Source organism: Temnothorax longispinosus, chromosome 7 (assembly GCF_030848805.1).
Source record: "Temnothorax longispinosus isolate EJ_2023e chromosome 7, Tlon_JGU_v1, whole genome shotgun sequence".
NCBI lineage: Eukaryota > Metazoa > Arthropoda > Insecta > Hymenoptera > Formicidae > Temnothorax > Temnothorax longispinosus.
This window is the reverse complement of record NC_092364.1, coordinates 7,386,885-7,531,063: the sequence shown is the minus strand read 5'-3', so window position 1 is coordinate 7,531,063 and position 144,179 is coordinate 7,386,885. Positions and strand designations below refer to the sequence as shown.

General features: G+C 37.1%; 5 protein-coding genes and 1 long non-coding RNA gene across 21 annotated transcripts in view; 4 read left to right on the top strand and 2 right to left on the bottom strand.

Moving 5' to 3' along the window:
* Positions 1 to 7,132, top strand: part of LOC139815981 (uncharacterized) — a 9,883-nt gene extending 2,751 nt beyond the window's left edge. Inside the window, exon 6 of one of the 3 annotated variants that reach the window (XR_011732879.1) lies at positions 5,783 to 7,132. This is a non-coding gene — a long non-coding RNA (uncharacterized lncRNA). The remainder of the gene's footprint in view (positions 1 to 5,782) is intronic. The other 2 variants (XR_011732878.1, XR_011732877.1) reach the window with 2 other exon arrangements.
* A 179-nt stretch (positions 7,133 to 7,311) lies between these two features.
* LOC139815980 (putative nuclease HARBI1) lies at positions 7,312 to 10,929 on the bottom strand. Its single transcript, XM_071783267.1, has 6 exons — positions 9,755 to 10,929; positions 8,683 to 9,490; positions 8,384 to 8,584; positions 8,044 to 8,298; positions 7,720 to 7,935; positions 7,312 to 7,624 (listed from the first exon to the last, which is right to left on the bottom strand). The coding sequence occupies exons 3-6, from the start codon at positions 8,544 to 8,546 to the stop codon at positions 7,404 to 7,406; spliced, it is 855 nt and encodes a 284-aa protein (XP_071639368.1). The 5' UTR covers positions 8,547 to 8,584; positions 8,683 to 9,490; positions 9,755 to 10,929; the 3' UTR covers positions 7,312 to 7,403.
* A 15,469-nt stretch (positions 10,930 to 26,398) lies between these two features.
* Positions 26,399 to 67,016, top strand: LOC139817037 (cytochrome P450 4C1-like). Of its 3 annotated transcripts, XM_071784864.1 has the most exons (12): positions 26,399 to 26,630; positions 32,040 to 32,146; positions 32,420 to 32,507; positions 42,582 to 42,773; positions 49,840 to 49,903; positions 53,913 to 54,039; positions 54,108 to 54,171; positions 54,461 to 54,555; positions 54,621 to 54,689; positions 64,723 to 64,900; positions 66,438 to 66,614; positions 66,680 to 67,016. In XM_071784864.1, exons 1-12 carry the CDS (start codon positions 26,465 to 26,467, stop codon positions 66,850 to 66,852), a joined length of 1,500 nt encoding a protein of 499 aa, XP_071640965.1. In that variant the 5' UTR covers positions 26,399 to 26,464; the 3' UTR covers positions 66,853 to 67,016. The 3 variants fall into 3 exon arrangements, with proteins under 3 accessions (XP_071640965.1, XP_071640966.1, XP_071640967.1); XM_071784865.1 differs by lacking the exon at positions 42,582 to 42,773; XM_071784866.1 differs by lacking the exons at positions 32,040 to 32,146; positions 32,420 to 32,507.
* LOC139817036 (fatty acid synthase-like) lies at positions 66,640 to 143,434 on the bottom strand. 12 transcript variants are annotated; one of them, XM_071784853.1, is made up of 19 exons: positions 136,863 to 137,153; positions 136,716 to 136,799; positions 88,699 to 88,896; positions 88,259 to 88,509; positions 87,931 to 88,162; positions 77,057 to 77,475; positions 75,931 to 76,221; positions 75,633 to 75,837; positions 75,396 to 75,556; positions 74,872 to 75,189; positions 73,342 to 73,841; positions 72,770 to 73,065; positions 72,267 to 72,686; positions 71,144 to 72,162; positions 70,755 to 70,993; positions 69,982 to 70,678; positions 69,025 to 69,868; positions 68,699 to 68,900; positions 66,640 to 68,610 (listed from the first exon to the last, which is right to left on the bottom strand). In XM_071784853.1, exons 3-18 carry the CDS (start codon positions 88,868 to 88,870, stop codon positions 68,725 to 68,727), a joined length of 6,240 nt encoding a protein of 2,079 aa, XP_071640954.1. In that variant the 5' UTR covers positions 88,871 to 88,896; positions 136,716 to 136,799; positions 136,863 to 137,153; the 3' UTR covers positions 66,640 to 68,610; positions 68,699 to 68,724. The 12 variants fall into 12 exon arrangements, with proteins under 12 accessions (XP_071640954.1, XP_071640952.1, XP_071640962.1 ...); XM_071784851.1 differs by having other exon boundaries at positions 68,719 to 68,900; positions 136,863 to 137,152; XM_071784861.1 differs by having other exon boundaries at positions 68,719 to 68,900; positions 72,887 to 73,065; positions 136,863 to 137,152.
* Positions 110,494 to 111,779, top strand: LOC139816407 (uncharacterized). The gene is made up of 2 exons (XM_071783893.1): positions 110,494 to 111,278; positions 111,359 to 111,779. The coding sequence occupies exons 1-2, from the start codon at positions 110,494 to 110,496 to the stop codon at positions 111,777 to 111,779; spliced, it is 1,206 nt and encodes a 401-aa protein (XP_071639994.1).
* Positions 112,632 to 117,524, top strand: LOC139816406 (uncharacterized). The gene is made up of 4 exons (XM_071783892.1): positions 112,632 to 112,756; positions 112,884 to 113,058; positions 113,140 to 113,367; positions 117,375 to 117,524. Exons 1-4 carry the CDS (start codon positions 112,632 to 112,634, stop codon positions 117,522 to 117,524), a joined length of 678 nt encoding a protein of 225 aa, XP_071639993.1.
* Positions 143,435 to 144,179: the final 745 nt, after the last annotated feature.

Genomic DNA, 144,179 nt, shown 5'->3' with positions numbered 1-144,179 from the left:
GAAAGTTTTGCACGGTAACCCAACCTCACAAAAATGTCGAGCTCGTCGACGTTAAGCTTGCTAGCGGTTGAGAAGCAAAAAGGCCGGGAAAACTACCTTACGTGGAAGATAGCTATGGAGGCCTATCTGCAATATAAAGATCTGTGGGACTGCGTCATCGGACCGGAAGATCAACTGCCCGACAACAAGAAGATTATCAAGGCAAGATTACGAATATTATTATCGATCGATCCGATTAATTATGTTCACATTCAAAATACGACGACGGCAAAGGATGCTTGGGAAAGATTGCGAGTGGCGTTTAAGGATTCAGGCCTCACACGAAGAGTTAATTTCTTAAAAACTCTTGTTTCTACACAGCTGAAAAATTGCAAATCCGTCGAAGAATACATGAACATAATAGTATCCACAGCGCATCAACTCAATGGACTCAACATGCCGGTGCCAGACGATTGGATCGGAGTGCTGCTATTGGCAGGTTTACCAGACGAATATAAACTCATGATAATGGGCTTAGAGAGTTCTGGGCAGGCAATCACCGCGGACTATGTCAAGACAAAATTGCTACAAGAAGTGAAGGACACCGGGAACGCAAGTAAGGACAGCGCATTCTTCTCTAAAGGAAAGAAAAATAAGAAGATTTAAAAATGCTATAAATGCCATCAAATAGGGCATTATGCTAATAAGTGTCCGGAAAATAAAACGGAGAATACCGATTCTACGAAGAAGCAATCGGAGGAATCCAAGAGCAAAGAGAAAACATTCGCAGCCTATCTCACATCTCAAGGAATTTCAAAAAGCGCGTGGTACGTAGATTCGTGTGCTTCGACGCACATTACATCTGAACGCAAAAATCTCGAAACAATCTCCACGTACAATGGGGGGAGCATCTCAGCGGCTAACCGAAGTAGCATGCAAGCTAAAGCAATCGGCAACGCCAAAATACAATTGCTAACGGATGCAGGAGTTGAGAGGATCATGGTGAAGGATGTAATCCATGTACCGGACAGCGCAGTTAACCTGCTATCGGTGAGTAAAATGGTAGCAAAAGGGTTATCTATTCATTTTACACCGCAGGGCAGCTGTATTGAGGATGAGAAGGGAAAACAGATGGCGACCATGGTTGATGAAGGAGGTATATTGTTACGCTCGTCGAGTAAGCTCGCCACCGTAACACTATCGCGCACTCCACATTCGCGCACGTATTTCGCAGAACTCGCGAAAGGAAAGAGAACTCAAAAGAACTTAAGAAATACGTTTATTCCAAGCTCGTAAAACAGAACGCGTGCGGATTCCAAAAATCCGCCAGACAGAAAATCAATAAATCCATCAACAAACTCCCGTTGTCAAGGAGCGCGCTTCACAGCTTTCCGCGACTTCTCTACTCAGTGTCCAGCACGGGCGTAACAATATTTAAACTCAAAACGCCTACGGAGAGAGTTTACTTCACTGCAAGGGAACACACAGCTGAATTGTGGCACCGAAGGCTCGGACACATCAACGACCGGAGCGCCAAGGTACTTAGCGAAGGAATGGCTCGAGGAATACCGATCAAACATTTTGAAGAAACGCAGTGCATAGCTTGCATCAAAGGCAAGCACCATCGTACTCCATTTCCGAAGGAAGGAAGAAGGGCAACTGAGAAGCTGGAGCTAATACACTCCGACTTATGCGGACCCATGGAGACACCATCCTTAGCCGGGTCGAGGTACATTCTAACTTTAATCGACGATTTTACTCGAAAGATCTTTGTGTTTTTCTTAAAGCAGAAAAGCGAGGTGCCGGAAATCTTTGCAGAATTCAGGGCGAAAGTCGAAAGACAAACATCGAGAAAAATCCGCATCCTGAGGACCGACAACGGAAGAAAATACGTGAACAAGTCGATGGAACAAAGTCTTAAACGTTTAGGCATCAGACATTAATTAACGATTCCTCATACACCTGAACAAAATGGAGTCGCAGAGCGATTAAACCGCACAATTGTTGAAAAAGCGAAATTCATGTTGTTTGGAGCAGAGCTACCCAAGACTTACTGGGCGGAAGCTGTCTCAACGGCTGTATACCTAATTAATAGGTCACCCACAAAAGCAGTCAGCGGAAAGACACCCGAGGAAGCGTGGACTGGATGCAAACCGGACTTAAGTCACCTGCGATCATTTGGTTGTAAGGCATACGTGCACGTGCCAAAAGCGAATCGGAAGAAGTGGGACGCCAAAGCCGAAGAGAAGATTTTTGTTGGTTACTGCCAAGAATCGAAGGGCTATAGGCTGCTTGATCCGAAAACTCATGAAGTAGTACGTAGCAGAGACGTCATCTTTCTTGAAGAATCAAAACTGCGAGAGGAAGAAGAAACGGTGGAAGACCCTCTACAAGTATTCGAAGAGAATGAACAATTCGAAGAGGAAGCCGAAGAAGAAGCTGAAGACAACGTGATCAGTATACAAGAAAGCCGAGGACACTACCATGGAAGAAGAGAGTGACTCAGAATACGGGTCAGATTTTGCTGAAGAAAGCATGGAGAGTTTGGATTCTAAGGCCAGCACAGCAACTCCAAGGAGATCGGCAAGAATACCAAAACCAGTCGTTCGCGACGATTATGTGTTTTATCTAGCGATGGGAGGTTTAGCGACGGACCCGACAACCGTTGAAGAAGCCTTAAATTGAACCGACCGAAAGCATTGGTTGGAAGCCATCAAAGAAGAGAAGAAGTCACTGATCGAGAACAAGACGTGGGAGTGGTCTACACCACCGAAGAACGGCAGAGTATTGGATACAAAATGGGTGTTTCGTACGAAGAAAGACGCATCAGGCGAGACAACCCGATATAAGGCCAGGCTGGTGGTGCGTGGCTGCAAACAGACAAAAGAGATCGATTACCAAGAGACATACTCACCAGTAATAAGGTATACATCTATACGTTTTCTTTGTGCCTTAGCTGCCAAGTATGGTCTCAAAATGCACCAAATGGATGTTGTGACCGCATATCTACATGGGGAAATCGATGAGGAGATTTACGTGCAACCACCGCCGGAACTTCAGGATCCAGATCATCAAGGACAAGTTTTGAGATTGATAAAGTCTATATATGGTCTGAAATAGAGCGGCAGACTCTGAAACGATAAGGTGGACAAGACGCTGAAAGAGATGGGACTTAAACAGTCAAAGACAGATTCTTGTGTTTATTTCAAACGAGAAAGTAAACTAGTACTCATCTTGGGAATCTACGTGGACGACATGATCGTGCTATCGAACAGCAAAAAACTCCTAAGGACTACGAAGCGACAACTTGCCGAAAAGTTCAAAATAAAGGATTTAGGAGAAGCCAAGCACCTGCTGGGACTTAGAATATCACGAGACGAGAAGCACGGCACTATTTGTTTAGACCAAGAAGACTACGTAGAAGAGATTCTTCATAAATTTAGTATGGAGGAGTCTAAACCGGTACACACGCCAGAAGACCCAAATAAGAAGCTATCGAAGGAGCAGTGTCCATCCTCAGACGCGGAGCGAGAAGAGATGAGGAAGGTACCCTACCGAGAGGCTATAGGCAGCCTAATATATGCGAGTCAAGGGACGCGACCGGACATTTCGCATGGCGTAAATATGGTGAGTCGATTTTCTAATGACCCAGGGAGAGTTCACTGGAACGCTGTTAAGCGTATATTCCGTTATCTACGAGGAACCACGGATACAAGATTGCAGTTCAGCAGGGACGGAAATCACACCATCGAAGGCTACGGAGATGCTGATTGGGCCAATGAGACCAACAAGAGACGCTCAGTTACGGGCAGTATATTTTTATTTCAGAGAGGACCAATTTCATGGCAGAGCAAAAAGCAGGGTACTACGGCTCTATCCACGACTGAGGCCGAATACATGGCCTTGTCATCTACGTGTCAGGAGGCGCTGTGGCTTGAATCTCTGGCCCAAGAGATTGATCCAAGTTTAGTGGAGTCTGGAATAACCTTGCACTGTGACAATCGAGTGAATCGAGGCGCAGTGGAGTTAGCCAAAACTGTAGGTTACCGACCACGCAGCAAACATATTGATGTGAGACATCATTTCATCCGAGAGCACATTGACAGGAAGGACGTCAACCTAAAATACATCCCGACGGAAGAAATGATTGCAGACGGGCTGACCAAGGCATTATTCCGCCCCAAACTGGAGACGTGCAAGAAAAATGTGGGACTGATAGAATTAAGAAAACTACCAAAGTAAAAACTCTGGTTTAAGTGGGGGTGTTAGTTTTATGTTCTAAACTCAGAGTTACAAACTTATTCTATGTCTTACATGATACACGCGCGCTATATAGATTAACCTATTACGATTGGTGGAAATATAAATTACTAGCATGAGACTTTCACTTCTATATATTTATATGCTTCCGGATGTTGCTTCCGCCTGCTTCTTGCAAGACTTTTCGTATTTCCGTTGAACGTGCAAAACAGCGACCTATTGTATTATCTTTCATCGTAATAAATCAGTTGGAAAAGATATCCTCGATTATTCTGCGCCATCATTGTCGAATATAAAAATAGAGTCTTTCTTGTTTATTAATTATTGGCGAAACAATTACATATGATTTTTTATATTCCATTAATGTAAAAAAGATAATTACCAGGTCTGTAAATATGAAACCGAAATTTGTCCTAGATAGCCCTAGCTGTCAATGTAGTTACCGTCAAAACGCGTCACTGGCGCTAGATGTCCTTGTTGACATCTGACAAAGATTTTCAACTCACAACAATACAAGATTCATACAACAGCATAGTTTGTAATAGCGTTGAACATGTCGAATTTTGTGCCTGGAAGCTACGATTTGCGGACAGCATTGATTTTCTGTTACCATTTGAAGAAAACTGCTGCAGAATCGCATCGAATGCTTGTCGAAGCTTACGGTGAGCATGCTCTTGGTAAATCACAGTGCTTTGAGTGGTTTAAAAAATTCAAACGTGGCGATTTTGACGTGAGAAACGAAGAACGTGGAAGACTACCGAAAAAGTTTGAAGACAGCAAATTGCAAGCATTGTTGGATGAGGATGACGCTCAAACGCAACAACAACTCGCGGATCAATTAAATGTGACACGAGAAGCCGTCTCCATACGTTTGAAAGCCATGGGAAAGATCCAGAAGATGGGAAAATGGGTTCCACATAAACTGAATGAAAGACAGCAGGAAAACCGAAAAATCACTTGCAAAATGCTGCTCGCCAGATACAAAAGAAAGTAATTTCTTTATCGAATTGTGACGCGATGAAAAGTGGATATTGGTACCAGGTACGAGTTGTTGTTGCGTTTGAGCGTCATCCTCATCCAACAATGCTTGCAATTCGCTGTCTTCAAACTTTTTCGGTGGTCTTCCACGTTCTTCGTTTCTCACGTCAAAATCGCCACGTTTGAATTTTTTAAACCACTCAAAGCACTGTGATTTACCAAGAACATGCTCACCGTAAGCTTCGACAAGCATTCGATGCGATTCTGCAGCAGTTTTCTTCAAATGGTAACAGAAAATCAATGCTGTCCGCAAATCGTAGCTTCCGGGCACAAAATTCGACTTGTTCAACGCTATTACAAACTATGCTGTTGTATGAATCTTGTATTGTTGTGAGTTGAAAATCTTTGTCAGATGTCAACAAGGATATCTAACGCCAATGACGCGGTTTAACTACATTGACAGCTAGGGCTATCTAGGGCAAATTCCGGTTTCATATTTACAGACCTGGTATATATAATTTCAAACATGTTACATGTATATATATATATATATTTTTTTTTATAGATTATTACAAAGCAAAAGCAAAAAAAATAGGGAGTACTGCACGAATAGTAGAAAAGTGTCAAGAAACTGTTGAAAAGTTTATAAATGATGCTGCGCAAGAAAAAGAAAATAAATTAGAAATACAAAAGCAAATACTTACAGAGTACAAAGAAATGAGAATTAGTTACGAGCAATTTCTGAAGAAAATACAAGAACAATTAGAAACTTCAAATAAATTAAGAGAAGAAAAAAATATGCTTTTAAAGGAACTTATAAACAGACAAAAGTAGACAGAACAGAACTTATAAACAGACAAATAGAAATAGGATTTAAACCAAAGAAAATAAAGAAACCAAAGGAAGAAAGGAAGATTATATGTATATAAATTACTGTTCGTTTTGTTTATTATGTTTAAGTAATATTTACGTTTTTTTAAATTTTATTTTCTTTATAATTTACAAATGTAAAAAATATGTACAGATAAAAATTGGTTACAAAATATTTGAAATATAATAATGCATTTTTTATTATGTTTACTTGTTTATTGAATATTCAATTGGCGGCATATTTCGTCGCGAATATGTATTCCAGTTTCATTTTCTCTTAGTATTTCATTAATGCGCTGTTCAATATGCTGACCTTGCACTTCAATATCTGGATATTCATCCTCCATAGGTGCTTCAAAATATTCTACTTCTCTTGCGTTCGCCATATTATGAAGTACACAACAGGCGTGTATAATGCGGACCATTCTTATTATATCGCGTAACTTAAAATGATATAAATTGCCTAAACCGTTGTTTCAGACAACCAAAATAAAGCGTTCTCGGTAATTATGCAGTATAGGGGACCACCCTCCGATGACCTTGACCTTGACATATGTTGTCTTCTGAGTGATCTTCAGAAGGTTTTAGCCCTCGGTCATTGTTCGTTAAAAAGTTATAAACAAAAAAAGTTTGAAAAATACAGCAGTTATTTTGAGTATTGGAAGGCATAAATGACTAATATATACGTGTGTGTGGCCTGCTTTAAAGAAAATCACAACTTCTATAAAGCAGGACATACACACATGTGTGTGTGTTCTGCTTTAAAGAAAATCACAACTTCTATAACTTTATATGCTTTACCAAAACACAACATTTAAACCAGTAAATTGTTGATAAATTGAAGTCTTTTTGTTAAAGCAGAGAATACTTTATTTTGCGAAAAAGTCGCTGTTTTACCAAAACACAACATTTAAAGCAGTAAATTGTTGATAAATTGAAGTCTTTTTGTTAAAGCAGAGAATACTTTATTTTGCGAAAAAGTCGCTGCTTTACCAAAACACAACATTTAAAGCAGTAAATCGTTGATCATTAACCTACATAGGTTAGTTGACGCGCTTTAAAAGTATTTAAGTGTTTAAAGCTCGTCAACTAACCTATGACCTATATATGCACTTATATATACTATATTTTCCAAACTTTTTTTGTTAATAACTTTTTAACGAATAGCGAGCGATGGCTAAAACCTTCTGAAGGTCACTCGGGGTCATGACTTTGACAACATATATCAAGGTCATTAAAATCGGTGAGGTCGCCAAACTTTTTTTTGTTAATAACTTTTTAACGAACAATGACCGAGGGCTAAAACCTTCTGAAGGTCACTCAGAAGGGTGACCTTGACAACATATGTCAAGGTCAAGGTCATCGGAGGGTGGTCCCCTATACTGCATAATTACCGCGTTCTCTATAACTACGCGACAAGAACTCAATTTTTTGTTAAAATTTCTTTGTGCACGTGTTAAATGCCCATTATCTCTGTATGGGACAATTAATTGTTTTAGGCAGGGATACGCACTGTCCCCTAATAGGTAGTAATTATCTAAAAAAAGATTAATAACAATTCAATTAATAACTTAGCTGTCAATCGTTCTTATAATTTTAATCACGTTTTATTTAATGTACTTTGTAACTAACCTCCGCAAAGTTCACGAAGATCATTACGAATTGGTGAGTTTCTAAATATCCTTGCGTCATGAACGCTACCAGGATATCCGACGAATACATCAATAAATTTCATGTTGTGATTGACTACGCCTTGAAGATGCAACGAAAAATATTGTTTCCTATTAATATACGAGTTGGGATCTTCTATAGGTTTATCTACTCTAATATGAGAACCGTCTATAGCACCTAAAAAAAATTAAAAAAACAGATATCAAACAGAATGAAACAAAATCAATAGAAATATCAATATAAATATGAACAGAAATGTAAATATCGATTGAAATAATAAAATACCGATTACACCAGGAAACTCTTTCTCATAGCGATAATAAAAAGCTGTTTCTTCTTTTTCATCTGCAGTTGGATATCGAATAATATTGGGTGCTAAAAACATAATGAAATCAGTTACTCTAGTAATAATTTTATGTAAAACGCTAATAATTATCCCAAATCGATCAGCCACATCGCGATAACCGGCACTTTCATGGCCTACAAACCATAGATAACATAAAATGTGTTTTTCTGCAGTTACTTTTAAACGTCCTCCTTCTGTAAAAGTAATATATGCGTTATGATCGTATATTCTCTTTTTAAAAGATTATTAAATACAAACAATTTTTTAATATACCCGTACCTTGTAAAGAAGTAAATATCTCAGATACATGGAATTGGTCTATTAAATGGTATGCTACTTCTCTTGATAAACGGAAGTGCATAATAAAATCGATGTTGTTATAATTTCGAATAACATTTTCCACATAATTATGTATTCTTACGTGTTTTATTCGTTGAATCATTCCAAGAATTGAATGAAATATTTGCAATTCATTGTGATCTAAATATAAAATATAATTCAGGTTAGAGGTTAGATTACCTACATCTTTTAAGATTTTTATTTTGTTCGTAATAAATTTGTTATAAATTTCGTATTACTTTCTTCAACATTATCTTTATTCAGAATTGGTGGTAATGGTGGTAATAAATAAAATCTTCTTTATCTGAAGACGCAAGTTCTAAATCTACAATTCTATCATCTACAACGTGCGCCATTGTATTGAATTCTGCACTATTGTGTTCCTTTCACTGTTACAGTGTTCTTACACTCATGAAAATTTGTGCTGTCCTTGCCTGTACTGCTGCAGTTCCAGTGCCTGAACTAGTGCAACGAGTTCAGTCGAAAAGAACAAACCTTTAGTATGTCATTACTGACACCCAAACAAAGCAATTAAAATTTTTTCCAGCTTTGTCCGAATTAGTCGATTTTCAAATGTACTTGCCGACTGGACTATTATCCTAGTGTCCGTATTTCCCCCACTCTCCCCTATTGTATACACACCCCTGTACACAATAAACCATTTGACATTATTTAAAAAAATCAAAATTGTGGCTAAACTTTAAAAATAACTTATGAGTCATCTTATACAGTATGTAGTCAACTAAATTCATGAACTGTATGCAAAAACGCAGATCTTCAACTCAATAATTGAGAGAGATATAAGCCTCTGAAATTTATATGATTTATTCTTGGACTACTTATCCTATATATAACATATACGAACTTGTATTTTTGGGAAATTTGCTAACATGAAGACAACAAAATTCATCGTAACATTATTTATTTATAAATATTATAAAATATTGTATGTACCGTTAATCATTGTTACTACATGATTGTGAATTTCCTCTCGCGTAAAATTTTCTTTACAAGATGCTTTTATCAGGATGTCGAAAAACGTTTTATCTAAATTATATAACAAAAAATATATTAAAATGTCAATTACATATTTAATCTTGTGTTGATAAACTTTAAACTTAAATTGTATGCTCTTTACATAAAAATTGAAAGTTAATTTACAAAGAAACAATTTTCCAGAAGTGTGTATAATAAAATGGGGTATTTTAATATTGTTTAAACTACAACTTTGGGCAATTTATTTTGCTGCCATTTTGTAAACGTTGCATTTTCATAAAGGTCAAGTTTTATGTAAAATGTAGATATACTTACGAGTTTGATTATTTTCATCCTTGGTTGTATTCGAATTATTTAATTCATGTGTGCGCTGCTGTATCATCTGTATAATATAAAATAGATTACGTATTAAACAAAATAATTCAAGATGTTTACAATTATATTTATCATATACCTCAACAACAAGAGAATGCATCTTTCTACTCTTTCATCGAGCTTTACTCTTGCGAATCTACCGGTAAATGATTTTGATGGAAAATTTGATGCTTTATACGAATCCGATAATAGTTTTTGCATATTTTCAAAATTTTTATATTTTTGGAGTAACAAAAGTGAAAAACGACGTTCGGTGTAAAGTCGACACCACGCAATTTTATCAGCTCTCACAAACAATGCTTGTCATGCAGCTATATGGCCCATGACAAATGTGTGCGCACGTCTAATCGCGAATTTACTTGCATAAATTGTTTTTCAGACATGAGTTTAGATGAAAATAATTAAATGTTTAACAATTTTTGTTCTCATTATTTCCAATGATTGTTTTACTTAATTCCGAATTTTTGTACTTTCTAAATACACGATAAACAATGTATGTTTAGTTTCAGATAATAAAAAAATACGTTTCAGATCAAATTGTGTCAATCAGGCAGTGTCGAGTTTGCCCCAGCATTTTTCAATTTAAAAATTTGTCTTCGCGTCACTTTTCCTTTCCTAGGGGCAAAACTAAGCAACGTACAGCAAAATTTCCTTAAGCAATTTTGTACCTGAAGGAACACTCTTTAAATGTGTACCATTAAATTTGCTCGAAAATTTTAATTAATTGTTAAAAATTGCTTTAAAAAAAAATCGTGTCGAGTTTGCCCGGTCTTTCTTACTCTTCTAGTAGAGTAGGGGAGACCGGGGCTAAACCGCCAGTTTTTTTTCGGTGCCGATTTTTAACAACAAAATAAATAATTTAAGTTAAATATTGTATACTACAATGTAAAGAGTGAACCTTTAGCTACAAAATTTATTTAGGAAATTTTTATCTACGTCGCTTTGTTTAACCAGTATGGAGCAAAAACGACAACGGTGCAAAAATTTAAATCTTAAAAATGCCGGGGTTGAACCGCCACCTCCCCGGGGCTAATCTGCCACACTGCATTTTCAATACATATACGTACATCTAATCCTTAAAAATGATAGGATACATTTGAATAATTGTTTTTTAAGAGAAAAATATAAAAATTTATTATTGTAGGCGATTTTCCATAGACGTTGGTAATGGCCGACGCGCGGACCGTTGACGCGGTCGTGTTTATCTCGACAAGCTAGTCATTGTTGACAAAGTCAAGTCGCACGAACCGAGTTCGTGAATAGATGTAAGGACGCTGATCGCCGAGGCCGAGAGAGCCAGAGTCCTCTCAGCCCGGGAACAGACAAGACGACATACCAGGAGAGGTGCCGAGCCCAGAAATCGAGCGGAAGAGTCCACCCGCGAGGCAGAGCATTATTCCTGCGGTGTAATAAAACGGTCGCTTCAATAAAGTATTACGGACATTATTCTTCCTGTGGCCATTCCCTACATTATAAATTTTTTTATGCGAAACGTTATTAAAAAATAATTATTTTACCTATTCCATAAAACAATTTAGGCACGTGAATACAGATCCTGACGAGCGCACCACGACGACGACGACGACGACGACGACCACGACGACGACGACCACGACGACGACGACCACGACGACGACCACGACGACGACGACGACCACCACGACCACCACGACCACCACGACCACCACCACGACCACCACCACGACCACCACCACCACCACCCCCACGACCACCACCACCACCACCACCACCACGACCACCACCACGACCACCACCACGACCACCACCACCACCACCACCACCACCACCGGCGGACCAGCCCCGGGTGCTTACTGGCGGATAAGCCCCAAACATAAGTTTTAGGTTTGATCGCCCACAAAATATTGGGCATAAACGATAATGAAAAAACTACACTGGATTCGTGTTCAGCATGCATTACTCTTTATAATCACGTACCTCGAGATTTGGAAAGCAAATATTATTGCCGATATTACAATATTTTCACGCGCAGAAAATTTCACTTTTACCTTCTAAAAACACGTTTGCCCTCGTAAAAATCATAACACGGCAGGTAACCTGCCGAAACTCCGTTGGTTACATGGGTACCATAAGCAGCGTTTACACTGTTAATAGCGAGTTTGCACAATATACAGGTTCCGAGATATTTGATTTGGCGGTTCAACCCCGCTGGTGGTTTAGCCCCGGTCTCCCCTACTATACTATGTAACAACGCTTTTTAATTCAGTGACCCCCAAGTACGCAGTTTCCCTTTGTCAGATGTTTTGCATAATTTTATAGTGCCACAGCAACAGAATTAAGGCAAAGTTGCTTGGAAACGTGCTAACAAGAGGAAGAATATTACGAGACAGAAGCTCGAATTAATGATTTCCCAGGTAGCACATATTAGTTTCATATATATAGTTATTAGGTTCATATATACTATATATATATATATACTAGATTTTTCGCCCGCGCTTCGCGCGGGCTCAAAATCTATTCCCCTTTCCCCAAACTCACTCATTAATTAGGAGCACCTTTGATATTCTTTCTCCTCAAACTCTAACCTACATCTCTTCGAATTCTTTTTTAAAAAATAAAAAATAATAGATAATATAATAGATGCAGATTAGCATATTGTCAAATATTTCAAAAATGTAATCCTTTATATTAAAGTCTTTAAATTTTATTTTTGCTCGTGCCTCGCGCGTTTTTACCCTCCGTTGACCCACCATTATTAACTCTCTCATTTTCTTCTATTTATTTTTTTTTTCGAAATTATAGAAAAATTAGAAAAATTTTGGCACTGGTTTCAAGAAAATCAATTCTTAATGAAAAATTATCCATTAATAAAAAAATAAACTTATCCTCCAAAAATTAAAAAAATTTGACTCTTATTTTATATATAATTCTTTAAGATTTGGTCAATTGATTCCCGAAAAATTGGAAAAATTTTGTAACCGGTTCCCAAAAAAATCGGTAACAAAAAATTATACACTTTATAGCAAACCCCAGGAAATTCTACCTTCATTTCATATACAATTCTTTGAAATTCGATCAATTAACTCCCGAGAAATTTGAAAAATTTTGTAACCGGTTTCCACAAAAATCGGTAACAAAAAATTATCTATAAAAATTATCCATAAAAAAAATTTAGCTTGATATCTCAAAATTTACGGAAATTGGAGCAGAAATCGGAAACCCCTTTATTATTAGCAATTTTTCTATAAACTTATCGTAGCCATCCTAAAAAAATTAGAAAATTTTGAAACCGGTTTCCAAAAAATTGATTATGAAAAATTATACACATCTTCGCCATCCCCGAAAAATTAGAAAAATTTGGGCATTGTTTTTAAAAAAGTAACGAAAAATTATCTTTAAAAAAATTTAGCTAATATCTCAAGAGGAAATTAGAACAATCACGTACCTACATTTTTTTAAACAAAAATCGAAAACCCCTTTAGAAAAATTGGAAAAACTTCGTAACCGGTTTCAAGAAAATCAATTCATTAATGAAAAATTATCCATTAACAAAAAATTAAACTTATCCTTCAACAATTAAAAAAATTTTGACACGACTTTTATTTTATATATAATTCTTTAAGATTTGGTCAATTAATTCCCAAAAAATTTCAAAAAATTTGTAACCGGTTTCCAAAAAAATCGGTAACAAAAAATTATACACTTTATAGCAATCCCGGGGAAATTCTACCTTTATTTCATATGTAATTCTTTAAAATTCAATTATTTTCCGAGAAATTGAAAAAATTTTGTAACCGGTTTCCAAAAAGATCGGTAACGAAAAATAATACACTTTATATCACTCCCCAGAAAATTCTACCTTTATTTCATATACAATTGTTTGAGATTTGGTCAATTAATTTCCGAAAAATTGGAAAATTTTCTGATACCGATTTCCCCAAAAATCGGTAACGAAAAATTATACACTTTATGGCAATGCCCGGGAAATTCTATCCCTACTTCATATAATTTTTTAAGATTTGGTCAATTAATTTCCGAAAAATTGAAATAATTTTGTAACCGGCTTTCAAAAAGATCGGTAACGAAAAATTATACACTTTATAGCACTCCCCGGAAAATTCTACCCTTGTTTCATATATAATTCTTTTAAATTCAGTCAATTATTTCCCGAAAAATTAGAAGAATTAAAAAAATCGGTTTCCAGAAAATCGGTAGCAAAAAAATGGCCACAACATTTTCATCCCCGAGAAATTCTACCCCTGTTTCATATACTTTTGGTAAAAATTCGGTCCACTAACGAATGAGTAGTTCGCGTACAGACAGACAGACAGACAGACAGACAGACGTGACTTATATATATAGATAGTTTTTTGAACGTATATATAGTTTTGTAACCGTAAAGAACCATTAAGAAACGTTTGAACAAAAATGTTTTTGAAACTATGATTTAAACCATGATTTAAGAAACGTATTTTTTACGTTTCTACAGTTAACAAAAATATTTATTAAATTTTTCCTTCCAAAATTATAATTTGCTTTATCTATATATAATAGCTTTAATAGTCTTTTTTAAAACATTTAATTTTATATTGCACTAATTATTGCACAAAATAAATTATTTTATCTATGCACATATATTCACTTATTTACTTAATTTAATTTTGTCCTACAGGTCTTAATCTATTTGTCATCGGACAAATCTGAGCTTAGAAAACTTCCAACAGTTGCAAAATAAACGTTCTGCTGAAAGTGGCTATTAAAAGAACGTTTATATGTTTGTTTTATTTTGAAGAACTTTTTGAACTGGTGCACATCAGTAGGGGAGATCGGGGCTCGTTGGCACAGTTTTTACAATTTTGACATTTGATTTTTTAAACAACTAATTATCATGATTAAACAGTACTAATATGATAGAGAGAACCTTTCTCTATATTTTTATAGCAGGAACGATCCTTTATGTACTGTATATAGTTTCTTTGTAATAAGTAAAATATGAACATGCTGCTTGTAGCCAGCTTGTCCCGATAGTAGGGTAAGTTGGGTATACGACAAAAGTCTATGTTAAATAAATAAAAAACGTAATAGAAAGACGAAGCGCGTAGCAGATGTACTTCTTGATAAAGATTGTATATCTTTTAAAGTTATTTTGTAATGATCAAATAGCAAAATCCTGTTGCAGAAAATTGTTAACTATTTTAAATGTAGCTTTCTTCGATATAAAAATATTAAATATAAATATATATCTAGCAGCTTCTATCAGCATTATAGGTAGCATATTCACACACGTCTCACGCTCGCGGCAATAGCAAGTCAAAATCTATTCCCCTCTCCCCAAACTCACTCATTAATTAGAAACACCAATAGAACCTCATAAAACCCAATTTTCAATCCCATAGTAGCCATCTCCATAAAATTAGTAATCTTTTGGTACCAATTTCATCAAAATCATCAACAAAAAATTAGAAAAATTTTGGCACCGGTTTCAAGAAAATCGATCCATTAATAAAAAATTGTCCATTAATAAAAAATTAAACTTATCCTCCAAAAATTTAAAAAATTTTGGTACTGGTTTCAAAAAAATCGGTCAATTAATACGTATTATTTCTCAAAATTTTAATAATTTCCAAACCGGTTTCTAAAAATTAATAACAAAAAATTATCCATAAAAATTATCCATTAAAAAAATTATCCATAAAAAAATTCAGCTTGATATCTCAAAGTCTGCGGAAATTGGAGCAATCACGTATATTTTTTTTTTTACAGAAATTGTAAACCATTTTACTATTAGCAATTTTTTTAATTCTATTACATTCTTTAGTTCTTTCTACCCCTATCTATATATATAAGTACCTGACGTTTGTATGTCTGTCTGTCTGACGCAAACTACTTGTTATTTTCCGAGAAATTGGAAAAAATTTCGTAACTGGTTTCCAAAAACCGGTCTTAATTGCTCGCGACAGTCACGAATTGAAGTAACTGGTTAATTCCCAAAAAAATTAAAAAATTTCTGATATCGGCTTCCAAAAAGATCGGTAACAAAAAATTATACACTTTATAGCATTCCCCGGAAAATTCTACCCCTGTTTCATATATAACTTTTGAAAGTCGGTCAATTATTTCCCGAAAAATTAGAAAAACCGGTTTCCAGAAAATCGGTAACAAATCCTACATATAACATATTTCATTTAAAACTAATCGACCTATGAACGATTTAATTCCCGAAAATTATAAAAAAAAAGATTTATTTTTTTTTGCCTTTGCAGCTTCCTCCATTTCATAATTTAGTGCTGCTCTTAGCACTAGATCATCCTGACAGTCTTCTAATGTACATTTTAAAAAAAATCACGCAGATTTTTTTAAACAAAAATCGGAAACGTTCCAAGAAAATCAGTACATTAATGAAAAATTAAACTCGCGGTTTTAAAAAAATCAGCATATACAATTCTTTGAGATTCGGTCAATTATTTCCCGAAAAATTAAAAAAACTTGTTTCCATAAAATCGAAAATTTCGGTACTAGTTTCCAAAAAAATCGATAACGTAAAATTATACACTTTACAGCACTCTGTTTCATATATAGGGGAGACCGGGGCTAAGCCGACAGCGGGGCAAACTTGACACTAGGCTTTTTGCCAATTTAAATCTATCGTAGAAACTTGCCTTTGCTACTGTAAGTGCGTCTTAATGTGCCAGTATTATCAACGGAATTTGGTAACATTCTGAGTTATAGTGTAATTTTTAACGCGACATAAGTTTTTTGATAGTGAAAAGTAATTTTTCTGATCTCTCAAAAATGTATACTCTTTCATCGAGCTTTACTCTTGCGAATCTACCGCTAAGTGATTTTGATGGGAAATTCGATGCTTTATACGAATCCGATAATAATTTTTGCATATTTTCAAAATTTATATATTTTTGGAGTAACAAAAGTAAAAAACGACGTTTGGGGCTAAGTCGACACGACGCCACCGGGGCAAAGACGACACTAACCTAAAGTGACATTATCGCAAAAAAGGTCACTGTTTCGTCCGATTCCGATGACGATTTAAGGAACATCTGTTGCGTGTGTTCGGAAAACATTTCATTAGCTTCTAATAACAAACAATGCATCTTATGCAACCGTATGGCTCATGACGAATGTGTGCGCACATCTGATCGCGAGTTTACGTGTATAAATTGTTTTTCAGACAGTTCAGAAAAAGATAATTAAAAGTTTAATCTTTTTTTTCTCATTATTTTAAATAATTGTTTACTTTATTCCGACTTTTTGTTTCTAATACACAATGTCTTTTCATTTAATAAACAATGTATTTTTATTTTTAAGCAATAAAAAAATAAGTTCCAGATCAAATTGTGTCGATCAAACAAAGTGTTGAGTTTGCCCCGGCGGGGTGTCGAGTTCGCCCCGTCATTTTTCAATTCGAAAATTTGTCTTCGCGTCACTTTTCCTTTCCTGGCGGCAAAACAAAACGACGTACAGTAAAACTTCCTGAATCAATTTTGTACCTGAAGAAACACTTTTTAAATATATATCATTGAATTTGCCTAAAAATTTTAATTAAATATTAAAAATTGCCTTTGAAAAATAGTGTCGGCTTACCCCGGTCTCCCCTAATTCTTTGAGATTCGGTCGATTATTTTCCGAAAAGTTAAAAAAATTAAAAAAATTGGTTTCCAGAAAATCGGTAACAAAAAAACTATACCCTTTATGGCACTTCCCGGGAAATTCTACCTCTGTTTCATATAAAATTCTTTGAAATTTGGTCGATTATTTCCCGAATTCGGTCGATTATTTTCCGAAAAATTAGAAAAATCGGTTTCCAGAAAATCGGCAACAAAAAACTATACACTTTATGGTACTCCCCGGGAAATTCTACCCCTATTTCATGTACCCTTGATAAAAATTCGATCCACTAACGAATGAGTAGTTCGCGGTCAGACAGACAGACAGACAGACAAACGTCCGGTACTTATATATATAGATATACTAGCTGGTTACCCGGAGGACATATGTAATAAGACACACAAATAGTCTCTCTCTTCTCTCTCTCTCTCTCTCTCTCTCTCTCTCTCTCTCTCTCTTTCTCTCTCCCTCTCTGGAAAATTTCGTAACCGATTTTTAAAAAGATACCGGTTCCCAAAAAGATCGGTAACAAAAAACTATACAGTTTATAGCACTCCCCAGAAAATTCTACCCCTATTTTATATATAATTTTTTAAAATTTGATCAATTATTTCCTGAAAAGTTTGTCAAACTTCTGATACCAGTTTCCAAAAAGATCGGTAACGAAAAATTATATACTTTATAGCACTCCCCGGGAAATTCAACCCTTAAATACCGGCTTCTAAAAAGTTGGTAACGAAAAATTATACACTTTAAAGTACTCCCTGGAAAATTCTACTCCTATTTTCATCTATAATTCTTTGGGATTCGGTCAATTATTTCCCAAAAAATTGAAAAAATTAGAAAAAACCGGTTTCCAGAAAATCGGTAACGAAAAACTATACACATCATGGCACTTCCCGGGAAATTCTACCCCTGTTTCATATACTTTTAGTAAAAATTCGGTCCACTAACGAATGAGTAGTTCGCGGACAGACGGACGGACGGACGGACAGACAGACAGACAACACAGTCGGGTTTTATAAAATAAAATAATAATATAATATATAATATATATATATATATATATATACCTATATATATATATATATATATATATATATATATATATATATATATATATATATATATAGTATAGAAGTATGATATGCAATGTAGTTGAAATGTTTCTTGACGTTTCTTGCTTACTGGATTACTTCTTGAATCAGAGTTTTCTCTTTTTTTATATTGCAATATACTTGTTTAATTTAAATAAACTTTGGAAAAAGTAGCTATGTCATAAAAGAGATATTTTGGGTCTGTTTTCTATTGCTGAACTGGCTGCACTAGTTCAGAGTTTATCTTTTTCCTTCCAATGTCACAATGTGGATGAGTAACAAAGATAAACTCTGAACTAGCGCAGCCAGTTCAGCAATAGAAAACAGACCCTTTGTGATAACTTTTCCATTGTTTAATTTTTTTCCATAAATACATAAACGGAACGCATTGCCAATTTGCCCCTTGTGCCAACGAGCCCCGATCTTCCCTAAGTTAGATTGAGACAAGTATATTTTGTTTGACTTTAACTTATTGCACGAATGTGTACCAGTTCAGGAATTTCTTCGAAAAAGAATAGACGCCATAGATGGTATAATAGATGCATAAAGCTTCTAGAACATTCTTACGCATGTCTTAAAGACGTCATAAACACGTACGTTCAAAAGTGTAAAAAGTAGGAATTTTCTTTATTATTAAAAAAATCGTTTCTATAATAGTTTCTTAAACGTTATTTTATCGGAAAAGAAACGTTCCATCGAATGTTTTTGAATGGACATTTTTACTCATGAGAAACGTTTCTAGAAATCGGTTATGAAACGTTTCGGAAAAACGCTTATAAAACATTTTTGAATCTTGTATGTGCTACCTGGATTAATACTTGCATAACTTTGCTAATGACCGCGATCTCTGTTGTAATATATAGATTGTTATCAAAGTTATGTAAATATTAAATTATTTATGATGCCGATTTATCAAGTAACACTCTAGCTCCTCTTTCGTATTTTTCTCCTTGTTAACGCGTTTTTGTGTTATTTTTTTATTATAATTTACAATATGTCTAAAAGTGGTCATATAAATTAGTTAAAACTAGACGTCTATAAAACGCCTCAAAAATGTTATGAAACGTTAATAAAACGTCTTATAAAAATTAAGACGTCATAATGTTTTCTGGGTTGGATGTTGATATATGTACTTACAAACATGCTAAAAAGATACATCGAAGAGAAAATTAAGAACTCGCTATTATATTCAGGATTACAATTAGTCCATTTAATATCATACTATCAATTTAAAGTCATGTCTTATTATTAATCGTTAAAAAACCACAACATACTTTTTTATTTCAAAATGACAACGTGGCAATTGCATCGTCACATACCCAACCGCCTAGATTATACGAGATACGTACAAATATATGAAAAACATAGACGGGTATATTAGCGGAAAAAAATATATAAACGATAATAAGAAACGCATGACTAGCGCGAATAATAAACTTCAGGTATAAATAATGAACAATTGCAAAGCGTTAATTATGTTTTAAATTAATCTGAACTTTTCGATAGAATTTTCTCGAAGGGCACAATGTCCTAAGAGAACAGATTCGAACCTGTTCCATGCAGCCTGAGTGAAAAACGGGGATTCTTCCGTTAGACTCGCTCGCGTATGTGCAGACGTGGTATCTTATTGCGCATAACTAATTGTGAAATTTTTAATAAAATTTTGAAGTGACCAAAGACAGAAAGATTAAAACTAAACTATCGCTTGCCTTTGCCAGAATTTTCCATAAAATGATTCTCTCATTCCGCAAACACTTATTATTAGTACAGGGAAGTTAAACAAAAAAATGTCAAATCTGCGGAATAATTCACATGTAGCTAAATTTTTGCATGGACCTTTATTTCGTCGTTAAAAACAATATGTGAAAAGTCCCCATCGATGTGACCCCTGCTAAAAATTTTACAGAGGGTCAAAGGTAAAGAAAAACAGTTTTTTGCGAATATTTCTTTATTCATTAGTCCTACGGCAAAAATAGTTATTACAAAATTTGTAGCTTATAAAATTCTCTACAAAAAATGTTCTATAAGTTTTTTTGTACAAGCAATACTTTTCACGTAATAAATTTTGCAAGATATGCGCTGCGCGGTAAATTTACGGAGCGCGCTGACAGACGTCAAATAAATTGAAGCGTCGCACGCGCGCACAAAAAATGTCATATCTTTTGAACAAATCATCGTACAAAAATGATCGAAGAATCGTTGAAAAGCAGAAACTTTCAGCTTTTTAATGCAATTTGGTTCGTTATTCTATGATAATTTTTGAAAATTCTACGATGGTTTAAACAAATTGTTACATGCATTTTTTGCCTTTTTTTATAAAATCAGCCACAAGTAGGTTCCAAATTGTTTAAAAAAAAAAACGCCAGCAGGATATTACAGTATATACTTCATACTTTGACCCTACCAGAGGAAAAAAATTACAAAAATTTTTTGCTTTAAAATCAAGCTATTGACATTTTCAGTAATTTTTAAAATTTTTGATGAAACGTTAAAATTAAAATCGTCATAACTTGGCGAAAAACTGAGCTAGAAAATTTTTTTAAAAAGCAATCGAAAGCTTGAAATGTCTACTTTTAGGTCCTACATTGCAATATACAAACAATATACAATATACAAAAAAAAACAATATACAAACAATATACAAACAATATAAAACAATATACAAACGGTGAGAAAATAAATGTTGTCAGTATGCATGTCATAAATTGAAACTCGTTCTTCTGGTTTGCGGAGCACGTGAAAGTGTTTCCGTATACATAATAACTTTAAAAAATACGGAACACGCACTTGATGTGTGTGCGCGCGCGCGTGTGTGTGTGAGGGGTTTAGAGGGGGAGGGGCACACGTCCATGATCGCTGATTTGAAGAACTACAAAAAGCTGATGCCTTCTTACATTATAACTTGGAAGAGAATTTTCTTCCGACGATAATGACGATGTTTCTTAAATGTAAAATTTGTTAAATAAAATTTTGTATCGCAATATCTCCTCTCGTAGAACATGTAGAAAAATAAAAATAGTCCTCTTGTAAAAGCGGTATGAAACCCTGAAGTTGGGTGAATCGCGTTTGCAATTGTTGCCGTGTTATTGCGAACGTGATTGGTCGTTTCAATTCAGTCGATTGATCGAGTGTACAAATGTTTTTTGCATAGATAATAACAAATAAAAACCATCACAAGGCGCGCGCGAAGCGCTATAATCTAGTCCACTCATAAAAAAGCCGTGTAAGAGATTTTATTATTGACATTTTTTCGCGATGCTGATTGGTTCTCTCGCTGCGCTTACTTTATGAGCAGCTGTATATTTTGACAATTGTGTGTATTAAGAGGAGTTATAATAGTGTATAGTAATAGTATAATGTTAAAGCTAAACAGCGCGTGCGAAGCACGGGGGTATGTGATGTCAGTTTTTATATAATTTGGACCCAAGCTATCAATTGAGCCTACTCATAACAGCCAGAACTTCGGTTCAGCCTTTATTGAGATTCGAATTTCGATAATCTAATCAATGATTCAAGCAAAAGTTGTTTAGTTTAACAAATAACAGATACATTCGCTCGCTTTTCAAATCAGATTTCCTCGAGAATATAGAAAGCTTCATTGAAAAAGTTGTATTATTTTGCGTGTTGGAGTTACTTTTTATATATCCTCACGTTTATGCCATTTTAAGTTATATAAATAATATGTACTTTATGACGGGTAGTGAGATATATTACCTTGGTCATCACCTTGATATGCAGACATGATAATTTTATGTATTACTTTGCAATTATATTTTATTTGTCATCTTGCTTTCGCTACTCACTAATTATTTTTTTCCATTTAATGCAAATAACTTCAAAACATTTATATACGTAAACAAATATCAAGGTTTTATATTAGTCACAAGCAGCCAGTCGCATAAATGCAAGCAGTACTACTTCCAATTGTAACGTAGTCACAAGGTTTGACCCAATCCAACATCTACATCATCTCTATGAACGTTTGTGTCCAGAGGTTAATCTTCTATTCTAAAATCATTCGTTATTAAAAAATAAAATTTCCTAACTTATTAATAACTTTGCATATGTTACAATAAAACACGAAACAAACGAGCAAGCCAAATAGATGCCGTAAAAACGGAGCTTGATATGCTCATTGCCTGTCGCAAATCTCAGAGACGTAAATTTTTTATTTGGTCATATGACCTTACGACTGCTATTTGCGACTACGTTGGACTACGTTACGACCGGTATAGCAATACTGTTTGCAAAGAAAGCAGTACTACTTACTCGTACTACTAGCAGTTCTGCTTGCTTAAAACGAAGTTTTTACAGAAATTATATTCTTTGATTGGCTGTGACTTTCTTTAATGTAAGCTCAAATTGCAAGCTTCTTGCGACAATATAGATTGCTTGTGACTAATGTAAAACGACCTTTATATACAACAGCTGTTTTCATATAAAGATAAATACATCGCAATTCATTAATAATTATATATTATTTCTTATATTGCATTTATATAATATATTTTATATAGTATAAGGCTTTTTTTAATTTATGAAAGTCGATTTAATTTAGAATTTCTCGGCATCTTCAACTTTCTAATCTCAAGATAGATTTCAATTATGAGGATGTATTAATTATTAAGCATTAGTATCAATTATCTGGGATTATTTATGTGGAGAAAATAATAATAAAAGTCTTACCGAGAAAGATAATTGCATTCTGACAGTAATATTAATGTAATATCGTATCGCTATTATTATTAATTAATTGCTTAATATAACGTTCGTAATTTGTCTGACATGTGTTGCTATGTCATTTTGTTTGAGATTACTGTTATCGAATGTTTTACATCAGAATGATAAATTATCCACAATCTATCAGATCCGAATAGACTGCCACATATTGACACTACCAATTATTTCTTTTTAAAAAGTAGTAACAGATTATAACATGTTTAATACGAAAAAATTAGCGCAAAAGGTCTCAGTTTTTCAATATAAAAGTAGAGATAGGATCTGGTTTAATAAATATTTTTTAATTTTACTCAACTTCTAAGATATTTATTTTTATTAAAAATTTCAAAATTATTTTTTCTCTCCTCTCTTTCGAAAAAGTTATCGAAACTTAGTATGTGATATGTTTTGTATTATAATGTATTTAGGAAAAAATCTATCATATAGGAAATCTATCAAAGAAACCAGTTCAGAGCTATGCATTATCTCTTCCAATGTACACTTAATATGAATGATTAGGGTACATGGACTATCTTTCCGTACGCAATTATCTTACTTTATATTAATACTGTATCTTTTTTGTATCTATCTTATTTCTACTTGCTATTTATTTATTCTAGAAATAGATGTTAGCAAGTGAAACATAAACTAAGCGCAAGATATAAAATATAATAATCGTATACATTATATATTTACCTATGCAAAAAGATACCCTAGACAGCACGCATATCCAAAATCAGGATATAAGACGTCTTAAAGATATCTTTATGAGTCATTTATATTATTTTTATAATATGTTTAATATGTTTATCATATAAATTCAATTCAGAATATTTCAAATTTTTAATTTTTAATTTTCAAAGTTTAGTGGAAAATTAACATTTATTTTATACACACATTACCAGATTACATAGATACTTTTATTGCACATATTATATATAATATATTATATGTAAATCAAGAAACAGTGTCTCGCACCCAGCTTTTACGTGTCAGCGCGAGACCACCCCGTGTATCCTTACGCGGACCGTCCAGTTGAGTAAATTATTAGATCTCAATAACAGCTGAAACGATCAACTTCTTATTAAACTCATACAATTGATTGCTCAAGTTTATTTTACATAAAAAATTGTCTCTTTTTTTTCCTCCATTCTGTGAAGATATATTATAATATATCTGTCTAAGTCGGGCAATTTATTTTTAAGTAACGTTTTCCAAAAAATCTGCATCTTCAAATTTCACTGTACGATGACAGAGTATTATACATATATAGATCAATACCTCGACTGTCACATCGAGATAATTCTATTGGTTTCATGTAGTTGATCTTATTGCTTGCCATATTGCATGCCATTGAGAGACATGGTATTCCAAGCAAGAGAAAAATATCTAGTGATTCAGAAATACTTGTGTAAATTTTGGAGATAAGTCCTTTACAAATAAACAAGAAAAAAATGTCATATTTACATGCATTTGTCCGAAACCAGTCATTTCCCGACATATGTTTATTTAACATTTTTTTCTTGTTTATGTGTGGAGAACTCACTCCTAAAGTTTGTACAAATATTTCTAAATTACCTTATATGATAGGAATGCTTTTTTAATTCTATTATAATAAAAACGTATGGATGTATTGCATGCGTACCTGTACGCATAACACATGCGTTACTATGTATGCTGTGATAAAATCCATACGTAGATATATCTTCATTTCACCCATACGCATGCATAATATACTATTGTGTATGTTGGATGTAAAATAATGTGTTTGCATGTGCATGTGTGTAAATTTGTATACATGCGTGTGTTTGAAACTAAATATTCTTATATACATTTTAAAAATTATTAAAAAATAATTACCGATATATCATTTTATATAAAGGTATTTTTAGAAACATATCAGCAAATTTAAAGTTAATTATGTTATTTAATTATAAAGTACTATAAAAAGTTCCAAGTATTACTCAACACATACACACGATATGTACTTGTTAATATTACTAAAAAAAATACGGAAAAAAATTAGCTATTATACTGTACCAAATCTAGTCGTAAAATATGAATAACTAACATTTTTTGCAGCAAGAATAAAAGGTTTTGCTACTATTACTAAATTATTGCTCTTGCTGCAAAAAATGTTAGTTATCTATATCTTACGACTAGATTAGCTGATTTTTCTTCCATGAAGAAATTTGTTAAAAATTAATTTTTTCAAAGGTAAAGAAACAGCTTCAAGTATACATGCGTCCCCCAAAAGATTTGATAACCCATAAGTCAACGCCAATTTGTAGTTGTCAGTAAAATCAAGAATAATTATTATACTTGTGTCTATATATACTGTAGAAAAATCTAATGTGTAAAATAGTATATTATAATAATAATAATAGTAATAATAATAATAACAATAACAACAATAACAACAATGTTGTATTATACGTTATTATTTTTTATATTTTTAACTAACAAGCGTTTAAAAAATAGTTTTAGTATTGCATAAATGAAACATACAATTTCGCTATTTTGCCGCGGATTCCATCCATCTAAATTTTATATTGTATAAAGCTGTCTTAAACCAACCTGGCGTACAGAAACTAGGCGTATCCAGATTGTATTAAAATAAATACATACACGTATATTATTACTATATTATAATATACATCATTTTGTGTATTGTATATTATTTTGTATCGTACAATACCTACTAAAACTATTTTCGTAGTTAAGCTCTTGTTAATTAAAAATATAAAGAATAATAATACGTTATATTATTTTAAGTATTTTAAATATTTCTAGCATTGCATCATGTAGAGACGATCTTTATTATATTTTAACTGTATTAAAAAAATATAAAAACAAAAAAAATTTATTTATAAAAGATTTTATTTATAAAAAAAATATACTTTTAAATAAGCAAAAATATAAAAATTAATTTACTTTATTTCCAATAAATATCGTCAAAATTATCATTTTTTGACCATTTTGCATCAATTTTTTTTTTAATGCGATAGCAAAATTGTGAAAACAAATTCAACTTTAGCACATCAAATTACTTTGATAAATATTACGTATTCTTAAAAAAAAGATTCACGCAAGAGTGTGTTGATAAACGTCAGAATCATTAGCTTGAGTGGGGAAACATAATAAAAGGATCACCAAGTCAACGATATCCTCATTTGGTAGTAGCATTCATATAAAGTGCATTAATACTTTGCATTGATTATTACTTACTACAATGTTGTTTGTAAATGGTATATTGATTTCTCTGGCAATTGTTGTTATAAGTTACTTTCTTTGGTACTGCTGCCACAAAGTGTTTTTTATTAAAAGATTAAATAATTTACCAGGACCAAGAACATTGCCATTTATTGGTAACTTTCATATTTTGCTGGGTCGTGAAGGTAATACCAATACTTTTAAACTACAGATATATTAATATTTTCAAACTATACAAAATTAAAAAATTGGAATTAAAATTTTCTAAAGTAAGAGTAATTTAATTTTTTAAATAAAATTAATTATGATTCAGAGTATTATTAATTTAGTATAATGACTAAAGATAAGATTTAGTTTAATAAGAATGTATAAGGCGCTATTTTTTCCGTCAAATTAATTCTTACAATTAGATATTATTTTATCAGAAAAAATTTATTATTTATAAAATTAAATTATTGTATAAAGCTTAATACAATTATATACGAAATCAAATATATAAAAATATTTAATATTTACAACAGAATTAAATATAATTAAATGTTTTAGTTAAATGTAATTCAAACTTTTTATGAGCACCTCCAAACTTACAGATAAAAATACCTAAATAAAATTAAAGATTTTTAGTATATGTAAGTATCTGAAACAAGTAGTTTGTCAAAATTAAGATGGGGCTGTAAGAGTTGTCACGGTTAATGATGCGTAATCTATTTAACCAACATTACGTGGCAGCCTTCTAACGACAGTCTCTAACTTCATTTTATACTGTAATTTATGTTTGTATAAATTCTCTATTGTTATGACAAAGAATGATGACAGAAAAAGTTTTTTTAAAGTCATTTTTTTCGAGATATCAAAATTAAAATTATTTTTTTTAATGAAACCATATGCCATGTTTTTGCTTGCGCTAATGGCCGACTTCAAAAAAGTTCATACACCTATGACAACATGAGCTTCAAATAATCTAGAACGTAAAAAAATTACGTATGTTTGAGAAAAACAGAAAAGTCAAAATTTTATGCTTTTTAACATAAAAATTTATTTTTAAGGCTCCTGGTCCCTCGCTATAGTCATCCTTATTTGATAACGTGAAAAGCGAGAAAATGCCAAGAATTCTTATGTTACATTCAAATAAAAGGATACACCTAAAAAATGACACTTGTGATTGGTTCAACACGTTTGTAAAATTGTCCGAACACTTTTCTTTTACTGGAACAATCAATAAATAGCCGCAAAACTAACTTGACATAGAGAATAAAAGCTTTCTGTTTAAGATATATTTTCTAATATCTTTTCTTTTTTATTAATTTTACAAGTGTGCTAAATTGATTACAAATGTCATTTTGTGAGTATATCTCTTTATTTGAACGTATAACGCAATAATTCTCGGCATATGTTTTTTCGCTTCTAACATCATCAAACAAGGATGACTATAATATAAGACCCAGGAGCCGTGAGGAACCAGGAGCTTAAAAAGAAATTTTTGTATCAAAAAGCATAAAATTTTGACATCTCTGTTATCCTCAAACATACGTAATTTTTTATGTTTTAAATTATTTGAAGATCATATTGTCATAAGTCTCTAAACTCCTCGATTTTGGCCATAAAGTGGCGCAAACAAAAACATATGGTTTCACTTAAAAAAGTGACGTTGATCTTAATATTCCTAAAAAAATAATCATGAAAAAAAACTTTTTCTGTTATCATAATTGACCCTTCAAACAGTGCAAATTTTTGCCTAGACATTTTTTTGTATCATCAAAAATAAATGAAATATTTCAAATGCTCAAGTTAAGTGACCATCCTGTATATTATGGAAACCAGGAAAAACAAACGTAACATTTGCTTATTTACATCAATATTTTTCATTTGCTTGTTTGCATATAAAAACTTTTTCTCCTTTATAAAGTAAACACATTCTTTCTACATTATGAGATAGGTAAAATCTAACCACATGTTATAATTAAATAGAAAAATAAAATTTTATGAAAATCAAAATTTGATATCTATTGTCCCTATCCCTAGGGCTGGTTGTAACAAGACTCAGAGTTGATTGTAACATAATAAAAAATAAAATAAAAACAAACATAATCAAAGTAGCAAAACGTTTTATCAATCTTGATAATTGCTTGAAGACAAAAATATTTTTCTCAAATAATTATATAATACTTCTGGGCAGTTTAAATTATTTTGAACATAAATTATACAAACATATAATCAACGAAAGTTTTTAACATAACAATGATTTTTCTCTTTACAACATAAACAATTTCTAAATTAAGATTAGGTAATTAGTAATTACCTATACCTATGCCTGTAAATAATAAAAATTTGAAAGATAACTTTCTAAGATCTTGAGATCGATATTAATATAAACTAAAATATGAGGAAGCCTGTTTTTTTATGCGTAATTATTAGTAGATATTTATTAATTTGGCTTCCTCATAGAGGAAGCAATGTGCAAGTTTCTACTTGCATACTTAAAAACTATAAAGAAGCAATATACAAGTTTCTACTTGCTCACTTAAACAAGTTTCTACTTGCACACTTAAAACCTATGAGAAAGCAATGTACAAATTTTCACTTGCACACTTAAAAACTATGAGGAAGCAATGTGCAAGTTTCTACTTGCACACTTAAAAACTATGAAGAAGCAATGTGCAAGTTTCTACTTGCACACTTTTTTTTATGGATCGAGTATCATTAAAGATAGATTGGTGTTGAATTTGGCAATGATCGATGAAGGGGTTACCAATTTTTGTCTAAAAAGTGTACAAGTCATACATGTAATCTTATATATAAGGTATCATTAAAGGAAGGTTGTTTTGAATTTGGCAAAGATTAGTAAAAGGGTTACCGATTTCTGCCTAAAAAATGTATAGGGTAGACCGAGGCAAATCGGATTACTAATTAGCACGATAAAATAGCTCGTTTAAAATAAAACACTAACAAAAATTGTCTTAAAATTTATATATTAATCCGATTTGCCTCAATCTACCTTAAGTTATTTGATGGATAGAGTATCATTAAAGAAAGATTGTTATTTAATTTCGCGAGGATTGATGAAATGGTTACAGATTTCTGCTTAAAAAGTGTATAAGATGTAAATGTAACATGATTATCGGTATATCTAATAATCGGTAAAAGGGTTCTTTCTTTATAAAATTTTGAATTTTTTGAGGATTGGTAAAGGGATTACCGATTTCTGCTTAAAAAGTGTATATATAAAATATAATGTCTGTATGTCTGTTCTTTATACACTCTTAAACTATTCGACCGAATTTTTACCAAAAGTATATAAAACAGGGGTAGAATTTTCCGGGGAGTGCCATAAAATGTATAATTTTTTGTTACCAATCTTTTTGGAAATCGGTATAAAAAATTTTTCGAATTTTTTGGGAAATAAATTATCGAATCTTAAGCGTCGTCTACAATGGTAGCAGGAGTATACAGTAAGACGTAAACAGTAAGTTATTGACTAATGGGATTTTTACAATTCAAGAATAATCGACTATGGTTGGTCAATAGCTTACTGCTTACATCTTACGTACTGTATACTCCTGCTGCCATTGTAAACGTCGCTTTAAAAAATTGTATATAAAACAGGTGTAGAATTTCCCGGGGAATGCTATAAACTGTATAGTTTTTCGTTATCGATTTTTTTGGGAACCGGTATTCGAAATTTTTTTAATTTTTTGGGAAATAATTGACCGAATCTTAAAGAATTATATATGAAACGGGGGTAGAGTTTTCCGGGGGAATGGTTTTGCATTAATCTACCGACTTATCGATTTAGTTAAAAACGGTTCAAAAATTTTATTAATTTTTCGAGGATGATGGGTTTAATTGCCACGATGGATATTATTTTTCAATAACAATTTATTTTTTTTAAACCGATTCAAAAATTCAATTCATTTTTCGAGGATGGGTTTAATTGCCACGACTCCCGGATAACCAGCTAGTACTCTATATAAAATTACATGTATAACTAATGCATGTAACTCTTTAAGCAAAAATCGGTAACTTCTTCACCGAGCCTCGCCAAATTCAATACCTTTCTTAAATGATATTTTATCCATTAAATAACACACATTTTTTAAGCAAAAATCGATAATCCTTTCACCGACCCTTGCAAAATTCAAAACAACTTTATTTTAATGATACTCTATATAAAATTACATGTACATTTTATACACTTTTTAAGCAGAAATCGGTAATTCCTTCACCGATCCTCAAAAAATTCAAAATTTTATAAAGAAAAACTCTTTTACCGATTATTAGATATACCGATAATCAACCTAATCTTAAAGTATTATATATGAAATAGGGGTAGAAAAGACTGAAGAATATAATAAAATTAGAAATAGCCCTATATTTCAAAATTTACAAAAGTTATAGCAACCACGAACATTTCTAAAAAAATTCAAAAATTTTTTTTAAAAAGAACTCCTTTACCAATCATCGCCAAATTCAATACCAACCTTCCTTAAATAATACTCTATCAATTAAAAAAAAAAAAAAAACAGCCCAATATCTCAATATTTGTGAAAGTTAGAGCAACAACGGACATTTCTAAAAAATCTGCCACATACACACATACATACTGACGTCTTTTTTTAATGCAATGTTTCAACATTTTAGAACACTCTGAACATATTAGCATCAAAAACTCAAAAAACAATCTTTTCTTTAATTTCTTCTACCCTTATTTCATATATAATTCATTTAAATTTGGTTCAGATTAGACCCAACTTTACGCAATCAAAGGTTCATATACGAAAGTCACGAAAACAAAAGCTTCCTCTATGAAAAAGCAAAAATAAAAAATTAATAAAAGAAAAGTAAGTAATACTTTGATATTTGCTATAAAATTGAGAAAGAAGTACTACTACTCAGAGAAACATTTATGGCAAACATTTAATAAATTTGTTATTATAGTGCAAGTCGGTCTAGTATAGGCTTCTTATATGTCGCTGCCGCCTGTTCATATTTCGGACGTTGCTAGACTTCTGTAATAAATACAAATTTATACCAATAACAATTATTACTTTTAGGACAAGACAGACTAATACTTTCATCCTGACTGATATTTCTACCAGAATTGGTAAAACAAACACACAACCCACACACACACACACACACACACACACACACACACACACACACACACACACATTGATTTTTACAAAAAAACTAATTTCCAAATATTGTTTTCATGTACCAAGCTACTTAAAGGAGTAGTGATTAATTTATAATAATCAATAAATAAGAGAATGAACCAAATTTCCAATAAAATATTTAAAAACTAAAAAAACAAAATATTTACTTTGGTCGTGTTTTTATGGCGTCGATGCAATAATCTTTCATCATCACTGACAATGAGTTTTGCGCGCTACTGACAATGAAGTGGGAAGGGCATTGAAAAAACGACAGCGGATAGATTCGTATATAGGAACAATAGATTTTAAATCACGTTGTCACTTTCTTTCCTGGTCTCCCCTATAATTAAAATATATGTAATTTTTATTTCTATAATAATAACATGTAAATAAGTAACCTCGTAGAAAAATATCTCTAAGATATATTAAAATTTTTAGAATTTGTGAATCTTCTATTAAAGATGTCAGAAGATTACTCATCTCCTTTACAATTTTGGTTGGGCAGCAAGTTATTTATTGGAATATACGAACCGGATGACGCAAAAGTAATGAAAGAACATTTACTGCAACATAATGTTTTCATTATATCATAATAAGCAGCTACTTTATATAAATTATACATAATATGTATTATATGCATACATAATCCTTATTACTAACATTAACTTATTAACTAACAACAACTTAAATAACTCAGATTAGTTTACAATTGATAAAATATATTATGTTTAATTACGCGAATGAAACAAACGCGCAAACGTCACCATAATGCGGTGAAAAATTTATAATTTTTTAAATGTTTTTTTTTATGTTTTTAGACTATTTTACACAGCAGAAATTGTATAGAGAAAAGTATGATATATAAAATTGTTCCTCTACTTGGTATGGGATTGATCACTGCTCCTGGTAAGATATATCTACAAAAGTAAAACATTATACTATAATTGCTTTTTATAAGTACGTAATTTACATGTATAAGTTACTTTCTTTGTAATTAATTTAAGGAAATATTCAAAATTTATTATTTTACAACCGTTTATATTCTAGCATTACATTTATAACGTATTAACGTTGTACCATAAGGAATATTATGAATATACAGGGTGATCTATTTGAAACAGCATGGTCGAATAACTTATAAAGGAAGGAATTGATAAAAAAGTGTTTCAGATGAAAGTTATAGAGCTCAAAGGGGGCCAATAGATGATCTTATTCAAATTTGGTTTAGGACCCATGTTGGGTTCAGTAGGGCCAAAGTCAAATTTTTTTAATGAAAACTCCTATTTTCTATTGTATCATCATTTTCTACTGATTAATTTGAACTTTTGTATTTGAAACATTATTTTATTTTCTCTATATTTTTTAAGATATTTAAGGAAAATTTGGTAATTTTTTTAATTTTAGCTTACAATATCTCAATAATTGCTTATTAAAGGAAAAAAGCGGTACAGGACTTTTTTACTTGATTTGGTCTCAATAATATGCTGTTGCAATTGTATCTCAAACTTTTTTATATACCAGATAGAAGAGAATCAGGCTAAATGAGAACCAGACGCGGTAATAGATGCGCAAAAGTTTGTCGAATTAATACGACACCGTACACAGAATGAGGAAGATTCTGAGTATTTTTTGCAATAAATTCTTTACAGATATTTAGATATTTAGCATCAACCGATTTAATTAAGAGGCAAGGAAGCGATTTTACTACTGGAGCTCGTTGACAATTTAGTCGGCGCGCAATTTACAAATGTTAGAAAATATGTGTATAATACACAAAATTATATATATATATTAGGTGTTATTTTACAAAAATTAAAAGAACTTTCGCGCATTAATTATTGCGTCTAGCTCTCATTTAACTCGCTTCTCTTCTACTCGTAGATTTCCAACAAAGCCTATATATATCTAATTTAATTGTGTAATATACATTTTTTTGGAGCTTCTAAATACACAAATATTTAAAAAATAATATAAATACACAAATATTTAAAAAGTTGAGGTACTATGCAACAGCACATTTTTCAGATCAAAACAATTAGTCAAAAAGTCTTGTTCCACTTTTCAATCCGACAAACAATTATTGAGATATATCGTCAGCTACATATTGAAAAAGTTACCAAGTTCTTCTTAAATATCACAAAAAGTATAAGACAAATAAAAAAAGTTTCAGACAAAAGTTGTTCAAATTCATTAGTAGAAAAAGATGATACAATAAAAAATGGAAATTTTTATTTAAAAAATTTAACTTGGGCCTTATTGTACCCTATTGGGTGGGCCCAGCACAGACCCCGGACCCAAAATCTAATAAGACGTTTATTGGCTTCTTCTCAACCCTTCAACTTTCATCTGAAACATTTTTCCAAGAAACCAATACTTTCCGAGATAATTGGCACACGAAATAAAACTCACCCTATATAAGGCTCAAAACCTATTCCCCTCTCCCCAAACTCACCCATTAATTAAGAGCACCAATAAAACCCCATATAACCTCCAATTTTTAACCCCATAATAGCCATCCTCATAAAATTAGTAATCTTTTGGTACCAGTTTCACCAAAATCATTGACAATATTTAAAAAAAAAAAAAAATGAAAAAAGCTTTAAAAAGTATAAAATAATACTTTTAAGAATCCCTTTCAATTTTTTGAAATCAGTGCAAAATGAATAATACTTTTAAGAATCCTTTTCAATTTTTGAAGTCGGCGCCAAATTAATTTAGTAATTATTAATTTGGCCCCAACTTACACCGATTTCAAACAATTGAAAGGGATTCTTAAAAGCATTATTTTATACTTTTTAAAGCTTTTTTCAATTTTTTTTTTTAATACTTTTTAGAGCTTTTTTGAAATCGGTTCTATTTTTTAAAAAATTTTGTTATTTTATACTTTTTTAGTGCTTCATTAAATTAATATGAATAATTATTATCTTATATTTCCTTACTGCTCCGTACCCTGATGTTCTAGCGTATTTCATATACTAAAACGTTCCTGGAGAATTGGTCTATAGGACAGTGAAAACCGCATTTAAATCCGTCCAGTGGTTTCAGAGAAAATCGTGGATATACATACATATACGCCGAATATAGAACCTCCTTTTTTTGAAGTCGGTTAAAAAATTAGAAAAATGTTGGCACCGGTTTCAAGAAAATCGATCCATTAATAAAAAATTATCTATTAACGAAAAATTAAACTTATCCTCCAAAAATTAAAAAAATTTTGACACTGGTTTCAAAAAATTGGTCAATTAATATCTACTCATTATTTCTCGAAATTTGAATAATTTCCAAACCGGTTTCCAAAAAATCGGTAACGAAAAATTATCAATAAAAATTATCCATAAAAAAATTCAGCTTAATATCTCAAAATTTGCGGAAATTGGAGCAATCACGTATATTTTTTTTTTAAACAGCAATCGGAAACCTCTTTACTATTAGCAATTTTTTTAATTTTATTACATTCTTTAGTTTTTTCTACCTCTATCTATATATACATATACATATATATATATATATATATATATATATATATATATATGTTACGGGCAATTTGATTAATCCGGTCATTATGCATAATGCCCGCTTCTTTCGGGACATTTGAATAATAAAAGCAAAAATGTTCAAATTAATCAAACTGACCGGTCATTATGCATAATTCCCCACAGACAAGTGGGAAATGTGATTAACATATTAAAATATCTTTCTAAAAAGAATGGCAGTCTGTCTATAATTTCAACTTTCTTACTTACAATGAGTTCATGCACTAAAATATTTTATATTTTGTGTTTAAACATAATTTATAACAGACAAATTAATAAATTATTTGGTAAATGTGCAGAATAGTGGCCTTCTCACCGATTTCGTTGAACTTAGGCTTAATCGACGCGTTTTTGCACAAAACGACCGAATCTGGCAGAAAAAAGTGTCGCTCTGCCCCGCGAAGCGAGATGTAGGTTAGTGACGCGCTTTAAACAGTTAAATATTTTTAAAGCGCGTCATCTAACCTATGTAGGTTAGTGACGCGCTTTAAACAGTTACATAGGTTAGATGACGCGCTTTAAAAATATTTAACTGGGTAAATCTGAAGAATAGTGGCCTCCTTACCGATTTCGTTCAACTTGGGCTTAATCGACGCGTTTTTGCACGAAACGACCGAATCTGGCAGAAAAAAGTGTCGCTCTGCCCCGCGAAGCGAGATATTAACGGTTAAAGTTGACAGGAATCAAGTTATGATTCCTGTCATACCGACGAGATGCAGCGACTACGACCATGCCCTGCGGCCACACGCGCATGCTCAGTGGTCGCACGCGCATGTAAAACTGCGCCAATTTTAAATGAATCAATCGTGCAGAATAACCAAGCATCTCGATTCAAGCAGTTAGGTCTCACGCTGGGAGTTTCATTAGTTTAATTATGCGTGGGAAGCACACACACACACACACACACAACGGGGGGTGCGAGGGGGGGCCTTCGGCCCTCCTCCTCCCCCGCACCTACCCCGCCGGTAGGCTGCGTGGACCTCGCTTTACAACATAAAGTACATGCTAAGTTGTAAAACGAAATTATAAAGTACATGCATGGGGGAGGGTGCAGGGGAGAAAAGCCTTTCTGTTCACGTGCGCTCACGCATGTAAGCCCCCTTGCACCCCTCCATGCATGTGCTTTATAATTTCGCTTTACAACTTAGCATGTACTTTATGTTGTAAAGCGAGGTCCACGCAGCCTACCGGCGGGGTGGGTGCGGGGGAGGGGGGGGCCGAAGGCCCCCCTCGCACCCCCCCGTTGTGTGTGTGTGTGTGTGTGTGCTTCCCACGCATAATTAAACTAATGAAACTCCCAGCGTGAGACCTAACTGCTTGAATCGAGATGCTTGGTTATTCTGCACGATGTAACTTTTAATGATTTTCGTTAAAGCAGGGCACATACACACGTGTGTATGCCCTGCTTTATAGAAGTTGTGATTTTCGTTAAAGCAGGGCACACACACGTGTGTATGCTGGTGTATGCCCTGCTTTATAGAAGTTGTGATTTTCGTTAAAGCAGGGCATACACACGTGTGTGTGCCCTGCTTTAACGAAAATCATTAATATGAACTTTTCATATACCAACTATTCTCTGCTTTAACAATTTTATTTTTGTTTCGTTAACTTCAACACTTAATATCTGTAACATAAATAATTTGTTAAAGCAGAGAATAGTTGATATATGAAAAGTAAATATTTATGTGTACTTTTCATATACCAACTATTCTCTGCTTTAACAAATTATTTATGTTTCGTTAACTTAAACGCTTAATATTTGTAACAGAAATAATTTGTTAAAGCAGAGAATAGTTGGTATATAAAAAGTACACATAAATATTTACTTTTCATATATCAACTATTCTCTGTTTTAACAAATTATTTAGTTTTAACAAATATTTAAGTCCGCTATCGCTATCGCCTATTGTGCAAGGGGCTTAAGATTGCCGGGAAAATCAACTCAAATGAGATGATTTATCAAAATGACCATTTAGCATTGGGAAATATGCATAATGACCGGGCAATTTGATTAATTCTTCTCTATTAATCATATTGGCCGAACAAATTGGGAATTATGCATAATGCCCGGCCATTATGCATAATGCCCAATTTATCAAATTGCCCGTAACATATACTAGCTGGTTACCCGGGCTTCGCCCCGGAGGACATATGTAACAAGACACGCAAATAGTCTCTCTCTCTCTAAAAATATTACTTTTTTATTGACTGAAGTTCAATTCTGTCGTATACAATTTAAGATTCACTCAATTATTTCCTAAAAAATTGGAAAAATTTCGTAACCGATTTCCAAAAAGATACCGGTTCCCAAAAAGATCGGTGACATAAAACTATACAGTTTATAGCACTCCCCGGGAAATTCTACCCCTGTTTTATATACAATTCTTTAAAATTCGATCAATTATTTCCCAAAAAATTAAAAAAACCGGTTTCCAGAAAATTGGTAACAAAAAACTATACACATAGTGGCACTCCCCGGAAAATTCTACCCCTATTTCATATACTTTTGGTAAAAATTTGGTTCAGGGGTTTAGGCTGGGCGTTGATGAGTCAATCAGTCAGTCAATCGGGACATCTTTTATATATATAGGACGTTCCATGTCAACCGGGACAGGGCCGTCTCCAAAATTCTATTGAACCGATTAAAATGGTTTAGGGCTTAAAATCTTTGTTTTTGTGTGCTCTATCAAATACAGTGTGGTACTTTTGAAAATTCAATATGGCGGTCAAAATATGGCGCTTTATATGAGTTAAAAACACAAATTATATGATTAAATTGTTGTTTCTAATGGAAAAAAGAGGATACATAGCTTGTGAGTAGATAGCACTAAGATTTGGATGTCTCTCAAAAAAATAAAAATAGCGGATCCAATATGGCGGACAAATTTTTCTTAAATTCATCAGATTCACTTGAAACTCGTTACTCGGGGGTTTTTGGGGTCGCTGATTACGAAATTGAAGTCAGATTTTAAAAATTCAAAATGGCGGATTTAATATGGCGGACTGATTTTTTTTAAATTTATCGGATTCACTTGAAACTCGTTACTCGGGGGTTTTTGGGGTCGCTGATTACGAAATTGAAGTCAGTTTAGAGAAATTCAAAATGGCGGATCCAATATGGCAGACTGATTTTTTTTAATTTATCGGATTCACTTGAAACACGTTACTCGGGAGTTTTTGGGGTCGCTGATTACGAATCTAACGGTGAACTAACTTTTAACCAACACTAAATCTTCTTTGTCACTACATTAAACCTATTTTGATCCTACATAGAACCTATTTTGTCCTACAATGGACCTATTTTTCCTTACATTGGACCTATATTCTACCTAAGAGCGGTGAGCGTCGAACGGACTGAGTCTCGTTTTAAACAGTTCAGCCTAGAGTTACGAAACCCTGAAAACAAAAGACGATCAGCAAATCATCATTTTATTAACATTCCATTCAATATACAATTTATTATAACTAATATTACTCATTAATATTCAGTGAATATATTTTACTTGTTATTGTTCAGTTATTATCATATTGACTTACCAGGCAGAACGTAATCACTCCTGTCAAAGTGCAAAGAACACACTGTCCACTTTTTGGTTATCCACTCTGGTTTTGCTATTTTCAATACTCTCTCCCATTGTTTTCAAACATCAATCCCTTACAAAAAAAAACACCCAAGATTTTGGTGTTTACACTCAACTTTGAGTGTTTACACTCCATTTTCGATGTCGACATTGAACTTTTGGTGTCGACACCCAAAATTTGAGTATCGACGTCAAAAGTTGGGTACCGACATCGAAACTTTGAGTGTCGACACCAAAAGTTGAGTGTCAACACCAAAAGTTCAGTGTCGACACCGAAACTTTGGGTGTCGACACCAAAGTTTCGGTATCGACACTCGAATTTTGTATCCCCAAAACTTGGGGATACATAAGCAGGTTCCGATCAAGACATGTATTCTTACTTTAATGAAATATTGGTAGGGTAATATAATCAGGTCCTAATCGAAATAATGTACATCTGCTTTATGGAATAAAAGTTTCCATATATACATTGCAACCCGATTTCCCTCGGTCTCGCTGGCCGAAGGGGCGCGGCTACAAATTAACCTGCTGATTGCCGGATGATAGCTCCACGAGGATGACGAGTCATATCTCTTACCGTAATTCCCGCATCTGAGGTCTTGGGCGATACCTTTCTATTGGGCGCCAGGTGCGATTATAGACGCGCACCACGTCTCGATAACGTCCGCCTCCTTAGCCTCGCCGCGAGCTCAGGGCGTAGCTCCGCGTGAAAGGGATGAAGGTGGAGAAGGAGCGTGACGCAAGCAACACACAAAATAAAGTCCGACGATAAACAATATTAATCAGATATATTTCACATAATGAACGAACAAATCGTATCGGGAAACCAAGGCCGGATCTCGCTCGAATGGCCGGTACCAACGCGGTAATCGGATCGGCCGTTACAGCACGCGCGGAGTGCGTGATGTCCACGCCCGCGAGACTCCCTTCGCGAGCGAAGCTCTCAAGCGAGCCTCGCAGTCTCGATTTGTATAAGCGCGACCCCGCGATAACGCCAATCTGCCCACGCCTTAATCCCCAGATCCCGAACGCACGGCGATTCTTATACGCACGACACAAACGATTCTCATACACCCGACATATCAATCCTCACACGCTCGACATAAACGATTCGCACACGCACGACACAAGATACGCAACGCCATATAATGGCGCGCTCGCGAGATTCTTCCTCGAGCAGACGCGACGATATTTGCCCGCGCAGTCCGCGCACGCGACGCAAAATATCCGCGAGGCTCGCGATGCACCACAAGGTGCCCGGCGCGGTCCCTCCCGACACGCACACGGGACTCCCGCACACGACACGCAACAATATACCCGAATACGCAACACTAAATATAATATGCACCGGAGCGTACCGCCCGCGGCACGCTTCCGTCCACGATTCACAAAACTCTCACGGCGATAACCGCGAATTGACTGCCGATCGTACGCGAGCTTTCGAGTAGGGCTTTCGGAAATGTTTCTGGCTACGATCCCGGCCGGCCACGTGCCCGCGATCCCGACAAACAGCCGCGATAATCTTTCCGGCATCCACAACGGCGGGAGCCGGTATCTAAATACGACACGTAATCAGGCCGATTCACACGGTAATCTATTCGATATACGCATTTACTGGCGCCGGGTCGCGACCGAGATCGAGCCCTCAATTATTAGGCAGCACCGGAGTGGAGATCTTACAATTAGGCTGCTCGCTGCTGCTCGGCGGCGTCGGGGCGCTCGTCCAAGGGTGGCTCCTCGTCCGCAGCTAGATCGACAGTGAGGAGCAATCGGCTCGGCGGGACCACGCCGGGCCCCCGCACGTGCGCCCTCAAACTCGCGGTTCTTCCGCCCCGCCGATTGGTCGTGGGTGTCGCGACGTTGCAGACAATTTCCGCCATTTTCCCGCGGCCCGTTTGATTTGGCTGCTGGTTGTGCGTGGGCCCCTCGCGGTTTCCCGTCCGGCTGATCAGACCGTGGCGGCGCCGCTCGGCCCTCCGGGCGCCGTCGGGTAAAGCGTGCAGGTCGTCTACCCGCGCTGCAGTCGCGGTGGTGCACCCGTGGTTAAGCTGCGGCGGGGCCGTGTTATGGAGGATTCACATTGCCTCCGATCACGTCCGATGTTCGACGTACGACGATCCGACATCCAATAACAGAATTTATTATTAGAGACAAAAATTTCCTATTGGATGTCGGATCGTCGTACGTCGAACATCGGACGCAGTGTGAATCCTCCATTACGCTGTGCGAGACATTTTCGGCGCTTTTCCAGCGGCAGGTCCCGGTGGCCTGCCCACCGGCTGACCACTCCGCCGTGCGTCCTCCGAGCGCCCGTTCCTCCCTCGTCGCGACTATCGTCGTTACATTCGGTCGGTGATCCCGCTCTCCGGCACCACCTGCCATCCCTACGGAATTTAGCTAGAAAAGGTTAGTTAACGCGGGTAGCCCTTCCTCGACCCGATTCGAGACGCCATTCCTGACCTTCCCCTCGGCCGAGCTACCGTCTGGACGGAGGACGCGACAAATGTCACGTCACAACATATAAGTGTGTAAAATTTCGTACAGTTAATACACACATCAAGACTGTCATTATTCAATCGCGCGGCGCGACGTTGGCCTAATAGGCCTATTTTGTAATGAGCCGGCACTGGTTTTTGACATTCATCCGACATTAAGAAAAAATTATATTCGTATATCCGATTCGAAATTTTATTACTTTTTTTAAACTGAATTTGTTTCTTAAGAATTTTTGAAAAATTATATATTTGCGCTGGTTATGACACATGTAAACTACATATAACACTTACATCAAATTAAGAAGTAGTCTACCACGTAAGACGGTTGGCTCACTATCCAGAGGTCCCGACGTCTCGAGTTCGAATCCCATCAAGGTAAGTGTGTTTTTCAAGTACGAGAAAATATTTATAATCATAGGTTGCATCTCTTAAGAAACAAATTTAGTTAAAAAGTAGTTTTCAAAATAAATATAATTTTTTTATGTCGGGTAAATTTCCTCATTAGAGGGTACCTTATTTGGGAGCTACACTCATTTGAGGGTACCTTATTTGAGGATTCTTTTCGTGGTTAACCCTCATTTTGGTGTTGACCGTCAATTGACAATCCGAATTTACACCAAACCTTTGATGGTCTTTTTGATAATATTTTTACACCGAAAATTGGGTGTTTTTCCGTAAGGGATCTTCTCTGTATTTCCAAACATGTCTTTTTTTCAGTATAGAACTTTCCTTTAGGTGGAAACATGTGGAATCGCACAAAGGTATCTTTTAATCCATAGCTTTTGGAGCCAAATACACAGCAAGAATCGCGATTTTTTGTGTCTCTAGGGGAAAACCTTGCCCCTCTGTCTTCTAGGTGTTCACCCATCGCACTTTTTTTATCACACACATCGTTATTTCACTAATTATTTATGAATAACGTAAACTTTATATGTGTTTACATATGACAGCTCTATTACTTTCAGGAATAGGCCCGCCATCTTGGCCTTGTGACGTCACGACTGAAAATCCCAATAGCACTCCCCGGAAAATTTATACATATAGTTATACATATAATAAAATAAAAATTTATATAATACAGTTATATTTATACATATAGTGTATATAATTTATACATTTATACTATATTTTATAATATTTTACATTTTATTGTAGCTTCTAATATTATTTAATAATACTAACTGTTAGCGACGCCAATTTCTTGAACCATTTCTTATTAATATCTCTAATACATACTAGTCTTTCTTTTGAATATTATGATATTGTTTATTACATATTGTTTTTAGCCTTAATAATAAATAATTATTATTAATTATTATTAAGGCTTTATTATTAAGGCTTATTATTAAGGCTTTATAATAACTATTTCAGCATCCTTGTGGACTCGAATAAGGAAACTGGCTGCACCAACATTTAATTCATACATGTTGCGAAATTTCTTTGATGTATTTATTGAACAATCTATAATATTTACACATAAATTAGAAAAAGATGGTTATTTAAATGGAAAAGAAATTATCCTTCTAGAACAAATATCAAATTGTGCTTGGAAAATAGCATGTGGTGAGATGGTTATGTAATTTGATATATTTATAAACTATTAACATATGATACAATTTTTTTCGAAATAATTACAAGATTTTTGATACATTAACAATATAATAGTTTCCATATTATTTAAATACACAAACACACACATACACATACTTTGTAAATACTATTAATTTTAAGTTAAGATAAATTTATTATATTAAGAATATTTTGGTATCATATAGAGAAAATTTTTATTTTATATTTTTTATGAGATTCTTATCTAAAAAAGGCATATTAAATCGATACTCGTATCTCTTGAAGTCTTTTCGAAGATGTCGAAGTTAATTATTGATTCTTTTCCGAGATGCCGATTGGTTCTCTCGCTGAGCTTACTTCATAAACGGCTGTCATCCCGGGAAAAAAAGATTATATACATATATAATGATATTATATATACAGGGTGGCCCATTTTAAAAGAAGCAGGTAAATATCTCAAAAATATGAAACATACGGAAAAACGTTTCGAACAAAAGTTGTTTGGCTCGAAGGGAGACATAAGATGGTGCCATTGATTTGACCTTGGATGGTCGTTTAAAGCTCACGTAAACGACACCTTTAATTTTTTAAATAAAAACCCCTATTTTTCAATGCATATTCTTGTAGCTAATCTCGAGAGCTTTTCAAAACACTATAATGCAAAATTTTTTCATTAAAAACTTTTGGAATTATAAGGCTTGAAAGTTCTAGTATTTTGACATAAAATACAAAATATCTTGTAAAACATTAAGTTTTTGGTAATGTTACCTTAATACTTTTATGCACAGAATAATGAGACGAATCAATTGGTATGAAAAAAGACATAGTTGCTTTTAAGAAAAAGTATGCAGATGCGTGTTGCAAATTACATTTTTTTTTAAAGGAACTATGCCTTTTTTATACCAATTGATTTGTCTCATTATTCTGTGCATAAAAGTATTAAGATAACATTACCGAAAACTTAATGTTTTACAAGATATTTTGTATTTTATGTCAAAATACTAGAACTTTCAAGCCTCATAATTCCAAAAGTTCTTAACAAAAAAATACTTTATTATAGTGTTTTGAAAAACTCTCGAGATTAGCTACAAGAATATGCATTGAAAAATAGGGGTTTTCATTTAAGAAGTTAAAGGTGTCGTTCACCGTGAGCTTTAAACGACCATCCAAGGTCAAACCAATGACACCATCTTATGTCCCCCTTCGAACCAAACAACTTTTGTCTGAAACGTTTTTCCGTATGTTTTATATTTTTCGAAATATTTGCCTGCTTCTTTTAAAATGGGCCACCCTGTATGTAAATATATATAATCATATATAACCATATATATGATTATATATATGGTCAATATATATTTAAAAAAAACTGTTAACTTCGATAATAAAGCATTGATAAATTAAGATGTATATTTTTTCAAAAGCTGTAGAATCAAAAGTGAAATTATTTATTCCATATATTATAACTTAGCACTGCTTAACGTGAGACGCTGCCGTGTCTTTTGATACCGTTCTTGTACCACTGTTCGTCAAATTTTAAATACAAGGAACAAATCCTATCGGATGCCATCTATATTGAATAATCCGAATTTAAAGTTTATATATGACTAGCTGGTTACCCGGGCTTCGCCCGGGAGTCGTTTTTTTTTTTAAACGACTTCATTTGTGTTTCAATATTCTTAAGCGGGGAGCACACACTTCTGCACAACGCATAATGTGTAAGCATAAGAAAATTGATTGGTCCATACACATGTGCATAAGGAAATAGACCAATCAGTTTTCTTATGCTTACGCATTATGCGTTGTGCAGAAGTGTGTGCTCCCCGCTTTATTGTAGATAAACATAAGGAGTGTGTCGGGTGGTTGATTTAAAGACGGTAATTTAACTTTTCTGCATGAATAACACATTCTAGGTGCTTAAGTTTTAAACTTCTTACTTGACAATGATCACATATTGCATCCATTTTTCCAATTATTACACTCGGATAAAATTGATATTCGTAATTTGAGTCATAACTATAAATGCCTCTAATTTCAAATCGGACCGCATAAATGTTTTCGTGGATTAAACATGTCGTAACCGGTTTTTTTCTACTCGAGTTTCACACTATTGAGTCATTTCCGCTTTTCCGATATTTTACTTACCGATCAGCGACAACATCCCTTGGTTTACCCAGGCGTTTTTTCGGGAATTTTGAGATGGCTCGCTCGCGATGTACACAGAACCTCGATTTTTCAATTAAAAAACCAAGGAATAAAATCGGTAATCACCGATTCTCACCAAATTCAATATAATAATATTCTACATAAAAAAAAATTAGCTTGATATCGCAAAATTTGCAGAAATCAAAACAATTACATAGATTTTTTTAGACTGAAATCGGTAACCCTTTATTAGGAAATTCTACCCCTGTTTTATATACAATTCTTTGAAATTCGGTCAATTATTTCCCGAAAAATTGGAAAAATTTCAGATACCGGTTCCAATAAAGATCGGTAACGAAAAACTATACAGTTTATAGCACTCCCCGGAAAATTCTACCCCTGTTTTATATACAATTCTTTAAGATTCGGTCAATTATTTCCCCAAAAATTGGAAAAATTTCGGATACCGATTCCAAAAAAGATCAATAACGAAAAATTATATACTTTATGGCACTCCCCGGAAAATTCTACCCTTGTTTTATATGCAATTCTTTAAAATTCGGTCAATTATTTCTTGAAAAATTGAAGAAATTAGAAAAACCGGTTTCCAAAAGATTGGTAACGAAGAACTATACACCCTATAGCACTCCCCGGGAAATTTTATCTCTACTTCATATATAATACTTTCAAAATCGGTCCAATAGTTTCTAAGATTACCCCGAACAACAGTACAAACTTTTCCCCTTTATATAATAGTAGAGATTACCCGGGAAAAAAAACCTTATATTTGTTTTGGTTACCTGGTTACCCGGGCTTCACCCCGGAGGACATATGTAATAAGACACGCAGATAATCTCTCTCTCCCTTTCTCCCTCTCTCCCTGTCTCCCTCTCTCTTCCTTTCTCCCTCTCTCCCTGTCTCCCTCTCTCTTTCTCTCTCTCTCTCTCTCTCTCTCTCTCTCTCTCTCTCTCTCCCTCTCCTCTCTCCCTCTCTCTCTCTCTCTCCCTCTCTCTCTCTCTCTCTCTCTCTCTCTCTCTCTCTCTCTCTCTCTCTCTCTCTCCCTCTCTCTCTCTCTCTCTCTCTCTCTCTCTCTCTCTCTCTCTCTCTCTCTCTCTCTCTCTCTCTCTTTTTCTCTAAATACAATTCTTTAAAATTCGATTAATTATTTCCCGAAAAATTCGTCAAACTTCTGATACCGGTTTTCAAAAAGATCGGTAACGAAAAATTATATACTTGATAACACTCCCCGGGAAATTCAACCCCTACTTTATGTACAATTCTTTGAGATGCGGTCATTCGGAACCGGTTTTCAAAAAGATTGATAATAAAAAATAGTACAATTTATAGCACTCCCCGGGAAATTCTACCCCTACTTCATGTATAATTATTTGAGATTCAATCAATTATTTCCCGAAAAATTGGAAAAATTAAAAAAACCGGTTTCCAAAAAGATCGGCAACGAAAACTATACACATCATGGCGTTCCCCGTAAAATTCTACCCCTACTTCTTTAAGATTCGGTCAATAAATTCCCGAAAAATTGAAAAAATTTCCGTACCGATTTCCAAAAAGATCGGTAACGAAAAATTATACACTTCATAGTACTCCTCGGAAAATTCTACCCCTGTTTGATCTACAATTCTTTGAAATTCGGTGAATTATTTCCCAAAAAATTAGAAAAATTAGAAAAACCGGTTTCCAAAAAATCGGTAACAAAAAACTATACACATAGTGGCACTCCCCGGAAAATTCTACCCCTATTTCATATACTTTTGGTAAAAATTCGGTTCAGGGGTTTGAGCTGGGCGTTGATGAGTCAGTGAGTGAGTGAGTCAGTCAGTCTCTCTCTCAGGACATCTTCCTTTATATATATAGATATGGTCATATAAGAAATGGAAATATAATCTTGAACAATATTATATGGCTAAATCTCTTTAAGTATAACTTTATATAGTCATATATGGTTTTATATACTAGTATATTATCATGTGTGATCATGTAAAAGTATATTTACAAGGTTAAAGATAATCATATATGAATACTCTATAATGGATCTATCCATATAAATTTGTATAACTGTTATAAATATTCTTCTAGTATATTATTTTACTTGACAATATCAAATTAATATAAAATATATTATTTTTAGTTTCAGTTTACACAATTGTATTTTAAGTCCGACAAAGTCCATATTGGCACGCAGTGCCAATTTAAAAAACTGAAACATGTATTTAATAACAATTGATATTGTAAAATATTATAAAGCATCAAGACCTGCTTCGACCGAAAACGGCACTTCTCATTGCTTATATGTTATTTTCTTTTTTTTTCTAATTTTGCATAAGGTACTTAATTTTTTAAATTAACATATATTAATTTTTATTAAATATTTTCGTAAACAGTAAAATCATCAATAATAATTCGTGAAAAAAACTGTTATATAATATATATTATAGTTCTTATAAACAAATATATTAATCGTATTATTTTGCAAACATACCTTATAATTTAAACTGAAAATAATATAATCATATATGAAATGATATTGTCATATAAGATTATATATGATCAGACCAGAATATTGCATCTCAAAGTATCCAATAGATGGCATTCGATGTGATCTGTTTCTCGTATTTAAAATTTGACAAACAGTGTTATAAGAACGGCATCAAAAAGACACGACACTGTCTCGCGCGACGCTGTCTCCGAGCGACATAATTTTTGTATCAGTTATATCGTGAAGTCCACTCTTATAATAAAGTGGCACGCTTAAAAAATAACATTTGAAAATATATAACAATTTTCTAAAACCTATTTAAAATATATATGTCCTTATATATAATCTTATATAATCATATATGATAAGATAGCTTCTTATATGAGCATATAACACACTATAAGAGATATTTTTTATATGTCCTTATATAATCTTATATAATCATATATGACTATATAAGATCTTATATGCTTAAATACGGCCAAAATTCATATATGAACATATAAGACATGATAAGGATTTTTGTCCCGGGTATAATTATACTTTTACATGATCACACATGATAATATACTAGTATATAAAACCATATATGACTATATAAAGTTATACTTTAAGAGATTTAGCCATATAATATTGTTCAAGATTATATTTCCATTTCTTATATGACCATATATAATTATATATTTACTAATATGAACAAATAAGAGGTATTTTTTCCCGAGTATATAATCATATATGCTTATATATGGCCAAATATAATTATATACTCTCATATATGGCCATATAATATTGTTTAAGATTATATTTTCCATTTCTTATATGATCAAATATAATCATATTTCTACTAATATAAACTATAATATGAATAAATAAAAAGTTTTTTCTGGGTATATAATTATATATAATCATATAGGGTTATATACTTCCATATGAATCTTATATGTATCCATACATGAATGCATATATGTTTTATTGTTCATATCTGGTTATATTTGGAATTATATATGCTCATATATAATGATATAAGGACCCATATATAATTTTATATAAAGCACCTTTCATATATATAATCACACATATAATCATATATATTTATATATAATTATATGTATATAATTATATATAATCTTTTTTTCCCGGGATGGCATATATTTTGACAGTTGTGTGTATCTGTTGTGTAGCTAAATAGCGAGTCTAGTATTTTTTATAACATATTTTACTGATAAGATTTAAAAAATATTTATTATATAATGTTATTTTAAGCAGCTGATAATTACTCTCACGTGCTTGATAATTAAATAATTTTTTCATCTTCAATATTATATTATGTTTGATATACACTGGAGGCTCCATTTAAAACAGTACGGTCAAATAACTTATAAAAGAGGAGGTTGACAAAAAAATGTATAAGATGAAAGTTGTATTGTTTGAAAGGGGTCAATAGATAATCTTATTCGATTTTGGGTTTGGAGCTCAATTGAGTTATTCCACTGTCTGTTTTAACCCTATTGAGTCACACTTCCCGAGAATCCCGTACCGGTCACACTGGGTGAAATACACCCCTAGCGTGTTTGCATGTGTATAAAAAATTGTAGGTGACCTTAAAAAAATATCCTGTTGTAGTTTAAGTCTTCATTAAAAAAGCTGTACAGGTTTGATTTGCAAAAAATTAATTTAACATATGTAAAAAAATTGTTGAAAAAAATAAGTCGGAAAAGTGACTTTTTACAAAAACTCTCTCTAATGTAACTTTTTCAATTTTTAAGATATTTTAATTTTTCAAACGGTTTTTTCATCCTCAGATGACGCACTTTTCACTAATTATTACAGTTTATGCGGCCGTTCCAAAAAGTATATTGATTTTGAGGTTATAAAGGTGCGATTTTTTGTGGAAAAAAATGCCGAGAGAGAACTAACGGGCCGAAAAATATACCACCGACGGGGATCGATACTTGAAGGTCCCAACTACCTGCAGATGACGGCACAAGGCCCATTTCCATTGGTTTACTGGGTCGTTTTTGAAGTCAAAAAACGTTGGGGTGTATTTTACCCAGTGTGACTCTATAGGGTTAAATAAGACTCCTTGTCAATGCTACTCAACAAAAAATAAAGACTATATGTCAAATGCTCAAATAGTTAAAATTTTAAACCACATTTAAAAAATGACAATATAATTCTAAAAAACCAAGTAATGTGAGTTGTGGTCCACAAAACGATAAAAATAAAACATTTTCAAAAATTGCTAAAAATACATTAAAGTATTAGCTTCAAAATTTCTTTCTCAATAATTTGCAAAAATGATTTTTAGTCGAGTTTTAGCGGTCCGAAAGTTGGGCAGTATAGTACAAAAATTATTATTTAATCAATTGCACATTAATATTTCAAATAATGAAATGTTCTTTTCATGTTATTACTGTAAAGATTCTATGATGGGTATCCAGTTGGAACCAAATAAAAACAACGACTACTTAAAAGCAGTTCAGAGGTATTAACATTTTTTATTCTAAATACTCATAATTAATAAATTATATAACAACAATAACAATAAATCTATTTGAATAAAATTTTTGTATTTTCCTGAAAAATTACATTTGTGTATCAAGAAAATTTTTTTATCATTTGTCAATTCATTTAAAGTTAATTTTTACTATAAATAAATTAGGGGAGACCAAGGCAAAGTCGGCCCCGAGGCGGAGTCGTTTTTGCAATTATCTCAAAATCTGTATGTTGTGTGAACTTGCCATTAATACTGTAAGCACGGCTTGTGCCCACGTAACCAACGGAGTTTAGAGAGATTACGTGCCATGTGATTCTTATCAAAGCAAACGTGTTTTCGCAGGTCAAAAGTATAATTTCTTTCGCATCAAAAGTTTGTAATATCTTAAGTATTATTGTCTCTCCGAATCTCAAAGTAAGTGATTCTGAAGAGTAATGCATGCTGAACACGAATCCAGTGCGATTTTTTTATTTTTATTGATTTCTATTATTTTGTAAGCAACCTAAAACTTGTGTTCAGGACGAAGTCGTTTCCAAGCCAAAACGAAGTCAAGAAAGCTATTATAAGTAATATGTGCTGCGTATGCTCGGAAATAATAGAAAACAGAGCCGATGAAAAACAGTGCATTTCGTGCAGGCGAAAGGCACACAACGAGTACGTGCGCTTGTCAAACTCTGTCCTGACCCTGATTCCGTTTTCCATTTTTCTACTAAAAACAATAAATAAAGTGTATTCTATTATTTTTTATGATCAAAATTATGTATCTTTATTTAAAATCCAGTCCAAGAATGAAGACACGACTCCGCCCCGGGAATTTTGACTTCTCGATTTTTGCACCATTGTCGTTTTTACTCTATACCGGTTGAACAAACCGACGTAGACCAAAAAATGCCTATATAAATTTTGTAGCCAAGGGTTCACTCTTTACAATGGTGTACTATATTTTACTAAAATGATTTATTTTGTTGTTAAAAATCGGCACCGAAAAAAAGGGCCGACTTTGCCCCGGTCTCTCCTACATATGATATGTACCATATTATTAAAAAAAAACTATATTATTTCCTTTTATACAAAAGACATTCTGTAACGCAAAAATTTAAAAAAATCTGAAAATTTGCGTAATTATATATATGTACCTATATGAAGACGTTCTAACAATACAATAATTTTTTATTTGAGCTAGAAAACGACTTATTATCCGATTTTTATAAACATTAAACAGAGTGAGTTTTATTTCGTGTGCCAATTATATCCGTCAATTATTTTAGAAAATATTGATTTACTGGAGAAATGTTTCAGATAAAAGTTGGAGGTTTCAAAGACGACCAATGAACAATCTTATTAGATTTTGGGTTCGAAGGCTTATGTTGGGCCTATAGTATTGCCCAATTTAAATTTTTTTTAAAAGAAAACCTCCATTTTTATTGTATTATCTTTTTCTACTAATTAATTTTAACAACTTTTGTATAACACATTTTTTTATTTACTTAATACTTTTTGAGATATTCAAGGAGAACTTAAATTGATAACTTTTTTAATATTTAGCTTACGATATCTCGATAATTGTTTGTCAGAGGAAATAGTGGTGCAGAACTTTTTGACTTGATTTGATCTCAAGAATATACTGTTCCAATAATATCTAAACTTTTTTAAATACTTGTGTACCTATACATCTTTTAAGAGCTTTCATTTATGTATACACAAATATTTAAAAAAGTTGGGGTACTATTGCAATAGCATATTCTTGAAATCAAATCAAGTCAATAAGACCTGTATCACTTTTCTCTCTGACAAACAATTATCGAGATATCGTAAAGCTAAGTAGGTGGCAATGTGGTCTAGTGGTAGAGCGCCAGACTCGTAATCTGAGGAACCAGGTTCAAGTCCACTAGAGCCATGTTTAAGGGAAAGTTTTTTCCGAAACCTGCGCCCTCCGTACAAGATAGGCTCTTGTGCGGAGCAAACTGGGGTCCGTCTTTCGGAAAGAGACGTTAAGCCGTTGGTCCAAAGGGTTAAGTGAGAGGAGAAGGGTAGTATTGGATGAGAATTGAATAAAGAGTTGGGAACGTCCCTACAAAACGCCTTGCAACCCTGAGTCAATAAACGTATTTATCTTTATATTTTATCGTAAGGTAAATATTGAAAAAGCTACCAATTTAATTTTTCTTGAATATCTCAAAAAGTATTAAACAAATAAAAAATGTTTCTGACAAAAATTGTTCAAGATTAGTAAAAAAAAAGATACTACGAAATACGGGTTTCTATTTTAAAAAGTTAACGTTGGCCCTACTGGGCTTAATACGCACCTCAGATCCAAAATCTAACAAGATCGTTTATTGGCTTTCTTTAAACTTTCCAACTTTTATCCGAAACATTTTTTCAATAATCCAATACTTTTTAAGGTACTTAGCGAAGATTATTGGCTAAATAAAACTCATCCTGTATATTGCAGTTTTACACAAAATATATAAAATACATACATATTTTTTTTACCAAAATCTATGTGAAATAACTATTATATTATTAACTATATCTACCATTTTGGAACAAGAAGATAAATGCAAATATTAAATGCGAGTATGCAACCTAATTTTCGTTAGAAAAAATTTTATAAAACATTTATACATTTTTCTGATATTATTATGCTTTTCCATCTTTAATTAAATTAAATTTGCAAAATGCTATTTTAAAATTATAATCACTTAAAATTATGATTTTCTATATATCATCAAAGACTCGATTTGTTTTTTATATTATTAAGTTATAATGCATGTATGTAGTATACAAAGATCATTTACGTAATTGGACTTTACATATTGCTACGTCTTTTGCATCGTTGCATGTATTGCAAGAACTTACAAAAAAGAAAAAAAATATTAACCATCATCAAACAGTGCCAGCGAGCGGATAAGACTAATATGGATTGTGCATCCTTATCTTATCTTGCAAGAATAAAGAAGAATCATCTAATATTTTGTAACACAATTTTATGATACATGGTTGAATTTGGCGCAACATAAGTTTTAAGGATGTATTGCACCTATTTTCAAAGCGCTACCAAGTGGATAAAAATTTGTGAGAATGTTCTTTTAGTCTTCCTGATGTGCTACAAAAAAGTAGAAACGAATCCACTAAACGGTTGCTGAGATATAACGATTTTAATTTTCACTGATTTTACACGTATTCTTATGGGAAGAGACGATTTTGGCGGATAAAACAGCTAAAAAAATGTTGAAGGAGCGCTACCAATATTTTGAATTTTTTTGTACATCTAGTATACGAATAGATGAAAATATCTGCCAAGTTTCAATTGTCTTCACTACACCGTTTTAAAGAAATAAATTAATAATTAATGATAATTAATAATTAATTAATTATTAATTATTAATTATTAATTTTATTAATAATTTGACGTTATAAAGTTGAAATCAGGGTATTTTCACTGCCAAAAGTTTAGGCTCATAAATTACAAAAATCGCAAATAATACGGAAAAAACATTTATAAAGTAAAAAATACTTTTCTAGGAGTAAAAATAAGACTCCTACTATCATTTGAGTATCTTACATCTAGATTTACTATGCGTTAGGCGTAGATATTCAAGTATTTCAAATTTCATGCACTTTTGTCTAAGATTGTACGTGTGATACATCCTTAATATAATTTTATAACATAAAATATTTTTTAAAATATTCAAAAACAATAATGAGTGATAAAGGTATTTTAAAGAATGTACCATTTTTGGAAAATTAAGTTATACTATTGTAAAGTGCATTTAAAACCATACAATTTTTGTTTAAATTATTTTTTCATATCTCTTCTCGCATTTCAATATTTGCTTAGAAATGTAAAAATCAATTTTTTTTAGAGAATGTTTTCACTCCTAAAATTGCTTTATAGCCCAAACAAAAAATTATTTTGTTATTAAGGGACTTACCACTCTATACATATATAATTATGCAAAGTTTCACATTGTTTTATTAAAAAACAATGTTTCAGGTCAAAAAATATTCTTTTATGTAGAGTAAGGAATATATTATTATTTTCTGATGTTATATTTAATCTCACTGCTTTGGGACACAAACAGAAAGAAGATACAAATTTGGTGCATTCTCTTACTGACGAGGTATATGATAATTATATTTGTTGATATCCTGGATTATTTTGTTTATTACATAATCTATTATTATACAGATGATACAACAGCACACATATAAATTAAATAATTTGAATACAACCAAGGAAAATAATCAAACTCGTAAGTACATCAATATTTTACAGGCAGTAAAATAAATGGTTCAAAGCTGTAGAAACAATATTAAAATATTTTTATTATATATATATATACATACGCGCCCGCGCGCGCGCGCGCGCGCACACACACACACACACACATTTCTAGGAAATTGTTTTTTCCTAAATTTACTTTCAATTTTTATGTAGAGAGAATATACAATTTAACTTTGAAGTTTACTGTATACTGGCACAAGATTAAATAAGTAATTAACATTTTAATTTATATTTAAACTTTTCGTTAAATAATATAGATAAAAAGTTATTTGATATCTTGATGGACGCACCCTGTGAAGAAAATTTCACGCGAGAGGATATTCGCGATAATGTAATAACATTGTTATTAGCGGTACGTGCAACATTTTATAATAATTATAAATAAATAAATATTAAAATAAATATTTCTGTATATAGGCGAGTGACACAATCAGTATTACGATGAATTTTATTGTCTACATATTAGCAAATTTCCCAAAAATACAGGTATGTATTCATTCCAAGACAATTAAATTTACTAATTAAATAAACAAAGCGTTGTAAACTAATAATTTCAAAATATAGAAAATAATAAAATAATAATCAAAACAACATATTTTTATAACTTCCCAGGAAAAAAAATTATATATAATCATATAGAATTATATATAAATGATTATATATAATTATATATGAAAATTGGCGCGATATAATTTTATCTGATTATGTATAAAAATATATATAATTCTACAAATTTTTATATAATTTTATATAATTATATATAACTTTATATTAAGGTTTACTTTCAAAGAATTATATATTATTATATAAAATTATATATAATTTTATGTAATAATATATAATGAATAAATAAAAAATAAAATAATTTATTTCATATATTATAACTTGGCACTGCTTGACGTGAGACAGTGCCGTGTGTCTCTTGATACCGTTTTTTATACCACTGTTCGTCAAATTTTAAACACGAGAAACGAATCCTATCGAATGCCATCTATTGGGATAATCCGAATTTAAAGTTTCTATATGATTATATATAATCATATATAATCTACATGGATTCTTTATAGTCCAGTCAAATACGATTAGACCTAGAAAAAATTGCAACACAAGGTTTTATTACGTCATTGTGTTCAGAAAAATATACTGAACAACATATTTAAATTCCGACATTTTCCGCTATCCCTAAGTATGTTTTTTATTAACAATTTATAAACAAATTCGTTTTTCTCCACAAATACAATGAATTTTGAAATTTTTCAAATAATATGAGATATTTCAAAAAATTCATAAGAACATTTTTTGTAGATATTTGTCTGTTCTACAACTTTGATCTCTATAAAAATTTCAAAATTCATCGTATTTGTGGAGAAAAACGAATTTGTTTATAAATTGTTAATAAAAAACATACTTAGGGATAGCGGAAAATGGCGGAATTTGAATATGTTGTTCAGTATATTTTTCTGAACACAATGACGTAATAAAACCTTGTGTTGCAATTTTTTCTAGGTCTAATCGTATTTTGACTGGATGATTATTTCTATATCTTCGACAGATAAAATTATATACAATTATATATAATTATATAAATTTATATATTTTAGAATTTACTTATTAGAAAAATTCTAATTTATTTCTATATAAATATATTAATATGTATAATTATATAAAATTATATAGGACTTGGTTAGTGGAGCGAGTGTGTTGTGCATGCGTGTGAGAGTTGCGGATAAATTAGGCGAGAGTTTAGGGTGAAATAAGAGTCGAGGTAGACGTTAAACCGATAGAAAGGTAGGAAGAAGAACTTAATTTTAGGATAGGATAATATATGCAGCAGGGAAATATTAATTAGTGAAGGAAAAGAGCGCTAAATATTTTAGAGACAGGGAGAGGTTAGGTGAGCGAAGGCGGGAGAAAATCGCTGTGCGTTTCAAAAGGGAGAGAGATTTGCGTCACGCATAGAGTAGGTACCGACACTAGACACTAGACGGTACAGTCTAGGCATAGAGGTAGCGGTTAAGGAGATAGGCTGGAAGGAGAGCGTGCACGAGGGACGTACAGGATGGAGGGCGAGACAGGCGAGAGTGAAAAGGAAGTAATAAAGAATAAAGATGAGAATCCGGCTACAGTGTCGGATAGTTCAAGCAGTGAGAAAACGGGTAAAGAAATTTTTGCCACACCCAAAGAAGAAAAAAGAGGAAAGGGAAGACTTACAAAGGAGGAGTTAAGAATGAGAGAAAGATCGAGCTCGCTCAGCATACTGGAGTTTATGACAAGTGATAACAGTACGGCATGCGAGTTAGCGAAAGCTAAGAGTAAAGAGAGGAAAACGAACAACGTACGATGGAAATTTTCAAGAGAGATAACAAGACAGTGAGAACGCCACCAGGTATGGACAAAGCGAAGGATGGAGTCGGTGCTGTAGGTAAGAAGAGAGAAGAGGAAGGAGTTCTGTCAGCAACAAAGAAGGATGAAGAGGACGGTTCGCTATTAGCAGTCTTGAGAGAGATTAGAAACGAAATGAGGGACCTGAGGGACGAGATGAGAGAGATGAGAGAGAGGATGAACGTCTTAGAAGAGGGTCGGAGAAAAAAAGAAGAAAAGGTAGAGGAAAGGATGGATAAGATAGAAGAGAGGCTATCGAAGATCGAACGAAAGAGTGAAAACACAACGGATGAGGCGACCGGCGGCAAAATGGAGGAGATTGTGGGAAAGGTGGCGGAGTTGGTTAGGAAGAGAGAAAGAAATATGAAGGAAAGGAAGGAAAAGAAAAATAATTTAGTGATCAGAGGACTACATAAAGAGGAAAACAAGAGCTTGATGGACACAGCGGAGACGTTTCTTGAGAGGGAGTTTGGTGCAAAAGCGGGAGTGAAGAAGATGCAGTCAACAGGCAGAGTAGGAAGAGAGATAATAATAGTCGAAATGGACTGCTGGGAAGCGAAGGATAACATCATAAAGAAGAAGAAGAAGCTGGGAAGTAAGAAAATTTTCATTGATCACGACTTGACCTTTGAGGACAGAGAAGTGCAAAGACGGATAAAAGAAAGGGCATGGAAAGAGAAAACAGAAGGAAAATGGGTGAAAATAGGTTTTAGGAAGCTAGAGATACAAGGTAGAAAGTATGTATGGAGCGAGGAAGAAAATAAGCTAATAAAAAAGGAAAATTTCTAGAGGACTGCCAAGTTAAGAGAAGAGTATTAGTAAGTCGTGTCACTCAAGAGGACAATAGGCAAACAACACGAATGGAGGACGGAAAAGTGAAGCAGATGAAGAAAGAAAATGGGCGAAAGTTAATTTTTTGGAATGTAGCAGGTACAGAGAAGCAGGACAAAGATTGTTGGAATTACATAATAGGTTTCGATTTTATAGGGTTATGTGAAACATGGTTAGAGGAAAAGGGATGGGATAAAATTAAGAGTAGATTGCCAGAAACGCACATCTGGAAAAACATCAACGCTGTAAGGGAAAAGAGGAAGGGTAGGGCGAAGGGAGACTAATAGGTATTAGAAATGGCTGGATGACGGAAGTGGAGAATTATGAAAGTATAATGATTACAGAAAGATTTGCGCAAATGAGAATAGTAAAAGAGAAAAAAGGGCTAAATATTTTTACAGTATATAATGTAGGAGCAAAGAAAGATGTTGAAGAGATAATGGCAAAAATAACAGAGCAATGCGAAGGATGCGAAGGAGAAGATATTATTATAGGAGGTGATTTTAATATTAGAATAGGAAACTTGGGAGGTGGTAAGAAGGAGGAGTATGACTTTAAAAAGGAGAGTAAAGATTAAGTCATAGGAGATGGTGGCAGAAGTTTTGTGGATATGATGATTGAAAAAGGATGGTATTTTTTGATTGGATGTACAGAGGGAGATTGGGAGGGGGAATATACGTATGTGGGTGCGAAAGGGTGCTTGGTAATTGATTATGCAATTGTAAACGATAGTGCGCAAGAACGAGTGTTGGAATTTAGAATAGGAGACAGGGTGGACTCGGATCATTTGCCTCTGACCTTGTTACTGGAGGAAGGGGAGAATACGAGACAAATGGAGGGGTGTACAGAAGAGGAAGAAGAGGAACGGAATATGTCAAAGAAGATCATAGTTTGGAACGAAGAGGCAAGGAAATTATACAGGGAGAGGACGGAAGTATGGAATGAAACCGAGGACCAGGAAATGGAGTCGGTGGATAGGAAATGGGTGAAAATAAAAAACTGGATCCTTGGAGCCTTAGTGTATAATTAAGTTAAAGAAAAGAAGGAAAATAGGGCACAAAGATTGGTGGGATTGAAGTTGTACCAAAAAGAAGAGGGAGGTAAAAAGAAAGCACAGAAGGTGGAGATGTGGAAAGGGAAGTAAGGAAGACTATTTGGAAGAAAATAAATGCCTGAAGGGATGGTTAGAGAGCAAAAGGATGGAGAAGAGAGTGAGGGAAGAAGAGGAATTAAGGAAACTAAAGGACGAAAAGAAAATTTGGAACTACATAAACAGTCGATGAAAGAAGAAAGAATGGAAAGAGAATAATATCCCGAAAGAGAATTGGAGAAGTCACTTCATGGAGCTGTTAGGTGGGACCGAGATGGAAGGAAGGGATGAGGAGTTGGAGATGCGCGACATGGAAACAGAAGAAAGAAATGAAGAGCAGGTTCAAGACACGGAAATAGAGCTGCAAGAAGAGGAGATAGTGAGGGCAGTCGGGAACATGAAACTAGGCAAAGCTGCAGGTGTCGATGGAATCCCAATGGAAGCATGGCTGTATGGTGGCGCAGCAGTAAGAAGAGGTCTAACTGATCTGTTGAAGCTCATTTGGAAGAAAAGTAAAATTCCGACCGAATGGCGAACAAGTATAGTTGTCCCCTTATATAAAAGGGGGGATAAAGAGAAAACAGACAACTATAGAGGGATCTCTCTGCTGTGCACTGCATACAAGGTATATGCGGAAATCCTAAGAAACAGATTGGAGGTAATAATGGAGAGGAAAGGGATGGTACCTGACAGCCAAGCCGGCTTTAGGAAAGGGAGGTCCACGATGGATAATATATTTATCTTGAACCATATAGTGCAAAGGGAGAAGGAGAAAGGTTCGGCAACTGGGAAAGACAAGATTTTCGCAATGTTTGTGGATCTAAGGACAGCATTCGACAACGTTGACAAAGAAATTTTATGGAAGATAATGGAAGAGAAAGGAGTGGATCGCAGTTTAATAAACAGGATAAAAGAAATCTACAAAGAGACGGAGGTGACAATAAGGACGATGGATGGGTTCACAAGATGCTTCAAGACAAAGAAAGGTGTAAGGCAAGGCTGTGATGAGTCCCGCCCTGTTCAATTTATACAATGCGGACATTGATAAAGTTTTAGAAAAGCGTGGTATGGGAGGAGTGGAGCTTGGAGGAGTAAGAGTATGGTCATTAGCATACGCGGATGATATGGTTTTGGTAGCGAAAAATAGAGAGGCTTTACTAGATATGATGAGCATGTTAAAAAGATTTCTAAAAGAAAGGAAACTAGAATTAAATACAGAAAAAACTAAAATGCTAATATTTAATAGTAAAGGTAAAAAAAGGCAGGATGACATGAAAATGGGGCGAAAAAATAATAGAGGAAGTAGATATGTTTAAATACCTGGGTTTCACGTTTAATAAGAAAGGTAATTATGTCGATCATATAAAAGAACTGAAAAGGAAAGGAAGGATCGCGGCAAACAGGGTCTGGGGCTTAGGAGAAAGATTATGTAAAGATGATTTTAGTAGGAGATGGACGCTTTTTAAGTACCTAGTGAAAAGTGTGATGGAATACGGAGCAGAAATATGGGGGTGGTGTGAAAAAAAGGAGTTGGAAAAAGTCATGTTAGATTATGTAAGATGGGTATTTAGACTAGATTTTTGCACTCCGAGGTATGTAATACTAAGGGAACTAGGATTAGAGAAGCTTAAAATCTGTTGGGGCATAAGAGCCATGAGATTCGAAAAAAGAAGCAGAAAGGAAAAAAACGGAAGCTTAGTAAAGGCATGTTGGGATGAAAAGGACACAATGGATAAAAAGAAAAAGAATTTATATAGTTTGGAACGAGAAAGGTTTTATAATAACAATGGTTGGAGCTCTGAAGTAATAAAAGAATTAAATAATAAAGGTAAAAATACTGAAGGCTTAGTAAGAATAAGGGAACAGGACATACAAGGGCAAATAATAAACAGTAAAATAGTAGAGGCAAGGTATAATTCAAGGTACAAAGAGATAGAAGCGAGCAACAAAACACCGAGTTACTTATTAAAAGCGAACTTGGATAAAGTAAAAATAGGAGATGAGATTAGAGCGATGGTAAAATTAAGGTGCGGCAATTTATAGGATATAAATAAATATTGGCTTGACGAGGAAGATACGAAATGTAGATTCTGTAAGTCAGGTAGGGACAACTTAGAGCATTATATAAGCGAGTGCAACATCACAAGTATGTGGTTTGAGAACTTAGGTAGGAATAACGAAGAACAAATTTAGAATGGAAAAAGAAAAGGTGCTAAATAGATTATGGAAAAAGAGAGAGGAAAGCAATAAAAAAAAAAAAAAAAGATAATGGCTGTAAACAATAATGATAATGTAAATAATAATGTACTGCGGCTTGTTTGTAAAGAAGAATGATGTTTGACGTGTGGATGGATGTGTGTGTTAAGTAGAATTATAAACCAAGTCCTTTCTTGACGTATAGCTGAAATAAAGACATATACATATATAAAATTATATATAATTTTAAATAATTATATAGAAAAATATATATTTTATATAATTATATATTTTAATATATATTGATATACTATTATATATAAATATATATAAATATATATACTTATATATAATTATATAGAATTTTATATAATTTTATATAAGAATCTAGATATAATTATATTAAATTATATAAAAGAATACATATTTATATATAATTATACTTAATTTTATATGTTTATATATAGTTATATATAATTTTTTTTCCCGAGTTATTACTTATTATTTATTATATTACTTATTATAACACTTTTGTTGTAATGATGTGTAGCGCTGTTGATTGGACCATATATTATTATTTGTTGTTAAAACCTAATTTAAATTTAATTTGTATAAATATTTACAAAAAATATTTAAGTTTATAATAAGTTAATTAACGTTAATAGTCTTATAAAAAATATAAATTTTTTGTATATAGGAGAGACCGGGGCAAACTCGACATTGGGGCAAACTTGACACTAGACTTTTTGCCAATTTTAATCTATCGTAGAAACTTGCCTTTGATACTATAAATGCGTATTTATGTGTCAGTATTATCAACAGAATTTGATAACATTCTGAGTTATGGTGTAATTTTTAGCGCAACATAAAGCGTATTTGATGGTAAAAAGTAATTTTTCTGATTTTTCGAAAATTTCTACTCTTTCATCGAGCTTTACTCTTGCGAATCTACCGGTAAGTGATTTTGATGGAAAATTCGATGCTTTATATGAATTCGATAATAGTTTTTGCATATTTTCAAAATTTTTATATTTTTTGAGTAACAAAAGTAAAAAACGACGTTCGGGACAAAGTCGACACCATGCCGTTTTATCGGCTCCCGATAACAAACGATGCTTGTCATGCAGCTATATAGCCCATGACAAACGTGTGCGCACGTCTGCTCACGAATTTACTTGCATAAATTTGTTTTTCAGACATGAATTTAGATGAAAATAATTTAATGTTCAACAATTTTTGTTCTCATTATTTCCAATGATTGTTTTACTTAATTCCAAATTTTTGTACATTCTAAATACACGATAAACAATGTACGCCTGAGAAAAAAAAATTAGATCTATCGAGATATGACCAAGGTTCATCAGATCTGACCAGATATAATTTGATCTGCAAATTGTCTCTGTCTGGCCAGATCTGAACAGATACAACCAGATCTGACCAGATATAATTTGATCTGCCGAGATATAATATTATATTTATCGAATATATCCAGATCTGCTCAAATATAATTAAAAATTATGGTAATTATTTACAATAGAGCCTTTTCCGAATTTTGATATTTTCTTGCGGCTCTCTTGGTAAAAACTTTTGTTGTGACTCCGACAGTGATAATCAATCGGGGGAGTCCAAAAATATGTATCCTACCAATTTTTTGACCAATTCTTTTTACCTATTTTTATACCTTTTTTCCCGACATGCCGGAACACACACACACACACACACACGCGCGGGGGGTGGGGGGTACAAGGGAAAGTTTTCGGCACACACCTCCGCCGGTAGGCAACGTGGACCTCGCTTTACAACTAAAGTACATGCTAAGGCTGCGGTCCGATTCACGCTCACAGCGCTGAAAGCATCGCTCTTTACAACGCTGTGCGGGAGGAGGACCGAAGACCCCTGTGTGTGTGTGTGTGTGTGTGTGTGTGTGTGTGTGTGTGTGTGTGTGTGTGTGTGTGTGTGTGTGTGTGTGTGTGTGTGTGTGTGTGTGTGTGTGTGTGTGTGTGTGTGTGTGTGTGTGTGTGTGTGTGTGTGTGTGTGCATATTTCTCCGAACCCGGGGAAAAAAGATTATATATAATTATACATAATTATACATAATTATATACAAATACGCGTGAAACGCGGGCTCAAAATTTATTCCCCTTTCCCCAAACTCACCTATTAATTAGGCGCACCAATAGAACCCCATAAAAACCCCAATTTTTAACCTCATAGTAGATATCCCCATAAAATTAGTAATCTTTTGGTACCAATTTTATCAAAATCATCAACAAAAAATTAGAAAAATGTTGGCGTTTTCAAGAAAATCTCGATCCATTAATAAAAAATTATATAGATATGAAAAATTAAGCTTATCCTCCAAAAATTAAATTCTATTATATTCTTTAGTTTTTTCTACCCCTATTTCATACATAATTCTTTAAGATTCGGTCAATTAATTCCCGAAAAATTGGAAAAATTTCGGTACCGGCTTTCAAAAAGATCGGTAACAAAAAATTATACACATTATAGCACTCCCCGGAAAATTCTACCCCTGTTTTATATATAATTCTTTGAGATTCGGTCAATTATTTCCCGAAAAATTGGAAAAATTTATAACATTATGTACAATGATTATTACTTAATAGCTAGATTACATTAAAAATTTTTGTTGAAGTTATTTGGAGACTTGCATAAATAATTACCAACTCGAATAAGAATTATTAGAGACTTTACATTGTTTACTTTAATTAATATAAGAATTATTTACTGGTTATACATGCAAATTTCGGATCATCCGATAGATGGCGTTCGATGAGATCCGTTTCTCGTATTTAAAATATGGCAAACAATAGTATAAGAACGTATATAAATCAAGTACACGGTACAACTTATATCACCAGTTGTATTGCACGCTAATAATAAAGTGGCACAATTTCGAATTAAATCGATATATTTATGATTTTATAACATTTTACATCTCTTCATAATTTTTAATTATATCTAAGCAGATCTGGATACATTCGATAAATAATTATACCTTGGCAGATTAAATTATATCTGGTCAGATCTGGTTATATCAATTCAGATCTGGCCAGATAGAGACAAATTATATCTGGTCAATCTGATAAATCAGATTTCATGTTTAGTTTCAGACAATAATAAGTTCCAGATCAAATTGTGTGGATCAGGCAAAGTGTCGAGTTTGTGTGTGTGTGCCCCGGCATTTTTCAATTTAAAAATTTGTCTTCGCGTCACTTTTCCTTTCCTAGGGGCAAAACTAATAGCGTTTTTCTTTGGCAGAACTGGTGCGCACTCAGTGCACATTAAAGCCGTTGTACACAAATCAACGTAATGTGTATGTTTAATATAAACGGGTTAAATCATGAAATCCTTAATATTCTTTATTGCACTATTTGGTAAAATATGTACTGGGTATTTTATCAGTCGAAATATTTGCATTTTACTTTAAATATTAGAGATTAAATCAGTGTACAACGGCCTTAATGTGCACTGAGTGCGCACCAGTTCTGCCAATGAAAAACGCTATAATTGTAAGTGACGTACAGCAAAATTTTCTTAAGTAATTTTGTACCTGAAGAAACACTTTTTAAATGTGTATCATTAAATTTGCTTGAAAATTTTAATTAATTGTTGAAAATTGTCTTTGAAAAAATCGTATCGAGTTTGCCCCGGTCTCCCCTACAATGTTTGTATTTGCAACATGCAAAATATTTTATTAGGATTAAAAATTTTTTAAAAATTGTACAATCATCTACATATTGACATATAGGCTGTTCTTCCGAAAACGTTCATGCTGCAATTAAATCAAAGTTTTTAAATAATTAGTTCTTTTTAAATAAAAAATAGTATTAAAAATTTAAATATAATTATGCAAATATTTAGATTAGCATATATTAATAGAAACGCTTCACTTATGACTAGAATAAAATCAAATTTTAATTGCAATTAATAAACGTCTATTAAATATTATTTTGCATTTATTATATGTGAATAAATACTTCACTTAATGACATGAAAGGAAAAAGTACACGAAGAATTATTAAAAATTTATGGTACGGAAACTATAAAATCTGCACCAATTAAATATGACGATTTACAACATATGCATTATTTGGACCGAGTTATCAAGGAAACAATGAGAATTTTCCCTCCTGTCCCTCTAATTGGACGAGAAGTAACAGAAGATTTAAAACTAGGTTTGTTCACTTTTATATACTAGCGAATATATATTGTTAATTCTTATTAGAATTACTTCTCTTTATAAATAATAAGAAAATTGAGAAATGTAGGGAAGAATGGGGTGACTGCGAACACGGGGTAAACGCGAACGATATTTGTTATACTATATTAGAGATTGATATTCTTCCACTTCTCGTAATCGTATCACTGAGCGTATATCAGACTATCGTTGGGAGAAGTGGGAAAACATCACAACTCTAATATAAATGCTATAATACTTTAATATACTGCAATAGTAATCGTTCGTAATTTATCTCCTGTTTACAGTCGTACTCCACTCCTCCTTTAGACACCATAACATATATCTTTATTTAACTTGATTTCATATTAAAAGAAACTGTACTTAAATATTTCTGTTACAAAAATATTTGATATTAATATTTTAAAAGTTACAAAAAAGATGATTTTATTCTCATTTTACTAATCGTAAGTAAGATTTGATAAATAATACAACAAAGCCATTATTCCTGTGTGCAATATCGCTTTGTCAGTTGTATGTACATATCCATTTTATAATAAATTTTAAGTTGGATTATTCATATTATTATGCTTTTGTTGTAGAGGAAAGTACCCGATTATAAGGTACCATATCTATTTTGTGTGATTGCCGGAAGTCTATGGGCAGAATTGAAAAATATAGTAGGTCATTTTGAAGGGAATTTAATAAGCTTTAAGATGCTGAAAAGTAAAATTTAATTTAAATATTAATTTTGCTGAAAATTAGAAAAATGTGAAAAATGAGCTTTCGGCAAAATCGCAAAAGTGTGCTCTTAATATGAGAGACCCCGGGAAATCGCTAATAAAGTGCAAAATACACGATATTGCAATTAAAAAACTTTATTTAAAGTTTTTGAAAGACAAATGTAATGGAAAAGCATATTTGCAACAATCGTAAACCCACTTATACTCAATATTGTACCTAATTTTCTCCCTCCACCCTTCTCTCTCAAATCAAGGTCAGCACAGTCTTATAAATTCGTATAAACCTTCCCTTAACGTTAATATAGTATTTTCTCTTCTTTTATTACTATACAATAACTTTCATACTCCAGCAACCCAGGAGTACCCTGAGTATTTTATGTTACGAGCACCACGCCTTGCGGTTTCACGATCACCAAATCAAATCTCTACAATTGAGCAACTCAACATATCCCGTATTTTCCTATTAATACGACCTTATTCTATCGCTGCATGCAGAACTTATTGCCAAATATTTATTAATTATATAATAAACAAGGTTTAAAGACTCATATCCATGGCACTTGACAACATCCAATTTCATAATTTCTTTCTCTGCAACGATTACACGCACGATCAAACAATGAATTTTCCACTAAATAGGTTTTACCCCAAGGGCAATAAGTTCATGGTGGAACCAACAGATAGGGCCTATTAGTTTAGCAGAAACCTCGTTGTCACATATTAGGAGCCTATCTCATAATAGGGGACTTTCCTCTAATAATTTTTTTTTTAAATAAAAAATACATATTTTAGGAGGAGTTACTTTACCAAAAGGCACAAATATTGTCATAGGAATTATTAAGATACATCGAAACAAGAAATATTGGCCAAACCCATTAATGTTTGACCCGGACAGATTTCTTCCAGAAAAAACAAAAAGTCAATCGTATTGTTACATGCCTTTTAGTGACGGACCAAGGAATTGCATAGGTAGTCTTAAATAAATTACAAAGTATTATAGTCAAATTAATTTACATATAATTGCAAATTTCCAGGTATAAAATATGGAATGATGTGCATGAAGGTAATCTTAGCAACGTTGGTACGAACATTCGTATTCAAAGTAAATAAAAGCGTAGAGATAGATGAAATAAAATTAAAGTTTAGCACGCTATTATCTACTGAGAAGCCTTTGAAAGTCGAAATTGAGAAACGGAATTTCCAATAAAGTAATGTAAAAATATGTGGAATATTAGAGATTATACTTTTATATAATATTCTGTATTATATTATCTTGGTGCATATATTAAGTTAGCTTCAATTTAATATTTTTTACTTTGTAACATTGTAAAAGGTGGAATGTATTGAAACAATAAAATGTATTGAAGTAAACTCTTAAGATTTTTTGAATTTACCCTTTTGGTACGGAGCGACCGGGACGCGATCGTTCCTCCAGTGGCCGAAGCGTCGATTCACCGATATACGCGATTCGGCCGAGAGAGCTAGGCACTCGATGTTCAACGCCGTCAATTATTATATGTAATAAAACTCAATAACAAAAACAATTTAAAAAATTTATCAACAGAAGAGTTTCAAGTTAACATTTCAAGTTGTTCAGCCGCAGCATGTGAACAGTGACTATAGTCACTGCTCGGCCGCAGTGAGCAGTATAATGGATGACTATATAGTCACTCTCCGTATCGAAAGGGTTAATTCTTAACAGACGATTAATTTAGTATTTCAACTCATGACTATAATTAATGTCTTTAAAAACTGAAGGTCTTTGTCATTATTCTCAACATGATTTTTGGTAATTTAACGCAAATTTTAAAAGTTATTACACATACATGTAATATTACAAAAACGTTTTTTTCTTTAACAAATTTTGCGAGATTAAAAAGTTAGTATACAATACTATATAAATATAACAATCGTAAATGGAACACGCCAATTTATACCTTTTAAGTAGTATAAGGTAACTCTGGTAGCCCTACGTCTACTTTCCTTCGTTGATATTGCAAAATTTATATGGACAGATTTGTGTGAAATGTTGATTTGTATTTTTTACTACAAAAACAATAATATCAGAAAATTTGCGCGAAGTGGATATGATAAATTAATTAGTAACAACGTCTGTGTGTGTGTGTGTGTGTGATTTTCTTAATCATGTTACTTTATTACTTTACTTTATACTTGTTGTATAAAGTACCTGTTCTTTTTATTAAAAAAACGTGCTCTTTTTATGTTTTTCGTGTGACATATGCTATAAACATATATATGTATTTGGAGCACAATAAGTATTTTTTGTATGTAAATCTAAATAATAAAAAAACAGCAGGTTGTATATATTTGTTCTAAAAAAAGAACAGATACACAAGTCTAATAAAGAAAAATAATTAAGAAAATCAGACGTTACTAATTTATTATATTCTCTTGGCGCAAACCTTCTGATATCATTGTTTTTGTAGTAAAAAATACAAATAGAATTATAAGCTCAAATTAGATCAAAATTTTTTTTAATAAAGATTTTGTATGGAGCGTGTACATTTAATGCGTTTTTTTATCTTTTTCTGAAAAAAAAAGGTAAGTTTTGTATAAATATATATGTAACAACGTTTTATTATTAAGTTAGTGCAAAAATAATTGCGGCTTTTAATCTTCAACTTCAAATGTGAATATCTCAACTCATTGAATGGTCTATGTTAAATATAACTTGTGCAATCTCTCTAGTGGTTTTCGGTGGATCCGCATGAATAATAGCTCTTTATCAATCATTATCAACAGCTTCAGGCCGACCCGCTTTATCTTCTAAACTTTCGTTTCTGCTATGGAATTTGTGAGACCAATATTGAGCTGTATGTTTCTTAATTGATATTGCGTGCAGTTTCCGAAGCTTTACAACCCAATTTAAACTCACATAAGATAATCGTACGAATTTGCTTCTTTTCTATCTTCAATTTGTTAGTTTGCAATAACTTCATGTACACTGTAAAAAAGATAGCACTAGTATGTAATGAATAGAGGGAAGTCGGAACTTTACAGTAGTATACCACATGACCCCAATTAAACTCAACTTTATGTCAAAGTACTGTACCGAAATTTAAAATGATTGCATCTTATTAAGCTTCGCGAAGGTGAGATTTCGTATATTTTGCGCAGTCAAAAAAATGTCAAACTCTCGTTCCAGAGCTTGTTTAATTTCCACGGCTATCATGGAGTCCATTCCAAGTTCGGCCAGAGATGAATTTTGACTTACAACCTTCATGTCTTTTATCTCTGTAATATAAAAAATGATATTATGACATATTATGACTTTTAATGTACTACTCATAAACTGATTTGATAAAAAATATAATAAGTATATGCAAAAAGTAATTCTATACTTTGAACCATCAGATACCTAAAATATTGGCGACAGTTTTTATCAGACTGTTAAATCCAGAAGATCTTTCTTTCTTTTTAGCTACGATCAGGCTGCTTACAACCGGTCGGCTTTGAATTAAGAATGTATCGAGCTCGTCGAGACAGCAAAATATCGTTTGCTGCGACATGCCGCCAATAATCAGTTCCTTATCGTTCTCCTTATTGTTCTCCTGCATGTCAGCGACGATACCCACGTCACCCACAGATCCCCACTGAATCGCCAATCCGGGTAATCCTTCTTCCGCTCTCTTCTCGCACACCCTCTCCATGATAGAGTTGGCCATGCCATAATTAGTCTGTCCAGCGTTTCCTCTACCGCAGAAAACGGAAGAGAATACCACGAAGTGCCGCAGTTGAGAACAAATCTTTCTAGACAGTTTGTCCAATGTTTGCGTTGCTCGAGCCTTCGATTGGAAGGACTCCGCGAAGGTCTCCGCGGTTTGATTCTTCAACACGCTGTCCTTCAGCACCACACCGAGATTGAATATCGCGTCCACCGGCGCTTTCTTTTCGGCAGTTTGCAAGAAGTATTCGCAGTCTTTGGAATCAGCGACATCGATATTCTTGATAATTAGTACATTTACACCGTACGACTTCCATAATCGAACTTTCATGCGTTGATACCCGTTTTTCATTCCCGTTCGCGATATTAACACGACATTCCTGGCGCCTCGAAATATTAACCAATCGGTCAACTCCAAACCAAATCCACCTAGACCTCCCAATATAATATAACTTTTATTTCTGAGACAGTAATAGCGACGATATGCGACAATGGGCTTGTCTAGAGGTTTATCCTTTTTCTGGATCTTTATAATTATCTATAAAAATATATATTTATATGTTAAAAATGCACATTATATGTAAAATAGGTAAGTTCTGTAAAACTATTAGGAATAATTCTCTATGCTACTATTAAGCAATACTAGCGTACCTTTTCTATGTGTTTTCCACTCGCCATGTATCTAAAAGCTTCTTCGATTTCTGTTTTCGAAAAAACTTTTACTTGAATTGGTTTAATGACTCCATCTTTAAGACCATCAGCTATCATTTTGGACAACAGCGACTTATACTTGTGATCGCCAGGACGCATCATATTATCGAGTAGAATCCCATGAAAGCTAATACCTTTCTGAAACACAGACATACCTAGCGGATTGTTAGAAATGAGATCAAATTTGCCAATTTTCAGAAAACGACCATTTTGCGCCAAGCAACGAATGGACGCGATTAACTTTTCTTCTGCCAATGAATTTAACACGATGTCGACGCCGCGACCTTTCGTTTCTCGCATTATCATTTGTTCAAAGCTGGTATCTCGTGAATTTCCAATATGTTCATCCAGAATGATCGGAAACATCTTCTTAATAAAGTTCCGTTTGTCTTTCGTGCCCACAGTAGTGAACACCTCGCATCCTTCTTTGAAAGCGAGGTGAATAGCTGCTTGTCCAATACCGCCAGTACCAGAGTGTATAAGTATCTTATTGCCTTTTTTCATTTTCCCATGTATGTATAAAGCTAAGTAAACCGTGCTGTAAACGTACGGAACCGTCGCCGCCGCTTCGAATGTCCACGCATCGGGTATCTTCCAGCAGAAATCTTTATCTTTCACAACGACGTTTGCAATACAACTAGAAAGAATAATCTTAATTTAGTTTCAATTCTATAATATTACGCAACGTAATTATTTTTTGGAGCATTATTTACTCGGTATCGCGGAGTCCCATTACACGTTGCCCGTTGGCATCGAATCCTACGTATTCAAACCCAAGGGGACATTGAATATCCCTTCGCGAGTTCGCTTGACCAGATACTAATTTACCAGTCGCAAGCATTACATCTTTGAAATTGAGCGATGAGTAAACCACACGCACCAAATCCTCACGACGGGCTTCGAATGATAGACTGTTCTCTATCCAAAAAAATGCACGTAGATCACCACGGACCTATAAAAAAATATCAATTTCATAATACGTAACATATATATAAAACGAAATTTTATATCGTGTGACAGTACTCAAAAGACAAAAATACATAATATTATTGTACATTGATAAAGTATATCGATATGCTTTGAAAAGATTTGTATGGCATACCGTTTGGCATACATGAGCGGTAGGTACGGGTTCGGCTTCCGGTCGTGGTAATCGCAAATATCTGTATGATCCCCAGGTCTCATTAGATCGCAATACATTAATTAACATATCTTTTTGCAATTGATGTATATAGAAAGGATCCTGTAGAGAAAACTTAGGGGCTTTCTCATCTTGAATAAGCACACTCCTAACAAACTCTCCACCTGGCTCTTTTCTCAAACAATTAACAAAACCTAATAAACCGCATTCAAAATCTCTCTCTCCAACAATTATAATCCTACTCTTTTCTTCAAGCTTATTCTCATCGCTCACAAGCTGTTTTAGATCCTCTAGCCAATTAAAATTATTATTATTTATGTAGACAATAATTCTCTTTTCTATCAGAATTTTCTTCTTCAGAAGCACAATCATTTCTTTGTCGGTGCGCTTTTCAAGAATAACATTTAATTCGTATTGCTGTAAATATTTGGTGTAGTTAACTACGTCGCATTTCTCACGTGACAACAGATAACCACCTTCTCTCAGAAATGACAAAAGTCGTTCTAACGAGGCTGGTTGCTTGGTCAAAAGGTTGAATCCGGCAACTATTAAGGCTTTGTCATTTACAGATGGTTGGTTTAAATCTCTAATTGAAATGTTCTGCGGTAGATCTGCTGGACAAAAACGATTCTGGGATGTTAATACAATGATGTTCGTTTGTATCAATGTCATATCACCAAAAGCCTCAAGCAGGAACGAAGAAGAGAGATATTCTGGTGCGACATTGTCGACATCTTCCACTAGCTCGATAGTTTTTACTTGGATGATTTGATGATCTTCCAGCGCGAGTTGCGCCGATATTCGAATCGCTTCGTTCAAAGATATCTTAGCGCGATCATGATGAGCTACAAATACGTGTTCTTCGATAACAACATCCTGACCCAATCTTCGGCGAGAGATCTGAGTGGTTTTTAAGCCTCGAATTTCTATTCCGCCAGCTATAATCGTGTCTAGTTCTCTGTATATTCGTATCGGTAATGCTGCAATAAGACAAAATAATACGCCTTATGTATCACATCAGAAATTTTCTTACGCAACATTCGTCAAAACAAAATAGCTCAACAAGTGATTGAAGAACACTTACTTTTATCCTTGCATGTCGTATCTTCCACGCTAGCCACGCTGTTTCGTAGCATCGATGCATGAAGCTTAGGATTGATCACTAACTTTTGAATACTTGTCGGAACACATAAGTCTCTGGTATCATATCCAATAATACACATCTGTAACATAGTATCCATAAACGTTACCCAATTTGTTTTCCAAACAATATGTCCTTTATTGCCTGAAATAGATGCGCTATGTAATCCACGAAACCAGCCGCTGTACTGGTAACCACGCAGTCTCAACTCTTTATAGATATCTCGAGCAGTCATATATTCTTCTTCATCGTTAATCTCCGGTAATAGATCTGTCCGAATCATTTCCTGTTCTGGATTCGATATCTCGTGCACTGTACCTGTCACAAGAACGCTATCTCTTTCGGTTATTTCAAACTTCCCATCTGTAATATTTTTATATATCCGATTATTTTACATACATTCTTATACGATTATGCCACTTTAAAATAACTCATCTCATAAATACTTTTCTGTATCGCAATCATCAGTTTTACAGCATTACTTTTCGTGTGAGTAGCGCGAATAAAGTTTACATCTCGAAATATTATCGGTATTGTTGTGTATGTTATCCCTTTCATCATACCGAAAGTTTCCCAAACGAGTACAAGATAACTCGTCGCGGGTAGCAAATTTCTTCCATCGATTCTATGACCGTACATATAGTCATCATCGTTGAGTGAGATTTCGACATATCTTTCTCGAGATTTTATGGACGTTTGTGTTTCAAAACTCGGTATATACCAATCTTTGGAGTGATCCCATCTAATGTGGCATTAGAATGTTTGTTTGTACATTAATACATTATATAATTACATATATAAGAAATATATATTATATGATTATTTATATATGTGATATATATTTAAATAATAATAACAGATTTGATAATATTAATTTATTACCTAATAAATATAATTATAATTAATAATATATATTATATTAATAATTACAATATAATTATAAATAATATAAACATATATTTATAATTTCTTTTATGTAGACATAATCTAAATTGCGATTTCAAATAATATTTTGTACCTGATCGATGGGGAAATCATAGGAGTTCCTCGACTAACAGGATATTCCACTGGCGGGTATAAATTAGCAACTTTCGGCTGTAAGCCACAGTTATACAGCCTTCCAATTCCTTGTAAAATTGCGTCAATATTTTGTTCAGTGCGTCGAGTCAATACAACGTTCATTACTTCCGAACACAAGGATTCTTTCAGAACGTGCTGCAGAACGCTATCTGGCGCAATTTCGATGGTCACTGCGTTATTTGAAATTAGATGCGTTGTTTGTTCAAAAAGAACGGTATTTAATATACTATGTGTATGATAGTCCGCCGATGATAATTTTGATGCTGAGGTGAACCATTCGGTGCGAGGTATGGAAGTGCTGATCCATTTTGGACTCCGTTTCTTCGGCCGTGATATTACTTTGTTTAAATTAAGCAAAAGTTGCATTTTCACAGATGCGAGATAAGAAGTGTGATACGGTACATTGCAGTGTACCTCTTTCACGTGAATATTATTGGTCTGACAATACAAAAGTACAAATTTAATATATGCAAATGCGGCAAGTTTGATATTTTGAAAATCATTAACCCTCAGGGTACGGACTGGGTTAGCGTAACCCGAGCGAATTTTGAAAGTAACGCCATTTCAAAGGAAGAGAATGGTGGGGGTCCGTACCGGGGGGAGGGGAAAATCTTTGAGGTAGCTACTATGTGAGCGCCAAGGGGCAGCGTCAGTCTACGCTTGGTGTTGGTGCTCAAGTTATAAGACTTTGAAAATTGAACTCGGGTAGTCTACACCCAGTCCGTACGGAACGTTACAAAATCCGTGTTTTTCAAAAAAAAATTGTGTTTTTCGAGTATTTGCTGCAGTAGAGTATTCTGGTATGTATAATTTACTATTTTTAATATACTTTTGTGCATTCTAACCTCAAAATAATGCTCTGTAGTAGCATACCAGCATAACTCAGCAAACTTTATTTAATAATCAATTTTTGTTATTTATTTATACTAATCAACAACATCCAAAAGAACTATTTTTACTTTAAGATATTTTTTTGCGTTATTACGATAAATCAAGCAAGTAACGTTATATCGCTATTGCAAAAAAACGGGTGTTTTCATAGTTAAAAAAAAATACTTTTTGGAATGGATCAAAAAACGAATTCAGCCATTTTAAAGAACAACTTTTTAGCTTTCAAACGCGACTTATAAAATGTCGATATCTTTTTTTTCATAAAGTTATGCAATTTAAAAGAAAAAATAAATTTTTATGAAAATTTTTTGAGAATTGTTTACATTTTTAAATGTATCTTTGTTTAAACAAATAACGTAATAAATCTATCAACGCCATTGTATTTTTGAGAAAATTTCCGATCCAAAAAAAAAATTTGTTTCAATTGACAAATTATAGCCCGATATACAGTCAATCAAAGTCGCCGGGTTAGGCTAACCCATGTCCGTACGGAACGTAACTTTTTTATAGTCCGTACCCTGAGGGTTAAACGAAGTTTTCCATTCGCTTATGAAATATGAGATCTATTCAATCCTACCTGCAAGATTTTTATAAATTCTCGCACGGAGTCTGTGGGTCCACTCACAACGCTGCTATTCTCGCTATTGCGACATATTATTTCAATATCCACTGGACACATGTTTTTGAGACACTCGTAATCAAGACTGACAATTGCCATAGAGCTACGAATTATTTTTCCTTCCGCACACGCCAAACCAATAAAATATGCTGATAAAATAGTTTGTTCGATAGTGAGACATCCATCGGCGTACGCGCAACCAAGTTCACCAGCAGAATGGCTAATCATGTAATCCGGAATAATTCCTAATGATGTTAGGAGATCTACTAAACCGATCTAAAAATTTATACAAATAATTTTATATCTGAATTACTTTGAAGAATTCATTTCTAATAAATCAATAAGTGTGGTGAAATAAATGTAGTTATGTAAGAAGATAATTCCACTGTAGTAGGACAAAATGACATAGAAAGAATTTATATTGCTTCATCAATAAATATAGTATAATTGACATTATTTTATAGCTTCGAAGTATATTTTACCTGAATAGCAACAATGCCAACAAACGCGTGTAACGCGTCTTCGCACACTTTTTCATCTGTCTTTGTCAAAATATCCGCGACACCTATACCATATGGTTTTAAAGTAACGTCGCACACTCTTATCGCATTTGCAAAGACGTGAAATTTTAATAAATTTTGACCTGATTTTAATTAAAAAATATATTATTATTTAAATGCTACTGTAAATAAAGTATGGAACATTAAATACATATATACCCATTCTTGGCCATTGCGAGCCTAAAGCAGAAAATATAAACCAAACAGGTCTTTTCGCATTCTTGCAATTTTGAATTTTTCTTATTGAATCTTGTTGCAAAATATTCAGTATAGTGAATCCTCTCCATAAGTGACCATCTATGCTGTCCCCATAGACGTCGTGTATTAAACGGATATATTCTATATTTATCGGACGATTAGCGACCTATAATCGAAATTTTTTTAAAGCAAAAAGTATGATAAAATGATTAATCACTAAAAAGATCTTGTTGAGATTGCTTTCGAAATGTCTACTAACATCGTTTAAGAATAACTTCACTGATTCTTCAGTGCTCCCAGATAATATTACAAGTCTTGGCAAGTCATTACTCGGTGTTCCATTGTTAACTTTTTGTTTGAGGTTCCACTTTAATAACATGTGAGAATTAGCTCCCCCGAAACCGAAAGAATTGATACCTATATAACCGTTTTTAAGTGGCATCGGTTCTTCGATGACACGAACAGTTCCATTTATTAAGGCATCTATATTTTGTGGTGATGTATAATTGATATTTGGTGGAACAAAACCGGTTTCAAATGCTATTATTGCCTTTAAAAATCAGTAACAATTATAAAATGTAAATATGAATTAATTTGTTAGATATTGACTCATATATTATTGATAAATAAGTAGTGATATGCCACACACGTTTGGTCGAGCTGGATCTTTATAGCTTAATATTATTCTTGTGTGAATTTATATACTTTTTTCACTAAAACTGATCGCCAATTATTCGTTAGTCTTGAAACACAGTTTTTCGTTGGAACCATAAGTTTAACATATTTAAATTGATTTAACTTATTGATGCTAATGTATATCAGCATCATTTAAGTCACTGTAAACAATTTTTAACTTAAAATAAACTTGAAATAAATTCACAAAAAAATCAAATCCAGCTCAACCAAAGATGGTACATCTTTATCAACCAAAAATGGTACATCTTTATTTGTCAAAATTATTTATCGATCAAAATTTCACTTACCGTATATTATATGGAGGGGTAAAAGCCATGGTGGTGTAAGTCAAATTTTTTAAAATATTGACTTGTGTGCATAGATACAGTTTATATATTGTATAGATTGCATCTATGCACACAAATCAATATTTTAAAAAAGTTTGACTTATACCACTATGGCTTTTACCCCTCCATATGTATCTCATTATGTTAATTCTAGAGATAACCGTGTAATAGAAAGTAATAGAATGTAATAGAAGGTTTTCGCGATCCCTTAACCTTTGTCATGCTCGAGTACGATAGAATGACTTGTCAAATAATTTTTACGTAAAATAAATCTTCTTGTGTGCATGCGTGCGTGCGTGTGTATTGCGTAAAATAAACATAAATTTTAAAATAATAAATAAATGCGAAAATTACTTGTTTTACCTTAGCAATCTGAGTAAAACCACTTGCAGCTTCAGCATGACCAAGATTGGATTTTACGGAGCCGATCGTTAATGGAGTTTTTCTATTCTTACACAAAACGTTATAAATAGCATTGATTTCTAGAGGATCGCCGATTTTAGTACCGGTACCATGTGCTTCAATGTAATCCAAGCAAGATGTTGATATTCTGCACTCATCGTAAAATTCCGTTAGCAAAGTACTTTGCTTAAGCATCGATGGATGTACTATTCCTTCTTCCTTGTAACCATCGTTGTTTGTTTTAATATGAGGACATATAGCATAAATCCTTTTCGCATTCTTTGCTTTTTGAAGGTATATCACTCCTATCGTTTCGCTACGTGAATAACCGTTTGCAGCGATATCAAAAGGTCTGCAGTAACCATTGGGTGACAAAACACCTAAATAATAAAAATATGGTATATGTTCGCGAGACTTTGTTTCATTTGCGCAGAATGCAGGAAGTCGAGGCTAGAGTGTAGGGAGTCGAGGCTAGAGTATAGGGAAGAAGAGCAGAATAGTAATAATGGCGGAAGAGCATGCAACGAAAGCGCGCGAAGTCTGTGCAATAAAGCGAATTATAGATTGATATCCATTGTGAGTGCATTCATTACCATCCAAAAACATTTGGCGCCTAACGGTACGGCTATTGAAAACACGATTGAGATCGAGGAAAAGTGAGGAGAATACGAAACGCGCTTGAGGCAGGCGCATACAGGCATATGAGACGCGTGAAGCAGTCTCGCAACCATGTACGAGATTAAACGCGTCGAGGCAGACTCACGCGGATGCATTACTATACAGCATTAGGCGTATCACAATGATACACAGCAATTGGCGGACCAAGGAATTTCGCACGCATATAGTCACGAAAGATACGAAGCGATACCGCAACATAACCTAACGTGGCGGTTAACGAGACGTGAAGCATCAAAATCGAGAAGGGTGAGTAAATCGGACTGTAATCCCGTTCTAACTCACGTGCATTCCAAATTCTGTCCAAAATGTCGGAAATGAGAGCGCTAAAGCAAAAAAGGGCCCAGATAAAGAGGCAAGTCACCAGAATACGGTTATATTTCGAAACGGAGGACGAAAAAAGCGCAGCAGAAGCACAAGTGCGATTACAAAGGCTCGAAGAGTTATGGGACAAATTCAAGCAAACACAAGACGAAATAGACGCTCGGCCAGCAGAAACGGACGAACAAGTGGCAGCGATACAAGCCGTAGGCGAAGCGGAACGAGAGATCTTCGAAAGCAGTTACTACAAGGCTGCAGCGGAAGCGCGGAAAATAATAAATACGGAAGCAGCTGCGCAGCAAGTCGCAGCACAGCAAGCAGCGAATCAGCATCACGTACAAGAGCCAAGAGACGAAGGACAGCGACGGAATAAGCCGAAGTTGCCTGAAATTAAATTGGCAGAGTTCAGCGGCGATTATACAAAATGGATGTTTTTTAAGAACAATTTTGAAACGACAATACATCGCGATATCGACCTATCGCCGATGCAATAACACCAATATTTGGTCGGTGTTCTAAAAGATGAAGCTCTTCAAGTAATTCAGGGGTTTAATATATATGGGACGAGAACTACGAGAATGCCTGGACACTCCTGAAGAATACGTACGATAATCAGATGTTAATTATCGAGACTCATCTTGATGCCCTGTTACAATTTTCGAATATTGTAAAAGAAAATAAGGCTGACTCAATTCGACAATTTATATGGCATATTCATACGCACATGACATCACTGCAGGCGCTAGAGCAGCCAGTAGATAAATGGGACACGATGATAATTCATCTGGCAAAGAAGAAATTGGATTTTCCTGAACAGCGTGACTGGCAGAATGTGACTAAGAACAGAACGCCGGGAAACATGCCGAAGATGGAAGAAATCCTAAAATTCTTGACGGAGCGATGTTAGACGTTGAGGAGAGTTTTGAATCAGAATAAGGGAAAGCAAACGTTCAGCGAGAAGCCAGCGACACAAAAGAAGAACGAGAAGAAAGTCTCACTCACGACGACAACAGCAAGATGCAAAATCTGCGAAGGAGGACATCCGATATACAAATGCGAAGAATTGTTGAAGCAATCATTGCAGCTCCTGACAGAATGAGAACAATACGAGACAAACGACTCTGCACAAATTGCCTGAATCCCGGGCACTACGCAAAGGACTGCCGGTCAGCGACGTGCAAAAAGTGCGACAATCGCCACAACACTCTGCTTCGTAGAGAATCGGAGCCGCAAACAAGTGAGAGCAGTACAACGGAGACGCCGGTCGTAACGTACCTTACCCAAAAAACGAGCATGCAAAGCGAACTGGAAACGCAGATTTTAGTGAGTGAAAAGTCAGAGAAACCGTCCTTAAGTGTTTACTACACGCAAAAAACAGAAACCCGAGTAATCTTATCGACAATTAGAGTACATGCATACGATTCGGAGAGCAACGTGCAAGTCTGTCGTGCGTTACTAGATCCCGGATCGCAGACTAATATAGTGACAACAAGTTGGACGAATAGACTCAATTTGGCTTGCAGCAAAGAAAAACGGCCCATTACAGGTATAGGACAAAAAGAAACGAGTGCTCGAAAGGTGACGCAACTGCGAATCAAGTCCATCCACAGCGAGTTCGAGACGACATTACAATGTTTGGTATTACCGACGATAACAGAACGACTTTCGCAAAGTAAGATTGACGTAAGGAAAATAATTCTACCAAAAAACGCTTTATTTGCGGATCCATGTTTCAACAAACCGGGTCCAATCGATTTACTTATCGGTGCGGGACTATATTGGAAGTGTCTTATCGGGTCGCCGAGAAATAGCATCAAAGGACAACCATCAATACAACAGACGCAATTCGGATGGATAATAGGCGGAGGTGCAGAAGATGATACCGTAGGGCAGTATGGCCTGGGTGAAAGAAATACTAGGGGAGATAGACTCGTCCAGTTCTGCGCCGAAAATAATTTCCTTGTCGCTAATACGTTCTTCAAGCAACATCCTAGAAGATTATACACCTGGAAGTCTCCTGCTAATGCCAGAGGAAAAATCTTAAGAAATCAAATTGATTTTATCCTAATAGAAACGAAACTGAGAAAATATGTGCAAACAATAAAAACATATCTTGGTGCAGATATTAACAGTGACCACAACCCAGTCGTCATGGACTTCCAAATGCGATGTCTTACAAAAGTCAGGAAGGCGAGAACACCACAAAAGATATATATCAGACAGCTGCAAAAACCAGACATGCAGACACACGTAAGCTCCAGACTCGAGGATGAACTGAAGGAAATTCAGAGACCGGAACAAACCACAGTGGAAATAGAAAGAACCTGGGATAAGATAAAGACCACCATAACGGAGATACAGGTTCAGGACATCAGATTTCCCGAGATAGGAAGAAGAAAGGAGTAGATGACCACGGAAATTTTAGAGCTCATGACCGAAAGGAGGATACAAAAACCAAATCCTCGGCTATACAAAGAAATCAATAAAAAGATCAGGAGAAAATGCAGATAGGCAAAAGAACAGTGGATGTCTGAGAAATACAAGAAAATCGAAGTACTTCAAGAAAAACATGACGCGTTCAATGTGCACAAAAAAGTAAAAGAAATGACAAATCGTGCCCGAAGACATCAAGTTCTAACCCTACGAGATGCTAACAACAAAATAATCACGGGAATGGAAGCAAAACTGCAAGTATGGAAGAGATACGTAGAGGAGCTCTTTGATGACGACAGACAAATACGCCGCCGCTAGTAGACAAAAACATAAATGAGTGCGGCCCAGAAATTACCAAGGACGAGGTTGTCCACGCAATAAAAGCTCAGAAAAACGGAAAAGCCACTGGCCCAGACAGCGTATATGCTGAAGTCATCAAACTAATAGCCGACCGAGAAGGTAAGGGACTAGATCTACTGATCGCACTTTTTAATGCGATTTATAGATTAGGTAATATCCCTTCCGACTGGTTGAAATCAACATTTATTACTCTGCCTAAAAAGACTCAGGCCTCACGCTGTGATGCCTATCGCATGATTAGTCTCATGTCTTATGTTCTAAAAATATTCCTTAGAATAATTCACACCCGAATCTTCAGGAAATGCGAGTACCAGCTGAATGAAACCCAATTCGGATTCAGGAATGGTCTTGGCACCCGCAAAGCGTTGTTCTCCTTGAACGTACTAACACAAAGATGCAGAGACATGAACATCAATGTATTTGCATGCTTTATTGACTATAGAAAAGCATTCGACTGCGTCAAACATCATAAAATGATAAAGATCCTCAGAGCGACTGGGATCGACAGAGAAGAAATACGCTTAATCTCAAACCTCTACTGGCAACAAACCGCAGAAGTTAGACTGGAATCAGCAACGTCGGAAACAATTCTCATCAAGAAAGGAGTGCGACAGGGATATGTCTTATCACCACTACTATTCAATATATACTCGGAGGCTATTTTCAAGGAAGCTCTAGAGGGAATTACTGGTGGAATCAGGATTAATGGCAGGACGATCAACAATATCAGATATGCTGACGATACCGTTGTGTTAGCAGAGAACATGCATGACCTGCAAAACATGATGGGCCGCATGGCCGTATCTAAGACTATGTTGGCCATTTGGATCGCCAACCTTCGAAAGGAGACGGCGTCATAAGAAGAAGAATAGGCGGAGAAATGACCGAAAAACAACCGCCGTCATCAGCAATCTGTCTCGCGGTGACTAACGAAATGCTACTGCGACAGATAAAAAGGTTTTGGCTTCAAGAAGAGATACCAAGAACTCCACAACTGTCGGAAGAAAAGAAGGAGTGTGAGAAGCTGTATGAGACCACATACAAGAGGGACGCGACGGGAAGGTTTATCGTGCGCTTACCTACTCGGCCTAACGTAACACTCGGAGACTCTAGAGAGTTTGCTTTCAAACGCCTCATCGCATTGGAGCGTCGATTAACAAAGATCCTGATTTAAAAAAGAAATATTGCAAGTTCATACAGGACTATATCGATCAAGGACACATGACACAGGTTGAAGACGAAGTTCTGAAATCGGAGCATTACATACTGCCGCACCAGGCTGTGGGCGGCACGGATAGCGTGCGTCCAGATAGCGTAACGACGAAATTACGCGTAGTATTCGACGTCTCTGCAAAAACGACCATGAATACTTCTTTGAACGACAAGTTGATTGCAGGACCAAATCTACAGGGAGATTTGATCCTAATAATTTTTCGGTTCAGGACACATGAATACGTTGTAACAGCAGATATAGAGTCGATGTTTAGGCAGATTCTAGTTGAAGAAAAAGATCGACCGTTGCAATTGATACTTTGGCGAAGAAATCCAGAGGATTCCGTGATGATATTTCGATTGAACACTGTGACGTACGGAACGACCTGTGCGCCATTCTTAGCAATCAAAACGCTGAGAAAACTGGCCGAGGGCAACGGAATGGACTTGCTGGCGGTGATCGCGTTTTTGAAAGACACCTATATGGGTGACGTTACCAGCGGAGCTAAAACATTAGAAAAAACGATTGAATTACAACGACAGCTTACTCAATTGTTGGAACGAGGCCGATTCCACTTGCGTAAGTGGCGTTCCAACGACCCAAGAGTTTTGGCGCATCTCGCAGAGCAGAGCAAGACCGAAGAACTATTAATTATAGATAAGGAAAAAGCTCTCAAGACGCTAGGTCTTCTGTGAGACGCAAGAACGGACCGTCTACAGTATCAGATCAAAACGGAAGAAAGCCAAATTGTGACAAAACGGCTTGTTTTGTCAAAAATAGCGCAAGTGTTCGACCCATTGGGACTCATCGCTCCGCTGTTGATCAAAGGGAAGATAATAATCCAGCGTCTATGGCTGTTCAATCTAGATTGGGATCAGGAGATTCCGGAGGAGCTCGTACCTGCATGGGAAAACTACAATCAGGCTCTAGCAAAGGTTGGTAATCTACAGATACCACGAAACGTCAATCCAAGGAACGCGTCCGATAAGTTTGACATATTCGGATTCGGGGACACCTTGGAGAAGGCTTACGGCGCGGCGCTTGCTTGTACGCAGTAAGCCGGGATGAAAATGGAGTTATTAGTTCACATCTCATATGCGCCAAAACAAAGGTGGCGCCGCTCAAAACAATATCGATACCGCGTTTGGAGCTCGAAGCAGCGCTTCTTCTCGCAGAACTATATGCCCTCGCGAAAGACGCGTACGGCAACAAGATCAACGACGTTAAACTAAAGAGCGACAGCCAGATAGTGCTTGCTTGGATTCGAGCGAGACCACACGAACTAAAGACTTTTGTTGCGAACCGCGTAACCAAGAGTCAGAACATAACCGAAAACATCAATTGGGGTCACGTGCCGACGGATGAGAATCCAGCCGATCTGTTATCAAGAGGTACCACCGCGGACGTGCTAGAGAAGAGTAAGCTCTGGTGGCATGGGCCTCCCTGGATCGTAATTAAGAGTCAAGAACCGGAACATGTGGAAGAACCGGAAGTCGAACTTCTGGAACGGAAACCCGCAGCAGTCACACTGACGACTATCGAGACAATGGATTTGTGGGCGAGGTTTTTGACGTACCAAAAGCTTCAACGGGTGATTGCTTGCTGTCACCAGTTCAAGGCCAGGGCTCTTGATAAGGAGCAAGTAAGCGCAATAAAAATCAAAGATCTGGAAAGGGCAGACCAGACGATTCTAAGGAAGGTGCAACAGGAAGCGTTTTCCGAGAAACTCGCCGACCTAAGGAGAGAGCGAAGATTGTCGCGAAAAAGCAAATTGCGATCTCTAGATCCTTTCATAGATGAAGAGGGTTTGATAAGAGTAGGTGAAAGGCTTCGACACGCGAGTGTGCCAGCAAATCAGAAGCATCCTATCGTATTACCAGCAAAGCATCGAGTAACCAGTTTGATCATGCGAGAAGAACACTCGCGTCTGCTTTATTGTCCCCCTGAGCAGCTCTTCAATGCAGTGCGACAACGTTACTGGCCTTTAAGCGGTCGCAGAGAACCCCGCAAAACAGTTAAAGGCTGTCTAAGCTGCTTTCGATTTCGACCAACAGTTCCAGGCATAAAAATGGGAGATCTTCCTAAACAAAGAGTGATCGGCTTCGACAGACCGTTCAGAAGTACTAGTGTGGATTACGCGGGCCCCCTTCAGCTCCGCGACCCGGGAAAAAATATTCATATCTGATCATATATGATCATATATGAATGGCCATATATGGTCAGATATGGAAATTGGCCAGATCTGAGGATATATGATCTGGTATTATTGTATATGTTAATATCTGATCAGGTATGATCAGGTACGAACTATATATTTATCAGGTATGAACATATATATTTAAGTAAGTTTCAGAAAATTGTTATATATTTTCAAAAGTTATTTTTTAAGAGTGTGCAACTTTATTATAAAAGTAGACTCTACGATACAACTAATACAAAAATTGTGCCGCTCTATAGTGCGAGACAGTGTCGTGTCTTTTGATACCGTTCTTATAACACTGTTTGTCAAATTTTAAATACGAGAAACAGATCCCATCGAATGCCATCTATTGAATACTTTGAGATGCAATATCTGATCTGATCATATATAATATTATATGACTATATAGGTTCATACATGATTATATATGCTCTATATATGGGTATGTAAAACTTATATCTGTTCATATCTCATTTATACATGTTCATATACTGTCAAATATGAATATTTTTCCTGGACATTTTGTTCGCGGATATAAAAGTCCGGGAAAAATATTCATATCTGACAGTATATGAACATATATAAATGAGATATGAACAGATATAAGTTTTACATGCCCATGTATAGAGCATATATAATCATATATGGTTATCTATCGCCATATATGATCAGATCGTGCATTATACATGACACAAGATCTGATCATATATGGCGATAGATAACCATATATGATTATATATGCTCTATACATGGGCATGTAAAACTTATATCTGTTCATATCTCATTTATATATGTTCATATACTGTCAGATATGAATATTTTTCCCGGACATTTTATATCATTATATCCCAATCTGGTCATATATAGACAGATCTGATCATGTTTCATATCATTTCCGGCCGTATATGAACATATACAATCATATACAGCATCGCGTCTTGTCATATATGATCATATACAGTGCCGATACAGTTATGTATGGCCATACATAATTATATCTGATAATACATGGCCGAACATTCTTTATATACGACCATGTAAGGCCAGATACGATTATGTATAGTGTCATATCTGGCTACACATAATAATATGTCTGACCATATATGAACTTATATGATCAGATCTTGTGTCATGTATAATGTACGATCTGATCATATATGGCGATATATAACCATATATGATTATATATGCTTTAGATATGGGCATATAAAACTTATATCTGTTCATATCTCATTTATATATGTTCATATATGTTCATATCTCATTTATATATGTTCATATACCGTCAGATATGAATATTTTTTCCCGGGGAGAGTCGACGCAGAGAGAGACTTTACCTTTCAAAGGAATATATAGCGATCTTCACCTGCCTAAGCACTAAGGCGGTGCACATTGAACTTGTCTCGGATATGACAACAGAAGCATTCCTAGCGGCTTTGAATCGTTTCACGGCTTGTCGTGGAATTTGTTCGGAGATATTTTTGGACAACGGGACAAATTTCGTAGGAGCATCCAGAGAATTAAAAGAGGTATACACGTTTCTAGAAAAGGAGAGCTCGGAAATAGGACGCAGCCTGGCTAATCAACGGATAAAATGGAGCTTTATTCCCCCACGCGCTCCACACTTCGGAGGTATTTGGGAGGCGGCAGTCAAGGTCGCAAAACGGCATTTATATACGGTAACCCAAGAAAGAGTACTTACATACGAGGAATGCAGTACACTACTGTCTCAAGTTGAAGCGATAATGAATTCGCGGCCCCTCACGCCGCTATCCAGCGATCCAAATGATTTTTCTGTTTTAACACCTTCTCATTTTTTGATAGGTGATTTACTTATACAGCCAGCACAATATGATTACGCTGAAGTTCCAGAGAATCATCTCATCCGTTGGCAAAACCTGCAAAAATTGCGCCAGCAGTTTTGGATCCGCTGGCACAGAGAATACCTGAACGAATTGCAGCAGCGAACAAAATGGTCGGATATGGGAGACAACATCAAACTGAATACCGAGGTTCTGATAAAAGAGGACCACCTCCCTCCGCTACAATGGGCTCTGGGTAGAGTCACAGCCTTGCATCCTGGACAGGACGGTGTGGCGCGAGTGGTCACCGTAAAGACAAAGAGCGGTGACTTCAAAAGATCAGTCAAAAAACTTTGTCCACTACCAAGTGCAAACAACAAAAACTAAATAAACTTGTATTAATATATTTAAGGACATTTAGTAGTTAGCATAAGAAACTTATATTAGTATTAAGACACTTATTAGCAGATTTTGAGTTACATTTATTTAACGATTTATAGCATTTAGTTGATTTAGTTTACATACAGGCAATCATCTTGCAGTTTGATTTAATTTTGATAGTTCTAAGATCAATATTTACTACTACTAACATCTGAATTGTTTAAGGCAGATTTTGTTGAAAGATAGTCCTTTCAAGGGGGCGGCAGATGTTCGCGAAAGTTTGTTCAATTTGCGGAGAGTGCAGGAAGTTGAGGCTAGAGTGTAGGGAGTCGAGGCTATAGTATAGAGAGTCGAGGCTAGAGTATAGGAAAGAAGGGCAGAATAGTAATAATGGCGGAAGAGCATGTAACGAAAACGCACGAAGTCTGTGCAATAAAGCGAATTATAGATTGATATCCATTGTGAGTGCATTCATTACCATCCAAAAACAGTATACATCTCTTAATATATACATATATACATATGTAGATCGTTACGAAAGTAATGCCTCCTAATTTTTTTTCTTTCGAATCTGGCGTCATAGAAAATTTTGCATTTTACTGAGTTGTTACTTGAAATCTCTAGTTATATTATGTTGAGTAGTGTTGTGATCAGTTTATGTTTGTGTGTCACACGAATAATTCAAACTGGTATGTATTTTAAATACGCGTAACAGACAAGGTCGGCGATTGAATTTCTTACCGTGGAAGAAATGAGTCCCACTGAAATCCATTTGTATTTCAGAAACGGTGTTATCATAAACATTTCTGAGACGCGAATGAATTTCAATGGCTGCGTGCAGCAGAAAGAGCAATTTAGCGAGCAATCAGTAATTTTTAAATGGTTGGACTTTGCTTTTAGTTCTTCCCTGGATCCAAGTGTAGAAACCAATCATAATAAAGAATCATTGAGCGCGCATTGAGCTGCTTTCTCCGCTGAACGCAGTCATTGGAACTCACTTCTTCCACGATAAGAAATTTAACCACCGCCCTTGTCTGTTACGCGCATCTGAAACACACACCAGTTCAAACTGCTCGTGTAACACACTCACGTAAATGATCACAATACCACTCAACATAACTCGCAACTAGAGACTTCAAATAACAAATCATCATTGAAACGCAAAATTTTCTATGGCACCAGATTCGAAAGAAAAATATTAGGAGGCATATTACTTTCGTACTGACCCTCGTATATACACGTATATAATATTTATATACACAGAAAAATTAAATGATTACTTGTCTTATCGAAAAGACATGTTTGACTTTGACAAAAATCTTATCACAAATATTTTTACTGAAACTACACAGCCCGTTGAAATTTGTTTATTGTTCGTGAATGAGAAAATGTAATCCTTTAATTTTTATGTTTAATATATTACAAAATTAATTCGTTTCAATAAAAGTACCAAGACGAGCGAACTGCAGGTTTATAATTGAATTAAGACATAATTGTGCAGCCCCAATTATCGCATCTTTGCATTTGCCCGATATGATATAATGATAACCAACAGCCATGGCATAAAGACTAGAGCTGCAAGCTGAATCGATTGTATACGATGGTCCCTTCAGATCCAAATGGTACGAAATCATGTTTGCTGTTGTAGATCTGGTACATCCAATAAGATTCAGACCATCCATCTAATTGCAGAAAGTTAACGGTTACAAATTCTCGCACACAAATGATAAATTCAATAGTCTCTTCTATTACACTTATCAATTAATAATTTTCTCTACCTCAACATCCTCATACAAAAATTTAGCTTGCGTTTCAGAAAAAGATGCCGCTATGATCACGGCAGTATTTCTTCCTCGCAATTGCTTCGGATTGATCCCCGCGTCGATAATTGCCTCATAAGAATGTTCCAGTAATATTCTCGCCTCAAGTCCGAGTGTGTGCGCTTGGTCGAAAGATAATCCGAAGAAATCCGCATCAAACTTGTTCAAATTATTAACTATTCCCATACGGTTTGATACGTCTGGATGATCTAACAAAATGTATAATTTCACGCAAAGGCGGTACGCTCCTTGTTCACTTTTTAATAAAATTTTAGTTTAAAATACATATCCTTAACATATAACCACTAATAATAATTATTGCAGAAGGAATATGGCATATCCTATATCCACCAATCAGGCATAAATGCAGAACTATCCTAGGTATATGAATTAATCACCTTTCTTCCATCGTCCATGATCAGCTCTAACAAGATCTTTTTTATTAAATAGATTTTCTCGTAATTGATTCATATTATCTGAATCCGGAAATCTACCAGCAATACCAGAAATAACGATCTCCTCGCCAGAGTCAATACCGTTCCAGGAGCTACATGCTTCTGTGCCATTCATGATTTCGATTATTTTCTTCGGATAATCTAGAAAAATGCTATGTGTATTTTACATACTTATTTCTTTTTTACGTATCATATCATACCTGTCTTAATGTTCATAGTATCACTATGATATTAATTAAGGTTGGCGAAGAAATGAAAAATTCGTATAAAACTTACTTTTTTTAAAATAAGGTAAAGAATAAGCCAAGTGTACGTGTACAAAATCTTTATTTTAAACAATTTTGATCTAATTTGGTCTTATAATTCTATAATATGTATATTTTTTACTACAAAAAACAATGATATCAGAATAAGGTGCTAAGTAAATATTATAAATTAGTAACATTTGATTTTCTTAATCATGTTTTTTTATTATACTTGTTCTGTTTTTTTTTACTGTTTATTATTAGATTTACACACAAATATACTTGGCTATACGTACCCTTCTTATGTTACTGGTGTACAGCAACATAGCATATACTACAAACATATTTGGTGGCATAAAAAAGGCACATTGAGTGTTTTTTGTGTGTGAATATAAATAATAAAAAAATAGAACAGGTACACAATAAGTATAATAAAAAAAACCTTGATTAAGAAAATCAGAAATTATTAATTTATCATATTTATTTGGCGCAAACCTGCAATATCATTATTTTTGTAGTAAAAAATACGAGCGGTATTATAAGCTCAAATTAAGTCAAAATTTTTTTCAATAAAAATTTTGTATAGAACGCGTACACTTGGCGCATTTTTTTTACTTTCTTTTTGAAAAAGATAAGTTTTGTACGAATATCACTCTCTTGTCACAAGTACATGTGGGAATCGTAAAAATATAAATTCTTTGATATCAAGAGACACGGTAGTGTCTTGCGCCAAGTATACGCGAAGCGAGACCGCACCGTTGATCATTTACGCCACGCGACGAGTTGCGAGTACCCGAGATTTTGAGATCTCGATAACCAGTGAACGGATCAAGTTCTAACTAGGCTTAATAAATAGCTTGGACCAAATTTATATAATAAAAGTGTCTTTATTTTTCCGTTACGTGCCCTACAAGCGGAGATATTGCGATGCAAAGTCCAAATGTGAAAATTTTTATTTAAGAAACGTCCACGTTGTCGTTGTCGGACAAAAATGGCGGCTTGTGTGTTATTTTCCCATTTTTGACAGAGGGCATTGATGCCCGTGCAGACCTAGAGATCCTTTACTAAAGACTGGCCAACTTTAAGAATGTGACCACAAAATGGCGCTGAAGTCGTATGTGTGTGTGTGTGTGTAAATACGTGAACTCGATATATGTGTGCGTGTTTGTTTATCGCTGTCATCCGTTGCACGTGAATTCTGCGCTACTGCGTCGTGTAAGTTATATGATTTTTGTCATTGTAATAACAATATGTAACATCTTATTATTTGAAATATGAGAAAGTAGTATGTTTAATGTGTCTGCAATAAATATAACTAATATTTATTTTGGAAAAACTAATCTGTATATAATAAATATAAAAAATAAAATTATATATATTGTTACGCTTGTCGCGCGTCCGCCGCACTTTCGCACTTACACTCACGCGCGACGCGTACTCCGACACTCACACAAGCAAGAAAGGCTCGTTAATCAGAGAAAAGGAACTTATTTATTAATCTAGCTCGTTTGTACAAGAAGCTGGGCAAACACGTCCGAACGAGACGGAATCCCAGAGCGTAATCTGACAGGCGATATTTGTAAACAACCGTCGCTAAGGACGATTCGCGACTTCTCGCTACGAGGCGACTTGTATGAGCGCACGGCACGGTCGTACAGCACGGGCGTAACACTACCCCCCCTCTTCCAGGATTGTCACCCCGACAATCAGAGAGGGTAGTCTCTTGCGGTCCCCAGTCACTGCACCGTAGACTCCAAGGCACCGAACAGTTGACTTGCCCTCCTTGAGCTGCTGCTCCGAGTTACCGGGCCCCGTCCTTTTTGGTCCTCGGTAGCCGTACACAAAGGTCTCCGACCGAACCTCTTCCGGAGAGAGCTGGCCAGGCTCCTCCTTCTGCCGGTTCCAGACGACCTCGCAGAAATTCCGCTTTCCCGTGAACTCTGCTGCTGCCGATCACTCGCGATGACGCTCCTCTAAATCTTCGGACAAGGGGGGGAGAACTTATGTGGACCCAACGTCTAAACAGACTCCCCAAGTCCCTGCCTCAGCATTCGCTCTTCGTCCCACGGAAAAACCACAGTTCCAAAAACCGTGGGCGAGGCAGTCTTCTTTTAAAACAGAATTTTCCTGAGAAGAAGTCTTCGGCCGATGTTCTGCCGCAGTACCTTCTTATTTCCTCACGTACCGCCGATTTCCTCTAGGAAAAAACAAACATTACGCACAGTAAAAGGGAACAAAATATCAAACAACAAAATCAAACCAAAACTCATTATCTTATTTCTTTATTAAGTATACATTTAAAATTCCAATCATTGTTACACATTTCCTTCCGGGCTCCGACCTATACTAACCCCTCAACCCAATTTCCTTTCAGAATAAATAGCTAGTCTATCTGAATGTACCACTTTACTCCTATGACGAGGTGATTTCCGGATACAATATACTACATCACTAAGCTTCTTTATTATCAAGTAAGAACCTTCCCAACTGCTTTGTAATTTCGGAACTTTCTCCCTAAACCTTCGGGGATTGTAAAACCGGACTCTCTGCCCCTCCTGAAAAAGAACTTGTCTAACTCCGCGATTATATCGAGCCTTCATTCGAAAAGATTTTAAATTTATTTGCTCTCGCGCAGTGGAATGAATTTCTTTCAGTTTTTCTCATAAATTCCTTACAAAATTTCCAACCAGTGGTGGTTCCTCTTCAGGAAGTTTCAAAGGACTCCCCCGTAACAGATCTGATGGTAATCTGAGATCTCGAGCAAAATACAACTTGGAAGGAATCACTCCAGTTGTTTCATGTCTCGAGGATCTATACGTCAAGAGAAACATAGGGATCCATCTGTCCCAGTCTTTCTGATTCTCAGAGACATATTTCGCCAGATAGTTGGTTATAGTCTGATGCTGGCGTTCAACTTGACCATCGGACTGCGGATGTAAAGCAGTAGTCTTCGTTTTCTTAATTTCGAAAAGTTTCATCAACTCTGAGAAAAGTTTTGACTCAAAGTTCCTCCCCTGGTCGGTATGAACCTCTGTGGGCACACCATGTCTAGAAACAAACTGATTTACGAAAACCTCTGCTACCGTTCTTGCTCTCATGTTCCTCAAGGGAAAAGCTTCCACCCATTTTGTAAAACAGTCCACAACAACGAGAAGGAATCTGTTCCCGGATTTCGTCAATGGAAGAGAGCCTAGAATGTCGATCTGCACTCTCTCTAAAGGCGCTCCAACATTATAAATCTGAAGGGGAGATTTTTCCTTCCCCGAAGGGCCCTTCCTGGCAACGCAGACCTTACAAGTTCTGCACCAGTCTTCTACATCCTGCTTGCAGGTTGCCCAAAAGTAACGTTTCCTGATCTTTTCCAAAGTCTTATTCACTCCGAAATGACCTCCAGAGGGAGAATCGTGTAATTCTTCAAGAATTTTCTTAGGAAATTTTCGAGGAACCACTAGTTGAAGAAAATTCGATTTAAGATTCGGAGCTTCCCATCTTTTAAAGAGTATTCCCTCTTTCAGGACTAGAGCATCCCAATACGACCAATAAATTTGCGCAGAGACATCTTCCAAAGTTAACACTGAGCGTGGTGGGCGAACTCCAGCCTCCTTACCACGGAGTATGACTGAAATACTTGGGTCTGCCCTTTGCTCAAGACGCCAGTCTATCGGATTTCCTGTTGTTAACTCGATGCGAGCAATTTCTTTCTCCATTGTCGCAGAGTCCTTCCTCTCCACCTTGGCACAATACTCACAGCCGAACATTCACATGACCGTCTCGATAGTCCGTCGGCATTCTTGTGAGAAAGTCCTTTCCTGTAAATAACAACAAATTGGTATTGTTGGAGTCTCTCCAACCAACGGGCCAACTGTCCATCTCAATCCCTGAAAGACATAAGCCAACGCAACGAAACATGATCCGTGCGGATCGAAAATTCACGTCCCAAAAGATAATGCCGGAAGAACTTAATAGAATCTACAATCGCCAAAAGTTTACGACGAGTTACACAATAATTCCGCTCAGCTTTATTAAGGATGCGACTAAAATATGCGATAATCCTCTCCTCTCCCTCCTGCTTCTGTGATAAAACTGCGCCAATTCCCATATTGGAAGCGTCCGTATCCAAAATAAACTCCCCCTCCCCCTTCGGAAAAGAAAGCACCGGAGGAGAGGACAACATTCGCTTCAATTCATCGAAAGAGTTCCGATACTTCTCTTCCCAGATAAATTTTATCTGTTTCCCCGTTAACTCAGCTATCGAAGAAAAACCCTTAATAAATTTCCGATAATAGGAACAAAATCCAAGAAAACTTCTTAATTGCGTTGTCGTGTAAGGAACCGGCCATTTCTCAACGGCAGCAACCTTTCCAGGATCAGTAGAAATACCTTCCGCCGAAATTATATGCCCCAGATACTTTACTTTTTTTTCAAACAATACACATTTCTTAGTATTTATCTTTAAATTTGCTTCTTGCAAATGTAGAAATACTTTCTCTAAATTCAACAACATCTCCTCGAAAGTTTTCCCAAAAATTATTATATCATCTAACAAGGGAACGGTCGGAAGTGTCCCTACCCGATTTGGATGCGCTTTGGATATGTTGTTGAGCATCAAAAAATAGTAGACTTGTATTTTTTTTTTTGCGGCTTATCTCGACGTTTAGGGGTTGAAAAAACCCCTAAAAAATAACGACCGATTTGGATGCGCTTTGGCTATGTTGTCAAACATAAAAAAACATTAGACACGGGTTTTTTTTTGCTGCTTATCTCGACGTTTAGGGGTTGAAACAACCCCTAAAAAATAACGACCGATTTGGATGCGTTTTGGCTATGTTGTCGAGCATCAAAAAACATTAGACACGGGTTTTTTTTGCTGCTTATCTCGACGTTTAGGGGTTGAAACAACCCCTAAAAAATAACGGATTTTATAGTTTTTAGCAAATATCTTCGAAAATATAAGGCGTATAAAAAAAAGTTTGGTACAAAAAGTTTATGGCTTTTTGTGCTCTTTACAATGGCGTAATCAGATTTTTCAAATTTGTCACATTTTTTAATTTAACCCCACCCTTACCTATTATTTTTGTCAAATATAACAATTTTTCCAACGCAAATTTTAGAGCGTCAAATGCCAAATACATTCATGTGTATTTTTATTATGATACCATTATTTGATTTTTGGCAAAACGAGATGATATGTGGTATAGGCGTCGCGCTGTAGGTAGGTGTTGCGTTATTTTTGTTCAGTTGCGCCGTATGCTTAAAAATTTCCTTTACTATATACTACGACATAATATGCGATGAAAGTCCAAGCAGAGAAAAAGATATCACGTCATCCGAAGTTCAAATGGCGCGTGCGCAAAACAGTGTTATAAATACGCGTTCGTAAATTGTTGTGAGCACACAACAGTATATTTATTCATTAATGTAATACGACCCTAGCGATTAAAGTCCTGAATTCCGCCAAAAGACGATTGCATCGGACGATCGATCAAACTGGGCGGAGAGGTTAACGCTATCTCGAGAGCGTTCGAGGGAGCGAGAGAGTCCCTAAGCTAGCAACGAAATGTAGACTCCGATATAAATACCACCGCCGAATTGTAAGATCGGGCAGGCAGTCGCAAATTTGAACGTGCGTCACATTAACCGCTACAATAATATACTATCCCAATTATCCGGGACAACCAAAAGCGCTGTCGCGAAGGTCAGCACTAGGCGCTTACGCTATTTCGATAGCGTTAGCACAAAAATAAATAAGCAGGAAGTCCGGAAGGTTAAATGGAGTAGGGGAAAGCCTTCGCGCGTTCTGAAGAAAGGCACGGACAGACGACGGACGGCAGATAGATTTGAGTCGCTGAGCGAAACGTACATAACGTAATTTGGAGAGAGAGAATCATAGTGCGTGCGAAATATATAGACATAGAGAGATAGATCGGTCAAAAAGCCTTGCGGTAAAGTAACGAGTGTAGTAAGCGCGGATGCCGAACTGTAGTAAATGTGGTCGGCGAGAGAGGGCGCGAGTGAGTAAGGCCCGAGATAGCGGGCAAGGAGGAGAGTCGTGTGGCAGAGCCCGCAGAAGGTACACGTACGCGGTGAGCTCGGCGCGCAAATACTTACGATTACGACTATTATTCGGAAAGCGACTTACGACGTTGTGAGTTGTGTGGAGTGCGAACTAATTGTATCTGCTAAACAGCTTCTCGGAAGCTTTAGTATCTAACATACTAATACTTTATATATATATCTCAAGAAAGTGAGAGTTATTCATTTTCTTGTCCATGCAACGAGCACCCGCATTAGTATTAGTGGAACCTGACGACTACATTTCAGAAGTGGGATTAGTGACCAAAGATCGCGAGCCTCGTGTGTCTGATTGTGATACGTAGAAGAAGCGGGTACGGTCAAGATGGATGCCCGAGAATTTTTTATCGCGGCTCTTAGAGAGATGTGCAAGTGGAAGGATTTGCCCTTGAAAGGAAATAAGGCAGATCTTATTAAGAAGCTCGACAGACATGACGCCAGCGGGTCTTGGAGGGAGGAAATCAAGAGCCTCGGGACCGACGTGGATAGAAGAACAGAAGGATCCGGCGGGCCAGCGAATTCATCATGGCGGGAAAATGAGCGGGAAGAAGACCGCCAAGATGCGCAGGATGATGTGCGCAGTGAAATGAATTGGTCTATCCCGGCCATACATTTGCAAGAACCCCCAATCGGTATAGAGAATCTCGACATTACCGACACCACCGACCAGCCACGTACCGAGAGAGAGCCGTCTTAATCGCAGTGGAGAAGAGAGCAGGAGCTATTACGACGTAAATTAGAGATTACCAGGCGAGAAAGAGATATGGCCATGCAGTCATCGGCGACATCAAGAGTAAACAATAACATATGGTCGAATTTCAGGCAACCGATCAATGCTATAAGCGAGTTAGTGAGTGAGTTTGCGGGAGATTGTGACGCTTTCGATCGATGGGTGAGACAATTTAACCTTGTGCGTCAGACGTATTCGTTGGATGGCAACGCCGCGCGAGTGCTGATTGGATTGAAGCTGAAAGACCAAGCATTGAAATGGTTCCGTTCCAAACCGGAGTATTTAGAGATTCCAATCGAGAATTTATTAGAGCAGATGCGTGACTTATTCGATATCCGGCCGGCTAAAATTGAATTGCGGCGACAGTTCAAAAAGAGGGAACGGAAAAGCGACGAAACATTCGGCACGTACTTTTACGACAAAGTGATTCTGGCAGGACGAGTACCGGTGAGTGAAGACGAGCTGGTGGATTATTTGATCGACGGGATTCCTGACAGATTTCTTCAAAATCAAGCCAGAATGCAGCGGTTCGAGAGGAAAGATATGCTGTTGAGAGCGTTCGAAAATATTAAGTTGCGGCCCGGAATTAAAGGGAAGCACGGACGTGATGGTAATGTTGTTGCATCCGACAAGTCAAAACAAGAGAAACCGGGAGTTCCACGGAAGGACGAGAATAAGGCAAAGGGAACGCGGTGTTACAACTGCAACCAGACGGGGCATCGGATGAAGGAGTGTACTAAGCCAAAGAGGGATCGAGGTTCCTGTTACGAGTGTGGAGCTCAAGGGCACGGTATACGGGACTGCCCGCAAAGACAGAAGAAGACGACCCCGACGACGGAGCCGGAGTCGAAGCAGAGTGCGCCGCAAGTAACAAGTGTCACCGATCAGTTTGTCGCGGATAACGATTATTTAAAGTTTGTCGATTTTGAACGAATTGGTGGCGCGACTAATTATCATTTCCGTTTAGATACTCAGTTAGATACCGCAAGTCCGATTAGCCTCATTAAAGAAAAGTTTGTTCCGCGTGATTGGGTTGAGAAAATAGCGTCTGAACGATATAAACGGTTCGGCGGTAGAAATCGTAGGCGTTGCTAAATTAAAAGTTATATGCGAAGAAGCGACAGCCGAGGACGTAATTTTAAAAGTCGTTACAGATGGCACGATGAAACATAGCGCTCTTTTAGGTAGGGACGCTTTAAAAAGATTAGGGTTAGGTTTAGCGAAACTTCCGGACGAAGGAAAATCGGTATTGGCAAATGAAATCCTAAATGTAGAGTCGAGCATATTTAGCGGTGGCGAAATAGACAAGTTAGATATTAATCCGGAGTTACCGTCAGAAGTACGAGATAAGGTTAAAGAGACTATCCGAGCGACTTATTTAGAAGCGAAACAACCCGAAGTTTCAAAGACTAAAACTAAATTTAAGATTAAGGTTAAAACCGAGCAACCATTCCATTTTACTCCAAATAGATTATCTTATGATGAAAAGAATAAGTTACGTGAGATTATTGATAAATTATTGGAGCGCGGAATAATTCGTCCGTCAAATTCTGAATATGCTTCTAGGATTGTTTTAGTGAGAAAACGGGATGGCAGTTTGCGTTTATGTATTGATTATCGATCTTTAAATAAAATTACAGAACGTGATAATTTTCCGTTGCCGGTTATTGAGGAGCAAATAGACGAGTTACAGGGTAAACGCTATTATACATTGCTTGACTTAAAAGATGGCTTTCACCACGTTCATGTGGATGAAGACAGTATTAAGTATACATCTTTTGTTACTCCGTTTGGGCAATACGAATGGGTTAAGATGCCTTTTGGTCCGAAAAATGCTCCAGCCTGTTTCCAACGACATGTTGGCGACACTTTAAAAAAACCTATCAAGTCAGGTAAAGTAGTTACATATTTTGATGATGTTGTTATAGCAACCGATACACTCGAAGAACACTTCGAAGTACTGACCGAAGTTCTCCAAATATTTACGGAGAATTTATTAGAATTAAGGTTAGATAAGTGTCACTTTGTTTACGAAGAGATTGAATTCTTAGGTTATGTCGTATCGGCTGTGGCGGTCAGCTGTCCGCCACGACGCGCGACGGTGCACGCGCGACGACGGCAGTAGGACGGGAGGCGCGCGGCAGCGGCACGGTATCGATCGGCCGGGCAGTTCAACGCGCGCCCGCTACGCGGCGCATCGCCGGTCGATTCTCTCGTAAGTAAGGTTCGACATCGATCCTTATATAAAGAGCAGCTCAGCGGGACCTCTCCAGCGATCAGCTCACCAGTCAGGGTGTGCTATTACCAAGGCCCCTGACTTAACTCTTTTGGAGACGGAGCGTGCTCTTCAGGGCCTCCGTTAGATACGGAGCGTGCTCATACCTGGCCTTCGTTTATACCTGCTTTGCAGGGCATTAACTTCCTGTGGTAAGAGCCAACAGACACTCTGCCACAGAAAGGTTCCTGGGTCGTTTACGATCCAGCTCACCGGACAACACCGAGACCAAGGCGCTGCCTTCTCCAACTCCGATTCCGACTTCGATTCCTGCACCTGGGACCACGACGAAGGGTCTGTTCCTGATCTCCAAGGTGGATACTTTCCTCCCGTGAAAGCCCCACCTCATCGACCGGCCAACTCGAGTACCACGCATCTAACTCCAACCGGAGCACTCTGTGGTGACGCACTCACCGGCCTCGTCTACAAGAACGTCAAGACTCCTCTCCAAGCTCGGCCTCAGCGATTCCAACTATTCGGGACGGATAATACGCAACACACCGCGTTAACACTACACATTAATCTTCTACACAAATCACTCACGTCCACCTATCCGTACACATCCAAGAAATAATACCTGTACATAGAGCATGAATAAACCTAGCGAGATTCTACCTAATTGAATGACTGGTTATTGTGGGAACCGACGCACCTTAATCCTAACCAACAACCCCACATCGGCTAAGGGCATACGTCCAACTGAATCGGGAATTCTGGCGATAAGAAATTTCCCAGTCCCACAATGTGTAAGAGACGTGCAGAGCTTTTTAGGTCTTAGCTTATATACTTTTGGAAATTCGTACAAGGGTTTTCGTTGATTGCTGCTCTATTATACGCGCTACTAAAGAAAAGAGTAACTTTCGAGTTTGGATTTAAGCAAATGGAGTCATTTGAAAAGTTGAAGCAAGAATTAACGAAAGCACCTATTTTGGCCATTTATAATCCTAAGGACAAGACTGAATTGCATTGTGATGCCAGTTCTCTGAGATTTGGCGCGGTATTGCTTCAAAAGAAGGCGGATAATAAATTCCATCCATTGTTTTATTTTTCAAAGAAGACTACGGAGGCAGAAGCCCGTTATCATAGTTATGAACTAGAGACTTTAGCTATTATTTATGCGTTAAGACGGTTTCGTGCATACCTGCAAGGCATTCCCTTTAAGATCGTGACAGATTGTAGTGCATTAGTTATGACCCTTAATAAAAAGGAGATAAATCCCCGAATTGCGAGATGGGCGTTAGAGCTCCAAAATTACGATTATACGACTGAGCACAGGTCCGGTAAGCAAATGCCACATGTAGATGCACCCAGCCGAATTCATCACATATTAGTATTAGAAGACAATACTTTCGAATTTAATTTATCAATAAGTCAAACGGATGATGCAAACATTAAAGAACTCAAATGTTTGCGTGAATATTTTCAAACTTATAGTAGACCGAAGACGTTAATTTCCGATCGAGGTACATGCTTTACGTCAAAAGAGTTCGAGGAGTTCATGAAAGAGACAAATATTACACATTTAAGGATAGCGACAGGATCGCCCCAAGCGAATGGGCAAGTAGAACGTGTTAAACGAATATTATGGCCCCACTTTAGGGAAACTATACGATGGTAAGGACTGGCATAAATCCTTAGGCGAAATTGAGTTTGCCATTAATAATACGCCAAATTGCTCGACAGGCGAGACACCCAGTCAATTGTTATTTGGTGTTAGACAACGCGGAAGTGTAATCGATACGCTTAAAGATTATGTTGATGAGACTAGCAAGTCGCAATCGCGAGATTTGAAGATATTACGTGCTAAAGCGAGCGATAAAGTTCAGAAGGCCCAGAGATATAATGAGTTATGTTAACAAGAAGCGGAAATTAGCCCATCGTTATGAGACAGATGATTTTGTCATGGTCAAGAATTTTGACACTGGCCCAGGGAAATTAGCGCCCGCATATAAAGGTCCTTATAGAGTCATTAAGGTATTTTGAAACAATAGGTATGTTATCGGCGATATCGAAGGATTTCAAATGTCGCAAAAACCGTACACGGGTGTATGGGAAGCCGCTAATTTAAAGCCGTGGCGAGATAAAGTCGACGGAGATCACGAGATGGATTCAAGCGAAGAATCTGATATCGAGAGTGCGAGTGAAACGGAGAACGATAATTCCGAGGATTCCGATTAGTTATTAAGACTTATTTAGAGGAAAGTGTTAAGAATAATTTGTTCAGATTAGCGTTATTAATATTATCTTAAGATTTATGTATGGTATTATTCTTATGTTAACACACGTAATTTTAGTCTTATGGCATATTTATGTTTTCGACTTATGGTTTCGACTTATGAGACAAAGTTAGTAAAGAGTTGTTAATTATCGTTAAGGGCGAATACGGCCGAGGACGGCCTAGAGTCAGGATTGCCGAACTGTAGTAAGCGCGGATGCCGAACTGTAGTAAATGTGGTCGGCGAGAGAGGGCGCGAGTAAGTAAGGCCCGAGATAGCGGGCAAGGAGGAGAGTCGTGTGGCAGAGCCCGCAGAAGGAACACGTACGCGGTGAGCTCGGCGCGCAAATACTTACGATTACGACTATTACCTTATTCGGAAAGCGACTTACGACGTTGTGAGTTGTGTGGAGTGCGAACTAATTGTATCTGCTAAACAGCTTCTCGGAAGCTTTAGTATCTAATATACTAATACTTTATATATATATCTCAAGAAAGTGAGTTATTCATTTCCTTGTCCATGCAACGAGCACCCGCATTAGTATTAGTGGAACCTGACGACTACACGAGGGAATGTTTCCGGACTATATGTATATTTATAAAAATAAAGGTACACATCTATATATCGAGTGCCATTTCTTATGGAATATCAAGGTATATAAATAAATACGCACTTTATAATTAATGGAGTGGTTTTTGTTAGGTTTGATACCGTCTCTTTCCAATTAGCGACTGCCCGCCCGATCTTACAATTCGGCGGTATTTATAATGTCGGAGTCAACATTCCGTTGCTAGTCCAGGACTCTCGAAATAGCGTTAACCTCTCGCTGTCAGCGCCTTGCGCTGGCCTTTGCATCAGCGCTTTCGGTCATCCCGGAGTTGAAATGGAAATTTTTAAGCGTACGGCGCAACTGAACACCTACCTACGAAAGGCATCACCGTAAATTGCCAAAGCCCCCTGCTGAACAAAAAAGCCGTTTTCTCTCTGTCCTCAGGACGAATTTTAATTTGCCAATAACCGCTCCTTAAATCCAAAGTACTGAACCAAACGTTACCTGCTAGCTGAAGTAAAAAATATTGTCGACTCTGAGGAGGGGATATGAGTCCTTCTCAGTCAAAGCGTTTACTAAACGGTAATCCACACAAAATCTTATTGTTCCTTCTTTCTTTCGTTTCAGTACCACGGGAAAAGTCCAAGGGCTATTTGATTCCTCAATTACTCCGCTTACTCTCATTTCCTCAATAACTTTATCCACCTCCCCTCTCATTTGAAAAGAAATCCGTCGAGGTACCTGCTTTTTGGGGAGAGAGCCTTGCACATTTATGACATGTTCGACAATATTACAATTTCCAGCAATAATATTTTCGGAAAACACATTATAAAATTTTCCAAGAAATTCAGTAAAAAGTTCCTTCTGAGATATATCGAGGTTCTGAGAATTATTTTCGAAGAGTTTTTTTAAGGAGATAAGGACTTTATTAGGAACATTCTTTATTTGAGCTAACTGTATTTCTGACTTTGTGGATTGAAAAGCAAGATCAAAAATTTCCTCTAAATTTATCTTTTTCAGAAAATTCACGCCCAAAAGGCAATCGTCATTGATATCAGCAACAAGTAAAGGGAATTCGATTGAATATCCACCTATTTCCACTCTAGAGCTTCGACCTCGAATTCTACCCCTATTCGCTCCAACCATGCCTTTCGTGTCCCACGAATTTCTAACAGTCGTTTGTTCCGGAAAACAAATGATCGTGGGAGAATCCCCTCCACGCCGGAAAAAAGTTATTGTGGCAGAGAACCTCAGGTAAAAATTTCAAAGTCCTAGCTCATTTACTCTCGAAACGGGGAACAATCAAAATCTCGGTGGGACACGAAAGTGCATGGTTGGAGAATTACGTCAGTGTTGTGTGAAAGGTAAATGAGCATTTTTTCGATAAAAATGTATTTTTGTGTATAATTTAACCGTATTTAAAATATTTTTGTCGTTAAAAAAAAATTTAACATTCCACAGAGGTCTATTATGGCTCTGAGGCAGGCGGAAGAGGTGGGGAGGAGCTACGTTTATAAAAAAAAATTAATTTTTTTACATAAAAAATATCTGTCACACTTCAAATTCGCCTTTTCTTATTCAGAAATTCTTTTTCTAGCATCCTTTAAGTCCTTAAAGTCCTTCTGTACCATTTAAAAATTACCAAATTTGCGGCGACGAAATTAAGTATTCCTATTTAATTAATAATTATCTCATATTTTTTTTCTCATTTGCACTACTTTTAGCTTTAATTTGCGTTTTGGTTCATTAAGCTTCGTCAATTTGTTCGTGAGTTATGATTTTTTAAGTAAAACGAGTCGTAACGTGTGTTTGTCAACATATAATTGTTGTAAAAAAATATTTAAATAAATGATTTCCAAATATTCTTTACATTGATTTTTAGTCGAAGGTACAAAGATATTATAATAATTTTTGGGGAATTTTTCAAAGCTATTAACATTATAAAAAACACGTGGGACTCGAAAGTGCATGGTTGGAGGATTATTGGGGCGAAAAAAACGTTGGAGTGAATAGGGCTACTAAAACTTTCTCTCCAGTAGGATATCTCAAATTTACATTCTCAATTCGAAACCTTCTCTTTCCTTCATCCACAAATCTCTTATTTACGATCGAAACGTCGAAGCCCGTATCTATCTTAAAAGAACATTCGTTTCCATCAATCTTTCCCTGATAGCAGAAATAATTAAAACTCGGCTTAACTCTATTTTCTTTAAAAACATTTTCTTTATTAACGTTAAAAACAACATTTTTATTAATAAAAATCGGGGTATCGATAATTCGAGCCAAACCCACCCCGCTGAGTTTGACTAGTTCATGTTTCCCCCTTGCTCAGGACACTCGGACCGAAAGTGTCCAGTCTTCCCACATGTCCAGCATTCCCCGCGGGTGGCGCCAAATTTGCTGCCTCTCCCATTTCCTTTCTGAAAATATCCTTTCTGATCTTTCTTCCCCTCCTGTTTTTGTTCTTTATCGCCCTCTTTCTCCTCCTTCTCGTTATTCGCGCCCCCCTTCTGCCCTTCCTTTGCGGTATTTCTAATAAATTTCTCACGGGTGAAACCCTCCCTCTGAATAATTTTTAAAGCCTTAGCTCTCTCAACCGCCTGATATAAAGAAGTTATTCCCTTCATTTGTAACGTCCGCCGGATAAAGTGGTCCGCGACGGCCGTCACAAATTGTGAGCACGCGATCTTTTCGCGAATTTCATGGGGGCACTCAGGATATGCGAGACGCGACAATCTTTCGATATCAGAGCCGAGAGCGCCCAGATCTTCCCCGAATCTTTGTCTGCGGTTCGTGAGGGCAGAATAATAGTTTTGCGTTAAACGCCCCTCGCCGAAACGCAATTCGAGCTTCAATTTTAGTTCCGAAAAATTAAAACATTCAATGTCTTGTATCGTTTCGAGAATCGTGCGCGCCTTCCCTCTCAAGCTCGAAGCCAGCGCGACGGTTTTCGTCGCGTCGTCCCAGAAATTCGCTCGCGCAATCAAGTTAAATTGTAAAAAATATTCTTAAAGCGGGACCGTCCCGTCGTAAGTATAGGGCTTTAATTTGTAACCGAGCCCGACGTTCGTTCCTATGGCGGCGTCTCCCGCAGTTCGATTCGCGACATTAGCCACGTACGTACTCCCCACTCTCGGATTCCCGACATAATCACACGCAGCACTCGCGGTCGTGTTTCTCTCGATCGGGCGTGCATCATTATCACTCGCGACGTCCGCGACCGTGTTTCTTTCGATCGGGCGTACGCCTCTCTCACTCGCGCCGCCCGCGATCGCGCTCCCCTCGCGCGCGACCCGCGTCCCTTCGGCGTTCGCACTTCGCGTTCCCATGTTCCCGGACGCTCTAATTAAGGAAGGACTTAGCTAAAAAACGTTGGCGTTCGTCCCTCGGAGTCGACGGAGCTCCTGCTCCTGTCGGCGAATCGTTGCCGCATACTCTTTGTTCCTTCGGGCCTGCTCCTGAAGACGTGCCACCGCAGCGTCGCGTTTCTTCAGCCGAGCCTCCATCTCGCTGCGAAAAAGCTGTTGCTCCTCTTGTTCCAGCCGCCGCTCCTGGCGCAGCTTTTGAAGCTCCGAGTAGACGGCTTCGAAAGCGCCCGTCTCTGCCACCGTCACCCCCGCATCCAGCGGATGGGTCGCGCCCGCCTCCATTCCTGCCGACGTCGCGGCCTGCGAATGGGTCCTCGGCGGGGTGTGCGTAATCGTCATCCTGTTCGGGACACTGCGCTCGTCGCGTTTGATCCCGGACGAGCCCCCAAAATGTCGCGCGTCCGCCGCATTTTCGCACTTACACTCACGCGCGACGCGTACTCCGACACTCACACAAGCAAGAAAGGCTCGTTAATCAGAGAAAAGGAACTTATTTATTAATCTAGCTCGTTTGTACAAGAAGCTGGGCAAACAGGTCCGAACGAGACGGAATCCCAGAGCGTAATCTGACAGGCGATATTTGTAAACAACCGTCGCTAAGGACGATTCGTGACTTCTCGCTACGGGGCGACTCGTATGAGCGCACGGCACGGTCGTACAGCACGAGCGTAACAAATATATATATATATATATATATATATATAACGTTGTATCTAATTATTAATGTTATTTTATTTTTTATATTTATTATATACTGTGACGTGACATTTGTCACGTCCGCCGCCCAGGCGATAGCTCGGCCGAGGGGAAGGTCAGGGATGGCGCCTCGACTCGGGTCGAGGAAGGGCTACCCGCGTTAACTAACCTTTTCTTAAGAAACATTCCGTAGGGATGACAGGTGGTGCCGGAGCGGGGGATCACGACCCGTTGTAACGGCGATAGTCGCGACGAGGGACAAACGGGCGCTCGGAGGACGCACGACGGAGTGGTCGGCCGACGGGCGGGCCACCGGGACCCGCCGCTGGAAAGCGCCGGGAATGCCTCGCCCAGCGTAACACGGCCCCGCCGCAGCATGAACACGGGTGCGCCACCGCGACTGCAGCGCGGGTGGACGACCCACACACTCACCCGACGGCGCCCCAAGGGCCGAGCGGCGCCGCCACGGTCTGATCAGCCGGGCGGAAAACCGCGAGGGGCCCGCGCACAACCAGCAGTCGAATCAAATGTGCCGCGGGAAAATGGCGGAAATCGTCTGCAACGTCGCGAACAGGGCGACGCACGCAACCAATCGGCGGGGCGGAAGAATTGCGAGCTTGAGGGCGCAAGTGCGGGGGTCCGGCGTGGTCCCGCCGAACCGACCGCTCCTCACTGTCGATCTAGCCGCGGACGAGGAGCCACCCTTGGAGGAGCGCCCCGACGCCGCCGAGCAGCAGCGAGCAGCAAATTGTGTAAGATCTCCACTCCGGTGCTGCCTATTCATTGAGGGCTCGATCTCGGTCGCGACACGGTGCCGGAAAGGCGTATATCGAGTAGATTACCGTGTGAATCGGCCTGATTACGTGTCGTACTTAGCTACCGGCTCCCGCCGTTGTGGATGCCGGGAAGATTATCGCGGCTGCTTGTCGGGATCGCGGGCACGTGGCCGGCCGAGATCGTAGCCAGAAACAGTACAAGCCCTACTCGAAAACTTGCGTGAGATCGGCAGTCAATTCGCGTATAGCGTCGTGTGCGTCTTGAGAATATTGTGTTTAGTGTTGCGTATTACGGTATATTGTCGCGTGTCGCGTACGGAAGTCCCGTGTGCGTGTCGGGAGGGACCGCGCCGGGCTCCTTTTTGCGTATGATTATCGCGTTATTGTCGCGTTTCGCGTACGGAAGTCCCGTGTGCGTGTCGGGAGGGACCGCGCCGGGCACCTTGGGGTGCGTTGAGGTGCATCGCGGGCCTCGCGGATATCTTGCGCCGTGGGTGCGGGCGAATATCGTCGCGTTTGCCCGCCTAAGAATCTCGCGAGCGCGCCATTCTGGCGTTGCATACATTGTCGTGCGTGCGGGTGAGAATCGTTTGCGTCGGGTGTGTGGGAATCGCCGAGCGTTCGGGATCCGGAAATTAAGACGTGGGCAGATTGACGTTATCGCGGGGTCGCGCTTAGGATAGAAAGCTTCGCTCGCGAAGGGAGCCTCGCGTGCGTGAACATCACGCACTTCGCGCGTGCGGTAACGGCCGCCCCGAGTACCGCGGTAATATCGGCCATTTGAGCGGGATCCGGCCTTGGTTTCCCGATACGATTTGCTCGGTGTGTTTACTGAATGAAATATATCTATTTACTATTGTTTATTACCGGGCTTTATTTCTGTGTTGCTTGCGTTACGCTCCTTCTCCACCTTCATCCCTTTCACGCGGAGCTACGCCCTGAGCTTGTGGCGAGATTAAGGAGGAGAACGTTATCGAGACGTGGTGCGCGTCTATAATCGCACCTGGCGCCCAATCAAATGGTATCGCCCAAGATCTAAGATACGGGAATTTCGGTAAGAGAAGTGACTTCGTTATCCCCTTCGAGCTATCGTCCAGTGGTCGGCGGATTAATTTGTAGCCGCGCTCCCTCGGCCAGCGAGACCGAGGGAAATCGGGTTGCAATACAGATTAGTTATTTGTGTAAAAAGTACGGGAAGTTGAGAATTAGACACGAGTGAGGAGTGGACAAGGCGAGTGCGATCACCCGCACGAGTGTCCAATTTTCTACCCGCACGTGTTACACACCCTATTTTATATTACAAAGTACGTGGAAAATGGCCCATTGCGCACGCGCCATCTGTGCCACTTTTCACGCACGTGTGATATAAATATATATATAGCTTTTTCGCCCGCGCTTTGCGCGGGCTTAAAAGCTCTTCCTTCTTTTCCCCGAATAGTAATATTTACCTCCAAGAAAATTAAAAAAAAAAAAAGGATTTTTTTTAGACAATTTTGTATTAGGTCTCCTTGTCCTCAGGCTCAGACCCCTTCCCAAAACTCTCTACGATCTAAGTTAGAGTATCTTGAGATAGTATAATTTAGTTACTCTAATATATGGCGGAATTCACACCTCTCCCTCATGGGGGAACCGACGAGGGACCACCCGCTGGGAAGGAGATGGAACAACCTTCAGCAATGGAGGTGGAAGAGGAGATAAAAAGTACCTACAATGAGGTACAGAAAGAAATCGCGAAGAGCGGAATGCTAGCAGCAGTGCGCCCGACCGTACAGGGCGAGAGAAAGATTATTGATCCTGCGGTGCCCGCGAAATCTAGCGAGAACAGTGAGGAACCCCCAAAGAAGGTTGAGGGTTCCACAATGAAGGATCGTCTAGCACGAATGCTAGTAAAGTGCGTAGTATAGACGTAGTATAGTATAGAGGACAAAATGAGGGTGATGGAGGAAGGCGTTGTAAAGAGGCTGGCCCTTTAGTTAGGCAAGGGAGAAGAGGGAGACACGAAGGCTCTTCCTCAAAAAACCCCTGCGAACAAGGATGAGAAGGCCCAGGAGATCGCAAAGAGAAGCGGGAGGGCCGGTAGGAACAAGATCTTGCTAGCGAGGAAGGAAGCGACGTACGGGATCTCTTCCCAGACGAGGAAAGGGCCAGAGAGACAGAAGGGTGCGGTCTCAAAGGCCCAAATAGAGAAAGGAGGGATTTCAGCCGATCAGCAGTCTACTAAGCCACTGTGGACACAGGTAGTCGGAAGGAAGGCCGGACAGGAGAATAATAAAAAAAAGGGAGGAACGGCGAAGCCAGGGCCGAGCGGGGCAAAGAAGGATAATACTTCTCCTCAACAGCAGCAAAAAGCGCCGAAGAGAAGGGTCCCGAAGACCGCAGCGGTCACCTTCACGTGTCCCAAGGAGACATACGCCGAGTGTATGAGGCTCGTGAGGGACAAAATAAAGCTTCAGGACTTGGGGATTGAGAAACCCCTAAATGTGCGTAAGACGGTAACGGGGGCCCTAAAACTGGAGGTGGCCGGACAAGAAAACGCAGCCAAGGCAGATGCCTTGGCTGCGAAAATGTCAGAAGTTCTGGCAGGAAAGGAGGGAGTCAGGGTAGCTCGACCGACACTGACGGCGGAGTTACGCATTAGTAACTTTGAAGAATTCGTCTGTGAAGATGAAATTAGGGCCACCCTGGCGGCGAAAGGCGGCACCCTCCCGGCAAGAGTGACGCTGGGACAGGTGCGCAAAACGCCCAACGGTTTGTGCACCGTTTTTGCAAGGTGCCCACTAGCGGCAGCTAACACGCTGGCCAAAGAGAGGAGAATGGCACTGGGGTGGGCGAACGCCAAAGTGGAGTTGTTGGAAAAACGCCCGCTCCAGTGCTATCGGTGCCAGGAGACTGGGCACACTAGGGCTACGTGCCAAAGTGAGGTCGACCGCACCGGAGCATGCTACCGGTGCGGTCAGACAGGTCATCCGGCCAGAGTGTGCACGGCTCCCTTTAGGTGCGATGTGTGTGCCAATAGGGGGCTGCCGAGCGACCATCGAGTAGGAGGAAAATCCTGCTCAGGTGGGAAAATGGCTAAAAAGAAGGCACTCCCAAAGAAGGGAGCAACGAAGGCCGCGGAACCCGATAGTGGGAAGGCCGTGGCTAAGAAAGAAAGGACAGGGGCGAAGGGGAAACCCGGAACCTCAAAAACATTTAAGGGTAAAACAAAATCCATAGTTGTCGGGAACGAGATCGTGATCGGCCTCAATTTAAAGAAGGTCGATCACCGAACTGGAAATCCAGGGACCTCCAAAAACACGGAGGACATGGAGATAGAGAAGGAGGGGTAGGAGGAAGGGGTGGATTTTTCTAGAATAAACCATGGAACAGCGGAACCCATGGACGTAGATGAAACCGCGAATGCGGACAAACCAAAGAAGGTGGAGAGGAAGGACTCCGACGGGATGATATAAAATGTCCCTACGAGTCCTTCAAGGAAAACTAAACCACGCCCGCGCTGCACAGGACATGTTCGTGCACACTCTGGCAGAGCGCGGGTGTGGCCTAGAAATTGCGGCGGACCCTACAGGGTCCCGGCAGACTATCCCTGCTGGGCCGTGGACCGTGGTGGCTTCGTCGCATTGGTAGGACGATATGGAGGACGCTGCCACAATCCCCGCCGTGTACTAGGTGCGCAACTAAGTTTCCGGGTTTTTTTTATCAATAAAAAATGAAAAATTTCAAGAGAAATACAAAAAATGGCTTATTCAAAGTATCGTCCCTCGCTAACTATACATTTTCGCCATCTCTCTGGCAATACATGAATACCGCGACGATAAAACGACGCGTCTTTGGACCGAAACCATTTATCCAACCAATTTTGCACTTCTTCGAAATTGGTCAAGTGTAGCCCAGCCAAGCCATGCGCCATCGACCGGAACAAGTGATAATCGGAAGGCGCCAGGTCTGGCGAATATGGCGGGTGCGGTAGCAGATCCCATTTCAGCGTTTTGATGGTGTCCTGGACGATGGAACTGCGATGGCACGGAGCGTTGTCGTGCTGCAATATCACTCGTTCGTGTCTCGTGTACCATTCTGGCCGTTTTTCGAGCAATGCATGGTTTAAATTGGTCAGTTGTTGTCGGTAGCGATGCGCATTGACAGTTTCGCCCGGTTTCAGCAGCTCATAGTACACGATTCCTTTCTGGTCCCACCAAACGCAGAGCATTGTCTTCTTTCCAAAACGATTTGGTCGATGTTGATTTTTCACCAGGTGAAAGCCACGATTTTTTGCGTTTGGGATTCTCTAAATATATCCATTTCTCATCGCCAGTAAACAATTCGATGAAGAAAACTCTTTCTTTCATGCCGCAAAAGCAAAAATTTCGGAAGTGGCTCTTCGATTTTCCATCTGTCTCTCAGTCAACTCATGCGGCACCCATTTTCCTTCCTTTTGAATTTTTCCCATGGCATGTAAACGTTTGGAAATACCTTGGTGAGTCATGTTTAATGCCTCCGCAAGTTGATTTTGTGTTTGCGTATCATCTTCATCCAATAACGCTTGCAGATCGGCGTCCTCAATTGTTTTTGGTCTTCCGGAGCGCTCCTTGTCCTCAGTGTCGAAATCGCCACTTCTGAAGCGTTTAAACCAATCTTCACAGGTAGTTTTTCGATGGTGCATGTTCGCCGTAGGCCTCCTCAAGCAAATGACGTGCTTCAACTGCATTTTTTTTCAAGTTAAAACAGAAAAGCAAAGCTTCCCGCAAATGCTGTTTATTTGGCACAAAATTCGACATCTCCATTGTTAGAAAAAATATTTTTGCGTTGCGATATGTATTGGTATAACGACTGGTTATTGTTAACAGATGTCCAAGCTATAACTTCAGACAACTTCAAACATTTAAATCGAGTACATGTGTTATTGGTGCCATCTATGTGTGAAACCCGGAAACTTAGTTGCGCACCTAGTACGCCGTTAGAGGCCGGCGAGAGATTTGTGGCAGTAAAATGGGGGCTCATCTCCGTGGTGGGAGTATATGCCCCTCCGAGGTGGGACCTGGTCAGGTACAAGCAGATGCTCTATGAGCTGGAAGTGTGCGTTAGAAAACGCTTGCCTGGTCGGGTCATGGTGGCGGAAGCCTTCAACGCGAAGTCTACGCTATGGGGTTTCCCGCGCACCGATGGGAGGGGCAAGGCTTTGGTTAGATGGGCGGCGGGTCTCGGCCTGATGCTTCTAAACACGGGCCGAGAGAGCACATTCGTGAGCCGGCGGGAGACGTCCATAATCGATTTGACATGGGCCAATCCCCCTCCCGGACGCGAGGTGAGCGATTGGAGGGCGGTCACGGACCAAGAAACGATGAGCGATCATCTCTACATAGAGATGACGGTCCGGGCCACTCCTCCGGAATTGCTCACCTGCCGCCGCAAACTAGAGAAGGGGAAACGGAGATGGGCCCTCAAAAAGGTAGATAGGGACTTATTTGAGGCTGCGATCCTAGGATTGTCATGGAGGGACGACGGCTCAGAGGAGATGGGGGACGTGGACGAGGCAGCAAAGGGGCTGATAAGGGTCATGACACGCGCCTGCGACGTGGCCATGCCCCGGCTGCGCAGGTTTCCCCCTCCCGAAGAGCTGCTTACTGGTGGACGGAGGAGATAGCCGAGCTCAGGCGCTTCTCCGTCCACTGCAAAAGGAGATGGCAGAAGGTGCGCGCGGGTAGGCGCGACGCCCTGGAGGAAGAGGAAGCGGGGGAGGCCTGGCGTGCCGCCCGCCAGAATCTCTCCCGAGCAATTTTCGCGGCCAAGGAAAGGGCATGGAAGGAGCTTCTTGCGAGCGTAGATGAGGATCCATGGGGGCGCCCGTATAAATTAGTTCAGAATAAACTGAGACCATGGGCGCCCCCGCTAACAAAAACACTCGACCCCCACTTCGTTGAAACAATCGTGGGAACGTTGTTCCCCATCGGAGATGGAGGACAAGTCCTATTCCCGGGTTTGCCGCCCTGGGAGTGGGACGAGGAAATGGGGGTCAGTGAAGAGGAGCTCGCGAGGGCTCTCCGCAGGGTCAGGAGAGGCAAGGTTCTTGGCCCTAACGGAATACCGGAAAGAGCCTAGAACTTGGCCGCGGGAGGACTGGCCGGCAAAATGCGCAAGGTATACACGGCGTGTCTGCGCGCCGGTCGGTTCCCCAGTATATGGAGGGAGGCCAGTCTTGTGCTCCTGCACAAAGCCGGAAAGCCGGCGGATTTCCCGTCCACATATAAGCCCGTGTGCCTGCTGGACGAGGCGAGCAAAATATTCGAAAGAATAATTGCCGAACGCCTCGTCCGGCACCTCGATGAAAGAAAAGGAGGTGGTCTTTCGGACAACCATTTTGGCTTCCGTGCGGGTCGATCAACGATCGACGCAATCAAGCGCGTCCTTGCCCGCACGGAGGCCGAGTTGGAGGCGGGGAGGGTAGTGATGGGCGTTTCCTACGACGTGAGGAACGCCTTTAACTCCCTCCCCTGGCCGGTAATAGGGAAGGCGCTCGTAGACTTTGGCGTCCCTCCCTACATAATCAAGGTCGTCTGTGACTACCTCCTGGGAAGAGGATTCACGTACGCAAACCAGGACGGGGTCCTGAGGACTAGGTTCATGGGCTGCGAAGTTCTCTCGGGATACGCCGATGACGTATACCTGGGGGTCAGCGGGGAAGGCTGGCAGGAGCTGAAAAGACTGGCCGACGTGGCAGCGGCTTGCGTGGTGCGCTCTATTGAGAGGCTGGGCTTAGAGGTGGCCCCACAGAAGACGCAGGTAACTGTGTTTTACGATCGCAAGGCGTCGGGGCCGTCTCCGGAGGGGCTCAGCCTCCATATAGAAGGTATAGAAATTCCGACCACCCCTTTCACGAAGTACCTAGAAATGTAGCTAGACGGCACAAGAAGCTTCGGCGAACACGTTGCTCGCGTGGCTCCGCGGGTCGAGATGGTAGCCAATAACTTGGCCCGGCTACTGCCGAATATAGGCGGAGCCAGCGGCGGCGCGCGTCGCCTCTACGTCGCGAAGGTCCACTCGGTGCTGCTCTACGCAGCACCGATATGGTGGGAAAGGTGGGCAGAAGCGTCCACCTTAGTAGGCGAATGGTGGCGGCCCAGCGCATGATTGCGAACAGGGCCGCCAGAGCCTACCGGACCGTTTCGCACGTGGGGGCGACAATCCTCGCCGGGGTTCCCCCAGTCAATCTGATCGCCGAGTCGTACGCGAAGCGGTACGACGACAGGCGGTCAAGGTACGACTGGGGATTGTCACCGTCCCGGCGAGGATAAAGGAAGCGCTGAGGCTTCGCGCTGCAGAGACCTTCCTCCAAAGATGGAAGACTTTCTTGGAAAACCCAACATTGATGGGGAAAAGGGTCAGAGAGGCCGTCCAGCCGGTACTCGAGGGGTGGGTGGGGCGTAAGATGAATAAGAATCTTACGTTCCACGCGTCACAGATAATAACAGGCCATGGCTGTTTTGGCTATTATCTGTGGCGCATCAGGAAGGAGCGCACCACGCGCTGCCACTATTGCCCGGAGGAGGCAGACACGGCGCAGCACACTTTAGAATTTTGCCCGGAATGGGAGAATGAGCGCCGTGTCCGGGAAACCATGGAAGAGGACCTCTCCCTCCCGACGATCTTTGAAAGGTCGGTCGGAGAGGGGGTGGAGGAAGCGAAAAGCGTTTGTCTCCTTCTGCGGCGAAGTACTGTCGCGGAAGGAAGCGGACGAAGGGATTCGAAGGAGGGAAGTCTCCCCTCCTTTAAGCGACGAAAGTGGCGGAGACGAAACGCCAAGACCGAGGCCACCGCCACCGCCGAGAAGACAATGGCGTGCCATCAGGCCGCGAGACGCCCCAAATGTGGAGGTGGAATAAAACAATGATGGGAGTGGGGGGATGGCACTCCCCGACGGGGGCGTTCTTCCTCCTCACCTTTTCCCTTCAGCCGACGTAGAGTTGAGTGTTGGAGATAGGAGGGAGTGTGGAGGGGGGAACGGGGACCGCCACTGTGTGACGGTTCCCCCTCCCTCTCTATTCTTTCAAAGTACACGGGTAGGGAGACGGGATGCCTCGGGACCTGCGCGCGCGCGGGCCCCCCGCCCTCCTGGGCTGCGGACGGAGTATGATGGCTTAGTCCGTGCTCTGTCCGTCCGCGGGTGTGGGGGCGGGGCCGGTACGTTGGGCTCGTGAGGCATTGGGCCCGTCAAGTCTGCGCGGCAGACATCGCGACGCGGTCCGGAGGGGGCTCGGGCGGGGTCTCTATGGGGTCCCTGTCACTAGTGCTCACTCCGGGGCGTGAAAAGGGCAAGGGTGGGGCTCGGGGGGTTGCCCTCGAGTCCTGGCCCTGCCTGCTCTCAACGAGGGGGCGCGGGGGGGAGGAGCCCGTCCCTCAGGCGACGGTCACTCCTCCCCTCACCCGCCCGAAGGGTGGCACGTGACCGGGCTTTGTCACGCGTCACGACTGGTCCTGACTGGTTGCTTCGGCGCTCCCCGAGGGACCAGCACCTCCGGAATGGGGGGGTAACGGGTTGGTGGGTTCCCCCAGCCCGTCACAAGTTAGACTCGCGAGGACGCCTGAGAAAGGCGAAGTGGGGGAAAGCATGGAAGAATGCTAGCACGATATCTGGCTTCTCCCCTCACACACTGTAAAGGGAACTTGTGGGAAGTTTTAGCCGGTAGGCTATGCTTGCGCGATGCAGCGCTGAGGGCAGGCTCGGGGGACTTCGGTCCCTCGGAGCGACCCTCGTAACGGCGGTACGCGCGGGCGTAGAATCCGGCATATTTCCGGTCCCTTGGCCCGGAGGGGGTAAGAAATTTTTAGAAGATTTCCTCCCACAAAAAAAAAGTTGTTCTAATATATTTGAAAACTGTGAGAGTAAAATAATAATATTACAAATTAAATTGATCATTAAATTCTAAACGCAACTGATGCTCATAAACATTCTTTCCCAGCAGACCTTTTCCCCTCGCTTTGACCCTTTCCGAAAACCCTCTACGGACTAATTTATTAGACAATGTTTTTTTTCCGAATAGTAATATTTACCCAAAAAAGATTTTTTTTTTTTTTTTTTTTTTAAGGACCTTTTTTAGACAATTTTGTATAAAAGCCCTTTTTTATTTTTTTAATTTTTATTTTTATTTTCTCATATTAATTTATTCTTCATCGACCCTGAAAAATTAGACAAATTTTGGCACCGGTTTCCAGAAAATTGGTCTATTAATGAATGAGTATTATAGTTCGCAGTCAGACAGACAGGCATTAAAAAACTTTTGGAACCAATTTTCCAAAAAATCGATAATGATGCGGTTCTCAAAATACGTCTACGGTCTAAGTTAGAGTATTATGAGATAGTATACCAAATTTAGTTGTTCTAATTTGAAAACTGTAGATTTGCATAGCCGACAAACATACATACATTTATTTATATATATATATATAAAGATATATATATATATATATATATATATATATATATAATTTGGATGTGTTGTAAAAGTCATGTCCCAGAATAATGATAAAAAAGTTACTAACAAACAAAGTTGGTAATTGAAATGGTTGTGCTCCTTATGTCTCGCTTAAATATACCAAAGTTTGTCTCAATATTATGTAAGAAATAGCTGTATTGTTATATGTGTAACAATATACAAGGTAGTTTATTTTAATTAATTCACTCAAATTTCAAAAGTCGTAAGTTTAAGAAAGAAACTTTTTAGACAAAAATTGTTCTGTGTTGAGAGGATCATTTGAGGACGACCTTTGTTTGACCTTGGGTCAAAGTTAAAACACTATTTCAAGGTTAAATTAGATCGACTTAATTTTTTCAAATAGAACCCCCTATTCTTTATCACATATTCTTGTAGCTTGTAGCTGATGTTGAAACGTTTTCAAAACGCTATAACAAAGCTCTCTTTTGTCAAGAATTTTCTGATATTTTAAATTTTGTCATATTTATTATTATAAAATATAAAATATTTCATAAAGGATTCACTTTTTGATGACTTTACTTTTTGATACTTTTAGGAGCTGCACACAATGAACGAAATAAGGAACAGTGAACAAGGAATAGGGGATCGAACAGCTTAATATAAATATATGCATTATTGTGTACGTGAGGCATATAAAATATAAAATAAAATTTTATTACTGTTTTTTTCTCTCTCTTAGCATTATTCTTCTGTTCGTCTATTTAATGTTAATAAATTACATATGTTAATAAATTTCATATATTAATAATGAACTGTTCTCTATTCCCCATTCCCTGTTCCTTATTCCTTTTATTGTGCGCAGCCTCTCTTATACGTAGAATAATAAAAATCAATTATTGTAAATATGAATTATTTAGTAATAATTAACCCTTAAATGTCACACCTCTCAAGAATCTCGTAAGTTCACTGAGAGGTCTAAAAGACCCCAGCATGAAAAATGTCTCCTTACTCATTGATTTTTTTATCTTTAGTTATGACAATTTTTTCAATGTTGTTCAAGGTCTAGAGAAGAGTATAAAATGCTAATATTGTTCAAATTTTAATTTCGACATAGTATAAAAAATTAAGTAAACTGAGTACTGCTAAGTGTACACACGGGTAGGTCAATCACTCAATTATTATCAATGGGAGCATGAGCTCCATTTTTGGCAAGAACATTTGAAAACATTTCATTCTAAAGGGTCTGGGGTCCGCTGGACCCCACTGGTCATTTAAGGGTTAATAAGAAATTAATTAGTACAGATACGCAAATCAGGATGCGTCCGTGCGATTTGACGAATAAAAGCAGTCCAACGTTCACGTTGTTACTCGTGTGGAGAAATATTAGGAAGAGCGCTTTATAAATAGCAACGGCTACGCACGAATGTCGCTTATGTATAGCCGTTGTTATTATTCTCACTCCTTCCAATGCCTCTCCACGCACCTAACAAAACGTAGTTGGACTGCTCTTTCTTGTCGAATCGCACATACGCATCATGATTTGCGTATCTGTGTTAAGTAATTTCTCATTAATTATTAAGAAACTTACAATATGATTAACGCGGAAGAGGAGAAATGCCTCGCGCACACCCGGCCCCGGCCACCGGGTAGTGTGGGGCTTGCACCCACTAAAACCCCTCTCCCTAACAATTAGCACATCGGACTATAGTCACGCTGCACGGAAGACTAGAAGGTATAACATCGAACAACGCAACAGTCCACACGCCAAAGGCGCCAGGACAAAACGTAACTAGGAAACAAGGACACACGAGAGGTCAACAGGAAGGAAGAGCACTTCATCTTCCGGAAGAATGACCCCTAGTCGAATGTCCGACGCGCGACACCAATGATGTGAGGGTCCCATCCAGGGTCTGTGCGTCAGCATTTGACCGCCTCGGATGCCCCCCATGATGATAGCATGCGAGCATCCATATCATCGAGGAGCTTCCTCATTGATTGCAAGACCATTTGTCCAAGAGAGTCCATGCCCCCCCCCCCCGCAAAAAGGTCGTACACGAACCACAAGGGACGTATACGAACAAAACGTACAGGAACTTCCTCTATCCGGAGAAGAAGTTCGACAAGAAAACAAACGCGAGGTTTGCACACAAACCCGCTAGGACAAGGAAATACCCGCCATCATGATATAGGGACCCAATTCAGGTCCCGCATCCCGAACCGCCCAGAGCGGTAAAAGACAACAAATGTCGTTCTCTATCACAAGGATAAAGAGAACGACAAGAAACAAGATCGAAGACGGATCCGCTCCAAGGCCAAAGGGGACAACCAGGGGACGACCGACCGGCGCCGACCGCCACAAAGAGGCTCCAAGCAACCATTGCTGAGCAATGGTGCCAGAGCCCCGAAACAGTAGCGAGCGGCAAGCCCCGGACGGCCGACCCTAGGGAAACCCCAACCTCAGGACGGCGACTCCAAAAAAACTAATGTGTATGCAAGCATGCATACAATCCAAACAACCACCTGGCGAGGGGCAGCGGGACCGAAAGGCGGGACCACCGGCCAAGCCCGACCCAACACCCCCCCCCCAGGGATCCGGGAACATCGCTCACGCGGATCCCAGAAGGGACGAGGCCCGGGAACGACCAGCACAGCCACCCCCCAGAAGAAACCACCACCTCTTCGCAAGAAGAAACGCACGCCGCAGATAAATAAAGTTTATATATATATATAATTCTACTTAACCTAAACCTCGTCGCAGGAAGCGCACGTCGCAGATAAATAACATTTCTATATACAATATTTAAAAAACCTAACTTAACCTAAAAAGAAACAGTTACACGTCGCCGATATTTACAAAGTTTGGGTCGGCAAGATTTTGTTGCCGAATACGCTCATCCTCTTCTTTGCGAGAAAGAACCCGCTCCGCAAACACGGAAAAAGCACGCCACGCTTCACTAGTTTTACAAATCTGATTGACGACTGCTGCCAAAGTCAAGTTTTGTCCAATAATGGCGGTCCATTCACCTCGCTCGAAACTCCAGAACGGCATGAAGCTAGGGTGTGCTCCGAAGTATCGTCAGCCAAAAGGCAATACCGACATGTAGATGTTTTCTCCTTACCGATTCTACAGAGATAGGACCCAAAACATCCATGCCCCGTGAGAAGCTGGGTGATACGAAACGTCAGAAAGCCAAAGCGTCGGTCCAGCCACAAATCAAATGACGGGGAGATAACCTCTCTTGTTCTCCTACCAGCCAAGCCATTGTCGCAGATGTGCAACCATTGCTCACGCAGGGTGCACCACTCCGATTCTCTCACTTCCGAGGGAGAATCAATGGTGGAAGTACCATTCTCCTTTAACTCTTGTAAACGTAAGTATGTGCGACTCAAAAAATCCTCATACATATGTAGTGGTGAGATCCTTGCTAGTAAAGTCGCAGCTTCGTACGACACGGTACGATATGCCATTATGGTGCGCAATGCTGAGAGTCTGAGTACTCTTCTCATGATCCGCTGTTGGTTTTCGGAAGATAAAGCTTGGCTCCAACAAGGGGCCGCGTACAAGGCTATGGAGAAGACAACTGTGTAGTATAACCTGCGTTTGCTTTCTATTGGTCCTCGTAAATTGGGCAAAATGCCGCACAACGCCCTACTGACCCTGGAGACTTTTTCAGCAATATATTTTATGTGTTTGCTGAAGGACCATCTTGGATCCAATATGACACCGAGATACTTCATAGCGTTATATATAGGGATCCTTACATCCTCGTACTCGAAAAAAGCATCCCGCAGATGTTTGCCAAAAAACATGGCCTCGGACTTAGGCCATGAAATCTTGAGGCCAGATATCTAATATTCTTCATGATGTATTCGAGACATTCAGTGGCCAACTCGTAGGCGGCATCGAAGTCATCTTCTTCAACCAGTAACAGTGTGTCGTCCGCAAAACAAACAATATGACATCCATGTGGAAGGAGGGTCCGAAGGACCAAATCGAATGCCAAATTCCATAGGAGGGGACCCAATACAGAGCCCTGTGGGACCCTCCTACGAACTCTCCTCGTGCGTCTAGCTCCGTTCATGGTTCGAAATCGGATCTTTCTACCTCCAAGGAACGCTTCAACTATACGGCGGAGGTATTTCGGGATATGTTTAACCCGCAATGCATATCTTATGCCCGGAAACCTGATGGAATTGAACGCGTTTAAAATGTCTAGAGATAAAGCTTTTACACTGTTTCCTTTTGCTCGGGTTTTTGTGATAATCTTTCGAACGTGAAAAAGAGCGTCCGTGGTTGATCGCAACTTCCTGAAATCAAATTGGTTGTCAGAAAAATTATATCTAGGATTTTCCTCCAACCAGTCGTTTATTCGATTTGCTATGATGCGCTCAAAAGCTTTGCCGACCTCATTCAGGAGGCAAATGGGCCGAGCTCTGGGAACTTCACCCAGAAGGGGAGCCTCTCCCTTGGGTATTAAAACTAAATCGGCTATCTTTCATGAGGTCGGGAAAATCTCATACTTGAGATATATAGTGAAGCTCTGAGGAATACGCTCTACCATGGTAGAAAAGAGCCTATTCAGAACAGTGGCTTTGAAGCCATCAGGTCCGGGAGCTGTGTTTGTCTTCTTCTTGCTTCTGATAGCTTCAACGAGTTCCCGCGCAGTAACCGGATACATGTCCGTCGAACAGTCGCCGAGATCGACTGGAGTGAGCTCATTGCCCGCCGGAAAGAGTCCATCCAAGAGTTGGTCAAGAATCTGGGGCTCCAGAGTAGACGACATACCTGGGGAGGGTTTCCTTAATTTGTTGAGGACTATCTTATAAGATAGTCCCCAAAGGTCATCATTTAATTTCGATATCAATTCCCGCCAGAACTCGGTCTTAGCGCGACGAATCTCGAAGCGTAACTTCCTGTTTGCCTCAGTGTAAGTTCACCTCTTCAGCTACGACAAGTTGGGTGGATTTCTGCGACGACCGCGAGTCCATGATCTTCTAGCGGCAATGGCTTCAGATCTTAGCTGGGATATGGTTTCGTTCCACCAATAGACAGATCCTGACTTCCTGATGCTAATGCGCGAAACAGAAGCCTGACAAGCGTTTAAAATGCTATGGTGTATTCATCGATCCGGTTTATAATTAACCAAATATTCTTCGTCCGATGGAGCAACAGCACATGACCACTCCAGTGAATCCTTGTACAAGTCGGCGTCCATCTTTCTAAAGTTCCACCGTTGCATTTTAGGGAGTGTAGAAGCGTCTCGAGCATCTCGAAAAAAGCTAGAACGAAGGTTATGTATCTGTGATCCGATAACGACTCCAAGTCTATACGAACTGTCCAGTCGGCAATTTTGTTCGATAAATTAGGAGAAACCCATGTCAAATCAAGGATGGAGATACCTTAATAGCTCTCAAAAGTAGGAACACAGCCGGAGTTCATAAGTCGCAGTTCAAACTGGGCAGTCCACGCAATAAGTAGTTTGCCCTCAAGATCGGTATGGTTAGCGCCCCAATAATGTGAGTGGGCATTGAAATCACTGCACATAACAACTTTAGCGCTACTAGGAACGCATGTAAAAAGAGTTGTGAGCTCATCGAGAAAAAGCGAGTATTGTTTTATATTTATATTAGGTGAAACATATGTGGAAATTATACACAAATCATTATATCTAACGATCACAGTATTTATACCCTGTGTTACGAGCATTACAGGGTAGTCGGCGACGCAAACATTGACATATACAGCAGCCAATTTGTTCAGAGAAACAAACCATTGCTGGATGCCGGGCATGCGAGCGGGCTCTGAAACCACGCATACCGCAGCACCCAGCTCATTAGCATATAAAATTAAGAGGTCCTGGGCCTCTCGGCTGCGGTTCAAGTTAGCTTGTATAAAGGTAGCCATTTATGGACAATTTTTCCTAGCGTCGGTCCTAGACTTCGTCGAGTCCATCTCAAAGCAAGATTTCGCCGAGCCAAAGCGATGATTGCTTTGTTTTCCAACATCCGCGGAGATAACGCAGTGCAGGTCGTTTCTGCAACTATTTATCCTGTGGTCCCGAGCGCCACAACGGAAACAATTACCAGTGCGATCCTCTTGATACGAACAGTTATTTCGCTCGTGGCCGAAGCGCCGAAGCAGCACTTGAAACATTGCACGAGCTTAGTCTTTAGCAGCTCGACCCGTGCAACAGTCCAACCAATTCTAATTTTGCCTGGTTCGGCAATCTTTGCTGCCGCGGAAAGCGGACATTTGGCCCACACTGAGAAGAGACCATTGTTAGTAGGGCGAATATTTCCGATCTTAATCTGTGTCTCATCACAATCTCCAATGGATGAGATTTTGTTAATGTCATCTGAGGGCGTAGTAGAGTCGTCCAAATTCCAAAGCCGGATTTCTCCAGTTTTCGTAGATCTGGTTATTCTGGCTGAAGCGCCCAGGACGTCTTTCAGTTTAGCAGCTAGGTTGTCGGCCTTTGAGGCACCGTCGGATCCGGGAATCTCTATTACGACTCCGCCGTTAATCCCTTTCCTAATTTTCAATACTCAAACTATTTAAGGGTATTTTCTCGCGAGCTTTCTTCAGGATGTCCGAATAAGATGTGCTGGGCTCGACGTTGGTTATTAGTACTGCATGGGTTTTCGGAGGCCTTCGTTGAGCTCCATCGCGAGCAGGTTTGTCACGCTGAGTTCCCACGATCGGACCACGCTGGTTTTCCCTCTCTGTATCAGTCACCGGGCTCCGAAAGGAGGTTTTACGGGATTTCTTCAGGATGTTCTTATCTGATTTCCCCAGATGCGTTGTCGACACCTTTCTACTGAGCTGGTGTCTCCGTTCTACCAGCTTAGTGTAGAACTCCTTGCTGAGTTCCTTTATCTCAGTTTTGGCTGCAGAAATAATAGAATCATCCTCCGAGTCTTCAGCCCAGTCGGAGATGGATACACAATGAGTCCTGCCAAGGCGGGTACCATCATAAGTGGATCGCCCGCGATCATCCGTCACATCGCCGGTCCCAATGTCGCTTTTCTTCTCAGAGCGAGATTCGGCACTTGACTCAATCAAAGTCCATTTCCTCGAATGACGATCCTTGCTAGTAACCCTCGGTTTAGCTTTGCCCCTGGTTCTTACTCTTGGGCATCTTTGGGGGAGTGGCCGAGGTGGGAGAAATTCAGTAGATTTGTGCTTTTCGCCGGATCCAGGGTGAGAGGATGCCGATGGCGGATCCATTATCGCAACCTCCGCGGGAGCAGAAGATCCCCCAACATCTGATTGCTGGGAGACTCTAGTTGTGTAATCAGGAAAAAAAGAAAAAGAAGCTCTTTCAGTGCCAGGCTGCTGGGAGGTTCCAAATACGAAGACCGGAAATTTCAACCCAGCCCCAACATTATTGTTAATAATCGAAGGATAATCGGGATAAGAAAGGTAAACGGAAGAAGTATATCCAGCGAGAACTTAAACTGTTTATATAATAACGATAAGATTTTCGTACAGAGTCTTGTTTTCTACGTGCACGCGCTACCGATCTTCGTACATTCTACTACACACTTCTGCCAACCTAAATTAAGGACCTTCTTCAATGCCCACGCTCACAATAGCAGTGCCATCCCAGTATTACCACCTTAAGGCTAGAACCTTTTCAATATTTATGCTCACGGTAGCAGCGCTCACACAGTATTACCACCTTAAATCTAGAACCCTTTCAACAATTATGCTCCAACGCTGTCAACCGTTGTTGCAGGTTTCTCATCTCCATCTTGAGCTTGTTGCTTTCCCTGATTATACCAGAGTATTCCTGCTTAGTCCTCCGCTCCTCCTTTTTACAGGCGCGAAGCTCCTCAGTAAGTTTAACGACCTGCACTTTGAGAGATGAGATGTCTCCAGCATTGTCCAGCCTTTCCACCAAGGTTTTCATAATTTTTTCCAGATTTATTAAGCCTTTCTTCATCGATCTGCTGAGAGGGCCCGCAAATCTCTGGCTTTCCCTGTGAATCTTGTCCACTTTATCGATATATTTGGTGGCGAGTTCCGAAAGTTTTCCAGTCTCCAGAGTGCAAATCTCTCCTCCCTCCATGACTCTCATCTGAGTATCTGAAACCAGGGAGCCAGCCGCCACGGGGGTAGTACTTTTGCTGACCCTAACTTTCTTACCCACAATATATCTTATTTTCTTCAACGGGGTTTTGTTGGTAGGTAAATTTTCCTTAGAAGCCGGCGTTTTCCTTTTCTCACTTATAAGTGAATATTCAGATATGACTTTCTCTTCGTTAGAATCTGGAACATATGTAGGACTTTCGTTCGGAACTGTTTTGTCCGCGTCGTCAATCTCCATATCATGACCCTGACTCCCCGTCGCAAAGTCCACCTCAGTAAGATGGTCTAATTCGGACGATAATCGTCGATGCTTTTGAGAGGCAGCAACCAGGCGATCGAGATAGTCTCCCTCAGTGATATCTCTCACCAAGTTTGTGATCTCGTCCCTCGTCGTCCGCCGCGAATCAGACAGTTCCTCGGTAACATCTATGATACTTCACCAGTGCCCGAGGGCAACACCGGCTTAGTCTTCTCGGTAGCTCCTATGTCACCGGCGCCCGTGGGCAACGCCGATGATAATAATATATTCAACGCCTCTTCCGGGCATAGATTAACTTGGTTTAGCCCATCGCTTGATTCAGGAACCAAGTCCAAGGCACTGGGACTGTATCCCCCCCCCCCCGCGCCGACCCCTGGGTATCCGACCCCCCTGGGGTGGTAAGTTTTTTTTGTCCTTGTCCATTCCATTTTTGTGTTGGTTTTTTATCGGGGTGTCCTTCCTCTAGGACAGCCTACGAGATACGCATTGTCCAAGTGCATACTTAAAAATTCAGATGACTGTTTAAATTTGGGTTAACTCTACGTAACTCATGAAAAAACGTAGGGATAATATTTGCTCAGAAAAACGAGCCCGTACGCAAAATCACAGCATATATAATGTTGTGACAGTATATTTATATTTCGCAAACAGATATTACGTGATTACGCAGAATTACATCTAAAAGAATCCATTAATTAATTATTAATTGATTGATTGCCTGGCATGTATAAGGGTGTGTTTTGTTTGTTTTTGTTTTACGTTTTGGTTCTATTTTGTTTTGTGTGTTTTTATTTTATGTATGTGTTTGGTTTATTTGTTGTTTTGAATTGTTTATTTATTTTGTTTTGTTTGTTTATTTGTTTTATTCTCAAAGTGCCAGGCAATAAACAAAGTATAAATGGTTTAGAAATACCATATAAGGTACAAAAGTTATAACAAATAAAAAAATATTACACAATTTCCATTGTAGAATTTCAAAATTTATATTAAGAAAGATCAATCTTAGTCATCAGCGAACGCATGTGCCCAGTATATATTCATCGAAAAAGTCGATTTTTGGTAAGTATATAAAGTTATAATAATTCTTGCAGATTCGCAAAGCTTGTTCTTGGATAAAGTGTTCTTTAGTAGATGCCGAGTATATTAATCCCATAATTGGATATAAAGAAAAATATAGGAAATTCTGGGCAGATATAAATAATAATAAATTATTATAGGATCGCAAAAATTATATTAAGAAAGATTGATCTTAGTCGTCAGTAAGTACAAATGCCCATATAGTCGTCGAGATAATCGGTTTTTGGCAGGTATGTAAGAGTTTTAGAAAAACTCTTATAGATTCGCAAAATTCATACCTGGATAAAATAATCTCTGATAGGTACCGAGTATGTTTATCCCATAGTAGGGTAGCGAAAAAACAATAGAAATTCTAACCAATAGAGTTATTGTTGAAATATACATGTAAAACCGCCTTAAGGGGTTAAGGCCACTCTAGAGCAAGAAAAAATTGGCATACTTCGGGAATTTTTTTTAACGCAATAAAGGGATTAATCGAAATTCTGTAAAATGAGTTTTATCATACTACTAATGAATTACAAAAAAAAATTTTTTTATGTCAATTAATAAAAAAATGGCGGCTGCACAGCATTTCTCCGTCGATGCCTTTTTTCCGGAAATGAAACTCATGCAATTTTTGACCTGGAACAAAAAACTAAAATTTTTTCGATTATATATAATAACAGCTAGAGACGTACGTAGGATTTTTTTGATACATTAATTTTTGGCAAAATAGTACACTTATGAAAAAAAAGTTTAAAATTTCGAGAAAAAAAGTTGTCACATAATTGTTTATAAAAAGAATACTATGCAATATAAAAAAAAATTCTACGTACGTCTCTAGATGTTATTATATATAATCGAAAAAATTTTGGTTTTTTGTTCCTGGTCAAAAATTGCATGAGTTACATTTCCGGCCGTGGAAAAAAGGCATCGACGGAGAAATGCTGTGCAGCCGCCATTTTTGTATTGATTGATATGAAAAAATAATTTTTTTTGTAATTCATTAGTAATATAATAAAACCCATTTTACAAAATTTCGATTGATCCCTTTATTGCGTTAAAAAAAATTCCCGAAATATGCCTATTTTTTCTTGCTCTAGAGTGGCCTAACCCCTTAAGGCAGAAAAATCCCTAGATGTGAATGAGTTGTTCATCATGCGATTCTCAGTCATAGTTTAAAGTTTAACGCGTATCATAAAGTGAAGTGATCTAACCTCAATAATAAACAATTATATAGTTAATTAATTCGCTGAGATTATCACTTACTGTATTTCGCAGAGAATAGGATTTGGAGTAGAGGAGTGTGCATATTCAATGTGTAAAATACAATCATCAAAAATATTAACATTAACACAAAGAGGTCCAGACAACATCCCAGTAAACAATTTGTCAGCAAATTGTAACCAAATTAACACCAAATACGCGCAAAACTTGTCGACAAATCCGGTGCGATCTGTGTCTGCAATACGCTTGTGTTTTGCTAGCAAAGCTTGTGTACATGACTTGACACCAAATTGACGCCAAATATCGAGCAAAACAGAGCAGCAAAAGTTCAACGGCAAATTTGCGCCATATTGTGAACAAGGCTTGCCAACAAAAGCTCGACAGCAATGTGCCAAATTGCGAGCAAACCTTGACGAAAGAACTTGACGCCAAATTGACACCAAATACCGAGCAAAGCTTGCCAGCAATCTAATAGCAAATTGTTGACAAATTGCTATCAAAGTTTGTTGACAAAACCCGACGCCAAATTGATATCAAATATCAAACAAGATTTGAGAACAATACTTAACAATAAATTGGCACCAAATACAGAGCAAATCTTGATGACACAGGTTGATGCCAAATTGCAGCAAGCCTTGTTACGTAGCCATTAATAAATACTAAAATATATTTTCTTAGGGAAAAGTAGAAGCATTAAATTATAAAAAACATTCCTATAATTTTTTATTGATTTACAATTTTATTGATTTATTGATAAATTATTTTATACATATGTTAAAAGAAATCTTTATATTTATAAAACATTATGACATTTATAAAATCTAACGGTGGCAATAAAATAATTAATTATATATTAATTACAGTAAATGTTATACAATGTGAATTTATAAATTTATAAAATATTTTTATGGGAAATTTTTTCCTCATCGTTCTTTTGGTTTTCATTGTTCTCATCACTATTCTCGCAATTTTTAGAGTTATCATCGTTGTCATTTGAATGAGCCTCGTTTGCCGGTGTGTCTGTTAATGTTAAATATATTTCTATAATTATTGTTATTCTCGAAATCAAAGTGTTCAGAGTAGAGGAGACCGGAGCTAACTCGACACTATTTTTTCAAAGGCAATTTTTAATATTTAATTAAAATTTTTAGGCAAATTCAATGGTATATATTTAAAGAGTGTTCCTTCAGGTACAAAATAGATTCAGAAAGTTTTGCTGTACGTCGCTTTGTTTTGCCGCTAGGAAAGGAAAAGTAACGCGAAGACAAATTTTCGAATTAAAAAATGCCGGGGTAAACTCGACACCCCGCCCGCCGGGGCAAACTCAACACTTTGTCTGATCGACACAATTTGATCTGGAACTTATTTTTTGCTGTCTGAAAATGAAAATACATTGTTTATTGTGTACTTAAAAAGTACAAAAATTCGGAATAAAGTAACTAGAACAATCATTTAAAATAATGTGATAAAAAATTGTTGAACTTTCAATTATCTTCATCTAAACTCATGTCTGAAAAACAATTAATGCAGGTAAATTCGCGATCGGACGTGCGCATACATTTGTCATAAGCCATACGGCTGCATGACAAGCATCGTTTGTTACTGGGAGCCGACGAAACGGCGTGGTGTTGACTTTACCCCGGACGTCGTTTTTCACTTTTGTCACTTTAAAAACATGAAAATTTTGAAAATATCCAAAAACAATTACCGGATTCATAATATTCATATAGAGCATCAAATTTCCCATGAAAATCACTTACATATAGGTTTGCAAGAGTAAAGCTCGATGAAAGAGCAGAAATTTTCAAGAGATCAGAAAAATTACTTTTTACCATCAAAAACGCTTATGTCGCGCTAAAAATTACACCATAACTCAGAATGTCATCAAATCCCGTTGATAATACCAGCACATAAAAACGCATTTACAGTAGGAAAAACAAGTTTCTACAATAGATTTAAATTAGCAAAAAGTCTAGTGTCAAGTTTGCCCCGATGTCGAGTTAGCCCCGGTCTCCCCTACTCAAAATGATCAGAATTATTAGAAAATTCAGAATGGTGAGGAAGTTCAGAATGATGAAAAAGTTAAGAATAATGAGAAAGTTCAGATTCTTTTTGATTATGAAGAAAATCTGGTATTACGGAACTTTGGCTTTTTTAACGGAAACATGTGCTTGCTGAATATGCGATTAATCGAATTCAATTAAAGAATCTGTTGAATTGAGTTTTTCTACAACTTCAACATTCACTTTCTGCCTTTTAACTTTCTTGGAAAGCTCATGAAACGGTGTTTTTTGGCATGTTTTAAAATAAACTGCAAATAAATTTAAATGTTATGTTTACATAAAATACATATATTTCAAAATATATACTATCTTTACTCTTTAAAAACATTTATTTTTTCAGATTTTCTACTGCACAATCACTATAACAAATGTGTTAATGGAAAAAAATATTAACTAAATTAAAAAAAACTAACAGTACAAAATAAACTATAGGATAGAAGGCTGGCTGATTTTTGAGTTATAAAAAGGTCATCAACTTAAAGAGTGAGAACAAGTGTTCATAGGCAAATGGCCCCATTTTTTTTGCATTTGATTTTGGTCATAAAGTAGGTACCAAACGAAAGGTCTCGTCACTCTGATTACAGATATGTCACTCTCAGAGTGTACCTATTTACCGTTCCAGAGATATCGGGCTCCAAAAATTCCAAAACCAGCGGAACCAGTAGCGCAGAGACCACGAAAGCTATCGGTTTCCTCAAAAGGACAATAAAGATTATCTCTCTGACCCGAGTCCCGAGTCGTATATCTTACCCCGAGATTGACATTACCGAGAACGTTCATAACAGGCATCATCTATTGGTTTTGGAATTTTTGGAGCCCGATATCTCTGGAACGGTAAATAGGTACACTCTGAGACTGACATATCCGTAATCAGATTGACGAGACCTTTCGTTTGGTACCTACTTCATGACCAAAATCGAATGCGAAAAACATGGGGCCAAACTTGTTTTCACTCTTTAAAAACAAAATCTCGTTTAATTAAACAAATTTTAAATACAATTAACGTTTTACGTTTCGACTTTATATACTTAGTCTTCTTCAGAAACCTGATACATAAGAGATAATACATAAGAAATAATTAAAAAATAAATAAATAAAATTGCTATAGATAAAAAGGATAAAGAATAAAGCCGCATACTTAGGACTGACTTGCCAGAAACGTAGCTAAGATCTACACTATGACATAGTATAGACCTTAGCCACAATTAATGTATATACGAGTTGTAAAAAATAGAATAAAATAAGTCAAGTAATAAAATTGTTACTATTATCTATACTGTTGTTATTATTATCAAACAATATTATTTATTATTTGACAGTGTAAAATTGTAATGCATATATTAAAATTACATGGGACTAGAATATAAACCAGAGCCATAAGTATGAGAGCAATTCCAAGATCTCAAGACGAGAATTAACCAGATCTTACAGGACGGAATTAAGGAATCTGGAATCTGGATTACTGATTGAAATCAAAGTAAGAAAAAAAAAGAAAAGAAAAGAGAGGGGGGGCCTCTGCATTTGTCTACGAGATCAATTCTAGGGCTAGAATATAAACCAGAGTCACAAGAATAAGATCAATTCCAAGATCTCAAGACGAAAATTAACCTTACAGCGCCCCTTGTACTACTACGATCAATGTCGATCTTCCAATATGGCGTCCCAAATGAGAATATCGGAAGAGCCCTGCTCGCTGGACCGGACTCCTTGCCTCAATCCTCCCTCTCGGACGCAAGCTGCCGCAGCTCTCCTTTTCCTGGCGGTAAGCTCTCCTTGGGAAGTCGAATCTCGCTCGGTTGGTCTCCAAAATACGTGCCGCTTAGCTCAATCAGTTACGAAAGAAAGAAAACGTACTCTTCTCGTCCGAAGAAACACAGCAAGAGCGACCATGACACTGAACGAGAGCGAGGAAGGAGGTGGGGGCGCTTTGAAAGTCGCGACTCATGCGTCACGCCATCTGAATGAAACGATCGGGCGTTTGCAAAACGTGAAGGAATTTGAGCGCGTCAATTTGTTCTTAAGTTTTGTCACCAAAATTTGCTCAATATTTGGCATTAATTTGGCTTTAGGTTTTGTCAACTAATTTTAGCGGCAATTTGATCCCAATTTGTTATCAGGTACTACTAAGCTTTGCTCGATATTTGGTATCAATTTGGCATCAATTGTGTACGCATGTTTTGCTACGTATTTGCTAGCAGTTTGTCGACAACATTTGATAAAACAAATTTTGATGCAAATTCGCTCTACCTGCCCACGAACAGTGGTCCGCATATTACATATGATACTAAAATATATTAATAGTATATTGTGTACCAAGGGGCGAAAGTAGCGCTTTTCAGACGAGTGTAAAGTTTGCCGCCCGAACCGAAGCTTTCGCTCCGAGGTGCACACGATATTTTTCACAATATCTTTACGGAAAGTTCGACTTCCATGCCTAGAGTCTGAGCAGATAATGCTTGGAAAATTACAGCTGAGTCATAAGAAGCAGAATTACTGGCCGGTAATAGCGGCCGGTAATAGCCGGAATACTGGGCCGGTAGAGGAGTGCCTTGAGCGTGTTGTCGCTAAGGTAAAGGATTCGATAATTACTCTGAGTAAGTAATGCTAAAACAATTTCGAGAGGAATTATAACAATCTTGAGCGGAGAACGCTAAGATTATTCGAGACAGGAATAGAATGGCTATTATGATACAACTTATATACATTTATACGTGTGCAGGCAATTGAAAGTTAGAGTGAACGAATATTTAGGACTTACTATTTGTTAGAATATATATATATATATATATATATATATATATATATATATATATATATATGGGACGTTTCATGTCAACCGGGACAGGGCCGTCTCCAAAATTCTATTGAACCGATTAAAATGGTTAAGGACTTAAAATCTTTGTTTTTGTGTGCTTTATCAAATACAGTGTGGTACTTTTGAAAATTCAATATGGCGGTCAAAATATGGCGCTTCATATGAGTTAAAAACACAAATCATATGATTAAATTGTTGTTTCTAATGGAAAAAAGAGGATACATAGCTTATGAGTAGATAGCACTAAGATTTGGATGTCTCTCAAAAAAATAAAAATGGCGGATTCAATATGGCGGACGAATTTTTCTCAAATTCATCAGATTCACTTGAAACTCGTTACTCGGGGGTTTTTGGGGTCGCTGATTACGAAATTGAAGTCAGATTTTAAAAATTTAAAATGGCGGATTCTATACTATATATCCAACAAAGGCAAGATGTAATAATCCAACCAACAAAGGCAAGATGTAATGCATAATCCAGCCAGCAAAGGCGAGATGTAATCGACAATCCAGCCAGCAAAAGCAAGATGTAATAATCCAACCAACCTTGGTTACGAACGAATGTATTTGACGTATTCTTATTGAACAGATACAGTAATAGGCTGATACGATACGTCATGCACAAGACTGATGCAATGGACTGATATAAAAAATGTAATAGCGGGTCGTAACAAGGCACGCGTGCACGCGGGACGTCTCTCTGAGGGCGAGTAGAACGGAACCGGATCTAATAAAATTAGATGGCGTATACGCTGCCGTCTCGAGCGCTGTCGTCCCGAGCGCTGTCGTGCAGACCGTCCAGGACGGCCACCTCAACACAATGGAATGTTAATGAAATGATGATCTGCTGATCGTCTTTTGTTTTCAGGGTTTCGTAACTTTAGGCCGAACTGTTTAAAACGAGACTCAGTCCGCTCGACGCTCACCGCTCCTAGGTAGAATATAGGTCCAATGTAAGGAAAAATAGGTCCATTGTAGGTTCAAAATAGGTTCTATGTCTCACACAGCACATAATATTGCAGAAATATTGCAGTAATATTGCAATATAGTGGAAATATTACGTATTACAATGAAATATTTCAGAAATATTACTGATGTATTACACGTTTTTAAATAATATTGAAATATTACAGTAATATTGCTGCAATATATTGTTGAAATATAATACTTTAAGTAGCAAAATAATGTCAAATGACATTTTAATGACATCTTATTGACGTCATTAAGACGTTATTAAGGTATCACACAATCGTACGTATTGCACAGATAATATATATTAGTTAAAGAATTTTGGACTGAAAGAAAGAAAAATCTAAATAAAAAAATGTGATGAAATCAAAAGAGACTGACTTGTACTTTTGGGGAATAAAAGTGATTAAGATAAATTTTATAAGTAGTAGTATTTAATTTTATAACTTGTTATTTGTTTTATAATAATAAAAGGTAATTATATACAATTAATTTTTAATTAAGAGCCAGTAAGTAAATTAATAATAAAATAAATGGATAAAATTTAAAATTTATAATTCTTATATAATCAATATTAAACTTTTCAAATTACGAGTTTGTTACACGGATAAACAGAACATTTCTGAGTGCGTAAGTGGAGGGAAGAACGCTATAGTGTGTGTGGTTATGCGCTTGGTCGCAGCACCGACCCCCACCATTCCCGGTCTTCTCTCGCTGTCTCTTGTATGGCTCCGTGGGACCACGCAATCACGTGTACGACACCGCACAGAAACAATCGTTTTAATTTCAGGTAATTTTTCTTTATTTAATAAATATTGTTCACACAAATATTTTTAAAAGTATTTTTGTATAATTATTACTAATATGTAGGGGAGACCGGGGCTAAGCCGACACTATTTTTTCAAAGGCAATTTTTAATATTTAATTAAAATTTTTAGGCAAATTCAATGATATATATTTAAAGAGTGTTTCTTCAGGTACAAAATTGATTCAGGAAGTTTTGCTGTACGTCGCTTTGTTTTGCCGCCAGGAAAGGAAAAGTGACGCGAAGACAAATTTTCGAATTGAAAAATGACGGGGCGAACTCGACACCCCGCCGGGGCAAACTCAACACTTTGTTTGATCGACACAATTTGATCTGGAACTTATTTTTTTATTGTTTAAAAATAAAAATACATTGTTTATCAAATGAAAAGACATTGTGTATTAGAAACAAAAAGTCGAAATAAAGTAAACAATTATTTAAAATAATGAGAAAAAAAAAGATTAAACTTTTAATTATCTTTTTCTGAACTGTCTGAAAAACAATTTATACACGTAAACTCGCGATCAGATGTGCGCACACATTCGTCATGAGCCATACGGTTGCATAAGATGCATTGTTTGTTATTAGAAGCTAATGAAATGTTTTCCGAACACACGCAACAGATGTTCCTTAAATCGTCATCGGAATCGGACGAAACAGTGACCTTTTTTGCGATAATGTCACTTTAGGTTAGTGTCGTCTTTGCCCCGGTGGCGTCGTGTCGACTTAGCCCCGAACGTCGTTTTTTACTTTTGTTACTCCAAAAATATATAAATTTTGAAAATATGCAAAAATTATTATCGGATTTGTATAAAGCATCGAATTTCCCATCAAAATTACTTAGCGGTAGATTCGCAAGAGTAAAGCTCGATGAAAGAGTAGACATTTTCGAGAGATCAGAAAAATTACTTTTCACTATCAAAAACACTTATGTCGCGTTAAAAATTACACTATAACTCAGAATGTTACCAAATTCCGTTGATAATACTGGCACATAAAGACGCATTTACAGTAGCAAAGGCAAGTTTCTACGATAGATTTAAATTGGCAAAAAGCCTAGTGTCAAGTTCGCCCCGCTGTCGGCTTAGCCCCGGTCTCCCCTACATTGTACATATATATTTGGCGATTTGTCTTTAAATCTAAAAATAGAGATTACGTGGCATAATGGTCTGCAAAAACCACGTTAATATCATAAAAATCATTTCAATGACCATCTTAAAATACATATATTTGCCTTTATAACCTTATTGAACGAGTCTCCCCAGTGAACACAGTAATATAGTGGCAATGCAACGGCAATGTAACCGAATATAACAGGTTATATCAACCAGAGTGTTACATGTAACTTACATGTAAGTTACAATTTCCGACTCAGCAATATAACATGTTACATAACGTGTTATTTAACTATTACGCAACAGTTACACCAACTGTTGTACTAGCTGTAATAATGAGCGTAAAAAATATTTTTTTTTTCGAGATTTTATTACCATTTTATAACTAAATTTGTTTCTTAAGATGCAGTCTATGATTATAAATATTTTCTCGTATTTAAAATAACACACTTACCTTGGTAGGATTCGAACTCGGGACCTCTGGATCGTGAGCCAACTGCCTTACGTGGTAAGCTACTTCTTAATTTGATGTAAGTGTTATATATAGTCTACATATGTCACAACCAGCGCAAATATATAATTTTTCGAAAATCATTTTAAGAAAAAAATTAAGTTTAAAAAGAGTATATAGCTGCACAAATTTTTAATATTGACATTATATCTATTATATGTACATAGAAGCAGTACGTAAATGCATTCTACTAAATTGGTACATGTAATTGGTAATATGCATCATAATGATTAATTACGTTATTTACCGATATGGATGGATGATTATATAAATTGATCATATAAATTATAAATATCTTGTAAATTATTAATAATTATTAATTATAAATTATGTATTTTGTAAATTATAATTTTTGCCTTAAGGCCTCTGCACTAAAGGGCCTCTGCACAATATTAAACCTTTCAAACAAAATATATATATTTAAAAACAATTGAAAATTTATGATGAAAAGCGCAGATCATTATTAGCTCTAGCAAAATAAAACGATGCAGGGTTTAAAAGCCCGGGCACATAGAAAAACGTGAGCAGTAAGCAAATCAACAGTCTTATTGTATATGTTATTCCGTTACACTCCATTAATATTACCAGAATATTACTAGTTATACTAACATTGATCCAAGCGTGTTACGTAACAATTACACAATTTTTGTTACATAACTGTAACGCCAAAAAAAAAATATATAACAGTTATATTACCTGCATATAACAAATGTTAAATTGCATGTTTCTTCCATGTTATGTAGCCCTTATATATCACAAGAATAACACTGTAATATTACATGTAACTTCTATGTTATATTGCCGTTATGAAATGTGTTCACTGGGCTAATGAAATTATTTATTAACGACTTCATACTTAAATCTTGATGCTAACTTAACCTCAAAATTTTTAACAGTTTAATCCAACTGGAGCCCTTAGTTGGAGATACGAGATAGAAATATGCCGATCCCAAATCTCCTAAAAAGCAGTTTAATCATTAATTAAATGATTTAACCATAATTATTTAACCATTTACATGATTTTATAATAATTATTGTTCTTATGCTATATGTTACAGTATTGCTTTCCATCAGTGGATGTTCATGCAGTCCAGAGCAGCACCAAGTAGTTTGATAGAAGAGCAAAAGATTTATTTATTAAATATGTAAGTAAGAAAAAGTTAAATTTTATATAAACCATACTTTCTCCAATATTAATCGTCAATACTGAAAATCCAAAGTATACGTGTAACATCAACTACAGATTTTCAGTATACATAGATAGTGAATATTACAATACAGATTTATACTTAACCTACTTTTATGTTTAAAATATATAATTAGATGTAAATAATAATTACTGTTTTTGTATTATGTTATAGTGTTACGTCATTCTTTATCAGTGGAAATTCATATAGTGCAGAGTAGCATGGAGCAGTTTTGAAGAAGAAAGAGATAGAAAGATAATATCAATATTATTTTCTTAATATTGTATGTAATACTATTATTAAAAATAACAATTTGATAAAATTTAATAATATTTATTAAAATGTTTTAATTTTTAGCAATATTAAATAAATATTATCTAATATTACACAAATAATATTATTGCGTTTACAATATCAATTATTTTAAAATTGTATGTAACAATACTATTAAAAATAATTTAATAAAATTTAATAAAAATTATTAAAATGGTTTTTTAATTCCTAGCAATATTATACAAATATCACGCAAATATTATAGTAATTTTACCGTAATATTACTGATATATTGCAGTAATATTACTACAATATTATTGAAATAAATATCAGTAATATTACTGAGATATCTCAGTAATATTACTGCAATATTTCTGATACATTTCATTGTAATATTGCAATAAAAAAATAATATTGCTGCAATATTTCTGCAATATTATGTGCTGTGTGGGGTAGGATCAAAGTAGGTTTAATGTAGTGACAAAGAAGATTTAGTGTTGGTTAAAAGTTAGTTCACCGTTAGATTCGCAATCAGCGACCCCAAAAACCCCCGAGTAACGAGTTTCAAGTGAATCCAATAAATTTAAAAAAAAATCAGTCCGCCATATTGGATCCGCCATTTTGAATTTTAAAAATCTAACTTTAATTTTGTAATCAGTGACCCCAAAAACTCCCGAGTAACGAGTTTCAAGTAAATCTGATGAATTTAAGAAAAATTTGTCCGCCATATTGGATCCGCTATTTTTATTTTTTTGAGAGACATTCAAATCTTAGTGCTATCTACTCACAAGCTATGTATCCTCTTTTTTCCATTAGAAACAACAATTTAATCATATGATTTGTGTTTTTAACTCATATGAAGCGCCATATTTTGACCGCCATATTGAATTTTCAAAAGTACCACACTGTATTTGATAAAGCACACAAAAACAAAGATTTTAAGCCTTTAACCATTTTAATCGGTTAAATAGAATTTTTGAGACGGCCCTGTCCCGGTTGACATGGAACGTCCCATATATTATAATATATATAAAGAAAACTTAATCCGCCAGTGGTTAAAACAAAATCAATTATTTATTACTCGACTACCTGGCTTAAATTATATATAAGTGCACAACGTTTCGGCTCACGGTTAGAGCCCTTATCAAGTGCCGTCTGAAATATGAACATCGCGATGTAACACAATAAAAAATATATAAATTGGAAATTAGTCATAAAAACAGAGAGCGTTACCTAATCGTCAATAAGACTCGTCATATATTAGTCAAGACCTCCTTTCGTTCATGGGAATGTCCCAGCATTATCACAAAGCGCAAACTACGGGAAATCACTCATATAAAACCGATATATAGAGAAAGAGATGTGACAAACAATTCTTACGTGTCTTGAATATAAACCAACAAGCATCTTGAGTGTGAGACTCTCCGATAAGCGATGTTATGCGAGTGGAAGAACTCGGGAGACTGAACACTAACAAGGGAAAAGAATCAAGGAGTCAAAAGGTTGCCACAAGAAAGTAACAAAATAAACAGTTAAACTGACGAGATGACGCCGTCATAAACTTCGTTTAGATTATCTGTATCTCTCTGAAGATTAATAATGTTGTTGTGTTTCTTTATAAAGAACATTTCAGCTATCTCTCTTTTTTTCGTATTACACTCCTTGGGTAAAATCTTAGGATCAGACCAATTAAAATTATGGTTATTGTGTAATTTGTGTTTACTCACAACTGAGTGATTGCTGAAATGCTTCTTAATATCATTACAATGCTCCTTGATTCTAGTCTCAAGATGTCTCTTAGTTTGCCCTATATAAGAAGTCTCACAGTCATCACATTCAATCTGATAAACAATGTTGGTTTCCTTATTCTTCATCAATCTATCCTTACCCCTTTTGATAACTGTGTTTAGCTTCTTCGGAATAGTGTATAATACATCGAGTCCGACATTTTTTATGCCCTCGCTTAAGCCCTTAATATACGGGATTGCTATATGTTTACGCGCGTCAAAAGAAACATCTGAGAGTCTTATTGACGATTAGGTAACGCTCTCTGTTTTTATGACTAATTTCCAATTTATATATTTTTTATTGTGTTACATCACGATGTTCATATTTCAGACGGCACTTGATAAGGGCTCTAACCGTGAGCCGAAACGTTGTGCACTTATATATAATTTAAGCCAGGTAGTCGAGTAATAAATAATTGATTTTATTATAATATATATATATTATAATATGTTTCTGTCGGGCGCTGGTGCTGACTGCAGGTCTCGCCGACTCGCTAGTGAGGGTGATTCGTGGCACTTAGCGCGCACAGAATTTACTCGCGATACTTTAGGTTGACGAACAACAAAAAATTGCCTTTAATAAGTGAGTGAAAACTGGGATGAGTGGGCGGACTCAGAAGTGAACTGTCTCGTGCCGGATCGGAAGTGTCTTGAAGTGCGTAAAGTCGCGATTTTTATACAGAATTAAGGAGGCGGGATTATTTTTTAATATGATTTGATTGGTGGAGTTCTCTTTCGATCGTGACGTAATCGGAAGAAAACTTTGGTTTTTAGCCTATCCCTTCGAGCTAGATATAATTAACTATTTTTAAGGTTGTCCATTGGCGAGTTTTGTCGTAAGGCCCACCCCCGCCGTCTTATTTTTTTGGGGGTCTAAGTTACCGATTCTTCCAGTGACGCATCCATTTTTTTTAATATTGTTGATTTCTTTTTTATTAGGGCTCTGGGTTCTTAGTTTATCTTGCGATCCTGTTTTCAGTACCGACAGACAAATGCATTCCATCTAATCTTAATTGCAGTTTTATTGCAAACAGAAACTTCCGCCACGTGCCCTTACAAGATTTCTAAAAGCACGTTTTTTTTTTAGATCTTGTTTCTGTTTGTCGGAACATTGCGCGGGCAATTTTGAGCTAGTCGCGCAATGTAATAAAGATTTTCGGCAAACTCCGTCTGGGATTAAGGCCTCTTTGGCGCGTCATGTCGCCGTGTTTTATAGTAGTGGGCCAGACAAAATTGACAAAACGTAATCATACCCATATGCTTTGTCTGTTTGGATTTTGTCGTCTGGAAGTTTTCTCTTGATTTCTCGATCTCGTTTAGCAAACATAAAGAAAAAATAGGAAATAGCGTCGAAATCGTAACTCACTTGCCGATGGACAACCGCTAATGCTCCGTTCTAATTTTAATCTTAAAAGCTACTCTAAATTTTTAAGAGGTTTCCGCGAAAAAGGGAAATCGTGGAGTCCACAGGACGTAACACATGCATACTTACATAATGCATACATGTATACATAAGGAGGCTGTTCTTCCGAAAACGTCCGTGCTTCGATTTAGGTGAAACTTTGTGAACAGGTTTCTTTTAGATAAAAAAAGACATGTACCAAAAGAATTTTTTGCGACTCTAAGTTTAACAACTTTTTTAATATTTTTAACTTGCTGCCTCCGCGCATACATTTTCCACGCGAAACGAGGTGTCACATGGGTTTACAACTTTTCACGCGTGGAAAGTCCACGCATGTCTTTTGAAGGCACACTATGTGTCTAGTTTAATAGTGGAGCCCCCCGCAGGGGGGCGGAACCTACTGCTTCCACGCATACACTTTCCACGCGTAACGAGGTGTCACGAGATGCCACTTTTCAATATCCTAACTATTGCAACTTTTCATACCAAGCGACGAAAGAAGAAAGAACGAGTTGTTAACTTTTCACGTGAACCGAGGTTCACCCCCACCCCTGCTTGCGAGGGGGGGCGGTGTGTACTGTTTCTCTTTTTCTCTCTCTCTCTCTCTCTCTCTCACTGCTAATTCTGTGTATATTATTATACTATGTGATAGATTATATAAATTGATATCTCGAAAACTATGCATCGCAGTTTACAACGTTTCTGATTTTCTAAAGTTTCGCCAATGCTGTTTATGTTATGACTTTGACGGGTATGACTTTATGGTTGTTTATATTACTTGAGAGCTGTTTTGGTTTGTTTCGCGTGGAAAATGTATGCGCGGAGGCAGCAAGTTAAAAATGTTAAAAAAGTTGCCAAACTTTGGAGTCGCAAAAAATCCTTTTGATATATGTCTCTTTTATCTAAAAAGAACCTATTCACAAAGTTTCACCTAAATCGGAGTACGGACGTTTTCGGAAGTTTCGCCCATAAGTATAATAGGGGTATTCAAATAAGTTAGAGTTTAACGGTTTGACAGGTTATGTCGGGTTAAAGTCGGGTAAAAAGTTAATTTTTACACTTTTAACCCAAAGATTAATGTGATAGGTTAATGTGTCACTTATGTATTTTGCATAACCTTAAAGAGTAGCGCGCCCAAAGTTAGTTAATTAACTTTTTACTTGACTTTAACCCGACATAACCTGTCAAACCGTTAAACTTTAACTTATTTGAATACCCCTAATATATGTTAAAATATTTTTGGAATATGTACCTCTTTTTGTATCCCCTTCCGTTCTCTCTCTCTCTCTCTCTCTCTCTCTCTCTGTGTTGAAAAATTCTCTCTAGAAACTCTTTCTGTAACCTCGCAAAAATGTCAAACGCGAAACAAATTTTTTGACCTTTTGACACGCAATGACAAGCCGTTGACACTCAAGTGAGATAACTAACCAATATCATTAAATATCAATTTCACTCTTATAATAATTTCGAAATTCGATCTGCATATAACCCAGGTAGCAAACACAAGTCATTTTGACGTCAAATACTAGTCATGTTTGTACAAATGACGTCAAATGACCAAAAAGCGACTATGTCCTTAAAAATGACATTATACTGATGTTATTCCATAACGTCATTATAACGTCTATTTTTAGTCATTTTTGGTCTATGACATCGGCGACTAATAATGGACGTTTATAAGACGTCATTTCTTAGGCCATCTAAAGACGTCATTTTAAAGACGTCTTAAAGTCGTCCAAATAAGGTCTTTTTGTAATATAACTATTTTTACTTCTTAATATTGTATAATAAAGTAATAATAAAATAAAAATCACAAAATTAACTACAATATGTTTGTTTCGCAACTTTATGATTGAAGTGGCGAATTTATGGTATAAGTGGATGTAGTTGCGTGTGATTATAGTTTTATGATAACTATTTCATGCAGTGTTATAGCTATCAAGAAGATTATCATTACAAGATTTTTGAACACTTTAAAGATGTACCTGTTATAGACAAGTACAGTTAATAAGGAAGCATCAGGGTGAGAAGATCGTCACTGTCCACTGGATCATCGAAGTCAAGCAACTCGGGCGCGGTACTGTACTAGGATAGGTGACCGCCTTGAGAGCGGCTATACGCACATGACATGTAACGAAACAGTTAAAAAAGCTTTTTTTTTCTTAGATAAAGAAAAAGAACATTTTTTTATAAACGTTTATCAAGTAGACATTTTAAAATTTTAATTTCATAAAAAACATTTCTGGAAACCGGTATGTTGTACAATAGACCTATTTTTGCCGTCAATAAGACGTCAGAAAATGACGTCAAAATAACGTATCCGCGATGACGTCAATTGTCTGTGACATTAGACCGTCATTTTAACGTCATTATGCCGCCAGTTAGTGACGTCAGGAATGGTTAGTAAAGGACCAAAATTTGACGTCAAAATGACTTGTGTTTGCTACCTGGGAAGCGAGATAACTAATCAGCATCAAGGAACGTGAGCGTGTGAATGTGGTTACACTGATTGCACTGACCAGAACGGTTTGAACGCGTTTTGAGGGACAAACTGATGCCTTTGCGTGTGTGAGTGCAAACGCGTGTCCGTGTAACTGAAATCTGAAGTTCTTGCTGAGATCTCGCCAAAAAAATTCACATTTTTGACATGTGAGATTTCGAAACCTCAGTATTGACTGCACCAATCTTAATCAGATTGGTCGCAATCGAAAGCTCGTACCAATGTTATATTAGAAAACTGTCGTCAGATTTTCGATCGCAGTTTTCTTTCTTGAGATATTTGATTCGAAAAATCGATCGGCCCGAAAACTCCGGATAAGCTACTTGGTAGCGTCGTCTGCTAGCTCTCTCTTTATGTACTTGGCTTGAACTTGGCTATCGCGTCGCTTGATTATGACATATTCAATTTTTGTAGATAATAAAAAGAATATGCATAATGTTTTATGCAATGAATGAAAATGATATGTGCATATTGCTGAAACATTTTTTATAGACTCATATGTATATTGTAACTATAAGTTTTCTAATTTATGTAGAAAAAAATGTTTTATTTAACAATTGAAATTATTGACGTCAAAGAATTTATTAAGCTTATAAGTGCATTGAAATTATAATTTTTTATTATTTATGTTGTTTGTCTGATAATATGCAACGATTATCACTCTTAATATTTCGATCAGAAAAGAATTTCGAAAATAATCGTTCCAATGCATATATAGCGTACATGCAACAGTACAAAGTGCGCTAACTATCGCACTTGCATTTGTTTTGTCAAGTGTGTATCAACGGGATCTAAATAACTTATACTAGTACTTAATTATATTAGTCTGCAGTTCGAAAAATATAGATAAAATAAACATTAAGATGTTCACAGCGCGCTCCATATTTTAGATAATTAAAGTATATTTATAAGAGAAATAGGATCGTAACGATATACAATCAATTAGAATCAAAAGCCATGCGATCCAAGCTTAGGTCTTTGACAGCCTTATATTAGTTACTGTATACATATATGTCTATATATATACATATATATTTTCCAACAAACTGCGCGCCGATTATTTGTCGGACTTAAAACACAGTAATTGTTAGAATTAAAAACCCTTCCCTCCCCGGAATTAAATCGACTCGATTTAATTATCTAAAAACTGTAAAGAAAATTTATTGCGAAAAATATTACCTCAGCCAGGGTTCGAAACTGGAACCTCCCTCATTCCGTGTAGGGCGTCGTACCAATTCGACTTGGCTTGAAGAGTATATTTATATTTATTTAAAGTATATTTATTTGGTTTTGTAGTCTCTTATCTTCTCAGCTTTTTTCTTCGTCCGACTAAAACTGTATAATGTACACTTTAGAGATAGATATGCGTTTCTAATATATCACTATTACATAATGTGAAAGAAGCCAAAACATTTATCAATTCTCGTCATTCTCTCTCCTCACTATCGCCGCCGTCGTCGTCACAATCGTCACCCGCAGGACAGTCTCAAAAACCACGCAACATCATTCTCTCCGATATCTCGCAACACACGTCTCCCAAATCTGTTCTATTCGATCTCGACTGGAGCCCCCAAAAAGATGTAGTGTGCAGTATTTATTACAACAGTACAAAATACAAATATTTTATTAAAATATTTAAACCCAACAAGGGAATACAAGGTATTTAAATACAAAGTTTATATATGTATTTTAAAAGATTTAATCGCATCGCAAAAAATTACAGAGGTAACAGTACAAAAAATAAAAATATTTTATTAAAATACATAAATTTTTCTTGTCAAAAAACTTGGCGCTGCTAGACCTCAAAATTAGGTCAGCCTGTTGTGTATATGCGAGCGAGTGAATGTGGGTGATGTGTGTGTGTGTGTGTGTGTGTGTGTGTGTGTGTGTGTGTGTGTGTGTGTGTGTGTGTGTGTAACGGTGAATAATGCGGCTTATAATTAAGTATAGGATAAGTTAGGATAAGTCTATATTTTTAAAGTGATTAGAATTAAGTATAGAATAAGTATAGAATAAGTACAGAATAAGTATAGAATAAGTAATATTTACATTTGTAAAAGGTCTCTCTCTCTCTCTCTCTCGAATAATGCGACTTATGATTAAGTATAGGATAAAAGGTCTCTCTCTCTTTCTCTCTCTAGCAGCGCCAAGTTTTTTGACAAGAAAAATTTATGTATTTTAATAAAATATTTTTATTTTTTGTACTGTTACCTCTGTAATTTTTTGCGATGCGATTAAATCTTTTAAAATACATATATAAACTTTGTATTTAAATACCTTGTATTCCCTTGTTGGGTTTTAAATATTTTAATAAAATATTTGTATTTTGTAATTCTTCATGATTCAATCTTTTATTCTAATCGAAGAAAAGCAGTGGTAATATTATACCTCGAAAAAATTTAAGTAACAAGTGGTAGACGTAATCTTTGTATCTCGAAAAATATGTTCTCTGTAATTGGCGCTGTAATTTAAAAAGAGATATCATTTCTTTTTTGTAATTGTAATAATAGATCACTTGAAGCGCGACTCATTTTTGATAAGGTAACGTAATTTTGTGATGTGTATCACTTGAGTTATAATTTTTTGGAAATAAAAATACTACTGCTTAGGTTTTTTCGAGATTTTTGGAGATACAAAGATTACGTCTACCACTTGTTACTTAGGTTTTTTTCGAGGTATAATACTACCACTTTGTTTTTTTTCGAGGTAAAGATACTACTGTTTAGGTTTTTTCGAGATTTTTCAAGATACAAAGATTACGTCTACCACTTGTTACTTAGATTTTTTTTAGGTATAATACTACCACTGTTTTTTTTTTCGAGGTAACAATGTATACACTACTATGCGTGTACTTGGCGCCTTTCTTTACTTTTTTTTAAAAAAAGGTAATTTTGTACGGATATCACGCCTTTTTGTAGTATTACGCATTTTATAAATAGTATGTACAGGGTGTTATTTCGAGATATAATACTACCACTTTGTTTTTTTTTTTTTTTTTGAGGTAACAG

What these genes read in the sequence shown, in the direction of transcription:
- LOC139815980 (XM_071783267.1), bottom strand. Translation starts at nt 8,546, where the DNA reads ATGATTCAACGAATAAAACACGTAAGAATACATAATTATGTGGAAAAT. An exon ending in AGAGTTTCCTGGTGTAATCG is followed by an intron (nt 7,936 to 8,043) that starts GTATTTTATTAT and finishes AATTTTTTTTAG; the next exon opens with GTGCTATAGACGGTTCTCAT. An exon ending in TCTTCGTGAACTTTGCGGAG is followed by an intron (nt 7,625 to 7,719) that starts GTTAGTTACAAA and finishes ATCTTTTTTTAG; the next exon opens with ATAATTACTACCTATTAGGG.
- LOC139817037 (XM_071784864.1), top strand. Translation starts at nt 26,465, where the DNA reads ATGTTGTTTGTAAATGGTATATTGATTTCTCTGGCAATTGTTGTTATA. An exon ending in GGGATTGATCACTGCTCCTG is followed by an intron (nt 32,508 to 42,581) that starts GTAAGATATATC and finishes TAACTATTTCAG; the next exon opens with CATCCTTGTGGACTCGAATA. An exon ending in CAAGGAAAATAATCAAACTC is followed by an intron (nt 54,172 to 54,460) that starts GTAAGTACATCA and finishes TAAATAATATAG; the next exon opens with ATAAAAAGTTATTTGATATC.
- LOC139817036 (XM_071784854.1), bottom strand. Translation starts at nt 88,870, where the DNA reads ATGAATGGCACAGAAGCATGTAGCTCCTGGAACGGTATTGACTCTGGC. An exon ending in GATGATTGCGATACAGAAAA is followed by an intron (nt 72,687 to 72,769) that starts GTATTTATGAGA and finishes AAAATATTACAG; the next exon opens with ATGGGAAGTTTGAAATAACC. An exon ending in ATGGGACTCCGCGATACCGA is followed by an intron (nt 70,679 to 70,754) that starts GTAAATAATGCT and finishes TATTCTTTCTAG; the next exon opens with TTGTATTGCAAACGTCGTTG.
- LOC139816407 (XM_071783893.1), top strand. Translation starts at nt 110,494, where the DNA reads ATGTATTGGTATAACGACTGGTTATTGTTAACAGATGTCCAAGCTATA. An exon ending in GCCATGCCCCGGCTGCGCAG is followed by an intron (nt 111,279 to 111,358) that starts GTTTCCCCCTCC and finishes CCACTGCAAAAG; the next exon opens with GAGATGGCAGAAGGTGCGCG.
- LOC139816406 (XM_071783892.1), top strand. Translation starts at nt 112,632, where the DNA reads ATGGTAGCCAATAACTTGGCCCGGCTACTGCCGAATATAGGCGGAGCC. An exon ending in GCACCGATATGGTGGGAAAG is followed by an intron (nt 112,757 to 112,883) that starts GTGGGCAGAAGC and finishes GGGTTCCCCCAG; the next exon opens with TCAATCTGATCGCCGAGTCG. An exon ending in CAACATTGATGGGGAAAAGG is followed by an intron (nt 113,059 to 113,139) that starts GTCAGAGAGGCC and finishes CACGCGTCACAG; the next exon opens with ATAATAACAGGCCATGGCTG.